At 42.8% G+C, this 119672-nt stretch overlaps 4 protein-coding genes across 9 annotated transcripts; 2 read left to right on the top strand and 2 right to left on the bottom strand.

Moving 5' to 3' along the window:
* Positions 1 to 16577: 16577 nt before the first annotated feature.
* Positions 16578 to 27709, top strand: s38a2 (Sodium-coupled neutral amino acid transporter 2). Of its 2 annotated transcripts, none has more exon segments than NM_001165305.1 (15): positions 16578 to 16847; positions 18063 to 18188; positions 18372 to 18453; positions 18564 to 18679; positions 21460 to 21626; positions 22004 to 22079; positions 22720 to 22802; positions 23165 to 23223; positions 23719 to 23892; positions 24050 to 24129; positions 24284 to 24384; positions 25018 to 25142; positions 25298 to 25442; positions 25552 to 25649; positions 25802 to 27709. In NM_001165305.1, coding segments are annotated over 14 exon segments (1536 nt in total). In that variant the 5' UTR covers positions 16578 to 16847; position 18063; the 3' UTR covers positions 25907 to 27709.
* A 4665-nt stretch (positions 27710 to 32374) lies between these two features.
* LOC106576412 (protein SCAF11) lies at positions 32375 to 58637 on the bottom strand. 2 transcript variants are annotated; one of them, XM_014153567.2, is made up of 15 exons: positions 58407 to 58637; positions 48586 to 48649; positions 48305 to 48450; positions 48035 to 48118; positions 47805 to 47887; positions 42162 to 42238; positions 42033 to 42070; positions 38228 to 38298; positions 37864 to 37989; positions 37542 to 37642; positions 35001 to 37184; positions 34487 to 34791; positions 34081 to 34239; positions 33759 to 33878; positions 32375 to 33354 (listed from the first exon to the last, which is right to left on the bottom strand). In XM_014153567.2, exons 2-15 carry the CDS (start codon positions 48605 to 48607, stop codon positions 33259 to 33261), a joined length of 3612 nt encoding a protein of 1203 aa, XP_014009042.2. In that variant the 5' UTR covers positions 48608 to 48649; positions 58407 to 58637; the 3' UTR covers positions 32375 to 33258. The 2 variants fall into 2 exon arrangements, with proteins under 2 accessions (XP_014009042.2, XP_014009043.2); XM_014153568.2 differs by having other exon boundaries at positions 33759 to 33869.
* A 554-nt stretch (positions 58638 to 59191) lies between these two features.
* LOC106576411 (AT-rich interactive domain-containing protein 2) lies at positions 59192 to 84873 on the bottom strand. 3 transcript variants are annotated; one of them, XM_014153565.2, is made up of 22 exons: positions 84676 to 84873; positions 82577 to 82762; positions 82372 to 82465; positions 81415 to 81512; positions 73848 to 73981; positions 71107 to 71325; positions 70586 to 70653; positions 70268 to 70337; positions 69766 to 70022; positions 69492 to 69588; positions 69087 to 69296; positions 68542 to 68709; positions 67819 to 67897; positions 67497 to 67631; positions 67076 to 67266; positions 64467 to 66823; positions 61866 to 62011; positions 61457 to 61595; positions 61283 to 61374; positions 61064 to 61187; positions 60762 to 60853; positions 59192 to 60601 (listed from the first exon to the last, which is right to left on the bottom strand). In XM_014153565.2, the coding sequence occupies exons 2-22, from the start codon at positions 82666 to 82668 to the stop codon at positions 60490 to 60492; spliced, it is 4974 nt and encodes a 1657-aa protein (XP_014009040.2). In that variant the 5' UTR covers positions 82669 to 82762; positions 84676 to 84873; the 3' UTR covers positions 59192 to 60489. The 3 variants fall into 3 exon arrangements, with proteins under 3 accessions (XP_014009040.2, XP_014009041.2, XP_045555934.1); XM_014153566.2 differs by lacking the exon at positions 84676 to 84873 and having other exon boundaries at positions 67819 to 67894; positions 82577 to 84616; XM_045699978.1 differs by lacking the exon at positions 84676 to 84873 and having other exon boundaries at positions 82577 to 84615.
* Positions 84874 to 88083: 3210 nt separating this feature from the next.
* Positions 88084 to 115123, top strand: LOC106576413 (GAS2-like protein 3). Of its 2 annotated transcripts, none has more exons than XM_014153570.2 (9): positions 88084 to 88248; positions 102811 to 102866; positions 106788 to 106965; positions 107201 to 107319; positions 107579 to 107720; positions 108395 to 108458; positions 108871 to 109012; positions 109627 to 109734; positions 112469 to 115123. In XM_014153570.2, exons 2-9 carry the CDS (start codon positions 102843 to 102845, stop codon positions 113708 to 113710), a joined length of 2019 nt encoding a protein of 672 aa, XP_014009045.2. In that variant the 5' UTR covers positions 88084 to 88248; positions 102811 to 102842; the 3' UTR covers positions 113711 to 115123. The 2 variants fall into 2 exon arrangements, with proteins under 2 accessions (XP_014009045.2, XP_014009044.2); XM_014153569.2 differs by lacking the exon at positions 88084 to 88248 and adding an exon at positions 101847 to 102126.
* Positions 115124 to 119672: the final 4549 nt, after the last annotated feature.

Genomic DNA, 119672 nt, shown 5'->3' with positions numbered 1-119672 from the left:
CCTGAACGGAGTGTTCTATTTATTAGTGGCATGTGTTAACCATTGGAAGAGTGCAATGGAGATTCCCTTCCCCGTGTTGCACTCTGAGTGACTCCTATGTCGCTATTATCAATAGCAATTTAACTTGTGAGGTTACTAATCCTCTTACTGAGTGTTGCTGGACTGACTGTGGTATTGGTACTGGTATTCAAGGGGTCCAGTTGTCCTACCGATTTATTCTGAAATATTATCTACCGGAACACATGATTGGAGCATATTACTACTTGTATTGTAGTTGAACCTACACATGGCAAGGAATGATTATTGTTGCCATTTGTTTTGGAGGTGGACAAGTCCATTGGACTTCCTTTACGACCAGTGTGGTACACCTCAGTACTATCTTAGGTGTGTTCTAAGATAATCCCCGTCTAGGGACCTGTCTGCTCCTCACTGTTCTCATAGGGGAGTTTACAACTAGATTTGATTTATGCTCTGGCGGCCTCGTACGGTGTTGTCCGTAGTCTCGACCCCCCCACCGGCCTCGATGAGGCTCATCATGGGTCTGGGCTACTATTCCCCCCTTTGTGTCTCGGGACCCCCCACCAGCGGGTGGTGTTGGTGTCCGAGGCGCAAACGAAAAGTTCAGACCCTATGTACGAGTTGTCAGTGACCGCGTTATTATGAGAATGGCTGTAACCTTTCAACCAAATCTCCTGGTGTTTGTGCTTCAAAGCACTCAGTGGCTGTCGAGGAATGTCAGTCACCACCGCGTCCGCGTGTGGCAACCTCTTCAGTACCTGCAAACTGAGGCGAGGATATCGGTCTGTGATATCGCAAAGTGTTTCACCAGTGGGAGTCATCGGGTCAGTTGCTGGACTGACGCCATTAGTGTCATTGTAAGGGGTGACAGTCCCCAACAAAGCAGAAGGTGTATCATCGGAAGCAGAGTATACTCTGCGCATCAATGTTTTTCTTGCTGAGATGGCCGCAGTGCTTGCGGAAGTGTCCGAAGGGCAAGAGAAGTTCATCTCAACTACCGTATTGCACGACTGCAAGGAGAAGGGAAGTTGCTCATTCACAGAGACAGCTGGCTCGAAATCATGAAAAGAATGGTCAATCAGATTGGCTGATGGAATGTGTCGAGATATCGTAATATCTCCTTGGATCGGATTCTGCACCAAGAGGTTTCTAAACGTCTTTTTCTCAAGGGGTGCTTTCGACAGATACCCCTCGTGAATGACTGCGTTGCAGTTAGCGTTAGGGGAAGACAGTGTGGTCAGTGGAGAAGGCACTGTGGCCTGGTTGGTTTTCCAATCCATCAATGGGAATAATCGATCCATCAAGTCTGCTCCAAGTAGCAGGGGTACAGTTTCGAGGCTGGTAACATACACAGGGTGAACGAGCGATACGTCCTTGAACTGTAGTTTCAGCATGACTCTCAATGTGAGAGGCGAGGTAGTCTGAGTGACCCCTCGAAGTGTAGTTTCGCATCGTTCCACTTTTAACCAACGTTTAGTTGGCTTCAAAGCTCTTTTGAGATCATCAAACAATGTTTGAGAGATGAGTGATATTGTCGCACCCGAATCAATTAGCGCATGACAAGTTAAGCAGTCCTCCAGGACTGTTTCCAGGTATGGCCGTTTAGATTTGTGGTTAGTGGACATATTCCCCACAAAGTGGAGTGGTCGTTCGCAACGACGTGATGTGCCATTTCTGTTCAAGGTGGAAGCAGATTGACTTTTCCGATTTTGAGTGGGCTTGGCCTTTAACGAAGCGTTTGACCTTTTTCTTCTTCACTTTTGTATCAGAGTCTACAGACAAAGCCCGGGGGCTTGTTTCTTGATCAGGCGGGCCCTGGATAGGGTCTTGAATGAGAGCGGGAGAAATTTGAACTTTAACGTCCTTGCTATGGGTGTTAATTTCTGCGGACCTGGTGTCCGGTAATTCCCCGTCTAGTCCTTGTGACTTGTCTTTTACCCTTTTCTCAAATTGTTCTCGCTTTAGTTCTTCACGTAGTGGAACTTCTGGAGAACATTGGTCTACGTTTTGATCGTCCTTCAACCCTTTGTTACCCTTGTGTTCTGACACTTTGTGTGGGTTGGGTGCAGGAACGTAGCGAACAGGTCGATTGTAGCGGTAGTCGTTTTGAAGGCGACGTACTTTACAGTTATTTCGACCGCAGCGGTTATTGGAATCATGGTTTCGTGGTAGAAACTGTTGTTGTGCGTCAGCTCTCGACGCTCCAATACCTGATAATGCACCCTCTAACCTCTATGGGCTAGGTGGGACGCTTGCGTCCCACCTACTCAACAGCCAGTTGAATCCTGTGGCGCGTTATTCAAATCCTTAGATATGCTATTACTTCAATTTTTCAAAAATATGACTATTTTACACCATTTTAAAGATAAGACTCTCGTTAATCTAATCACACTGTCCGATTTCAAAAAGGCTTTACAACGAAAGCAAAACATTAGATTATGTCAGCAGACTACCCAGCCAGAAATAATCAGACACCCATTTTTCAAGCTAGCATATAATGTCACATAAACCCAAACCACAGCTAATTGTAGCACTAACCTTTGATGATCTTCATCAGATGACAACCCTAGGACATTATGTTATACAATACATGCATGTTTTGTTCAATCAAGTTCATATTTATATCAAAAACCAGCTTTTTACATTAGCATGTGACTAGCATGTGACTAGCATTCCCACCGAACACTGCCGGTGAATTTACTAAATTACTCACGATAAACGTTCACAAAAAGCATAACAATTATTTTAAGAATTATAGATAGAGAACTCCTCTATGCACTCGATATGTCCGATTTTAAAATAGCTTTTCGGTGAAAGCACATTTTGCAATATTCTCAGTAGATAGCCCGGCATCACAGGGCTAGCTATTTAGACACCCAGCAGGTTTAGCACTCATCAAAGTCAGATTTACTATAAGAAAAATGTTCTTACCTTTGTTGTCTTCGTCAGAATGCACTCCCAGGACTTCTACTTCAATAACAAATGTTGGTTTGGTCCAAAATAATCCATCGTTATATCCAAACAGCGGCGTTTTGTTTGTGCGTTCTAGACACTATCCCAAAGGCTAAATAAGGGTGACGAGCATGGCGCAATTCGTGACAAAAGAATTCTAAATATTCCATTACCGTACTTCGAAGCATGTCATCCGCTGTTTAAAATCAATTTTTATGCCATTTTTCTCATAAAAAAGCGATAATATTCCGACCGGGAATCTGCGTTTAGATAAACAGACAAAGGAAAAGAAACCATTTGGTCGAAGCGGGCACGCGCCTAAGCCCATAGTACTCTGAGTGGCCACTTGCCAAAAGCGATAAAGTGTTTCAGCCAGAGCCTGCCTCGATATCGTTCAACGTTTTCCCGGGCTCTGAGACCCTATGGAAGACGTAGGAAGTGTCACATTATTGCACACATTCTGAGTCTTCAATAAAAAGAGCCAAGATGAAACACTACTTCTCAGACAGGCCACTTCCTGCTTGAAATCTTCTCAGGTTTTGGCCTGCCATAGGAGTTCTGTTATACTCACAGACACCATTCAAACAGTTTTAGAAACTTTAGGGTGTTTTCTATCCAAGGCCAATAATTATATGCATATTCTAGTTACTGGGCAGGTGTAGTAACCAGATTAAATCGGGTACGTTTTTTATCCAGCCGTGCAAATACTGCCCCTTATCCCCAACAGGCTAACTGGAGTGAGTGCTCCTGGTCAAACTTCAAAACCGAGTGGTCAGGGCTCTTAGCGTTGCGAGCTTTTGATGCCTCAAAATCTGTGCTTGCAAGCTCTCTGAGTTGTAAGATAGGCAAGCCAACGTGGGCTGCAGGGCCCAAGTAGGTAATGAAGGTGGGATACATGTTCGACAGAAACATTTGTTTGAATGGTAACAGCTCTTCCATTCCTGTTTCCGTGAGTAGGCCAAAGTAAGCTGAACGAAGCCTATGATAGAAAGCTTGAGGAAACAGGAATGGAAGAGCTGAGGGACCCATGATGGAGGCAATGTCTGAAACCTATCGTCTTCACTCCTTTGATTACCGGACTCCGGTTGCTTGGATGGGTAGTCATGCTGTAGAGCGTGACCATTCTGGACTTCCTCCAGATGGTACCTAAGGGTGGTCTTCTGCTGCATTGCAGAGTCCACTTGAGCGCTTAGAGTACCAATTTTGGACACGTGAGTGTCACACCTGCTCCTTTCGGTCTCAAACTTATCTGTCATGGTTTGCAGAAAGAGGTCTCGAGTACGGAGCGAGAGATTCAGTGATGAGATTTCCTCTGCTTGCTTAGAAATCAATATTTCCATCCTCATCACCTGAGTTCTCTCATCATTCATTTGGTCAGCAACTTCAATAAGTTCTGCTGATTTGTCATCCAACTTTGTCATTGTGTTCATCAACTGATCGTCTTTGGTCTGCAGAATTTGGAGTAGAACATTGAGTAACGTTCAACAAAACTGCCTGCATGTTATCAAATTGTGCGTTCCTGTTTGTAGATAACTCGACAGATTTATCTAGTTTGGCGTGGACTACATCGCATTTAGTTTTGGCTAAATCGAGTTGTTCCTGCAGACGATGATTTTGTTGGAGAGTTTGTGCTCGTTCATCGTCATAAGTATTTGCAATTACTTTTAATTCTTCCGATTTCAAACGCAGTTCCTCGACTAGCAGAATGTTTTCATTTCCTGCTTTTGTCAATAGTTGCTCAGTTCTCTCCACCTTTGCCCTCATGTTAGCCATGTCTTGCACGTGCTTCAGCTGTGCACTGTGGTATTGGATCGATGCCAACCTTTGATGGCAATACATAAGTGCTAAAGTGGAGAGAACCGTCACAAAGCCTGTGTTTGATGGTTGATTTTGGAGAGCGTTCGCAATTTCGGCTGTGTTTTCGCTAATGTCATAATTAGGGTTGGTATCCCTGCTGAGGTCAGAGATCAATCCTTTTGTGGGTGGAGGTTCACTAATTAGCAGAGGAGTGGTGACCACCTCCTTTGGTAGCTTGCACATTATTAGAAAAATTTAGAGGAAAAATGTTCCTATTTTTTTTTTTCAATGTTTGGGTTTGGAATTTATTGGAAGCTGCAAACACAAGTTTAATCTATTTATAGATGTTGACGAACCATCAGTACTGTACCAGTAATGTGGAAGTTGGACGTGAATGAATTTGCAAAAGCAAATTGAATTAATTAATCAATGCCAATGATTAATCCTACCTGGGTAGGCTATCTGGGTATTAAACTTGAATTAACCTGAGAGGTTGCTTCATCCAGGTTAATATGGGAAGTTTAAAAGTGTCTCATTTGATTGCAAGAACATTAAGGTATGTTCAACAATTTAACTTATTACATTGAATGAGATGATAATCCATACAATCTCCATTGAATGGATATCATAAGTGTAAACAGTAGATCAAATGTTGGGAACACTCCCCACTATGGTACACTTCTTCCTTGGGCCGAAGCCACATGGGATTCCCGCGGGGGCGGGACTTCTGTCAGTACTGGATTACTGAATGGGTTTTGCAAAAACCAAATTTTACTGATTGATCAAATTTAATGATAAATCAAACCTGTATAGGCTATTTGGGATTTAAACTTTAATTAACCTGAGAGGTTTATTCATCTAGGTTAATGTGGAAAAAAGATTACAATGTCTCATTTAGAAAACTCATCAATTTGGATATTATTTAACCTGTTAGGGCTAGGGGGCAGTATTGACACGGCTGGATAAAAAACATACCCGATTTAATCTGGTTACCACTCCTACCCAGTAACTAGAATATGCATATACGTATTACATATGGATAGAAAACACCCTAAAGTTTCTAAAACTGTTTGAATGGTGTCTGTGAGTATAACAGAACTCAAATGGCAGGTCAAAACCTGAGAGATTCCTTTACACGAAGTGGCCTGTCTGACCATTTCTTGAACTTCTTTTCCATCTCTATCTTTTACTAAGGATCTCTGCTCTAACGTGACACTTCCCACGTCTTCCATAGGCGCTCAGAGCCCGGGAAAAAACAGAATGTCGTCATTCCAGCCCCAGGCTGAAACACATTATCGTCTTTCTCAAGTGGCCGATCAAGGGACTCTGGGCTTATGCGCGTGACCCGACCGCCTCCGCCTTTGTGATTTTTTTTCCTCTGTTTGCCGAAAAGGAGATTCCCTGTCGGAATATTATCGCTTTTCTACGAGAAAAATGGCGTAAAAATTGATTTTAAACAGCGGTTGACACGCTTCAAAGTACGGTAATGGAATATTTAGAATTTTATTGTCACGAATTGCGCCATGCGCACGACCCTGATTTACCATTTCAGATAGTGTCTGGGACGCACGAACAAAACGCCGCTATTCGGATATAACGATGGATTATTTTGGACCAAACCAACATTTGTTATTGAAGTAGCAGTCCTGGGAGTGCATTCTGACGAAGACAACAAAAGGTAATCAAACTTTTATAATAGTAAACCTGATATTGGTGAGTGCTAAACTTGCCGGGTGTCTAAATAGCGAGCCCGTGATGCCTGGGCTATGTACTTAGAATATTGCAAAATGTGCTTTCACCAAAAGCTATTTTAAAATCTGACATATCGAGTGCATAGAGGAGGTCTGTATCTATAATTCTTAAAATAATTGTTATGCTTTTTGTGAACGTTTATCGTGAGTAATTTAGTCAAATGTTAGCGAATTCCCCGGAAGTTTGCGGGGGGTATGCTAGTTCTGAACGTCACATGCTAATGTAAAAAGCTGTTTTTTGATATAAATATGAACTTGATTGAACAAAACATGCATGTATTGTATAACATAATGTCCTAGGGTTGTCATCTGATGAAGATCATCAAAGGTTAGTGCTGCATTTAGCTGTCTTCTAGGTTTTTGTGACATTATATGCTAGCTTGAAAAATGGGTGTCTGATTATTTCTGGCTTGGTACTCTGCTGACATGATCTAATGTTTTGCTTTCGTTGTAAAGCCTTTTTGAAATCAGACAGTGTGGTTAGATAAAGGAGAGTCTTATCTTTAAAATGCTGTGAAATAGTCATATGTTTGAAAAATTGAAGTTTTTGTATTTTTGAGGAATTTGTAATTCGCGCCACGCCTATCATTGGATATTGGAGCAGGTGTTCCGCTAGCGGAACGTCTAGATGTAAGAGGTTAAAAGATCCACTTGAGAATGTAAATCTGGCAATTTCACTTATTAGTTCAATTGAATAAGACATCGATATCCGTCTGGATATCACAAGTAACGACTTGAGTGTCACCTGACTAATTCTTCTTGAAGGAAAGTACTGGTGACTCTTCAGAGGTCCCTGCTGGCACACGCTGAAATCAAACGGAAGTACCCAGGGCGGGACTTCCGTTCTGCAAGTCGGATGAATTACAATGTGGCACAAAACAAAATGGCTGTTTTCCCTTTTGTTAGCTTAGCATCTCGAGCAAGCTAATCCTACTTTTTGCATATTTCAGCATAACATAGGATTCCCTTGGCAAGGGAAAGGTTTTACTCATAACGTATTATGTTCAAACCCTTTTCGGCGATATTTGACGATGTTTTAACCGGAACTCGCGGCAAACAACGAAATGCACCGTGGTCTACTCGCATCGAAACGCGAGAGAGACAGAGAGATACTTATCGCTGGTCAAGCTAATCTCTCCTAAATTTCAATCGGCTGGCTCTTTGTCCTCGCTCGAGAAATTAATAATGACTTAGCCTACACGCGTCTGAAATGCGCGAGCCAGAAATAGCCCAGCGTTTGGCCAAACGCGCTATTTCTCAGACAGCATTATCAGCCCTCATACAGAACTGTATAGCTTATGCTACCCACTGACTACGTCAGAGCACAACACGGAGGCGATTCTCCAGAGCACACACACACCAATAATTCCGGTCTACAATTCCCCTAATGTATATAATAAACTTGGTATATTATGCAATCTGCTTTTCAATTTTATATAGGCTGAATCAAAATGAAAGCGTCATCCTATTTTAGATTCCTCGCACGGGGGCTCCAATATGTCGAAATTACCCAAACGTGCGGCCTAGTTTTAGAGTCCACACAGGGTGCGCCAAATATGTCTGTTCAGACACTTTTCGGATCATTGAACAATGTTAAATTCTTAGGAAGCAGAGTATACTCTCGCTAACAAGTTGAATCAGCAATACAAAATTGGGTTTAATTATTTATTTACTAAATACCTAAACTAATCACACAGAATTACAAATACACCGAATACAAATGATGTCATACATGGTGGCTGGTTACACAAAGGAAAGGGGGTTGGGCTTGAATGAAAGAGCGGGAAGATTTAGGAACAAAGAAACAGCAGCTATGCTATCGTAAATACATTATCTTATGCATTCTAAATTACCACCCATTTGGAGAGTAAATATTTACTCTGAGCTGCGCTTCGGTAGATTGGTCGTAGATGCTGGCCGGGTTGGCCAACAGATCTTCCTGTCCTCGGAAGAATGTCTCTGGTGGTAAATTGGATACGTGGTGGTATCTTTGTCTGTCTGTTAGACTGGATCCGTCGTCCGTCCTTTCCTAGCCCCCTCTACAGCGGCCGCTGCTAACTCAACGGCTAGGAAGTATCACTTCTGTAGTGAATAAGATCAAAGTTCATACCATTCGCCACCAAAGCTCACACCGAGGTTGGCTTAGTTCTGTACTTGACGTGTGTCATTCTAACGTAGAGGCTGCAGACCTCACGTACTGGAACATGGTTATCTTTTCGTCAAAGGCTTATATAGTGGAGAGGGGGAAGGATGTGTTTCATCGTTTATAACCTCTGTCTCTTCACAGGGGTGGGCCACTGATCAAGCAGGGCACTTTCCTTATGAAAACCCAATTCTCTCATTTGGAAGCTAAAATTACATTTAATCTCCTAACAAACAATTTCAATATCAAACATTTCAATTGCATAACAATTCCATGTTACTCTGATAACTAGAGGGTGTATACTTTCTCAGGTACAGTTTATGTCGCCCTGTCATCAGTCATAATGTCTCAGATGACAACCGAACTGACATCCATACTCATTACGTTCCCAAGCATATTTCCAACTGGTTTTATTACCAAAATATGGTTCCTTTTCCCCATTTGTTTGATGTTCCCAGACTCTCTATATTTAACACAGGCTATTCAAGTCCTTCAGTAGGGTCAGAAAGAGAGGGGAAGGGAGAAAGGTATTTATGGGGGGTCATAAACCTTACCCACAGGCCAACGTCATGACAATTTATACGATATTAATGTGTAACAAATCAAATCTATTTATATATTCCTTCTTACATCAGCTGATATCTCAAAGTGCTGTACAGAAACCAAGCCTAAAAGCCCAAACAGAAAGCAATGCAGGTGTAGAAGCACGGTGGCTAGGAAAAACTCCTTAGAAAGGCCAAAACCTAGGAACAAACCTAGAGAGGAACCAGGCTATGAGGGGTGGCCAGTCCTCTTCTGGCTGTGCCGGGTAGAGATTATAACAGAACATGGCCAAGATGTTCAAATGTTCATAAATGACCAGCATGGTCAAATAATAATAATCACAGTAGTTGTCGAGGGTGCAACAAGTCAGCACCTCAAGAGTAAATGTCAGTTGGCTTTTCATAGCCGATCATTGAGAGTTCCTCTACCGCTCCTGCTGTCTCTAGAGAGTTGAAAACAGCAGGTCTGGGACAGGTAGCACGTCCAGTGAACAGGTCAGAGTTCCATAACCGCAGGCAGAACAGTTGAAACTGGAGCAGCAGCACGGCCAGGTGGACTGGGGACAGCAAGGAGTCATCATGCCAGGTAGTCCTGAGGCATGTTCCTAGGGCTCAGGTCCTCCGAGAGAGAGAAAGAAAGAAAGAAAGAGAGAAAGAGAGAATTAGAGAGAGCATACTTAAATTCACACAGGACACCGGATGAGACAGGAGAAATACTCCAGATATAACAGACTGACCTTAGCTCCCCGACACATAAACTACTGCAGCATAAATACTGGAGGCTGAGACAGGAGGGGTCAGGAGACACTGTGGCCCCATCCGATGATACCCCGGACAGGGCCAAACAGGCAGGATATAACCCCATCCACTTTGCCAAAGCACAGCCCCCACACCACTAGAGGGATAACTTCAACCACCAACTTACCATCCTGAGACAAGGCCGAGTATAGCCCACAAAGATCTCCGCCACGGCACAACCCAACGGGGGGTGACAACCCAGACAGTAAGACCACGTCAGTGACTCAACCCACTCAAGTGACGCACCCCTCCTAGGGACGGCATGGAAGAGCCAGTGACTCAGCCCCTGTAATAGGGTTAGAGGCAGAGAATCCCAGTGGAGAGGGGAACCGGCCAGGCAGAGACAGCAAGGGTGGTTCGTTGCTCCAGAGCCTTTCCGTTCACCTTCACACTCCTGTGCCAGACTACACTCAATCATATGACCTACTGAAGAGATGAGTCTTCAGTAAAGACTTAAAGGTTGAGACTCTCACATGGGTAGGCAGACCATTCCATAAAAATGGAGCTCTCTAGGAGAAAGCCCTGCCTCCAGCTGTTTGCTTAGAAATTCTAGGGACAATTAGGAGGCCTGCGTCTTGTGACCGTAGCGTACGTGTAGGTATGTACGGCAGGACCAAATCGGAAAGATAGGTAGGAGCAAGCCAATGTAATGCTTTTTTGGTTAGCAGTAAAACCTTGAAATCAGCCCTTGCCTTAACAGGAAGCCAGTGTAGGGAGGCTAGCACTGGAGTAATATGATAACATTTTTTGGTTCTAGTCAGGATTCTAGCAGCCGTATTTAGCACTAACTGAAGTTTATTTAGTGCTTTATCTGCGTAGCCGGAAAGTAGAGCGTTGCAGTAGTCCAACTTAGAAGTAACAAAAGCATGGATTAATTTTTCTGCATCATTTTTGGACAGTTTTATTTGAGATGACTGTACAACCATCAAGATTAATTGTCAGATTCAACAGAAGATCTCTTTGTTTCTTGGGACCTAGATCAAGCATCTCTGTTTTGTCCGAGTTTAAAAGTAGAACGTTTGCAGCCATCCACTTCCTTATGTCTGAAACACAGGCTTCTAGCGAGGGCAATTTTGGGGCTTCACCATTTTTCATTGAAATGTACAGCTGGGTGTCATCCGCATAGTAGTGAAAGTTAACATTATGTTTTCGAATGACATCCCCAAGAGGTAAAATATATAGTGAAAACAATAGTGGTCCTAAAACGGAACCTTGAGGAACACCAAAATTTACAGTTGATTTGTCAGAGGACAAACCATTCACAGAGTGTCACATCCTGACCATAGTAAGTTGTTATTTTCTATGGTAGAGTAGGTCAGGGCGTGACAGGGGGGTGTTTGTCCGTTTTTGTATTTCTATGTTTAGTTTCTAGTTTTGTATTTCTATTTTTTTTTTTTTGGCATGACCTCCAATTAGAGGCAGCCGGTTGTCGTTGTCTCTAATTGGAGGCCATATTTAAGTTGATGTTTGTCCCACTTGTGTTTTGTGGGTGATTATATTTTGTGAGTGTGTTTGTCCCTCCTGCGTCACAGTTTGTTGTTTTGTTCCTTCAGTTTATTTTGTATCGCATTAAGTTTCACTGTCCAATAAATATGTGGAACGAAACCGACGCTATATTTTGGTCCGATCATTCGAACAGCCGTGACACAGAGACAAACTGATATCTTTCCCGACAGATAAGATCTAAACCAGGCCAGAACTTGTCCGTGTAGACCAATTTGGGTTTCCAATCTCTCCAAAAGAATGTGGTGATTGATGGTATCAAAAGCAGCACTAAGGTCTAGGAGCATGAGGACAGATGCAGAGCCTCGGTCTGATGCCATTAAAAGGTCATTTACCACCTTCACAAGTGCAGTCTCAGTGCTATGATGGCGTCTAAAACCAGACTGAAGCATTTCGTATACATTGTTTGTCTTCAGCAAGGCAGTGAGTTGTTGCGAAACAGCTTTTTCTAACACTTTTGAGAGGAATAGAAGATTCGATATAGGCCGATAGTTTTTTATATTTTCTGGGTCAAGGTTTGGCTTTTTCAAGAGAGGCTTTATTACTGCCACTTTTAGTGCGTTTGGTACACATCCGGTGGATAGAGAGACGTTTATTATGTTCAACATAGGAGGGCCAAGCACAGGAAGCAGCTCTTTCAGTAGTTTAGTTGGAATAGGGTCCGGTATGCAGCTTGAAGATTGAACAATTCATATGAATCCATATTATTAAAAAAAATATATATATATACAGTACCAGTCAAACGTTTTGACACACCTACTCATTCAAGGCTTTTATTTATTTTTACTATTTTCTACATTGTAGAATAATAGTGAAGACATCAAAACTATGAAATACCACATATGGAATCATGTAGTAACCAAAAAAGTGTTTAACAAATCAAAATATATTTTAGATTTTAGATTCTTCAAAGTAGCCACCCTTTGCCTTGATGATAGCTTTGCACATGCTTGGCATTCTCTCAACCAGCTTCATGAGGTAGTCACCTGGAATGCATTTCAATTAACAGGTGTGCCTTGTTAAAAGTTAATTTGTGGAATTTCTTTCCTTCTTAATGCATTTGAGCCAATCAGTTGTGTTGTGACAAGGTAGGGGTGGTATACAGAAGATATCCCTATTCTTCAGTGCAGTCGCAAAAACCATCAAGTGCTATGATGATACTGGCTCTCATGAGGACCGCCACAGAAAAGGAAGACCCAGAGTCACCTCTGCTGCAGAGTAAAAGTTTGAGTTACCAGCCTCAGAAATTGCCGCCCAAATAAATTCTTCACAGAGTTCAAGTAACAGACACATCTCAATATCAACTGCGTGAATCAGGCGTTCATGGTTGAATTGCTGCAAAGAAACCACTATTAAAAGACACTCTGCCACTGCGAGGACGATCAGCTGTCCGTCCTGTCTCCCAGTAGCGCTGTCTTAGGCGTCTCACAGTGCAGACATTGCAATTTAATGCCCTGGCCATATCTGCAGTCCTCATGCCTCCTTGCACATTCACGCAGATGAGCAGGGACCCTGGGCATCTTTCTTTTGGTGTTTTTCAGAGTCAGTAGAAAGGCCTCTTTAGTGTCTTAAGTTTTCAAAACTGTGACCTTAATTGCATACCGTCTGTAAGCTGTTAGTGTCTTAACGACCGTTCCACAGGTGCATGTTCATTAATTGTTGGCCCATTCCTCCGGACAGAGCTGGTGTAACTGAGTCAGGTTTGTAGGCCTCCTTGCTTGCACACACTTTTTCAGTTCTGCCCACAAATGTTCTATGGGATTGAGGTCAGGGCTTTGTGATGGCCACTCCATTTTGCCACCACTTTGGAAGTATGCTTGGGTTCATCGTGCATTTGGAATACACATTTGCGACCAAGCTTTAACTTCCTGACTGATGTCCTGAGATGTTGCTTCAATATATCCACATCATTTTCCTCCCATCTATTTTGTGAAGTGCACCAGTCCCTCCTGTAGCAAAGCACCCCCACAACATGATGCTGCCACCCCCATGCTTCACGGTTGGGATGGAGTTCTTTGGCTTGCAAGCCTCCCCCCTTTTCCTCCAAACATAAGAATGGTCATTATGGCCAAACAGTTATATTTTTGTTGCATCAGACCAGAGGACATTTCTCCAAAAAGTACGATCTTTGTCCCCATGTGCAGTTGCAAACCGTAGTCTGGCTTTTTTTATGGCGGTTTTGGAGCAGTGGCTTCTTCTTTGCAGAGCGGCCTTTCAGGTTATGTCAATATAGGACTCGTTTTACTGTGGATACAGATACTTTTGTACCTGTTTCCTCCAGCATCTTCACAAGGTCCTTTGCTGTTGTTCTGGGATTGATTTGCACTTTTTGCACCAAAGTACATTCATCTCTAGGAGACAGAACGCGTCTCCTTCCTGAGTTATATGAAGGCTGCGGGGTCCCATGGTGTCTATACTTGCATACTATTGTTTGTACAGATGAACGTGGTACCTTCAGGTGTTTGGAAATTGCTCCCAAGGATGAACCAGACTTGTGGAGGTCTACAATTTATTTTCTCAGGTCTTGGCTGGTTTCTTTTGATTTTCCCATGATGTCAAGCAAAGAGGCACTGAGTTTGAAGGTAGGCCTTGAAATACATCCACAGGTACACCTGCAATTGACTCAAATTATGTCAATTAGCCTATCAGAAGATTCTAAAGCCATGACATAATTTTCTGGAATTTTCCAAACTGTTTAAAGGCACAGTCAACTTAGTGTATGTAAACTTCTGACCCACTGGAATTGTGATACAGTGAATTATAAGTGAAATAATCTGTCTGTAATGAACTGTTGGAAAAATGACTTCTGTCATGCTCAAAGTAGATGTCCTAACCGACTTGCCAAAACTATAGTTTGTTAACAAGAAATTTGTGGAGTGGTTGAAAAACGAGTTTTAATGACTCCAACCTAAGTGTATGTAAACTTCTGACTTCAACTGTGTATATAAGAAACAGGATGTTATTATTGCGGTGATATTAGCCTTGCAGAGACAAAGAGGCACAATCTTAAAGTAGAGACCCTTTGCTATGCCTTTGTGTTCCTTTACTTTCAAGTTGGTCGCTTCCTTTCTGAGAAAGTGAACAGGAAATGGTTGATAAATAAAATATCTCTACACCTCTTGCAGCCAATCAGCTGACAGTAGACTATAGGTTTAGTAACACACTAGAATGTTAGAATGCTAGAATGCTAGAATGCTCAGCAGAATTTTAAGGAGGTAGAAATGCTTTAAGCTACTCATACAGGTATTTGGGACAGTAACAGGGTACAGAGGTGACAAACCAAATGATAATTTAAACTACAGTGTCCTATAGAAATATATAATTGGATGCATTCCATCCAAATCCATTGACAGACATTGACAACATTTAGACTTCACACTCTTGTGTATCAGTCAAAAGTTACGTTAATTTAAGATAATTTCCACTCCTGAGGTGCCTGCCCCACGGCCTGTGTCTGGACGCGTCAGCTTAAATTATGTGTTAATGTAGCATGGGGCCATGGTGAGGCTGGGGAATCGGCCCAAATCCAGGCCCTGCTCCACTTTCCTGATCCGTCTTAGTTTGGCAGGGTCACTCTAAAGCCCCAAACAATGGCTCCCACAGACCTATACACAAACTAACTCATGTGTGACTGAAAGGGGAATAATGTGTGTGGGTGTGTGTTTGTGTAGTGTGTACATCTGTATTGCTACGTTTTGGTCTATAGGCTGGGAGGCTGTTCATACATACACAGGGTTTGTATGTTTTGCATTATATACTGTACTGCTATCACATATAAATGAACCTGGCACAAATAGTGGATGTTGTAGGTAGGACTAGTGGGCCTTTTACAGTAATATCTCCTGAATCAGCAACTAACCCTAACCACTGAGGTCAAACTGGTCCACCAAACAACATTAACTTTGTTCATCTGCAAACTTGTTCTCAGAGATCCTTATTTTCTAATAGTGCGATGGGTTCATTTGTACTTGAGTCACAAGTTCATGAAGTCAAAGTAAAGACCCGAAGGCTCGACATAAAGACTGCTGCTAATATGGTTGCATAATGAATGAAAAAGGGGTTATGAACCCCTCTCTGTTACGAAACTGTGATTTCACCTCAATGTCAGACACCCCAACTGAATCCATCAAAAAATGTGTAGCATACTGAGAAACATTGACCCTGCTACGGACAATAATAAAGTGATAGTCTAATACATGTGTAATAGCCTAACATGTATGGTGTGTGTGTGTGTGTGCGTGTGTGACACAGATAACCATAACAGAGAGACAGAGCCTGTGTGTGAAGTAGGGGGTAGCTTAGTTTGTTTAGAAAGAGTGTGTAAACATAACTTTAACAGCATGGGTGAGAGAACCAACGCGTTGCTTACACTCGCAAAGGAGCAGAGTGTGAACCTAAAGCCGATGCGAGGGAGTCACTTAATGACAAGCAGATTGGCATGACACGGATTCCTGGCGCGCTCACTGAACCGTCGTCACATGATTCGTTTGCGTACGTTAATCTTCTTGATACTGGGAGGTCTTCTTTGAAGCTTTAGTCGCATTTTAAATTCTACTGACACCCAATCTTGTGCTTTCTCATCAGTTCGTCGTCTTGTCAATTTCATGTCCGGGAACCAAATAAAAAACTTTCCAGAAAAGGAGCCATGGCCTAATTATCGGGATATTTAAGCCAAAGGAATGTAGGGCTAGACTACTATGGGCTATAGTTTAAAGTATAGACGATTGGCTAGGCTATTTATTGTATGCTCAGTGCAACACACAGAAAAAAACGAACGAGGACACAGTGATCCAAATACATGATCAGAATTTGACTTCAACTTTTTCAATGAGCAGAAATCAAGATAACCGAATGCACATTGTGAAGGGCATTCTGAACCACCCCCTTTACTTGGACCGTGTGTTTGTACACAAACCGCGTCATTCATTCTGGTGTGTGTAAAGACAATGCCTGTTGCCAAGGCAAAAAGCCCCTCCCCTTCCTCCTCGGGCTGATGCAACGCTGGATAGATATAAAGGTGCAGACAAACCCTTCCTCGTTTAGAACAACGTAAAGTTGCGCATCACATCATTGGCAATTTGATTTATATAACATCTTAAAATTGAGCTTTTAAGCTATTATTATACAAGTGTATCCACATTGTAAGTTATTTTCCTATTTAATTTGAACAATTTCATTGTATGTGAAGTACATTTATTGTTACTGATAATTGGGAATTTAAAACCTCAAGGATAAATAGTTTTTAGTAGAATATTGGAGACATTCAACGGTGAAGAAATTGTTTAAATTAAAATTGCTAAGGATCGCCACTTTTTCATAGGGATTTGATTCGTCTTTTCTAAGGTAAGATTCTGTCTGCGCCGCATCTTTACTGTCTACCAGGAAATATGCTGGGTTACCTGGTGTAGGCTAATTATCTTGTAATTCTCTAGCTATAAATTGTCATTTACACTTCTATAGGCCTAGTAAATTGATGTATTCTGTATTGTTAATAATGAAGTCTATTCTATTGGAAAATGGGTGAAGTAATTAGCCTATATATCGTGTATTGAAATGGCGGGCCGATGTATATAATCTCTTGCCAGTCATTTCCCTAGTCAATTAGCCACGATCAATTAGGCGCAAAGATAACATTTATTAGGTTATAGCTTTTTATTTCTATATTCTTTATAATATTTATGATGCTATGCTATAGGCCTAGGCTGCACAGCGCAATGGGCCAGACTCGCAAGGATATAAATAAATAGCACTGACGCTGTAGGCTAGTGGGCTACATTCCTTCCAGAGGAATGTCGGGGCGGTAACCAAGGAAGGAATGTAATGGATTTGATGGTTGAGTCTTTTCACTTACTTGGGATATTTGTTAATAAGAGACATCAACGTCCAAGATATTATGCAACCCAAATGAATGACTGTAAGCTACAGCTGAGGATATCTAAGACAGATATAGGACTACAGCTCTGCGCAAAATGGTGCCAGCCCATAATAGACAAGCACGTGCCTTTGTTTCCATCAGTCAGTCATGGAAGAAATCTTAGTAAATGGAGGCCAAAATCAAATTTTTTAACAGTCCCATGCCAAAAATGTTTTAGATTAGGCTGTGTTCTATGATTTAACATCCTAAACCAATAACATGATCTCACATTCTGTTTGAATAAACGGGATTTGTTAGTTACATATATTGGCATATTATAATGGAAATTCTTCTTATTTAACACGTTCAAATTGGGGATGAAAAGGCCTGCGCAATGCTTTTGTCATTCATATTGGGTATGTGCCACTGCGCTGATGTGGATAGACGCGGATGCCGGGCGGCTGGTATTTTTCCACTGGCTCCTGGGATGAGTCAACCCCCCTTCGTCTGGTCACATGACTTCAGATTTATGAGGTAGCTGCAGCGCAATGAGTAGCCTAGTCTCTCCCTTTCCAATATTGATTATTCAACGTCCCTGGTAGAACTCACGGTACTATAAAAAAAAGAGAGTGGGAATGGCGCAGGCAAGAAGTTCACAAATAAACACAAATTGCTTCAACGTTTTCCGTTTGTTTATTTTACAGCATGAAACAGGCCACTGCAAAGACAGAGATGAGCCGCTTCAGCATTTCCCCTGATGAGGATAGCAGTGTCAGTTCCAATAGTCATGAGTACAGTTCCTGTCCAACCAAGAAGGTTCCTATTGACAGGTGAGGCACTGCAGCCTGCTGGGTCTGACGATGCTCTGCAGTAGACCTATGCCTGTGTTTCTAACCGCAGAAATGTCATCAACTTGCATATTTTTGTGGAACTTATATTATGTTTGTTTTAAAGGCTGAATTGGAATGGGATTAATCCATTAAATAAATGTTTTATTCGTGTTTGATTTCCAGTCAATATCCCGATATGGATGCGGAGAGTCAAAACTTCCTTCCAGACTACCACCTGGACAAGAAGAAGTATGAAACGGATTATGTAAGTGCTGTCCTGATAACATATAGGCTACCAATTTGAGGCTTATGGTTTACTGGGTTTTTATTTGAGGGCTTTTTCTTACTGGGTATATTTGACTTTATTCTCAACAGCATCCAGGCACCGCCTCTTTTGGGATGTCAGTCTTCAACCTGGGCAATGCTATTATGGGCAGTGGCATCCTTGGTCTCTCCTATGCCATGGCCAACACTGGCATTGCACTCTTTGTGTGAGTACTGTTCTTGTGTTCCTGTATGCCAGTGTCAGACTTGGGTTTCAATTAAATCAATTGCAGATGATTTCTACATCTGCATTGCTTGCTGTTTGGAGTTTTCGGCTGGGTTTCTGTATAAGCACTTAGTGACAGCTGCAGATGTAAAAAGGGCTTTATAAATAAAAACTGTAAACTGTACTGCGGGGTCAATCAGAATGTTCACACTGTGTCATCCAATGGCAATGTCTGCAGCTTGCAAGGTGTGACGAAGAGCTAGTGGTGTCTGTTTTAAAGAGGTTAACACCAATGATATATCCCAGGATTGCTGATGCTATGTATTGGCCAATGAGAGGCTTTGAAGCCACCGGTCGACCATATTGGCAGTCCCCAGAAGGAGTAGTCCTCCATAGGAATGAATGGAATTCTACAGTATTTCAATACAATTTTTCAAGGACAAAATGACATGTATTTAAGTATTTTGTTGTTGTAGTGGAGACAGTAACATTAGTACTTTCAAAAAATTCTACTTTAAGGAAAAACATTGTATATCATTTTTTTGTTATTTTTCTATGTTTAGCTCAAATAATATACTTTCAATTATGCATTTTGATGTCTGTTAACTCAATAAATGTGGCAAAAACAAATGTACACATTAATACATGTATTTTATTTTATAGCTTCCAAAATATTTTTTTACAATGGTGGGAGGGTGCCAAGATGGAGGCGCAGTGGCTTCAAAACAGCACCCCCTGTCAGTCAACTAGTGTATATATAAATAATTGGAATGAAAATGCACATCTACAATTGAAATGGGGCTCAGCTTTATGAATCTGGGAAGTAGGTAGTAGGAATTAGGAGCGGCAGGTAGCCTAGCGGTTAAGCGGGTTGTGCCAATAACCCAAAGTGTTCTTGTTTGAATCCCTGGGTGAAAAATCTGCCGATGTGCTCTTGAGCAAGGCACTTAACCCGAATTGCTCCTGTGAGTCGCTTTGGATAACAGTGTCCGCTAAATAACTAAAATGTAAGTCAACATCACATTGAATAGAATGCAATATGTTGCTAGTGTGGAAGATAGTTTGTGGAAGTCTCTGAGTCTGAATGCACTCCGTCATATCAGAGGCAATACAGCACATTCTACACTTAGCAGTGTGATATACCACCAGGTAGAGCACAACAAGGTCACACCTCAATATCTACCAATGTGAGGCATAGATACTGTGCATACAACCTGAGCACAGCATTTATCCACAGTCTACTGGAGATGTGTCCTTGTCTAATACAGGGCATTGGATAACCCTGAAGGGAGTTAGAGTAAGCTGGTGAGACAGCCTACAGAGATCAAAGCTTATGCTACCGCAGGGCACGGTAGCTAGTAGCCACGCAGGCCAGTGTTTACAAACAGTGGGCGTACGAGTGTGAGCGCTGGGGTTGGGTGTGTGGCGCACTAGCATCAGGGCATTTCATTTGGGCCAGTCACTCAAAGCCGGGGGGAAGCCGCTTAGCAGCGCTAATCTTTCTGCATTGGGGCAAGAGTTATATAAAGTGTAAGGTACGGGAAACGGGCCTCACATGAGATCATGAATGGAGCCCCCCCGGCCATTTCAGTAGACTCTTCTTCTCGCCATTACACTCATTACAAGTAATTTCAACCAACGTTTAACCTAAATCCAATGACATTACATTCTTTGTTGATTTCACGTTGAATTCACGTTAGTTGACAAATCAACCAAATTTAAATCAAAACTAGATGTTGAAATGACGTCTGTGCCCAGTGGGTAGCCAGTCTGAAGGGCCACTTGCTCCAACAGCTTATGAATATGAATATAATACCTCTGATTATTTGTGTAGCGTGAAATAGGAGAAATTCTGTAAAATATATATACCATACTGAAAAAAACGTATGCACTCAATGCAAAACCCTTTATTGATTTGGCTTATGCATTTCCGCCAACATACCATCTTCAGGGTATAAAATCTTTTGTGTATTTTCACAAAGGCCTCCGTTTAAAAAAATCTTTGTTTGCGAAAGGTTTCCACACCATGGGACTTGCAAACACTTCACCGTTGGGTAGATTCAGTATTTACAGAGTGAAAACAATTACCTTAGGGTCATCCAAAGTATATTTGGTGAGTCAGTGAAGTGCATATGACGTGATAAACCATAGCTTATATCGCTTAGAGATCATTTTTCTCAGTGGCACAATATGCTACTATTAATACAGTGAGTCAGTGTTAGCTCTGCACGGCTTGGCTGCTAGATAGAATATCCTGACCTGGAGCCCATTGTCCAATCACATCCCTGTATCTGGATTGTGCATAGCTGTGTTGCATCAAAGCTGTCCCCATGACAAGGTCTTTGCAGATCAGCTCACAGACAGAACCTATTGATCCCTGTGTTTGGGTGCTACAGTACAGTAGAGAAGGTCACTTGTATGTCACTTCCCCAGCCTCAACATGGTCAACATGAGATGTGTCCTTGCGATGGTCAGAACACATTTTCCATGTGAATTTTAGCCCTGCGTTGACCTTTGGCGTTGTTTGTCTCCACGTTCAGATGGAACCATCGGGAGATCAAGTCAAAATAATGTGTTTGAATTGGGACTGGTGAAATTCACCGAACGGAAACAAAGCTTGCACTTATCCAATGTGCACTTATCAGTAGTCAACCGGGTTACAGGTTGTCAGTGTGGTTCATTGCAGTCGATAATAGTCCTTACCAGTCTTGCAGGCAATAGCAGTCCTTTGGCCTGGTTCCGGACCTTACTCATGATACAATGTTCCTCTTCTCTCCACAGAATTCTCCTGGTGGCTGTGTCCATCTTCTCCCTGTACTCTGTGCACTTGCTTCTAAAGACAGCCAATGAAGGAGGGTCGCTGGTCTATGAACAGCTGGGTTACAAGGCCTTCGGCATGCCCGGGAAACTAGCTGCATCCATCTCCATCACCATGCAGAACATCGGAGGTGAGAACTAAGGGCACTTCAATGGTCATTCAGAAAGACAGATCAAAGTCGGGGACACAGTCTCATTGATCCACTAGGAGTTGACTATATGGAAAAAAGTCCAAAGTCTAAATGTCAGTGATGTCACACATAGAAAAGGAAGAGCAGCCCCTTTCCCATAAACCAAATGGTTCTGTAAATGTTTACAATAAATATTTGCAAGGGGACTAGACTTTCCAATGGAACCAACAGGCCTATTCATCCTTAGTTAGTGCTACTAGAACCATTTATGTCTCAGAGATGTCTGTTTTGGAACAAAATACAGGCATGTTTTGATGCGAAGTCGCTGATTCACAATATGACTTTGACTAACCGTGACTTTGCTTTTACCTTTGCAGCCATGTCCAGCTATCTCTACATTGTGAAGTACGAGCTGCCGATCGTTATCCAAGCCTTTGTGGGAGCTAACAACGGGTAAGCAGCTTTGTCTCTAGATTCTGTGTGTGCGTTGGTGTGTGTGTGTGTGTGTCTTTTAGTCTGCTGTTAGAGTTTGGTTTGACAAATGGCCCATGGTTGATTTTGAGCGGTCGACCCTCGAGGTGAAGTAGTGACTTTGGTGTCATTCAAAATGGCGACGGGTTGTTTTTGAGTGCTGTGCTGGGAGGATGTGAAGAGGTCTCTTTGTCCCTCTCGGCAGAGAGAGAGAGGAGGGAGGTGGGACGGTGTGTTGTCGGCGGCCGTTCAAAGGGTCCTTTTAGAAGAGCCAGTGCTGCACAGAGACAGACCTCTGGATGAGCTCATTCAGACCAACCAACTGGCCCATCAAACATTCATGTAGTGTTGCCAGCATGTAGCTAGACCACCCTAAGTGCAGGCTGCTATTTCTGTGTGTATTGCAGACATTCTGCCATGTTTGTATTTTACAACAACAGTCAAACGAGAAAAGAACACTACAATAGCTTTGATATAGGTCATATTTTTTCACAAAAGCTAGATAAATGCTGGGATAATTAATGTGTGTAAGTGGGTGTAACTGTGTGTTATTATATGAAACTGTGTGGTGATATGTGTGAACATGTGTATGACATGTTCTTGTCTCTCCTGTGCGTTCCAGAGAGTGGTATGTGAACGGGGACTATCTTGTGATCTTGGTGTCAGTTGTCATCATCCTGCCACTCTCACTTCTCAGAAACCTTGGTAAGACACAATACAGAGTGTGGCACATTACTGTGTGTGTGTGTGTGTGTGTGTGTGTGTGTGTGTGTGTGTGTGTGTGTGTGTGTGTGTGTGTAAAATGTTGTGAAAGGACAGGGGATGGTGACGCACTGTAGAAACGTATGTGTCTGGTAGAGGCCAGAACAGTTTGTTTACATTAGATTCCTTTTGACTGATAAAGTTAATATATTGCCTTAGAAGAGTACATTCATATTCATTGTAATATGGTTTTAATATATGTTATAACAGGGATATTACACAGTTGTTAGTATGTTTACTATCTTACATTTCCACAGTATATGAAGTTCTCAATAGTTTTTTCTCTCTCTGTTACCTTACTTTAGGTTACCTTGGTTACACAAGTGGTTTCTCCCTGCTTTGCATGGTGTTCTTCCTGATTGTGGTGAGTCAACATCCTAAACTAATCTGCTGTTATGGTCTTTACAGTTCAGGTTATTGTAGTGAATGGCTCACCTACAGATATGATATCTTCATTTTATCACTCTGTGGTTGAAGATAATGTTCCTGCACAGTAGGAAATGCAAATTGTAGTGTATTTAAGGTTTAAAGCGGCTTCTAATGTTTGTAATTTCTACTTTAATACTGTCAATCTTGATTTATCCTAATTCCAGGACTATTTTCATGCAGTGAGAAACTGGTCAAATTAAGATAGAACACCTGAATAACTGTGACAAATTGGTTTACAATTCTGACCTGCTCACACTAGCCGGACCATGAGCAAGCATTTCAAATGACCTATCCCCTCTATTGTACGTGGCTTTCTAAAAGTAATGAGTTTTAATCTGTAGTAGTTATAATATTGCCAATTAGCAATGTATGTAGCCAATACTCTGTACCTTTTGTATGGGAGTCTAAATGGGCTTGGTTTCTTTTCCAGGTGATCTATAAGAAGTTCCAGATCCCGTGCCCTTACATCCCTGACATGGACGTGATACTGAACGAGACGGTTAGCAAGGTCCTGAACAACACGGTGGGCTTCCTCAACACCACCACCGCCGTCGTCTACAACGAGGACGTCTGCACACCCAAATACTTTGTCTTCAACTCTCAGGTGAGAAATGGACAGATATGTTGAATGGTAAATCGATAAATAGAAAGAGAACTACTTAATGGATGTCCGAGGGCTTCCGTACCTGTATTTATGTTCTTTTTTTTGTCTGTGTGCATGTGTCAAATGTCTAACGGTCTTGTCTAACGCTCTCCTTCAGACTGTGTACGCTGTTCCTATCCTGACGTTCGCCTTTGTCTGCCACCCCGCCGTCCTGCCCATGTACGAGGAGCTTAAAGAGTGAGTCTATCGCTGTTTACCCAGCTGCCACACACAGAAGTGCACAATCACACACAAACACACACACACACAGTTTATATCTAAAGTACTTGTGAAGGAAGACAGAGAAAAGAACATTGGTTCTGTGTTGTCTAAACCTTCTCTTCTTTCCCAGTCGTTCCCGTAGAAAGATGCAGGGCGTGGCCAACGTGTCTTTCCTGGCCATGTTCATCATGTACCTGCTGGCTGCTCTCTTCGGATATCTGACCTTCAACGGTGAGCCACCCACGCCCCCCTTAGAAACACATTCATCCTTTTTTTAACAGTCGGATACAAAACTAGTTTGAGCAGGAAACAGTCCGTTTTGCGCTCATACAACCAGTTGTTATGCAAGTACTGTCCCCCATGAGAAAACAAGACACAGAATCATCTGTCCAATACACCAATGATCCTGTATATTTGTTATGGCAAGGACATCGCAGCAGGTGCCCAGCCATGTTCCAGACTTCCCTAAAAGTATGGCTATGCAATGGCCCTAGTTAGCAAGGATGACATGACATGACAAAAATGAATGAACGAGGGTGTGAAAGTTATGCACAACCTTGAATAATCTTAGCTGTATTCCAATTGATCTCCCAATCTCAGTTTGATTTGGCTGGACATGTAACAGGCAGGTTACAAAGACATTTCTGAACGAGCACCAATAATACAGCAAAATGAGTGAATGTTGACCGTAGGGGTTATTATAGAGCATTGCTGACCAGGGTTCGATACCCAGTTGGTCACACATGGGCCCTGTGTCTGGATATCTGAATATTTGAAAGGTGTGGAAATGAATTGAATATGTGGCTTTATAAGTGAGAAGGAAACAAGCATAAATTAAATGACCATATTGGATTGGCTTTACAGTGCATGTGGAGTCCGAACTTCTGCACACCTACTCCAAGGTCTACAAGTCTGATGTGGTCCTACTCATCGTTCGTCTGGCCGTGCTGACAGCTGTCACCCTGACTGTCCCTGTGGTGCTGTTTCCCGTAAGCCCCACATCTATCTGTCTGTCTGGCTGGCGGCTTGTCTCTGTCCATCCAGCTGTCCTTCTATCCATCCATCCAAATATTTTGAGCATTGTCAAGTTCGGTATTGCCACCATGTTGACCTTGGTCCCCCGTCTCTGTCTGTCTTTTCGTAGATCCGCACGTCGGTCAACCAGCTGCTGTGTGCCTCCAAGGAGTTCAGCTGGATCCGCCACACCATCATCACCGTGGTTCTGCTGGCCTGCACAAACTGTCTGGTCATCTTTGTCCCCACCATCAGAGACATCTTCGGCTTCATCGGTGAGTGAATGTGTTCAGTTGGTCAGGTGCAGTTCACAGAATCTTGAAGTTGTAATAGAGAAATAAAAGAGGTGAACATCCCCACTGAGCCTGTCATCTTCCTCCTCAGGTGCATCTGCGGCAGCCATGTTGATCTTCATCCTGCCCTCGGCCTTCTATATTAAACTGGTCAAGAAGGAGCCCATGAAGTCTGTGCAGAAAATCGGGGTAAGAAACCATCCCGCTCATTTTTGGTCCATGAATTGATGTGTTTGTGGGTGTTGTGGTCTGTGACTCCTGGCACGGAGCATCAATCGTAGAGTGGAGAAGAAAGCCTTGTTGTGCTAAGCCCGACCGTCTTGTCCTCCCTCTCTCTCCAGGCATCCATCTTCCTGTGCAGTGGTTTCTTCGTCATGATCGGCAGCTTGACCCTCATCACCCTTGACTGGATCAACAACGCCTCACAAGCCGCCGACGGACACTAGGATACCTCATCCACCAGGGGGGGGCACCACACCATTCGCAGCTCAGCCGCTAAACATCTGACCGCTAAGACTGCTACCCAAGAAGAAGAAAATGACCTCACATACAACAGTGTTCGGCTTTGAACTCTAAGCAAGAGACTATACCATTCCAATGAGAATGTACTGAACTTTGTACAGTATGCAGTTAAGCCACACAGGTGGTGAGTTTCTTTTTTCCTTTTGTTGTGCTTTCATTGTTTCGTTTCCCGTTTTGGACTTTCTCTTTTTTTGTGATTCTGGTACAGTTGAAACTTTGATGGTGCCTCAAACAGGGATTGTGTAGTTGTAGAGTTCCAATGCAGCTCATATTCAGGTACTGCGTGTGAGCTCAGCTTTTTGGGCACGGCGACAACTTTTCTCAACCAGGGCCGCACGCAACCGCGGACATCCTGGAATCCCAGAACTCATTAGAGGTGAAGAACGTGACAGCAGACTCTACTCGAGGTGAATAATTTAGTGTTCGACTTCTTATTTTTTTTAAACATTGCCAAAAAAGGTATTTGTAATATGTGTTTATATATTTAAAAAGCACTTAATGTTCAGCACACTCGTGAGGAAATTGTATGTTCACGGACTACTAGACCGCTTATCAGTATTTGTACCAAGGCTGTGTGACCTAGCTAGTGGTGTCGGCTTAACTTGTAAAATGCTTAGTATGAATCAACGAAACCTGCCTTCTCAAAACCCCACACTGGAAGTTGCAAAAGATCTCTTAGGAGAAATCTCTTTTAAAGAAATGTATTACGCATTATAATGTATTGAAGACCTTGTTCAAATCTAGCACAGCGATGACACTACTGCTTGTAGATAGGGCATGCTCCCCCGGATGCTAAGGGGAGGGGGACGTTACACTTTTTTTCTTTATGGAAGAAAATCTTGAATTTGACCACATGCGTGGTTGTAATATACCTGTTTAACTTGCAAAAATGGTTTATGTTTTATGACGGTTTTGAGACCGCACATAACCAAACGTCACATCAACGTTACATAATGGCTTCCATGCAGAACTGAGGGAAGGCGGAGGAATGTCGTGTGAGCTGCTCAGTGTATCTGTCAAAATGTCAGTGTTTTTCTAACGGTTGGCAGCTTCTCCTTATTAAACATAACCGTAGGTACAACAAAAAAAAAAGACTAAATTATTGATAAGGATAGTGTAATGTCGGCTTGTCGCCTCGTCACAAACACGAGGCGAGCGGCTCACTGCTTCCAATGTTAACCTCACACATCATCCAAACTGTTATTGTCCTGCGATTATTTATGGAAGAACATGAAATCAATGTAATTTTATCTATTTTACTATATTTATATATTGTACATATATGTATATATATATATCTATGAGTTGAACTACTGTATATATGCTATGTTTTGTTTAACCTTCTATTGGCATTTCACTAAAAACTATAAAAATAGCTGGTGAATTTGGTCTTTATCAATTTACCCCCCTATGATTAAGTATGGAGCGGTTCACTTTCATTTCTGAAACCATAGTGAGAGAGTTTTCCCTCTTCCACTTGCTGTAATTCTGAAAGACCATGTTTAAAGTGGAACCTACCAAAGCATAGTGGCAGTGGTCTTTGTGTAACACACTTGTATTTGTGACCCTGACCTGTATGCTTCATGCACGTCTTGGTTAGAGAGTATGTGAGCCATCTCTTGACCTTAGGAGCAGAGGGCATCGCCCACCAGTGTTACACTCTTGTTTCAATGAAACACTATGTACATCATGTAATTATTGTCAAAATAAAGTCAAAGATAACCCCACACATTGTCGGGTCTTTATTGTGTCAGTTCTATTTTGCAGACGAGCTGATTTTGGTGTGGTTTTGCAGGGAGCCCACCACCGTATGTTGGGAAAGTGATGGCAACTCCTGAGACAAAGAACTGGAACCCCCTCTATTTTGATTAATAAACTGCACAAAAACAACCAATTTCAGGAGAGAATATTATATTGTCTAAATATTGTGGTGGGAAATTAAGCATTTTTCAAATGTTGCATGAATTAGATATATAGTCCAGAATCATAAGTCCACAAGTGTATGGACAGTGAAGTATTATTCCAGCAATTTGAGATCAAATGATGAATATGAGGAGACAGGAGGACACAACCTTATTCTAGACATGATGTTAAAGTAGTGCTGTTGATTGGATTTGAACAGCCAAAGATGTATAAGACATATCTTTACTCTGCCTTGCTGAAATAAATAAAAGCACAACTCAATGGACCGAACCATGCAAATGGCCTCATTAACCACGTTTCCATCCACCCTATGAAAAACAAATCACGACAGCTGTGATGAAACAGGAAGTTTCGATACAATTTTATAAATGTTGAGAGATCATTTGTTAGTTCGACATGGTGGGATCTTTTTGTGACATTAAATTTAATTATGCGAGAAAAGGCGGTGGAAACGGCTTTATGCGCAAATATTGATGTAATAACAATCATTCACTGAACTCTAAACCTCAACTAAATCTTGTAATGAATAATGTGGAAATTTAGCAAGTTGAGGAGACTAAACTGCTTGGTGTAACCCAGGAGGGTAAACTGTCATGGTCAAAACATATTGATGCAACAGTAGCTAAAATGGGAAGAGGTCTGTCCGTATTAAAGCGCTGCTCTGCTTTCTTGACACCACTATCAACAAAACAAGTCCTACAGGACCTAGTTTGGTCATACCTGGACTACCGTCCAGTCATATGGTCAAGTGCCACAAAGAGGGCCATAGGCAAATTACAATTGGCCAGAACAGAGCAGCACGGCTGGCCCTTAAATGTACACGGAGAGCTAACATTAATAATATGCATGTCAATCTCTCCTGGCTCAAAATAGAGAAGAGATTGACTTCATCACTTGTATTTGTGAGAAGTATTGACATGTTGAATGCACTGAGCTGTCTGTTTAAATTACCAGCACACAGCTCAGACACCCATGCATACTCCACAAGACTTGCCACCAGAGGCCTCTTCACAGTCCAAGGCCAGAACAGACTATGGGAAATGCACAATGCTACATAGAGCCATGACTAACTACATGGAACTCTATTCAACATCAAGTAACTCATGTAAGCAGTAAAATCAGATTTAAAATAAAAACAGATTAAACTACACCTTATGGAACAGCAGACTGTGAAGAGCCACACACACGCACACACACATGCTAACACACGTACTCTACACACATTACATATGGATTTTGTATTGTAGATATGTTGTAGTAGTGTGTATATGTAAATTGCCTTAATATTGCTGCAGCAGCAAATGGGTATCCATAATAAAATACAAATATTGAAATCAACTTGGAGTCAGTCGATGACATGGTGTGTGGTCCTCCCACTATGAAATAAATTATGATGAACTTCACAGGGGGGTGAAAGTGCACGGACCAGTATGAGTTTGACGCTCCTTTCCAATAAATATCGAGGGTCTTATTCTGGTGACATGATGATCGATGCTTGACAGCCATTTGACAAATAAAAATATTCTCGCTCTTATCTATAATAATCTCATCATGTATTGTAGACTATTCTACCTGCTGAGCCTACCCGCACAGTATCTGCGAGCTGTTTAGCTAAAGGGCATGTGCCAAGACCAGAATAGGCACATTTCCTATTTAATGCAACACGTTTTGTGCAAAAACTATTGGTAGAGATGCAAAAGCGATGGAAACACATGGGACATTCAATTTTTATTCAGTACTGTCACGTCCTGACCAATATAAGGGTTATTTGTTATTGTAGTTTGGTCAGGACATGGCAGAGGGTATGTGTTTTATGTGGTTCGGGGTGGTGTTTTTGTAGAAGGGTATTTGATTTATGTATTCCGGGGTTTTTGGGCACTGTTCCTTGTTAATGTATTTCTATGTTTAGTCTAGTTAGTTGTATTTCTATGTTTAGGTTAATGGGGGGGGTTGGACTCTCAATTGGAGGCAGGTGCTTTCTCGTTGCCTCTGATTGAGAGTCCTATATATGGGTATGTGTTTGGTTTAGTGTTTGTGGGAGATTGTCTCTTGTTTTGCGTGTGTGAGCCTTACAAGACTGTTTAGTTGTTCGTGAGTGCTTTGTCGGTTTTGTTATTTTGGTGTTATTTGATTTCAATAAATATCAAGATGAGCATTCACATTCCTGCTGCGTTTTGGTCCTCCATTCCAGACGACAACCGTGACAAGTACATGAAAACTTAAGCAAAAAAAGTACATTTGTTGCACTATGTCAACATGCACTGATTTTTATCTGCAAGGAAGTCGTTTGGTGGAAACACACCACTGGTGGGAAAATGTGCATATTTTATTTATCATATTTTAGAGTAGTCGCATGAAAATCTGTCGCCAATTGGATGGAAACCTAGCTATTTGAAGTGATTTCTGTAAATGAAACTAAATCACTGTGACAGTCAAGTGGGGTCTTGAAATTGCATAACACAACTACAAAACCAACCACAAGGCCATACGATCAAACCCATCCCTTCCCAACCCCCTTATGGGTTGTCCCCTGACAGTGCGTTCCAGACACAGTATTTTATTTTGGGAGCCCTAACCAGATTTGGTTGAGGGGCCCCCCACCTCGCAGCAAAACATTTTAGTGGCCCCCCTCGTGACGGTGGAGAGAAAAATATTAAACATATTACTGAACGTTTTAAATTTGTATTTAATAATCGTATGTCATTGGTTTCAAATCGTGTCACTGGTGTTAGTGCATGGATACTGGTGTTCTGGCATCAGAGTTGCCCCTTTTCATCGAATTTTTATTTGTATCTACCCAACTGCTGCTGCATTCATTAGTAAGCATTAAGGATATGATAATGAAATTGTGATGACTCAACCTCTTATTTCTTATGTTACAACACAAAACACATGGTAGAAATATAAAAATGTCACAATAAAACTTTATACATACAGGTTTAAAGTAAATTATTACAACTCTAAAACAATTTATGAATATTAGCATGAACCTTTTCGGTCTTTGATTATATATGCAAATTAAAACGTGAAATTACATTCAGGAAAGCCTGAATTGTCATCTAAAATATAGGTAATGCCAGTGACAAAAAGGCAGCACCAGCATTTCTTTAGGTAATGAATTACAAATATTAAATTGAATTAACCTGGCATGCATGTTGATTTATAATGGTAAAGGGTTAACTATTATCTACGTTTTGTAAAAAAATATGTTAGCTCTTCAAAATCCACCATATAGACTACATGAGATTATTACTATGGACAAAAGAGCGAGATTATTTGTATTTGTCAGACGGAAGCCAAAAATCGATCATCTCACAAAAATAAATCCCTCGATATTCACTGGAAAGGAGCATCAAAGTCGTCACCTTGCACTTTCACCACCTTGTGAAGTTAATCATAATTTATTCAATCTGTAACCTGACTTCTTACCCGATGAGCCCTAATGGGAGGACCATACATGTCATAGCGTGAATCCAAATTTACTTCGATTTGGTTATTAAGCCTATCAATATTTGCGCATAAAAGCGTTTCCACTGACATATTCGCATAATTCAATTTACCAACACAAAAAGATCCCATCTTGTCCAGTGTATTTTTTGCCGACATTTGTAAAGTTGACTGTAAAATGTTCCGTTTCCATCAGGCCTGTCATGACATGTTTTATCCGACATGTACTTTAGTCCCATAAAAAGGTTGGATGGAAACCTGGTGCGTGTCATAACAAGAGAAAAACGGCGTTTGCACAACGAAATTTTGAAATCGCACCTGGTGTATTCTACAATTTTTACTAGATGAGACCCCAAACTAAGCGACCGTTTATGTCGCTTATAACTGAAAAAGGTCCTGATCGCCAATGTTCTGTGGATTGTCATGTTAACTGTATTCAAATCTTTTCTATGAAACGGTGGGTTTATTTAAAAAAAAAAAAAAAAACCTGACGATGGTGTTGACAAAGGCTCGCCCTGCTGGTGAAAATAGTGAAGCACATTTTCAGGTTAACATTCGACTGCTTTTGTGAAACATTGGCAAGTGGGTCTTCATGACCATAACAAAATAGGTCTGTCCTGTGAAATTGTGAAAAATTATGATGCCCTTTTAGTGTTAACAGCTGTTTGAAAAGCACCTGAAATTTCAGTCTGTTTTGGTGGGATGGAGTTTTGGCCTGCCTGCTAATTACAGCTACCTTTTCAGTTTCCCCCTCCCCACACAGACCTCTTCCCAGACAGTCCTAGTTCAATTCTTGATTGAGAAATTGCTCTTTGCCAATAAGCTATTAATGCATATTTTCTTAAATTAAATTATTTTTTAAACAACCACAGTAAAGTACTTAATAGTTACCCAGAAATGATTTGATATTGAGAAAAACAGCTGCATTGGACCTTTAAAAAATAGAAATTCTGATGTTAAAATTGATGGATGAGGTCAATAACTTTTCCATGATTGACAACAAACATACACATAGCCACACATGAAGCAGCTCATTTATTTCATTGCTCTCTGGTTATTTCGCACAATGTTTACGCAGCACATTTAACAAGTAAGGGATATGGCCGTTTTCACCTGATCTGCCAGACCCATACCGTACGCTACAAATTCACTGCGGATTGGACAACTCATCTCCAACTCTCAACCAATGAAGTCCCTGATACAATTACACTCAAAGACATATCCAGTCTACAAGCTTTGAGCTGTGACGACTAAGGATGCGTTTACACAAGCAGACCAATTCTGATACTTTTTCCACTAATTGGTCTTTTGACGAATCAGATCTTTTCCAGAGCTGATCTGATTGGTCAAAATACCAATTAGTGGAAAAAGATCAGAATTGGGCTGCCTGTGTGATGCAGCCTAGACAGTCATAAAGGCAATGCACATTTACCTAGGCTTTCTCCAGAATGATCATAATATAATATTTATAAAACAAAAACAAAATGAGAAGCAAAGACAATACTTTTTAACTAAGAAGTAATTAGGAGGTCCCCGGTGGAGAAGGAGAAATTCATTATACCAGTTGGCTCCACAAGAGGGTTCTCTTCTCTGTACTACCCATAGCTCCATGTCCATCTCACCAGAGAACAGGTGCTAACCTTACTGCGCCAGCGACTCTGGGCATCTATCTCATTGTAGTTCCCAAGCCACAAGATCTACTTGAAATAACGGTCTTCTCACACTACAGTTTCCGATTGGATTATTTCTAAACAAAATATGAAATCTATAGAAAAATCTTCATTCAAGGTAAGAGATATCAAAAGTCGGGCTCCAGTCTGTCAGCCGGGAGGCTGTGTTACACCTGGTAGAAATTGCACTTAAGCAGATGGGCTGAGACCGTTTCCCCCTCAGCAGATGTCAGGGTTCATTTCTTGCGAGCGTGTTTGTATTTGTCCACGTAGGCCTTCACCAAGTTTGCCACTTTCCCAGAGTTCACCTCTCCGCTCTTGCTGTGGCAGACCTGAAATATAAAATGCCCTCAGCAAATCAAAAAATAAACAGACTGTTTTGTTGGACATCCTATGAGTTCTGCTGGGTTATTCATCTTATTTTTAATACTCCTAAAAGCTAAGTATTGTTGATACTCCTAAAAGTGAAGTATTTTTTATACTACTAAAATGTAAGTGTACTCCTAAAAGCTAAGTATTTTAATACTCTTAAAAGCTATGCATTTATAATACTACTAAAAGCTATGCATTTATAATACTACTAAAAGCTATGCATTTATAATACTACTAAAAGCTATGCATTTATAATACTACTAAAAGCTAAGTGTACTCCTGAAAGCTAAGCAGTTTTAATACTCCTAAAAGCTAAATTCAAATACCAATGTCAAAATGTTACTGGAGGTTTTTAACCACTCACTTTTTCAACTGCTTTGCGTACAATCTCTTTGTACTCGTCCTTGGTGATGTCCTTGTTTTGGTAGTAGGGTTTCATGGCTGCTTTCACTTCATTGACAGCTCTCTCATGGATCTGTTGTTTCTAAAGCAGATATCAAGTTAAGAAATCTAGTTCTAATCTAATAAAAGGATTATTCATTCTCTGGGTCAGAATGCAAACACAAATCATTCACTAGCAAAGTAGCTCCCCACAGTATATACAAAACATAAAGTATAGGAAGCCACTTGAGAATATTGAGAACATTGCCTGGTGCTGTGGTTATTATTTGTGGCGGTGACATTACCTTTTCTTTCTTGGAGCTGTCTGGGGGGGCGGCCCTGCTGTGCTGGGTGGTGGAGGATGGCATGGCCATGCTGTGGGCCTGGGCTGTGGTGGCGCCACCTACTTTGGTCATGGTGGGCATGAAGGGGGCTTTGCCATGGCCTGTCATGCTGCTCATCATCTGGGAAAGAGACATGGGAGATATTCAGGAGGACAATTCCCTCCAACCGGGACACACTACTATGCAAATACAACACACTTCTGAAAGTGCTATCCCGGAAATACACTGTTGATATACAGTTGATAGAATACAGTTGATTGAAATACAGTTGATTGAATTAAGTATGAGAGAAGTGAAAATACTCAAACATTGATTGGGTCCAGAAGATTATATTTTGACAAAGGATACAAAATACTCCTGTCCTTACCTGTGTTGTGCGGCTATCTGGCTGTATGGCTGTCATGCTGCCCTGCTGCATGGGAGGTGGTGGTGGAGGTGGTGGCGGGAGGCCCTGGGCAGCTGTCACAGGGACCTGCAGGAGAGGCACTGAGGAGTGGAGGTGCATGGGGACCTGAGGAGGCATCCCGAAGGGGGGTGGTTGCAGGCTGACAGGTGGGCCTCGCGGGCCCATTGGGTAATGCAGGACGTTCAGTTGGGGAGGCATGACGTTCAGGGCGGGTGGAGCTTCTCCTTGGGCATTGGGCTGGGCATTGGTCTCACTCTGAGCTGGGTCTGAATAGATAAAAACAAATATCAAGAATAATATTAGAATACCTAATGTACATCTGGGCTTTTATCAAGTTTTACATTGGTGGCAGAAGTGGGATCCACATCAACTGCGCATCAGACATCAGTAATACCATTTCGATATGCACAGTGAAACTAGTAACAGTAATTAGTTCATACACTCCATGGCACACAATCTAAAGAAGAGTTCTGACCTGCTGTTGACGTCTCCTCCTGCCTGCTCCAGCTGCCAGAGCCTGCACCACCCCCTCGATCTCTCCTGGAGTAATAGTTCTGCACGTCTGCCGGGAGTGTCCTCCGCACAGCCCAGCTGGAAGCTGATGACCAGCCGGAGCGGTCCATCATTGATTCGCCCATCTCAGGGTCCTTCCTGCGGCCGCCACGGTTCTCGTTGAATCGGCTGTAGGCGTCGCCCCCTGAATTGTTTGAGGTCCCTGAGAATGTGTTTCTGGGCTGCCAGCGGTTTTCTGCCTGCTCCCCCTGTTGGTTGGAGGTTCCGTAGGCTCCCCGGCCTCGTCCTGTGCCTCGTCCACGATCTCCGCCCCAGCTTTTATCTTCCCAGCGAGGGCCACTTGTCACCCTGGCCTCTGTGTCAGCACGCGCCTTCTCCATAACCCAGTCAGGATTTTCCCTGCTGGGGGAAACATCTGCAAAGCCACCGTTTTCAGAGCGGCCCGCGTCTCTGGCCGGCCTCTCTGGGAAATTCCTTCGAGAGGAGTCGCAACCCGGCCCAGCCCTCCATCCATCTCCAGTCCAGCGATTCCTCTTCCGTGGTGACTGTCCCCCTGAGTCCGGGCGCTCCGGGGACGCACCTCTTCGGTAGGACCTGTTTCTGGACCTGGAACTAGATCTAGAACGACTCTTAGAGCGCTTCCTGTTTTTTCTCTCACGGCTACGGTCACGGCCCATCCTGGGGGCGTCCCTCTCAGCGTCCCGTTCCCTGCTGCGGCTGGACGGGGGGCTGCCCGAGGCCTGGTGCTCCTTGTTGCGCTCCCGAGATCTGGACCGCGACCTCCTCGACGAATCCTGCTTCGACTCTCTCTTGGGAGACCAAGTGGTGGCAGCAGAGTGGAAGCGTGACTTGCGCTGCCTGCCATTCTTCCTTTCCTCTACCTTTTCCTCTCCAACCGAGCTTTCCCGTTCCTGCCTGCTACCATTCCTCTTGTCTTCCGGGGCCTGGCTTGTGGACTCGTGAGCTGTACTTTCAGTCTCTTTTGGTGGATCAGAGACCAGGTTGGTGCTGCACTCACTGCTGGGTGAATCACAGTCTATCGGTATTGCTTCTGTGTCATCCTCAGACAGACCGTCCTCTTTGCTGCCGGCTGCTGATTTTTCATTTTTGACATCCTTTGGATCATGCCTGTCCTCCTCGGACACTTTTGCTTCTGAGGTGCCTTGAACTGTCTGGGACGCATTCCCATCTGGAGAGTCACAACGAGTAGAGCCAGAGCAAGATTCAGGCTCTGCAGTGGGGCAGGGAGAGGCCTCTGCTTTCTCCTCCTCCACTGAGGCTTCATCATCTGATTTCACTTCTGTTGGATCGGCAGTGGCTTCCACAGTGTCAGCATCTTCCTCCCCAAGTTGTCCTGACTGCCCAGACTGGGGGCTCTCCAATGGTCTCTCTGGTGAGTTGGAAGAGGTGGGCGAGTTGCTTTTCTCTGGGTCTTCTATTTGGTCCGGGTGTTTCTCCCCTGCACCTTGGTCCCTGTCGGGGGAGAGCCCAGGGGTATTCAGCTCTACATCTGACGACAGTGATTTCTGGTCCCCTTCTTCACCATCCTCCTCTTCCTCCTTCCCACAATTCTCTTCCTCAGAAAGATCATCTACGCATGGCTGGTCCTCAGTGTCCTTCAGGGCATCACAAGCAGAAGGTGCAGGATGGCCTTCCTCCTCAGTAGGGCTGGAGCTGCGCTGCACAGCCTGTGGGCTCACTGCAGTGTCTGAGAGCTGTTCCCTTTCCTCTACCTCTTTCCTCTGCTGTTCTAATTCCTCCTCCTCCTCCTCTTTGGCTTCCTCTTCTTCCTCATTTCCTGATGGGCTACTGAGGACGACTTTGGAGGCCTTTTTTCTAGCTGGGGCTTTCCTCTTGGCGCTGGGCTTTCGCTGAGCTGCCCGTTTGCCTTTCCTCTTACCAGCGGCTGCGGTGCTTTTGCCCGCTTTTGTGGGTGGGTTTGTGGAAGTGTCGGAATCTGAAGAGTGGGACTGCGAAGATGCAGGGTCTTGTGTAGGAGCTTGTTCCTCAGCCCTGCTGTGGCGGCCAGAGCGCCTAGTCGTCAGGGCGTCTGTCTGTTTGGAGGGGCCTTTGGAGCCAGATCCACAGGTGCCCTTCTTCTCCTCTCCTTTGGGGCAGGTGACTGCGCAAACTCTTCCCTGAAAGACTATTATGAGACATAATCATGAATTTTAGAAGTATTGTGAGAAACTTAAAAATGGTCTTACGTAGCATAAAATTAGGCATAACCTATGGATTAAAGGTTTGGTGCCTTCACAAAACTGAACTCCTAATGCCAGGGTACTGCACAACCCACACACGATGGAAATTATTCAGAAAAAGTAGCTTACTGCCACAATGTAGCTTAGTGTAGCTAAGCAGCTTACAGTCACCTTGCGTGATCTCATTCAAACTCCGTGATTCAAGCTAACATTTATACCGGGTTTTGGGAGGGGGGGGTCTGAGAGGGTTCCTTTGAACAGACTCACTAAATGGTTGATAAGCATTTCAAAGCAGGACTCACCAAAATGCCCCGAGCCGAGAGGTGAAGCAGTAGTAGAGAACGGTGAGAGGGGTCTCAGAGGAAAGGGACTGCTACTCCACTCAGAGGGATGGAACAACTGCCTGGGAAGGAAATATCAGAGCTCCACAAATTACACAGAGGAATTTCACTCATACTCTCAAAAATGGACTCAAAATCACTACCCACAAAACACACTTAAAATCACTGTTTCTATTGAAAAACTATCACCTTTCACAGGGTCCTTAACTCACCCGACAACCTCTACCTACAATATATACACACACTCCATCTACAAACATTCATTGTGTGCAGACCAACCCACTTCGAGTTGCCACTGGCAGGAACGGGTACAGCAACAGGCAGAAATGGGCAGTCCTGTGTTTTGCGGCTACACTGTTTACAGTCATCCTCAGACGGCTCCTCCTCGGGCACCCAAAGGGGTTCTGCACTGCAGAGTAGACAAAGGACACAATATACACACAGAAAAAGGACATCTTTCATTAGTTGTCTTTTTTTAAGTCAAAAACATTAACTTGAGAGAGAAAGAGTCCATCTATTTCAACTTTGTTAGGACAATGATGATTAGAACAGGGTTTCCAACAAATTGTTAAGTACCATAAGAAGTAGTTACTGTGTCTCTCCTCGGTGAGCTGCAAATCAAAATGTTAACGAAGTGGCCTACTCACATGCACTGTGTCATAGTCCCCATTGCTGTGCCTGTCTGGGCCGCAGACCAAGAGCACAGAGGTCCTCTCACCTGGAAAAGAGAGAAAACCGTTCAAAAGGAGGCTTGGCTGTTGCAAATACCAGACAAGCACCCAGTGGGAACAAATGGGCCTATGACGACAGGGGGCAACATTGATACTACTTATTCTATGTCAGAGTATTATCGAAAACTCTTGGCTGAGCAAATACGAACATGGGAAAGGCTACATCTGCTGAACATATTTCTAACCAACAATCTAAAATCAAATGTTATGTCAAATGCGCCGAATACAACTGGTGTAGAGTTAACCGTGAGACGCTTATTTACTAGGCCTTCCTAACAATGCAGAGTTTAAACAAAGTAGTAACACAAGAGGAATACAATAAAATACACAAGGAGATATATACAGGGAGTACCAGATCAATGTGCAGAGGTACAAGGTATTTGAGGTAGATATGTACATGAAGGCAGGGTAGTGACTAGGTATCAGGATAGATGACAATAAGAGTGAAATAAATAAGAGTAGCAGCAGCAAATGATGTGTAAGTGTGTGAGTAGGCGTGTGTAATGTCTATGTATTCAGTATTCAGACCCTTTACTCAGGACTTTGTTGAAGCACCTTTGGCAGCGATTACAGCCTCGAGTCTTATTGGGTATTACGCTACAAGCTTGGCACACCTGTATTTGGGGAGTTTCTCTTATTCTGCTCTGCAGAACCTCTCAAGCTCTGTCAGGTTGGATGGGGAGCGTCGCTGCACAGCTATTTTCAGGTCTCTCCAGATATGTTGGATCGGGTTCAAGTCCGGGCTCTGGCTGGGCCACTCAAGGACATTGAGACTTGTCCCGAATGCACTCCTGCGTTGTCTTGGCTGTATACTTTGGGTCTTTGTCTTGTTCGAAGCTGAACCTTCGCCACAGTCTGAGGGCCTGAGCAGGTTTTCATCAAGGATCTCTCTGTACTTTGTTCTGTTCATCTTTCCCTCCATCCTGACTAGTCTCCCAGTCCCTGCCGCTGAAAAACATCCCCACAGCATGATGCTGCCACCACCATGCTTCACCGTAGTGATGGTGCCAGGTTTCCTCCAGACGTGACGCTTGGCATTCAGGGCGACGTGTTCAATCTTGATTTCTTCAGACCAGAGAATCTTGTTTCTCATGGGCTGAGTCCTTTAAGTGCCTTTTGGCAAAATCCAAGCAGGCTGTCATGTGCCTTTTACTGAGGAGTGGCTTCTGTTTGGCCACTCTACCATAAAGGCCTGATTGGTGGAGTGCTGTAGAGATGGTTGTCCTTCTGGAAGGTTCTCCCATCTCCACAGAGGAACTCTAGAGCTCTGTTAGAGTGACCATTGGGTTCTTGGTCACCTCCCTGACTAAGGCCCTTCTCCCCCGATTTCTCAGTTTGGCCAGCTCTAGGAAGAGTCTTAGTAGTTCCAAACTTTTTCCATTTAAGAATGATGGAGGCTGTGTTCTTGGGAACCTTCAATGCTACAGAAATGTGTTGGTACCCTTCCCCAGATCTATGCCTCGACACAATCCTGTCTCGGAGCTCTACGGACAATTCCTTCGACCTCATCGCGTGTTTTTTTCTCTGACATGCACTGTCAACTGTGGGACCTTATATAGACAGGTGTGCCTTTCCAAATCATGTCCAATCAATTGAATTTACCACAGGTGGACTCCAATCAAGTTGTAGAAACATCTCAAGGATGATCAATAGAAACAAGATGCACCGGAGCTCAATTTCAAGTCTCTTAGCAAAGTGTCTTAATACTTATGTAAATAAGGTATTTTCACACACACACACACACACACACACACACACACACACACACACACACACACACACACACACACACAGTGAGGGAAGAAAGTATTTGATCCCCTGCTGATTTTGTACGTTTGCCCACTGACAAAGAAATGATCAGTCCATAATTTTAATGGTAGGTTTATTTGAACAGTGAGAGAATAACAAAAAAATCCAGAAAAACGCATGTCAAAAAAGTTATGAATTGATTTGGATTTTACTGAGGGAAATAAGTATTTGACCCCCTCTCAATCAGAAAGATTTCTGGCTCCCAGGTGTCTTTTATACAGGTAACGAGCTGAGATTAGGAGCACACTCTTAAAGGGAGTGCTCCTAATCTCAGCTCGTTACCTGTATAAAAGACACCTGTCCACAGAAGCAATCATTTAATCAGATTCCAAACTCTCCACCATGGCCAAGACCAAAGAGCTCTCCAAGGATGTCAGGGACAAAATTGTAGACCGACACAAGGCTGAAATGGGCTACAAGACCATCGCCAAGCAGCTTGGTGAGAAGGTGACAACAGTTGGTGCGATTATTCGCAAATGGAAGAAACACAAAATAACTGTCAATCTCCCTCGGGCCTGGGGCTCCATGCAAGATCTCACCTCGTGGAGTTGCAATGATCATGAGAATGGTGAGGAATCAGCCCAGAACAACACGGGAGGATCTTGTCAATGATCTCAAGGCAGCTGGGACCATAGTCACCAAGAAAACAATTGGTAACACACGACGCCGTGAAGGACTGAAATCCTGCAGCGCCCGCAAGGTCCCCCTGCTCAAGAAAGCACATATACATGCCCGTCTGAAGTTTGCCAATGAACATCTGAATGATTCAGAGGACAACTGGTGAAAGCGTTGTGGTCAGCTGAGACCAAAATGGAGCTCTTTGGCATCAACTCAACTCACCGTGTTTGGAGGAGGAATGCTGCCTATGACCCCAAGAACACCATCCCCACCATCAAACATGGAGGTGGAAACATTATGCTTTGGGGGTGTTTTTCTGCTAAGGGGACAGGACAACTTCACCGCATCAAAGGGACGATGGACGGGGCCATGTACCGTCAAATCTTGGGTGAGAACCTCCTTCCCTCTGCCAGGGCATTGAAAATGGGTCGTGGATGGGTATTCCAGCATGACAATGACCCAAAACACACGGCCAAGGCAACAAAGGAGTGGCTCAAGAAGAAGCACATTAAGGTCCTGGAGTGGCCTAGCCAGTCTCCAGACTTTAATCCCATAGAAAATCTGTGGAGGGAGCTGAAGGTTCGAGTTTCCAAACGTCAGCCTCGAAACGTTAATGACTTGGAGAAGATCTGCAAAGAGGAGTGGGACAAAATCCCTCCTGAGATGTGTGCAAACCTGGTGGCCAACTATAAGAAACGTCTGACCTCTGTGATTGCCAACAAGGGTTTTGCCACCAAGTACTAAGTCATGTTTTGCAGAGGGGTCAAATACTTATTTCCCTCATTAAAATGCAAATCAATTTATAACATTTGACATGTGTTTTTCTGGATTTTTTGTTGTTGTTATTCTGTCTCTCACTGTTCAAATAAACCTACCATTAAAATTATAGACTGATCATTTCTTTGTCAGTGGGCAAACGTACAAAATCAGCAGGGGATCAAATACTTTTTTCCCCTTACTGTATACACACACGCAAAAATGTCTAAACCTGTTTACGCTTTGTCATTATGGGGTATTGTATGTAGATTGAGGAAAACAATTTATTTAATCCATTTTAGAATATGGCTGGAACTAACAAAACGTGGAAAAAGTAAAGGTGTCTAAATACTTAAAGAATGCACTGTATGTGTGTTTGTGTTGTGTGCGTATGTAGTGTGAAACTTTTGTTTCTTAGTTGCATCGCATGCATTACCTATCTGGACAGTTGGACTCTAAACCCATAAAATCTTGCAAGAGCCGAATATATTATTTATTATGAAATAGATACCCCTACAAGGGGTCTGAAATTACTAACCTTCTTCTTGCTCAACACAGAGGGGTCATCATCGCTGCCTGGGGAACACAATGTATCTTGTTACACCTCATGAATAAAATGCCAACAAATGAAGGAAAGAGGATTTATGCGAGGAGAATAAGCACATACATTTCCGAATAAGGCCTTTGACTTTGGCTTCTGATGTCCTCTCCGTCTTCGTTCTCCTCGATCTTCCTCCTTGTTTCCTTAAAAAAAAAAAAACATTTGGTTTTTACATTTGTCATAAAAAATGGCATGCATTGAAACGCGTGGCTTTATCGTGAATTTCTTTTGCAAAATAACTTCACATTAATAGACTTACACTTTGCCAGTTTATTAGGTAAACCACCCTGTTCACTAAATTTCTATATAAAGCAGGCAGACAGGCATCAAGGCATTCAGTTACTATTCGAATGAACATTAGAATAGGCAAAACGAGTGACCTAAGGAACTTTGAACGTGGTATGATCATCGGTGCCAGGCGCGCCGGTTCCAGTATCTCAGAAACGGACGGCCTCCTAGGCTTTTCATGCACGACAGTGTCTATGGCAGGGATCATCAACTAGATTCAGCCACGGGACAATTTTTTTATTGACCGGATGGTCAGGGGGCCGGAACATAACACATTTGTAGACTGCAAATTAACTGCAAGAATCCCAAACAGATATTTGACTAAACATAATAATTTCAAACCTTGTTTACATTTTTGTGCTAAGAAAACTGTGTGCGAGGGGGGGGCTAAAGACCTGTGGGCCACCAGTTGGGGAACCCTGGTCTATGGTTTACAGAGAACGGTGCGACAAACAAAAAACATCCAGTCAGTGGTAGGTCGGGTGGGAAAAAACAGCTTGTTGATGAGGGGGTCAAAGGAGAATGGCAAGAATTGTGCAGGCTAACATGCGGGCCACAAACAGGCAAATAACGGCGCAATAAAACAGTGGTGTGAAGAACGGCATCTCGGAACACACAACCCGTGGGGACTATTTTCCTGGCACACATAAGGTCTCTTGATAGCAATTGAGCAACGTTTCCATGCCCCGAAGAATTCAGGCTGAACTGTAGGCAAAGGGGGGTCTGACCCAGTACTAGATGGGTGTACGTAATAAACTGGCCATGGAGTATATTTTAAAAATAATTGTCAACATATAACACCATATTAAGGTAGAGAAACAACTAGCAGGTGGCCACTGCACTGAGGCTAGGAAACACTGTCACCACCGATAAATCTACGATAATAGATCATTTCAATAAGCGTTTTTCTACGGCTGGCCATGCTTTCCACCTGGCTACCCCTACCCCGGGCCAGCAGCTCAGCACCCTCTGCAGCAACTTGCCCAAGCCTCCCCCCGCTTCTCCTTCACCCAAATCTAGACAGCTGATGTTCTAAGAGAGCTGCAAAATCTGGATCACTACAAACCTCTCTTTCGTATCGTCCGAGATCCCCAAAGATTGGAAAGCTGCTGCGGTCATCCCCCTCTTCAAAGGGGAGACACTCTAGACCCAAACTGTTATAGACCTATATCCATCCTGCCCTGCCTTTCTAAAATCTTCGAAAGCCAAGTTAACAAACAGATCACCGACCATTTTGAATCTCACTGTACCTTCTCCACTACGCAATCTGGTTTCCAAGCTGGTCATGGGTGCACCTCAGCCACGCTCAAGGTCCTAAACGATATCATAACCGCCAGTCCATGTCAGAGCAAAAACCAAGCCATGGGGTCGAAGGAATTGTCCGTAGATCAACGAGACAGGATTGTGTCGAGGCACAGATCTGAGGAAGGATACCAAAACATTTCTGCAGCATTGAAAGTCCAAAAAAACAAAGTGGGCTCCATCATTCTTAAATGGAAGAAGCTTGGAACCACCAAGACTCTTCCTAGAGCTGGCCGCCCAACCAAACTGAATAATTGGGAGAGAAGGGCCTTGGCCAGGGAGGTGACCAAGAACCCGATGGTCACTCTGACAGAGTTCTATAGTTCCTCTGTGGAGATGGGAGAACCTTCCAGAAGGACAACCATCTCCGCAGCACTCCACCAATCAGGCCTTTATGGTAGTGGTCAAATGGAAGCCCCTCAGGAAAAAAAGGCACATGACAGCCCGCTTGGAGCTTGCCAAAAGGCTTCTAAAGACTCTCAGACCATGAGAAACAAGATTCTCTGGTCTGATGAAACCAAGATTGAACTATTTGGCCTGAATGGCAAGCGTCACGTCTGGTGGCAGCATCATGCTGTGGGGATGTTTTTCAGTGGCAGGGACTGGGAGACTAGTCAGGATAGAGGCAAAGATGAACAGAGCAAAGTACAGAGAGATCCTTGATATAAACCTGCTCCAGAGCGCTCAGGACCTCAGGCTGGGGTGAAGGTTCACCTTCCAACAGGACAACGACCCTAAGAACACAGCCAAGACAACACAGGAGTGGCTTCAGGACAAGTCTCTGAATGTCCTTGAGTGGCCCAGCCAGAGCCCGGACTTGAACCCGATCCAACATCTCTGGAGAGACCTGAAAATAGCTGTGTAGCAATGCTCTCCCATCCAACCCAGCAGAGCTTGAGAGGATCTGCAGAGAAGAATGGGAGAAAGTCCCTAAATAAAGGCGTGCCAAGCTTTTATCATCATAGCCAATAAGACTCGATGCTGTAATTACTGCCAAATAAAAAACGTACCCGATTTAATCTGGTTACTACTCCTGCCCAGTAACTAGAATATGCATATAATTATTGGCTTTGGACAGAAAACACCCTAAAGTTTCTAAAACTGTTTGAATGGTGTCTGTGAGTATAACAGAACTCATATGGCAGGCAAAAACCTGAGAAGATTTCATGCAGGAAGTGGCCTGTCTGACAAGGTGTTGTTGTTCTTGCCTCTGTTTATTGAAGAGTCAGGATCTTAGCTGTAACGTGACACGTCCTACGGCTCCAATAGGCTCTCAGAGCCCGGGAAAAAGCTGAACGATGTCGAGGCAGCCCCAGGCTGAAACACATAATCGCCTTTGCCAAGTGGCCGATCAGAGGACAAAGGAATTAGGCGCGTGCCCGAGTCGACCCCATGCTGTATTTTCTTTCGGCTGTTTACCTAATTGCAGATTCCCGGTCGGAATATTATCGCTTTTTTACGAGAAAAATGGCATAAAAATTTATTTTAAACAGCGGTTGACATGCTTCGAAGTACGGTAATGAAATATTTAGAAATCTTTTTTAGAAACCTATGTAAAGGGACTATAGCCGATAGAGAAGGGCCGATGGAACGACATTGGTCGTTTCTAGTCTGATTATATATCGGCTCAGCCGTTCTCTACGATGGAGGACTCCAACTCTACTTACGAAATTACAATCGTTTCCCCATTTTAAACATTTGGGAGGAGATACATGTCCTTCCTTAGATAAAACCATTGCTAGACATTTTTACAGAACGTTCAAATCAAGTCAATACAACCTCAGTAGATTAACCAGCAGAATATATTTGGTCAAAATGAATATATTGCCATGGCTGAATTTATGTAGTTCAATGCTTCCCATGTCTCGCCCTTCTGGCTATTGCGATAAAATTCATGGTGTGGTTTCAAAATGAATATGGCAAGGTAAGCGATCCAGGAAAAAATTAACAAACTTACAAAGATGGGAAATACGTAGGAGGACTAACTGTACCAAACTTTAAATAGTATTTCCAGGCACTATCATTTCAGCCCATCCTAAATTGGTTTAGACATGATTCCTCCACCCCCTAACTGAGTATAGAGAGAAATATGGTGTATCCCATTGCCCTGGAAGAGGTGGTCTTCACTGATATCGCTTAATGTCAACTACGCTTTGGTCCTATTACTGCTTACACAATTTCTACTGCTTACACAATTTCTATTTGGCGCAAAATTGAAAAACAATGTAACTGTGAATCAAAATGGCATGCCCATACTCAATTATTTCACAATAATGCCTTGATCTGGAGGGCGGCCTTTTGCTCCCCCTAATGGTCCAAATATGTAATCACTACACTTGCCGATATCATGGACAGCAATGGTTTGAGAACATTTCAAGATTTGAAAGACATACACATTACCAAGCAACTCCTTTTTTTCTATATTTACAATTTAGGTCATCTATGCCAATGACAAGATTTATAAATAACTGATCTGGGTTCCCAAAAATAATTACTCTCTATAATACATAAACAATTTTTGGAAAGCTCATTCTGTGCTCGCCATTAAAAAAGTATGGTCCAAAGAGCTAAGTGAATCTGAACAACCATTTAACTAGAATTGAATATAGAAAAATACGACCTTGGTGTCCTAACCATTAAACTTAAAATGTATAAGTTGTTAAATACAGTCTTGACCACCAAGGAAAAGTTTTACGATGAAATTGGCCCCAACTCCCAACTAGGGTTGTAATGACCGCAGTTAAATTCGACGTGACCGTGGGGTCACAGTAATCTCCTCTTATACACTCTGGACATGAGTTGGTAGTACCCAAATTGCTTACAACCATCAGGTCGCTAATGGCCTGGTACTCAGGGCTGTATTGTCCCTAGCTGCAGGAACATGGTTGGAGAGCCTGTGGCATAAAGAGTTTGGGCGGAATATCACCTGCTGTGCAGCGAGGATGCATACTCCTCAGAGTGGTTGATCCGCAAAGTGAAATAAATGTTCTTATAAGCCCAGACATTTCTATAGGCAATCCTGTGTGAAAGCAGAGTTTTGATGGTTGCCACTAAAAAGAAGAGGATCCCAGCTGCTACTATATTTATTTCTCAGCTGCTCCGCTATAAAACCAAAGTAGCCTACCGGCATAATTTAACCTGCGGGAATGCGCGGCCTCCATTCGCTATTTGAGTGCATATGGATGATGCGTTTGTCCCCTGCCCCTGTTCCTACCCATTTGATAATGGGCCATTCTAAATCAAAACTAATTGTACATATTAGTAAAAACAAATTTAAATTGAAAATAGTCTGATGGGTGAAAATATGAACACTTGCGAGAACAGGGTGTGCAGCCTGAGGCAAGACACAGAGTGCAAGCTTTTTATGCAACTTTTTCAAATAGAATAGTCTAGTCGCATCATGCAGTCCACATGTTTTGATTTCTAAGAAATTCTAAGGTTTGTATCAGTCACAACTAAATTCGCCAAATAACTACAGATAGAGATATGGGGGGAACTGACACCCAACTTGTGTTGCTAGGCAGGGTGGGAAGGGGGGCAGATAGAGATATGGGGGGAACTGACACCCAACCTGTGTTGCTAGGCAGGGTGGGAAGGGGGGCAGATAGAGATATGGGGGGAACTGACACCCAACCTGTGTTGCTAGGCAGGGTGGGAAGGGGGGGCAGATAGAGATATGGGGGGAACTGACACCCAACCTGTGTTGCTAGGCAGGGTGGGAAGGGGTGGAAAACATGATTTGGGGTGGTGGGGGGCACCTCTGTTTCTTTACATAACAATTGTATTACTACAAAATCCTGTGTGATCAATATAATAATTTCTCTGTATGTATTTCTTAGTGTTATTATCCTTTAGAGTACAGGTACATGTGGTATAAACAAAGTGTGTAAATTAACATGTATATTGTACCTGTAACACCACCTCCAACAAAAAATGTACTAAACAAATAAAAACGTGGTAAAAAATGAATATAATAATGCAACGCAAAGTGACTGCCATTAAGCTGCACACTGTTTGAATGCTCCAGAAGTTTAAAGACAACGTTTGACCACAAAGGCTCTTTGTCAGGTTAACTCTGCAGCAGGGCAACTTTTTCACTAACGCAAGACCTCTACTCACTTTAACAAACAGCCACTGGCTTCCGGGTCTGTGCAGCCACAATTCTCTGGCTCTGATTGGCTGACTCTCTTCTTCACAGGAACCTGAGATTCACATCACAACTGAAGTCACAGCACGTAAATTCTCCCTGCATAGTGACTAAAGCTATAATATAGCTTGTGAAGTTTCATGACATGCCATTTATAAATTGTGAAACAGAAGGTAGAGCCAGTGGAGAAACCCCTGCTTACCGTCACACATCCCAGCACAGCGTCACGTTTGTAGACAACATTGAAAGGCTGCCTGTCCACTGGGCAGGATGGAACTGCCTGCAACTTAAAAACACAGACAAAAAAAATAAACATCAGTCCACACACATCTTAGCCATGTATAGTCAGTCTCCTGAGCCTCACCGGGAGTAAGACCATGGCTTATCACAATAGACAACTTGCCAGTTGCAGCACTATCTGTTGCCAATGAGAGTGATGTGTCTAGGGGGTAGGACAGTACATGGTGCTTACCTCTGCCCATCTGAGGAGGCAGCTGAGGCAGAATAAATGGCAGCAGCTGTCGGGCATGGCCAGGACACAGCGGCCCAGGGCGCCCAGGCAGATAGGACACCGCTCCGCCTCTTCCGGCTCCGGGTCGCCCTCTGGGGTCTGTCCGTCTGACAACCAGAGAGACGTGGCACAACAGCTTGTCATTCAACAACAAACTTGAGGGTAGAGACGTTTAAATTAAACCATGGTGCCAAAGCCCACTGAAAGATATTTTTCATGATGACTGGCTGGCAGTTACTTACCATTTCCCGATTCACCCGTCATCTTTGGCACAGTGTTGCTTTGTCCCTAATGACCAGATGACCCCTGGAAATAAAAATGTATGAGAGATTCTTGTTAACAACCCAGTCACAGTGCCATCACTTAATTACATTGAACTTGAGATGTGTGTGTAACCAAATTGTCAAGCAAGTTTTACATCAACTTTAATGCATTATTTACACAATGGCCAACTTAATCCTTAAGAGTCTATTGACACACCTGTGTGTCAATTTAAGTAACACTAAAAAATATTAGAAAATCTGTCAGTTTAAACTAGAGACATCGGTATTTTTGAATGGCCTGCATCGCAATCCACCGCATCCGACTATGCCGGCCTTCAACATCTGCCGTGGAAGGTGGCCGAGCTATAGCGGTGTTTGTCAGACCATGAGACATCCCAGAAATCTGTCTTCTCACAAAAACGTCTGTAGCGTCAGAACGGCCTACAAACTATTACTACTCTATGGAAAGGGGAGACTCTCACGAACACGGCGATGTTCTCTGTTTTGCTCTACAACCCCCACAAGTGTCACAGGACTCGTTTGAAGGTAACCCATACAAACCAATGGAAGTATGGAGGTAGTTTTGTGCCAACAAATATAAGGGGTTAATTATGCATCCAAAAAACAAAAAATATTTCCTGAGCCTTCTTATATCTCCTAGATATAGGACAGACACTTTATTCCTTATGATTTATTTTTGGACTGTCTTGTATGAATGTGTTACTCAATGCGTTTCTATGGGCTATCGTATTAAAGGCCAAATTCAATATTTGATCAAATAATTGACAAGTTACAAAAAGTTACCCATCTTCCTCAGATTCTCATCAGATCGTCAAAAAAAAAAACGCCAAGGTACCTTGCTAGCCATCTTGTAATTCTGGAAGTCTAGCCAACCCTATTTATAGATGTATGCAATACTTTTGGCTAAAATACCGTAACGCTACGCTAGCTAAATTATTTTTTTGGTTTAATATAGAATTGACTGGTGATGTCATTGAGATCAAGCGATAAAATTAAACTGTCCTCGATTTTCATTTAATTTTCCTGCCTTTTGGAGAATGTCCTTTTTATCAATAAGCGTTTTATTAGGTCCCACTGCTTTAGTAAGAACTTCTCACTTGTAAGTAATTGTAAAATAGATTTCTGGAGGTTGTATTTTTTTTATATGTACTCAAATGTATCTATCCCCTTGTCTGTGAACATCTAATGATACCCGGTCAGCCCATAATTTAAATGTATCATCAATCATACTTGGCTTAAAGTCGCCGTCCATTACAATTTCTCAGGTAGATCAGGTCTGTTTGGATACCTTTTATTTTGGTGATCTTTGTCCAGATCTTTATAGTGTTATTTATACAGGTATTTTCTATCTTCCTAGTGTGTGCATTGATTGTTTTCATAAATATAGTTGCACTTGGTTTTTCCATTTGGTGGATTCCATTTAGCTGTTGATGCCGGGTTTATCCAAACAAACATTTATTTTAGTTGGTCAGCTATATAATAATTCATTAGGTTTGGTAATGCTATTTACATTGTTTGATTGTAAATAAGCAATGTAAACAATCAAACAATGTAAATAAGCAATGTAAACATTGTTTGATTGTTTTAAGTTGGACACGGACTGTTCATCCTCCCCATATGAATTTACTCAGGAGTTTATCCCACTGTTTAAAAGTGTTTGGAGTAATAGTTTTTGATAGATTCTGGAACAGGAATACAAATCTTGGGAGGACATTCATTTTAATAGTTTAAATTCTTCCCGTTATTGTTAAAAAGGCACCAATGTCCATATTTGTAGGTTGGTCCTGTTTAACTGGTTTCCCAGAATTGCAAAGTCAAGTCTTGAGGGATAGTAATCAATATGTATTTCAGTTTATTTTGATCCCATTTAAGTTTAAACTTAGTTTTGATGTCTTGGGATATTGGTTGACTTACAGTAATTGGTTCTGATTTCCCTGTATTTAGTCTGTATCCAGATACGACACTATGGTTTTATTTCATCCATAGTGGCGGGAACCCTAGAGAATAATGTACCATTTACCCTTATTCTGACATTTGGTGTTTTGTACATCATTTGCAGCAAGTTCAGGAAAGTTTCACTAAAGTATTATTATTTGTTTCTGCATCTAGAGTTAGCATAAGCAAATAGTTTTTTCTTGAGCGTGTTCCATTACATTATTTATTTTTATGAATTTAACTAGGCAAGTCAGTTAAGAACAAATTCTTATTTACAATAACGGCCTACCCCGGACGACGCTGGGCCAATTGAGCGCCGCCCTATGGGACTCCCAATCACGGCCGGATGTAATACAGCCTGGATTCAAACCAGGGACTGTAGTGACGCCTCTTGCACGGAGATGCAGTGCCTTAGACTGCTGCGCAAATCACATTAAACGTTTGCCTAACATTATCGCTCAGAAGTCTGCTGGACACAAAACCCATTTGCTCAGAGTTTATGATATCTGGGATTATATTACTTAATCTATTTGCAATAATTGATGTAAGCAATTTTTGGTGGTTGTTCAACAATATTGGTCAATACGATGCACATTCTGCTGGATCGTTACCTTCTTTATGAACAACAGTAATAATAGCGGTGTTCCAGGTTGGTACGTACTAGAGGTCGACCGATTAGGATTTTTCAACGCCGATACCGATTATTGGAGGACCAAAAAAGCCGATACCGATTAATCGGGCGAGAGATAGATAGATATAAAATAATGACAATTACAACAATACTGAATGAACACTTATTTTAACTTAATATAATACATAAATAAAATCAATTTAGTCTCAAATAAATAATGAAACATGTTCAATTTGGTTTAACCTGTTAGGGCTAGGGGGCAGTATTGACACGGCCGGATAAAAAACGTACCCGATTTAATCTGGTTACTACTCCTGCCCAGTAACTAGAATATGCATATAATTATTGGCTTTGGATAGAAACCACCCTAAAGTTTCTAAAACTGTTTGAATGGTGTCTGTGAGTATAACAGAACTCATATGGCAGGCAAAAACCTGAGAAGATTCCAAACAGGAAGCGCCCTCTCTGACAAGTTGTTGTTCATCTTGGCTCTTTTTATTGAAGACTGAGGATCTTTGCCGTAACGTGACATTTCCTACGGCTCCCATAGGCTCTCAGAACCCGGGAAAAAGCTGAACGATAGAGGCAGCCTCTGGCTGAAACACATTATCGCGTTTGGATAGTGGCTGGTCAGAGTACTCTGAGACTCACGCTCGTGCACGAGGGCACGAGATGTATTTATTTTCTCTCTCTTTGTACGTATACAGGCTTTCCCGGTCGGAATAGTATCGCTTTTTTACGAGAAAAATTGTATAAAAATTGATTTTAAACAGCGGTTGACATGCTTCGAAGTACGGTAATGGAATATTTAGAATTTTTTTGTCACGAAATGCGCCATGCTCGCCACCCTTATTTACCCTTTCGGATAGTGTCTTGAACGCACGAACAAAACGCCGCTGTTTGGATATAACAATGGATTATTTGGGACCAAACCAACATTTGTTATTGAAGTAGCAGTCCTGGGAGTGCATTCTGACGAAGAACACCAAAGGTAATCAAACTTTTCTAATAGTAAATCGGAGTTTGGTGAAGGCTAAACTTGCTGGGTGTCTAAGCCGAGCTGTAAATAGTAATAACACAAGAAGACACGGCGAGAACACATCTAGAAACATGTCAAGACAACCAACTCTCTACTCGAGAAAATACTAATGAAAAATCTTGACTGAATTTATACAATACAAACAAATTACAACCATGACATCACACCAAGTTCCTGACGTAACTTTGGAAGAATAGGGCTAACCACACCCACATACAGTTGAAGTCGGAAGTTTACATGCATCTTAGCCAAATACACTTAAACTCAGCATTTCACAATTCCTGACATTTAATCCTAGTAAAAATTCCCTGTCTTGGGTCAGTTAGGATCACCACTTTATGTTAAGAATGTGAAATGTCAGAATAATAGAGAATTATTTATTTCATCACATTTTGTCCCATTCCTCCTGACAGAGCTGATGTAACTGAGTCAGGTTTGCAGGCCTCCTTGCTCGCACACGCCCTTTCAGTTCTGCCCACACATTTTCTATGGGATTGAGATCAGGGCTTTGTGATGGCCACTCCAATACCTTGACTTTGTTGTCCTTAAGCCATTTTGCCACAACTTCGGAAGTATGCTTGGGGTCATTGTCCATTTGGAAGACCCATTTGCGACCAAGCTTTAACTTCCTGACGGATGTCTTGAGATGTTGCTTCAATATATCCACATAGAATCATGAGGGAAATTATCTATTTTGTGAAGTGCACCAGTCCCTCCTGCAGCAAAGCACCCCCACAACAGGATGCTGCTACACCCGTGCTTCACGTTGGGATGGTGTTCTTCGGCTTGCGAGGGTTCCCCCTTTTCCTCCAAACATAACGATGGTCATTATGGCCAAACAGTTCTATTTTTGTTTCATCAGACCAGAGGACATTTCTCCAAAAAGTACGATCTTTCTCCCCATGTGCAGTTGCAGTCTGGCTTTTTTATGGCAGTTTTGGAGCAGTGGTTTCTTCCTTGCTGAGCGGCCTTTCAGGTTATGTCGATATAGGACTCGTTTTACTGTGGATATAGATACTTTTTTACCTGTTGCTTCCAGCATCTTCACATGGTCCTTTGCTGTTGTTCTGGGATTGATTTGCACTTTTCGCACCAAAGTATGTTAATCTCTAGGAGACAGAACGCGTCTCCTTCCTGAGCGGTATGACGGCTGCGTGTTTCACATGGTGTTTATACTTGCGTACTATTGTTTGTACAGATGAACGTGGTACCTTCAGGCATTTGGAAATTGCTCCCAATGATGAAACAGACTTGTGGAGGTCTACAATTTTTTTATCTGAGGTCTTGGCTGATTTATTTTGATTTTCCCATGATGTCAAGCAAAGAGGCACTGAGTTTGAAGGTAGGCCTTGAAATGCATCCACAGGTACACCTCCAATTGACTCAAATGATGTCAATTAGCCTATCAGAAGCTTCTAAAGCCATGACAATTTTCTGGAATTTTCCAAGCTGTTTAAAGGCACAGTCAACTTAGTGTATGTAAACTTCTGACCCACTGGAATTGTGATACAGTGAATTATAAGTGAAATAATCTGTCTGTAAACAGTTGTTGGAAATATGACTTGTGTCATGCACACAGTAATATCCTAACCGACTTGCCAAAACTATAGTTTGTTAACAAGAAATTTGTGGAGTGGTTGAAAAACGAGTTTTCATGACTCGAACCTAAGTGTATGTAAACTTCCGACTTCAACTGTACTAGATTCCTGCCCAGTCATTAATCATTTCTGTCTGCAAACATCAAAGCAGTGACTCGCTCCTGCAAGTTCATGCTACAACATCGGTAGAGTACGACCCTGTCACACACAGGAAGCGGCGCAGGTCCTAATCCGGGCACTTGTCATCTCCCGTCTGGACCACTGCAAGTCGGTGTTGGTTGGACTCCACGCTTGTGCCATCAAACCCCTGCAACTTATCCAGAATGGCACAGCCCGCCTGGTGTTCAACCATCCCAAGTTGTCCCCGCTCGTTTGCACGTTCCACTGGCTTCCAGTCGAAGCTCGCATCCACTACAAGAACACTTGACTGAGGAAAAATATACAAACTATGACTGAGAAATGTGGTTGTCCCACCTAGCAATAGTAAAATGAATATACCAACTGTAAGCTGCTCTGGATAAGAGTGTCTACTAAATGATTAAAATGTAAGTAAACTATAATCCTATAGGGGTGAAGGCGGCCCAGTATATCACTGGTGCTTTCACTCATCCAGGATATCTACTCGAAACAGTGCCTGAGGTAGGCACGCAGCATCAAGGATCCCACACACGCGCTGTTCTCTCCCTTACCGTCGGGCAGACGGTATCAGAGCATGAGGTCTGACACCAACAGGCTCAGATAGAAACTCTATCTACAAGTCATCAGACTGCTGTGATTCTCCACAACTTAGCACAACTGGATATTGGCCTCATCCCATCAGTAGAGGATGCCTGGTTATTCTTTAAACGTGCTTTCCTCACCATCTTAAGCATGCCCCATTAAAAAAAACAGATATAGCCCTTGGTTCACTCCAGACTTCACTGTCCTTGACCAGCAAGCACAAAAACATCCTGTGGCGTACTGCATTAGCATCGAATAGCCCCAGCGATATGCAACTTTTCAGGGAAGTTAGGAACCAATACAAACAGTCAGTTAGGAAAGCAAAGAATAGCATTTTCAAACAGAAATATGCATTTTCCAAAAGGTTTTGGGACACTAAAGTCCATGGAGAATAAGAGCACCTCCTCCCAGCTGCCCAAGGCACTGAGGCTAGGAAACACTGTCACCACGATAAATCCATGATAATCATGAATTTCAATAAGTATTTTTCTACAGCTGGCCATGCTTTCCACCTGGCTACCCCTACCAACAGCTATGCACCCCCCGCAGGAACTTGCCCAAGCCCCCCCCTGCTTCTCTTTCACCCAAATAGCTGATGTTCTGAAAGAACTGCAAAACCTGGACCCCTACAAATCAGCTGGGCTAGACAATCTGGACCCTCTCTTTCTAAAATGATCAATAAATTGTTGCAACCCCTATTACTAGCCTGTTCAACCTCTCTTTCGTGTCGTCTGAGATCCCGAAAGATTGGAAAGCTGCCGCGGTCATCCCCCTCTTCAAAAGGGGAGACACTCTAGACCCAAACTGTTATAGACCTATATCCATCCTGCCCTGCCTTTCTAATGTCTTCGAAAGCCAAGTTAACAAACAGATCACCGACCATTTCGAATCCCACCGTACCTTCTCCACTTTGCAATCTGGTTTCCGAGCTGGTCATGGGTGCACCTCAGCCACGCTCAAGGTCCTAAACGATATCATAACCGCCATCGATAAGACATTACTGTGCAGCCGTCTTCATCGACCTGGCCAAGGCTTTCGACTCTGTCAATCACCTCATTCTTATCGGCAGACTGAATAGCCTTGGCTTCTCAAATGACTGCCTCGCCTGGTTCACCAACTACTTCTCAGATTGAGTTCAGTGTGTCAAATCGGAAGGCCTGTTGTCCGGATCTCTGGCAGTCTATGGGGGTGCCACAGGGTTCAATTCTCGGGCAGACACTTTTCTCTGTATATATATATATATATACATGATGTCGCTCTTGCTGCTGGTGATTCTCTGATCCACCTCTACGCAGACGACACCATTCTGTATACATCTGGCCCTTCTTTGGACACTGTGTTAACAAACCTCCAGACGAGCTTCAATGCCATACAACACTCCTTCCGTGGCCTCCAACTGCTCTTAAATGCTAGTAAAACTAAATGCATGCTCTTCAACCGATCGCTGCCCGCACCTGCCCGCCCGTCCAGCATCACTGCTCTGGACGGTTCTGACTTAGAATATGTGGACAACTACAAATATCTAGGCATCTGGTTAGACCGTAAACTCTCCTTCCAGACTCACAGTAAGCATCTCCAATCCAAAATGAAATCTAGAATCGGCTTCCTATTTTGCAACAAAGCCTCCTTCACTCATGCTGCCAAACATACCCTCGTAAAACTGACTATCCTACATATCCTTGACTTCGGCGATGTCGTTTATAAAATAGCCTCCAACACTCTACTCAGCAAACTGGATGTAGTCTATCACAGTGCCATCCGTTTTGTCACCAAAGCCCCATATACTACCCACCACTGCGACCTGTATGCTCTCGTTGGCTGGCCCTTGCTTCATATTCGTCACCAAACCCACTGGCTCCAGGTCATCTATAAGTCCTTGCTAGGTAAAGCCCCGCCTTATCTCAGCTCACTGGTCACCATAGCAACACCCACCCGTAGCACACGCTCCAGCAGGTATATTTCACTGGTCATCCCCAAATCCTCCCTTGGACGACTTTCCTTCCAGTTCTCTGCTGCCAATGACTGGAACGAATTGCAAAAAAAATAAAAATATCACTGAAGCTGGAGACTTATGTCTCCCTCACTAACTTTAAGCATCAGCTGTCAGAGCAGCTTACCGATCACTGCACCTGTACACTGCCCATCTACCTCATCCCCATATAGTTATTTATTTTTTGCACCCCAGTATCTCTACTTGCACACCATCATCTGCACATCTATCACTCCAGTGCTAAATTGTAATTATTTTGCCACTATGGCCTATTTATTGCCTTACCTCCCTAACCTTACTACACTTGCACACACTGTATATAGATTTTTCTATTGTGTTATTGACTGTACGTTTGTTTATCCCATGTGTAACTCTGTGTTGTTTTTGTCGCACTGCTTTGCTTTATATTGGCCAGGTCGCAGTTGTAAATGTATACACTTGCCCCCATCCCCAACAATCGTGTAAACCTTGTACCTTCCTGTATTATACTTATGCTAAAATGTTTATTCTATTCTACTGAGATCTCCAGAGTGTCGAAGCGGTCTAAGGCACTACATCTCAGTGCTAGAGGCGTCACTACAGACCCTGGTTCGATACCAGGCTGTATCACAACCGGCCATGATTGGGAGTCCCATAGGGCGACACACAATTGGCCCAGCACTGTCCAGGTTAGGCATTGGCCAGGGTAGGCCGTCCATTGTAAATAAGAGTTTGTTCTTAACTGACTTGCCTAGTTAAATAAAGGTTAAATTAAATAAACTTTAAAAAACAAAAATAAACACGGTCACAAAGTGGACATAGCCAGTTGATAAGTCAACGTCTGCTTGGTAAGTGGAGCAACGGGAAAGTTTGTACAGCTGAATGCATTCAACTTAAATGTGTCTTCCGCATTTAACCTCTGAATCAGGAAGCAAAACAACACCATCCAGTGAAAGCCAGAGCAAACGGGTTTACCACAGTGGCAAGGGTACCACAAAAGGCCTTGCTTAGTCAGTCTGTAAACTCTGGCTAAAATAAAGGCAGGACCCGGACAGAGGCATAGAGATTCAAATTAAATGGGTTATACTGGTGAGGGCAACACTCTCTACCATGTCAGCTGCTAAAATAACTAAACGTTAACTAGCCATGTTCTCTATCATCCAATGCAATCTTGGATTATTTAATTTACCAGCTAGTCAGCCAACTAACATAAGCTAGCTAGCTTCCTACCATCTAGTAAATTTGGCGAGTTGTGGTCTTGTTTTTTTATTTTCTGTCCAGCTAGCTAACCAAATACAACGCAGCTAGCTGTCAAGTAAGTTGCCATGTAATTTAGTAAACATTATCTAATGCCCTGCGGTCACTGACGTTAACAATTTAAACGTTGATGTGGCCCATGAGTGATATAACACGACCCTTCAACTTCGTGTACTAGTCCCCCTCAAACGTCAACTAACTTTGTTTCGCTGGTTAACCAGCTACTTGTTCTTTCTACTAGTTTGATAACTAAGTTAACTAGCTAGCGTTAGCTGGCTAGTTAGCAATTCAGATAACGGTAACAAGATGGTCATGATCAGGCGCTAGTCAGCTAATTTACCTCACTACTTTTGGTTGATATAGGCTAGTCAGCTGTTAGCTAACGTTAGCTGGCTAGTAACAACGTAATTGTATTTAGGTCAGTAACAAGAAACAAACATGTTCATAGCTAGCTAGTTAATTATTCAACTTTATTGGCTAACGAGACTGGCCTGGCCTACAGTACAGACGCTATATTAGCCACGATAACAGCTACCTAGCTAGCAGCTAACGATATATTTTTTATTATTTTTTGCTAACGATACTTTTGCTTGCTAAATTGGTTATCTAGCTACGTGTTTGTTGACTTACCCGAAGCTAAATCAATAGCTAGAAAACTGTCCTGGTTGTTTATTTTTTGTTGTCCCACTTATTTCCGTGTATTGGTCTCCAAAGCTAGAAGATAACCTGGACATAGCCGAATAGATTGCACTGCTAACTCGTTAAACATTTAAGAACGCCTCGGCCACATGTCTCGATGTCTGAAACATGTGAAGTTTAAAAGGGACCGCACAGTGTCGCTGCAATACATTTTACACTAGGGAAGAAATCCTTCAACTGTTTCCGGTCCCAAATATAACCGGAACCTGTTTCGTAGCCAATGAAATTCAAATATTTTCAAGCATTGATATTTTCCTTGCCTTTCCATTGAACGGAATGTATATGCAATAAAATGACAAGAAACGTAATTATACCAGTAACTGGCATGGGGGCTGAAAGTCTAACTTCATAAATCGTAGCAGGAGACTGACAATTTTTGTGACAGGCCATCAACAGGACATCCAAGTAAAAGGTAAGCTACACTCAGACACATATATATACCCAATTAAGGTAGTTTAGGTGGACAAGCCTTCAGATTGAAAACCATTCTGATCCATTTTCCACTGGGAGAGATGATCTCACAAATAAACTTTCTAAAAAAAACATCTCAACTTTCTGTAACTGTGTTGTAATTTGATCAATAGAATATACACATTTAGGGAAAACCATTTTCCATTAAATATGTGTATTTAAAAGGGGATGATCACAGCCATGTAACATTGTAGAACAGAGGCACCCATTGCCTCCTCACACCACAAAACAAGAGCCCCAAAACAAATAGTTCAGTCTTTTATTTAAAAACTATAAACAGTCACCAAAGTAAATAAAGCCAATCTAACAGACTTATGTCTATGTATAATAGCACATCCTACTGACACTGCAGAAATGAGGATGGGTGGGCTGCCCCGCTCGGACGCTAACAGGCAGTCATTAATGTTACACAACACTCCATAGAGAGGATAGTCTGAGGACGTGAGCCGGAATGTGGCATGGTATTATGAAAAAAAAAAAAAAATAGTACAATAAAACTCCACACTATATTAACATAGAAAAAAAGTAGTGAAGAAAATATACCTGCACATAAAGCAAAGAACACAGGAGAAAACCTGTATAAAACTCCATGTATTTAAACCAATTTACAAATACAAAAAAAATATGTACGCGCACTGTGCTCGTACAATGACAAACGTTTACAGTGGATACATGTTCGGGGTGAGAGAATACCTTCAATATTATTTTCTTCTACAAAATGACATGAGATATATTATTCCATACTCTTTCAGCCAGCAAAATGAGTTCTACAAGGTATTATTATTATACAAAAAAAGTCACAGTTCCACAAAAAAACTGTTTTTCCCCCCTTAACTTTACAGCATCAGTACCTTTGCAGAAGTATTTACAGGTTTTAAGTACATTCATCCACTGCTGAGTATAGAATCACATTAGATACAAGTAACCAGGGATCATTAAAAAAAAGGTTCTACCAAAGTAATTCTTCTATTACTCCACAGAGCAAGTTCCCCAGTGGCTGTATCGGCATGAAAGAGGATTTTCTTTATATATATATATATATATCCACAAATATTTACAAGATTATTTTCATTAATTGTAATGGTATTCATTTCAATAATAAATAAGTGAAAATATATTGACTCAAGTAAGAAAACCACGCTACCAAGTTCTAAAGAAAAACAATCGAGCCAGTCTGCTGCGTCCCCCTCTCCAGCCATTCCCCTCCCTCGGCACAGCAAAACCTCTCAACGTACTGCCGCTCCTACTCAAATAAGTTCTCTGCAAATAGTCCCAGTATTACAAAAATGTGCTCGTATTTAGGGTTTCATTAGTAGAGTCCCTCAGGGCAGCAGTCTAAAGAGCTCCCCCTCTTGGGCGGCTGGTAGAAGACCCCATGGCAGTTTGTTTTGTTAAGGAGATGGGGGGGGGGGATTTGAGCACAGTGGGGTGAGGGAGGGGAGTCCGAAGGGCATAGTCTGGTGTTGCCCACCTGTGTGCCCCATTGTCATGACACCCCTGAAGGATGGTTCTCCAATTTTTGGGGGTGGGGTTGCTCGTGGGCTCAAGCTTGGAGAGAGCGAGTCAGTTCGTAAAGGCATTTGGCGAGCGTTGTGGAGACCTCCATGTTACTGAGTGCCAGCACGGAGAGGTGGCTCTCATGCCTCTTCACCAATCTGAGAAGATAAGACAGGAAGCTGTCAATACACACACACTCCATCAAACAGTAAACATTTGTTTAATTGATTATGATTCATCACTCCGAACAAACACAGCACGAGGAGTCCTCAGATAATCCTTCTGTAGTTGTGAATGTATAAAAAAAATATTTCTTACTTTCGACCGCAGTCTGAATACTTGGCAATGTTCTTTAGCGTTAAGGCAGCAGTTAGTCGTATGTGTTTGGTCATTGGTCCCTCTTTTTCATCCTAAGGAAAAGGATTGTGAAATTCATCAGTTACAAGATACATTGATAACAAAATATTTCCAAGTGGGAATATATGATAAATATGGAGTAGTCAAGGACTGCAATGTTTAACATCTTAAATCTTATTTCCAAGTATAAAATCATACATTTCTGTCAAAAGTCAGCCGGACACCTTCAGTGTAAACAAACAGCTAAGCTCAGCCATACTCACAGTGAAGTCCCTGAACACCAGGTTCCGAGAGCCTCTGCGTAGGGCCATAAGGGCTGCGCTTGGATGATTGACAATAGCTTTCTGTGCTCGCGGTGCTGGAGTGCTACTTGCCACTGGCTGAGGCCTGTGGAACAATGCAAAAGACAGTCAGCCGCACATTCTAGCATCACCAGAATGGACATTAGCACTAGCATACTAAGCTAACCAGAGGGTACATACTTGGAAGTTTTCTGATTTGGGTCTTGCGTCTGTGTCGGTTCCTGCTCCAGTTTTAGTGCGGCTAATAGGGCATCTCGAGAACAGTGCTTATCCTACAGGAAGAAAATAGGATAATTGTCAGCAAAAACCTACAAACATGGACTGATTGATTGAGAGGTGAGGGTGTAGTCTTACCTGTAGATGGGTTATGAAGGACAGTCTCTGTCGGGGGAAAGGTTCACATCCCTCCCAGAGGCACTGGCCTGGGTACAGCTCCTTGCCACCATGCTGCGTGGCTGCATGGTAGAACACTCTAGACGGCGTCTCAAACCACCTGGAAGAACACGGATATAAATGGGACAGCCAATGAACAGGCCACTTAGAGACTCAATTCTGATGTTTTTCCCACTAATTGATCTTTAGACCAATCAGCTCTGAAAAAGATCTGATGTGATTGATCAAAAGACCAATTAGTGGAAAAAAATATCAGAATTGAGCTGCCTGTCTAAACGCCGTTTTAGTTAGCCATGATGTGAACACACCTTTCACAACAAAGGATTTCTCTTTAAGTATGTCAATTCAATATGGACAGAGATTAACTCACCGTTTACAGGATTGCCACAGACACTTGAAGTTCTGTCCCGCTTTCCTGGTCTGTTCTGGGAGTGCTACCACGGCTTGTGGCCCAGAAAGGGAGGCATTGGGGCTGGCGCTGCCAGCCTGCACAGGCTGAGCCACTGTTGGCGGAGGCTGCGTAAAACCAGGGAAAGAGGCAAAGCTTTATCAGACCAAATAAGCAAGTGATATTTTGTGTTGTATGATTGTGTTGGACTATTTCCCAAATAAAACAAACAAGTCAATTTTTTGGTTGTTGTATTTCTTTTACCTTTTTAAAAAGTATGACAAGATAAATTGGTAAATTAAGCTAATTTTGAAATAACACATTTAAGATTTTAGCCTAGCTACCCTCTGCTTACAATAAATTATACAATATGAATAACCTACCACTTGCTTATTAGTTATTTTCAGAAATGAATTAAACAAAAATATGAACAGTTTGAATAAATTATTCAAGGTCCTAGATCCTGAAGACTTTCATCGTTGATCTTGTTTTATGCAAGTCATTTGCTTGTAAAAAACAACAACTGTAAGCCTTGCATTGTTATACGATGAAATTAAAGATCACACACACCAATCCAATAAGTGCAATATAAAACACAATTGCGTCTTTTCAAAGTCAGTCTGTATAAATGGCCTCTAACCCTACTCATCACAATGCAGTTGATTTTCCCAAATAACAGCAACAGAAAAGCCTTGTAGTTGCATGTGATGGATAGCAGTCCTCCACCGTCAACTACATATTTAAGGTCAGACTTGCAAAAACTCAACCCCCCTCCCCCAAAAATAACACAATCTTTACATCATTGACAGATCCACTTTACAAAATAAAATGCATGACTACCTTTTTTACCATAGAGAAGCAGACAAATGTACGCTACACTCTGCCTATAGGCTTCTTTGCATATTCAAGCTTATCTGGAATTACAACACTGCCCCTTTAAGGCTCTCCTGGAGATTGGTTGGCCACCCTTTGTAGCCTATAAAATATTGCAACATTACAATTACAACCAAACACTTTTCTTTATAAAATAATCCCCCCCAGGGCTCGAAATGAAGGGCTTCCCGTCGTCCCAGGAACGATAAAAAAATATGTCTACGGTTCATAACAGACTTGGGGATGACAGATCCCAAATTCATACAACCACTGCACATTAAAACACTTTAAAAAGCAATGAGGCTGATGCATCAGATCAGACTGTTTAGCTTAAAATGTTGATTACATTTTATTTCTTTAACTTATAAACTCAACAATGCGCACTTGGCTGTAGGCTATGCACGAATGTTCCAAAATGCAATTTGCAGGAAAACATTGTTCTCAAAAGCACACCGCATGTGAGAGCGGTTTCATGTGACGGAGATGAAAATATCTGTTAGAAATAAAGCAAGGGGAGATCTAAAGATGCATCAACTAGCATGGGCTACTAATGACTAGGATTATGCTTGGCTACTTTGAAACAAGGTAAGACGTGCTTCATAAAATTACAAAACATCCAGGTTTCAAACAATTACGTTAATAGATAAAGGGCAACTCGAACCTCTTGTTCATTATCTCCAGCACAAAACCAGTGTCAACATATGTGAAAACGGTGCATTTATACGTTTTGTAGGAAAAAAATGAATGTAAAAAAAAAGTTATACTAGAATACATTATCAGTTATTTTCAGACACAGATTCAGTGATGGAGGTATTTTCTTGCTCCCCATCTTGGGCTAAAAACACATTGCAGGTTGATTTACAATTTTTTTTTTTTTTACTTTTAATCTTACCCTGTGATGTCACAGAGAAGCATTTCTTTAGGACTTTCCTTCTCATCTTTGTAACTACAGATTGTAAAAAAGTGCTGATTTCACATATGTATACACTGGAAATTATGAATGAGGTCGAAAAGTGGTGGAATTGCCCTTTAAATAGCTTCAAAATGCAGACCCCTCCACTCAGATTCAAGGTGGGTGATGTGCGGTGCGCAACAGGCCTGTCTTGTGACCATTTGATCTGAACAAACCGTGCCTTGAGTATGTCGAATCAAGCCTTTAGACGTTAATGATCCTTCATTATATTTGTCAAACATGACTGGTATTCAGCCTTTATTTATGTAATTAAAAGTCTCATTAAAGTTTGGCTACATTTTCTGATGCCTCCCTCATGTCAGCATCGGTTTGGACGTGAGGCTGTAGCCAACATGCATATCATCTACACTTTGACATGTAGGCTTTTTTATTAATGTGCATAAAAAATTGATTGTAATATTATTCCAATGTTGGCGTCTGATCCAATTCTGATCTGAGTAATTGTTTGATGTGAAAAAAAGTTTATTACTCCTGCCCGAACTTCAATCTATATTCTTCTTGTCCTAGCATTGTTTTTACTTGTCCCGGACAAGAGGACAAGCGTTAATGTCGAGCCCTGCATTTTATGTTTGTGAAGAAAAACGTAGTCACATGTTTTACCAGCAGGGCAAGAATGTCAATGATCCAATGAAGTATTCAAGATAAGTCAGCAATCTAATGAGCTTGCTAGCCAACTAAGTTGGCACGGCTTGCAAAACTGGGACAAGAAACAAATTGTTGAGTTATGTGAAACTCACCGTAGAGCTGGTTGCCTGTATGGTCGAGCAGTTCCTCTGCTGCGTGGCATTCTCTATTGCTACTTTGGCTACTGTGCTTGGGTCAGCTCCAGCAGGCACGGCCACCATGGTGGCACTGCAGCCCGCCTTGTTGGGGTCGCTGATGGTGATGATCCTCACTCCCACCTTACAGGGAATCACAGACGCCCCCTTGTCCTCCTCCGCCGGCCTCTTGTGCGCACGGCTCTCGCCGCTCAAACCATTGGCCGGCAGGGTCCCTGGCCCCGTGGCGCCCTGGGAGTTTACAGTGACGGTGGGAAACAGCTGCTGCCTGAAAGCAGGCAGGGCGTAGTTAGGCCCCGGCCCCATAGGTCCGTTAGAGAAGGGGCCTGTTGCCTGAGGCCCATTGGCAAGGCGCTCTACCTGCTCAGCTTTGGCAGTATCCTGCTGGGGGACAGAGGGCTCCTCGGGAGCCCCATGCAGTTTCTGAGGAGGACCAACCTCCCCGTTCCCCAAGTGTTTGGAAGCGAAGTGATTTGGAATGTTTTTGCTTAAGTGGGCACCGGTGGAGGCGTCCCCTCTCTCAAAGTCACAGACCCCGTTGACGAGAGCCTTTTTGGGGTCGACGTGGCCCTCCTGTGGGTTAGCCAGGCCAGAGGTCTGCTTCCCGTTGGTGGGGCAGCTCTCGCTGGCCGGTCCATTGGCGCAGGCCCCCTGGCTGTTCCCTGAGTGGTATGGAGGTAGACTGGAGTCCATGCACTTCCTCCCGTTAAGCAGCTTGGCCCCTGGAGCGTCGGCCCCTGCCAGGTCCCCGTTGCTGGTTTTGGTGCCAGCCCCATCGGCCAGAGAGGAGTTCTCCATCACCTCGATCTTGCGTTCGTGGATGTGCAGACCCGTGGCGTCCTTGGCCTCCTCCTCCTTCTGGCAGATTATCTTGTCCCCCCTGAAGGGCGGTGGTGGCCCGTGGAGGGTGTTGCCTGTCTGGACCACTGGCAGGCCTGGTGCAGCGGCTCCTTGGCTGACCTGGGCGGCGGCTGCAGAGGCTGAAGTGGTGAAGCCCGTGTTGGGCACCACAGTGAAGGTGACCTGGCCACCAGGAGCCTGGCCCTGGATGATGGTGGCGGGGCTGCTGGTGGAGATGAGCTGTACCGTCTGGAGAGGCCCCCCTGGGGACTGGAGCTGGCTGGGGACCAGCTGTACATTGAGCTGCTGGGGCTGAGGCTGGCCCTGTGAGGCCACCTGGTAGAGCACCTGTGGGCTGGGGGCACGCTGCGTGCTGCTAGGGGGAGGCACCTGGGGCGCGGGCAGAATGAGCTTTCCGCCCGGCGTGGAGGGCCGCTTTGGAAGCAGTAACTGTTTGATCAGGCTGGACTCTGTGGAGGTAGGCTGGGGGGCAGTCTGCTGCTGAGGCAGGGGCTGGGCCTGAATCTGAAACTGCTGCTGGGGGTGAAACTGCTGCTGGGGGTTCAATTGTTGTGGTTGCCGTTTGACCGACAGCATCTGACTGACAGAAGCAGAGCCCTGCATTGAGATCTGGGTGTTGGAAGGAGAGGGCAGGCCCTGGGGCAGTGGAGCGATGGTGGGAGGGCAGGGTGGGGGTTTGGAAGGAGCGGGAGGCTGTCCTGCCAGTTGGATGGCCTGGCCACCAGACATGGTGGAGGGGTTGGCCAGAACGATCTGATGGATAGCTGGGGCATAGGCCTGGTTCTGCTGGAGGTTGGGGCTGACGATGACCACGCTGGACTGCTGCTGGTTATGAGTGGTTGTAGGTGGTCCGCTGGCCTGCGAGGGTGCAGGCTTGGGGGCGATGTTCTGGAAAGTGACACGGGAGCCCTGGGCGTTGGACACGCCGGCGATAGTGAACACCTGGCCCCCGCCCACCTGGAAGTTTTGCAGCGAGGAGCAGGGGGCCGACACAGCAGCATAGTGCGGGGGGGCAGAGAATACAGCCGTCTCCTGCTGGGGGCCCTGGGAGAGGGCCTGGGGTACTGAGGAGGGAGTATGTGGCAGGGGCGGCCGTTGCGAGATGGGCACCCCCTGAACCCGCGCCGTGAAGATGTGGCCCTGCTGTACCTGTTGGAACAGTGTGACGGGGGTCCCGGTAGGTGCCATGACTTGTTGATGGTGGAGCTGTTGGGCCATGTTGGGGCTGTGGTTCTGGACCACCTGGCCAGAGGTGGGGATGGAGCTCTGGACCATGGCCGTCTTGAGGATATCCCCTGGTTTGGCCTGCTGAGCAGGGTGGGGGTGCTGATGTGGTGAGGCCTGGGGATGAAGGGGGAGCCGAGGAACAGTCTGAGCCACTTGGGGGTGAGGTACACCATCCTGCATGGTGGAGGCCACCTGTGGCGCTGCCGGGTTAGCAGTAAGGCTGGGGACTGGAGGCCGGGCAAACCCAGGATGCCCAGGAACAAAGCGTAAACACAGAGAGAGATACAACAAAGAACACATTAGAATCATTGACTGAGGTCTAATTCACACAACTGCAAAGTATGTCTCACCATTCTCCAAGACAACATGTATAGCAACTATGTCACTGACGTTTGTTGTGATAACAATCAAGGTAGGTGGAAACTTGAATTTTAATGCCACCAACTACAAAAATGTAGTAAGTTGTACAGTCAGTTTACCTGACGGGGATGCCTGTGGGTCGACAGGGACGTCGTGCTTGGGCCCTGGTGTGGGGCTAGCCTGCTGCTGGTAGTACAGCTGGATGGGCAGTGGGATATCCCTCCGTTTGACCCCCACCACGTGTATGTGTGCCTGCGCATTGGGCTTGGTGTCCTCCAACCGCTTCACTGTGTGGTTTGGGAAGATTGTCCTACAAAATGATAGAGACATGGTGTGAGTGCAGTTGGCATTAAAACCTTGTCAATCACCTTGTCCATAGGGTGATTTCTTGGTTGAAAACACAACATGAATGAATACAAGGCTTCCAGGACCACAATTGGGAAATTCAAAAAATGGTATAAACGTCTAGTTGTGTGTTCTCCAAATGATGACGGTTTTCAATAAAATCTATTGATTTAATATGGGATTATGCCAACCAACCGTAAACATTTGAGGAAGCCTTGGGAGGCCAGGATGCCAGCGCGTCCCATCTTGCTGCAGGTGGTGAGGTATTCCGAGTACATCTCTGAGCGCGACACGGAGCTCTCGCCGCTCACCTCGAAGTGGGCGTTCATCCTGGTGGAGACAAAGGGAACTCAGAATATATCTATAGCTACTCAGGGGTCAATTGTGACCAGCAAGCTGACTGCTTGACCCGAGAACTACCGTTCAACTTACAGAGAAACTGAGGAGCTAAGATGTGTCACAGAGAGAGCATGACTATGAGAGGGTGTGTGTGTATGTGTGTGAGTGAGAGACTCACCACTGCACTGTAAACTTCTCCCCATCTAGCTCAACAATACCAGCAGGAGGAGGAGTGGACTGGACAGGGACTCTTGCTGCTGAAGTGAGAGATGACATCATTATTGAGTCTAATTTGATCAACTTAATTTTTTGTTGTTGAATAAACCCATTCTCTATGCTGAAAACACTTTTGTTCCGATGTGAGACTGAACTGTCAAATCTGCAGAACAGTGCTCCTGTTGTACATGGTGTGTTTAGTGTGCTGTTCCTCATTTTGCCCACTAGGGAGCAGTGACAGTACTGTACAAGCAGACTGCTATGTTTACCCTAGCTTGAATTATTCCTAGCACCTCATGCCAACATCAACTTTAGCTGATCGATTGCATACAACACGGGTTACACCAGTTTGCCTGATCATCCATGTTTCTAAATCACCAACGGATGGAACGTCTCTACAGACAAGAGTGGATGCAGAGGCTTATGGGAGATGTAAACTGATGAGCTGTCAGCTTTCGATCAGTCTAACGTACACCACAAGGAGCAAGGCTAAACAGAGCTGAGCCTATAATCTCAGGCCATTGTCTCAGGGAACTGTTCCTTTATACCATATGGCTAATTATTGCCCTCACACAGCTTGCTCTAAATTCAGATTTTATGTATAACATGAATATAACCTGGCTTAATTTAATTTCAATGTGCATCTGAAGATCAGGGGACAGGGTTTAAGTGTAAAGATGCTCACCTGGGATGGGTGCGCCCTGCAGCGGAGCAGGCAGCTGTTCTACAAGCTGCGGCCGCACCTCGGCCACCTGGCTCTGCCCAGCAGCCTGATGCTCCATCAGCCTCACGGCCGTCAGAGCATCCGGACCAAACGTGTGCAGGTCCACTGACACCAGCCGTACCAGCAGATCTGCCCAGGGACACACATATACACCGTTTAATATCATATGTCTAAATTGTTGCATGAAGGTTGTTTTTGATTTCCCAATTCTGAAAATCATTGAATTTCCTATTCCTCCAAGAGACAACAAATATCTTCTGTGCAACCAGTTTGTTTCCCAATTCATGCAGCTTGGTTGCTGTGCCATGCTAAGAGACTATACTTAATCAAACTGTACTCAAACACTCCATTAGTCGTTAATGCTATACCTACACTTTATCTTGGTTAGACGGTTCTCCATCCCCTCCATTCTGGCTTGGTTGTTTATACTACTGAATGTATCTTCAATCCTGACTAGTATCTAGGTTACTAGTACCCTGGTTAGGGCTAGGTTGTTGGTATCTCACCTATGCTCCTGTCCACAGAGGCGATCTTGCTGCAGGGGATCTCCCCCAGCTGGGCCAGCAGGTAGAGGACCTCCAGGGAGGACATGAGGAGCATGAGGTCAGGCAGCGACAGCAGGCCGATCACCTCCCGGTACGATTCCTGGTCCACATACTCACAGATCAGCACGCTGTTGTCCTCCACCTTGCTCAAATTACCCAGGATCTCCATGGCTGAGGGGAGGAACAAATAGTCAAGCTCTGGGGAAAATAATCTATAAATTTATCACAATTTGTGCTTACTGTTGTTACATAAAGACATGAAGTTGCTTTCGCATTACAAGGCCAGTGATATAAAAATAAATCTGACATTGAATTTGTAAAAGACCCAGATACTGACAAAGATAAAGTACGGGCTCTGACACTCACCCCTCATCTTCAGGAACCTGTCCCTTGACATCAAGCATTTGGTGATGGTGTGAAACATTAGGTGGGTTGTTCGAAAGTCAACAGGATCTAACTGAAGCTATTGGGAGAGAAAACAGAGATATTAATTCATGGAATCATCAATAACACAAATGCTCTGGAACAGCTACAGCCTTGTCTAACATAATACTAAATAGTACTAATTAGCACTAATTAGCTCAATACTGCACAAAATAATAACATTCAGAACATGAATATAACAGTAAAAACACCTCACCTCTGCGGCCACGTTGCCGAGTGTATCCAATCCCAGCTGCCGTAGGGAGATGAAGTGGCAGTGGGCGCACAGTAAGAGGAACCGCAGACAGGTGCGGTTAGCAGCAAGCAGTTTGATGTTGGCCTCCTCGAAGGAGAGGTTGCGGAGGATGACTCCCACCTGCAGGACCCGCTGACCCTCGATGTCGCCGATGCCTAGGTTGCGTGGAGGGTGGAAGAGGGCGCCCCAGCGCTCGTCCCCCGACATAGTGTCTGTCACTGGGAGAAGAGCAGAGAGAACAGTGAATGTCTGATCCACCAAGGACATCGAGGGTCAGAGCAATTGTCTTTTAAGATACTTTTTTTTAATGAGATATCTTCAAATACTTTATTACACAAAAAGTCCACAAAACAATGTTGCCGTAATATTTATTTGACATGCTATTTTTCACATTGTTGTGCAAAAAATATTTTATTGTGCAATGGGTCTTTTAAAATTGGGTCTGTCAGCATCAACTGCTTACCTTGTGTCAGGCTGGTCTTGTCCCAGATGAGGTCCCGGACTTCAGAATCCTCTACCACATCCTTCCAGAACTGTAGAATCATATTCACATGTTATTGTCGAAATACTGACTGCCGAAAAGATGCATTGATACAAAAAACAAGAGCGGTTAAGGCTGATGTACTCCCGCGAGGCCAGACATCACACCGTATTCACGAAGATCCCCGAACGGCTGGAGGCGAGGCTCAGGCAACCGTTTTTTTTTCTCCCTCTGACCAAAAGCCTTGTAAGTTACAAACCTATAGTATACATATATAGTGAGTCTTTCAGTCAAATCTACCTTCATGAAGTCCCGGGAGGTTTGCTCCTTCCAGTCCATCCCAAATACAGAGGAGAAGCTGCCTAGTGCTGCAAATTCACAAGAGTACCGTTAGAGAGAACATTCCAACCCTTACATTCTGAGACAGAAGGTACTTTCACACCTGAGGGATCACAACAACAAAAAAGGTTCTGCAATTGCAGTGCCTTGAAAAGGAATGCACAGTGTTCACATTTAGTTGCGTTAAAGCCTGGATTTTTGCATTGAACACAACCTTCTTCAGACTCTAAATTAACAAGTTTACCAAGGAGGTAATAACTCATCTAGTCTCCATACAGGCAAATGAAAGGGAATAAACAACTTTCTCCCCATTTCCACTTTAACCAAAAAGGGAAACTGAGCACAGTAGGAGTGTCTCAACATTTCCCCCAAGTTTCCATGATGGACAAAGATTACAAAAACACACATACATCTCTAATTACTGTCCTGCAAAAATAGATTTGGATACTAATGAAGAATATTTAAAGGTGTTGAAGACGTACAGTCATCGAAGACGCCTGCATGTGCCAGCAGCAGCGTGATGAGTTTGGGGTCTTTCTCCAGCTGCATGGCATGCTTGCTCTCGTTGGAGAGGAGAGTGCAAACGTTGATTGCGAAGTCCACTTCATTGGGCAAGCCCGACAGGAGAGAGAGCACCAGTTTGTTATAGTCGCATGGGGCCGTGAACTCCATGGACAGTCCATAGCTTTGGCGGAGATAGTCTGGGGACAAAAAACAACCACAAATCCAGTTGTAATTTCAACTTCAAAGTGAATGTAAAGAAAGCCTGATGAAAACGTACAAAAACATTACAATGTTGCGCTATAAAGACCTTGAGAAATTATGATTTATGAGTTCATTTAGACTGTTCAGAAAAATGATTGCAACTGCATGCACTGGGACACCTGCCTGATAATGAATATGCATTCAAAGATAGGAAACAGTGATTAAAGTCACATGCAGGGGGTGGGGTTAACAAGTGCTACTTCCTGAAGCCTCAGTCACTTGGCATAACTTTGCTGGCATGGCAATGACTGTATGGCATATTTCAGTTATTTGAAATTGATTACGGTGCAATCAATGGGATATAAATAGCCAACTCCTCACAGCCGGCAGCTTTGCATCTGTTTCACACGTGTGTGTGTGTGTGTAGCTGTCAGGACTCCTGAACTAGAGATCCTACCACCAGGCATGGTGGTAATGCACCATCACACAGCACCATGGTAACACACTGTTGCAAATTGCCTGCATGCCTGGGGACATGACAACCTCAGTTCAGATACACTCTTACTGATTGGGGGGGGTCTCAGGCCTGGGCAAGATTGGACAAAAATTGTAATACAAAGTCAAGATTATTCAAACAATTATCTCAACAGCCAAATGAGGGAGGATATGCGCTTCTGGTGGCAGAGCTCTGGTTTAAAGGCCCATATGTTTGCCCATAAACAAAAGGAGTATAAATGTAGCAGCCCTAATACAGTATGAAGTATATTGCGTCTCAGTTCTGAAACAGCTCAAAGACAAATCCTAGTACAACTTCTCTTTCTTGGAATATAGGCTACTTTCATCATACATTTTAAGATCTTGTCTTGCTAACATTCCTCTCTTGAGCTTTCCTTACCCAAAAATGGAGGAATGAATGTTGAGCAACCACTTGGCCATTTCAAGCAACTGTATAACGTTATTACCATAAGTTCTCACCTAAGGAGCAGGCTTTCCCGTAGGAGCAGGCTTTCCCATAGGAGCAGGCTAGCAGCACCATTATGACAAACTAAATGGTAACATTTGGAGAAGAGCTGCCAAATTCTATCTTGATGAATCTATGATAATGTTATGAGGAGCAATAAACTGTCTGAAAAGACAAAGCAAACAAGCCTGAAGAATATGCACATTCAGATGAGTAACAAATGTGTGCTGTGAGTAGAGAGAGAGACCTAGTTCTCCCAGTCAAGTGTTGAGAGGAAGTTCAGTGCTGAAGGTAGCCATAATGTTTTCTCCATTTGAGTTGTAAAGTTTCAACTCAAATTCAGAGTTGGCGGTGTTCTTCAACAGCCCCATCACTCGATACTTGAAGAAATATCCAACTTGATAAACACACACCAAGGTTGTCCTCTGACCTAAGAGTACTTTTATTTATTTCACAGCATTCCGAAAATCCAAAGGGTGGTTGCTTTACCTCACAGTATGGATACAGTAGAGTATCACAATATCATTTTTGCCGGTTGTACATCGTTACTGTGACTATATTGTTAATGTTAGCTGGTTGTTAACGTTAGTCAGGTGTACCTGCCCCAAAAATCTGGTATTTATCGTCCTGTAGCCTTTTCTCCATCTTACTTTTAAAAAAGAAAAGGAAAAAAAAATAAAACATGTTGAGCACTTTAACTAGTTGTGGAGGTTTTCTCATGGCTTTCTCTTGTCCCTCTGCAGCAGACATACAGTATAGTGAGCATGTGTTTGGAACATCGAATCGCAATACATATAGAATAGCGATACATATAGAATCGCAATACATATCGTATCAGCACCTAAGTATAGTGATATTGTATCGTGAGGTCCAAGGCAATTACTAGGGCTGGGAATTGCAAGGGACCTCACAATATGATATTATCACAATACTTAGGTGCCGATTCGATATGCATTGCGATTCTCATGATTCTATGTGTATTGCGACCAGATACTGTGATTTTACTGCGATTTGATGTTCCAAATATATTGCTCACCTTATGTCTGCTGCAGAGGGACAAGAGAGCGCCATGAGAAAATTTGTTTTGATCAGTCAAGGAAATAAAATAGCTGAAAAGAAGATGAGAACAAGCCATCAAGGAAAAATACTGGAGTTTCGGGGCAGGTACAGAAAACGACCGCAAAATTAATACTGCGATGTTGTCAAAACAATATATCAAAAATAATATCCCAATATGTAACCATCTATTTTTCCCCCCACCACTAGCAATTACCCAGCACCTACCTCATAGATACGTGTCCAATAAAATCACTCTTCTCAAAGTGTCAATAAGAAACTTTCAGTTTTTATCATACTTGCATCTGTTTGTTTCCTGGAATATGCCAACATCCTGAAATACCACTGTCCCTTTAAGAACTAGCTTGAAAGCAAAATATTGGGCCATCACTTCAAGAATCTTTATTGTATTTCAAGTCCTAGCCCAACCAACAAGATTTTGGCCAAACATTGCTTTGTGGTTGTTTAAAGACACTTTGTAAAAGAGAGGGAAAGCTTTACCTGATACAGTGTGTTGCTGGTAGTTATAGGAGCAGGGGATTGCACCAATTGGAAGAGATGGTTTCGGGTTCCCAGGCTGCACCTCGTCATCATCCTCGCCGAAGTGATGGACTTTTTCATACTTTTCTAAATATCTGTAGACAAAAAAAAAAGAGAACTTAACGCTCAGAGGGTGACTGATCCAAGACCCCACCTATTCCTACTCCCCCCTCAATATCGAATTTAGAATGGCCTCTCTATAGCAAATAATCCTGTTTCACCCGATCCTCAAATCTCCCTAACTAGGATAAGTCCTGTATCCTTAGACTGTGGCTTCACCATCAACTGTTGTGCCTCCAAATCCCTGATAACAAAACTGGACACCCTGGCACATTCCCACTATATAATTTGCTAATGGAGTTCTATATGACAGCCACTCTGAGGAATTTGGTTAATGCTTGCAATTACACAAGTAAACTGGTAGGCTACACTCCGGCCTATAAAGACTCACAAGCCTACTTCTGTGAACTCCTAACATTTTCAAAGTCCTCCTACAGACAACACTAATGTTGTCAGGCTATCTGTGCCCACATCCTATTTTAACCCCAGTCGCAAAGCAATTCCACTACTCAGCCGCTGCTGACTGGAACAAACTACAAAACGGGGCTTACAACACAACCAATGTCTCTCGCCTACTTCTAAAATCGACAGAGTGAACATTAATGACTACACGACAAAGCATGAAATGAAAAATACTGCCAGAGGGGGATAAAAATCCAATCCAAGTTTGACATAGAGACCATCGGTTATGATGAAATAATTATGTTTACGCCTAGCTGACTCAAATCAAAAGCAAAAGGCATGTGTTACACCATCTGCATGACAGTGCAAGTGTTTAAGCAGAGTACAAGTGATGAATCCTTTGTGCCCTATTGCTTAGTTTATCAAGAGTCACAACCAATACCAGTCTTCCATAATATGTTTATATTCAGCTCAGCTGTGACACAGGTGGGGATGATATGACCTTATCACCAACACAGACAGAATATTCTAGATACTGGGGTGATGTCTTCATTCAAATGACCACCCGCTCAGTTGGGGAGGAGTGCAGAAAAGCAGAGGGAGTTTCAATGAAAGAAAAAGACTGATAGCTTTCTGTCTAAAGCCAAAAAAGTCAACAAAAAACCTGCAAAACCTTACTTGAGTTGAGAATGTCTAAGAAGTGTTGCAGCCTTCTCTCATGTTTAGGTAGGGAGGGACCAACACATCTGCACATTGAATATTTGTTTACACAGACACATGCTGCAGTGGTGGCAGCAGAAAATACCTCACCAGTGGTAGCGTGGAAAGCCCTGGCTAAGCGCGGAGTGTGTGTGCTGCCGTGAGTCAGAGTGAGAGCCCCATTCTGAACGGAGTCCCAGTGCTGCTGCTGGTTCGCCATGACCAAGGTAATCCCCCGTCCACGGCGCGTGACACACTGGACTATAAATACACCAACTCTCCGTTTGGAGAGGCCCCGGCTCTGCACAGCGTCATCACACGCTTGTCTGGGCACGGGCAGAAGGGGAGGCGGGATGTGTGGTGGTGGTGGGGGTGGGTTCTGTTGCAGCTGCTCATGTCTGCACTTCCCTTTTCATACATGGCTGGCAAAAAGCTCCCATTCTTCTGACAAGACAACAGCCAGAGTGACACAGAAAAGCATCACAGAATTAAGAGGCCTTCTCATTATCAGTGTCTAATCAAGTTGACATTTAAAAATAATGTCATCGCATGTGTCATACCATCAACAGGGAAAAAACAAGCAATTAAGGTGGAACAGGGCTCTTTACTGTCCTTTTTTTGTCCCCAGCAACAAACAAAAAAAAAATATATTTTTTTTTAAATCATATTTTTTCAATTAATCTGAACGGCAGACAATACAAATGCAGGCAACTGAAGCCATAGATCTACCACTGCAAATGGTGACTGTGAACTGATGTAATTTAAGGTCGTCTGGGTCATACAAGAGCTGATAGGACATAAGAGCAACCCTCTCAATAAAGGCTGCCTCAGTGTGTGTGTGTGTGTGTGTGTGTGTGTGTGTGTGTGTGTGTGTGTGTGTGTGTGTGTGTGTGTGTGTGAAAATTGGGTGCCCCCTGTTGGACAAGCACACATACAAACACACAATCAGATTGAGTAAACTAACTGGCATTACTACTGTTCTATAAACAGGTGAATATATATTATTGTACCTTTAAATTAAATGCTTGCAGATTCATTTGAGTAGACAGAGAGAACTTATTAAACATAGGGGCATACAACAGAGACCGATGAGGAACATTAGAAATCCAGATTATGTAGCCTAAAGCTATGTCAATTGATAGGCTGGTTTTACGGCTGATAAAAATAATAAATGGAAGAACTATATACAGGCCACTACTGAGAGTGGGGGTGGGTGAAATCCAAGTACTAGATTGTGGACAAGAAACTGGTCTGGGGGAGACAATGGTAAACTACACTGAGAAGAAAGCTAACAACTACAATCAAAGTGGGAATCACAACAAAGACAAAATAATGCCATTAGACAAAAAAATATAACACTTTGGCCTCAAGACCATGCTTAACATGAGAATGGTGGCTAGTTTAATTTGTCAGCCCCCTAAATACATTTTCCATAAGTGTAGTTTGCTTGATGCAAAGTTAAAGTCCGTCTCACTTTCTATTCAACAGAAACATTTAATTTCAAACATTTCTTTGTGTGATCTGCAGAGAGCTTACCACAGTCAAGAACACTGGGACAGCATGCCCAATCTTAGGCCAGTAGCCTAGTAGTATTGCCTACCTCGGCTAGCTTTCGCTAGTCCCAACATCTCCAATCCCCACCTCTGGACTGTTATATCTGTGATTCAAAATCCTCTCCTAGCTATTGTTGCTGACAAGGTTTTACAACTTAGTAAATAGTAGAGAAAGGCATGGCAAGCAGATAACCAGTGACAAAATGAGGGGGCATGCTGAGGGAGAGCTAGCTGTGGCCTCATGCTGTGGCCTCAAGCAGTGGCGCAAAACCAGAACAAAACCTAAGCAAATAACCATGGCACTTCACCTGTAATCAAATTGCAAACAAGCAGACGTTCTATAGTTTTCTTTGTCCAACACACAAAGTTAGGGCCTACTTGCCAGTCAAGTCTTGTAATGTATGCCAGGCAATAGAAATAGGATTTGGAGTAGGGAGAGCTGCTGTTCTTAAACAGTGGTTCCCGGGTGTACCTTCTTTATATAGAGTGAACAACTTCTGCTGCCCATCATTCGCAGCAGTTTGTCCTATCGACTTAAGTGGGGAACTACGGAGTGATTCAACTTTAGCGGATTGTTATTGTTTGGCCTACATCTGATGATAGAAAACACCAATTTCACTGTTACAGTTCATATGAGGAAATCAGTCAATAGAAATAAATGCATTAGGCCCTAATCTTTGAATTTCACATGACTGGGATTACAGATATTCGTCACAGATACCTTTTCTTTTTTTCTTTAAGTAGGGGTTGTGGATCAGAAAACCAGTCAGTATCTGGTGTGACCACCATTTTCCTCATGCAGTGCGACATCTCGTTCGCATAGAGTTGGTCAGGCTGTTGATTGTGGCCTGTTGTCCCACTCCTCTTCAATGGCTGTGCAAAGTTTCTGGATATTGGCGGGAACTGAAACGCGCTATCAAAAATGTAGATCCAGAGCATCCCAAACATGCTCAATGGGTAGTGACATGTCTGTTGAGTATGCAGACCATGGAAGAACTGGGACATTTTCAGCTTCCAGGATTGTGTACAGATCCTTGCGACATGGGGCTGTGCATTATCATGCCAAAACATGAGATGGCGGCGGATGAATGCCACGACAATGGACCTCAGGATCTCGTCATATCTCTGCATTCAAATTGCCATAGATAAAATGCAATTGTGTTAGTTGTCCGTAGCTTATGCCTGCCCATACCATAACCCCACCACCACAAGGCACTCTGTTCACAACGTTGACGTCAGCAAACCGCTCGCCCACATGATGCCATACACGTGGTCTGAGGCCAGTTGGACATACTGCCCAACGCTTAAGGTAGAGAAATGGACATCCAATTATTTCTACAGCTCTGGTGGACATTCCTGCAGTCAGCATGCCAATTGCACACTCCCTCAAAACTTGAGACATCTGTGGCATTATGTTGTGTAACAAAACTACACATTTTAGAGTGGCCTTTTGTCCCCAGCACAAGGTGCACCTGTGTAATGATTATGCTGTTTAAATGGATGGATTATCTTGGCAAAGGAGAAATGCTCACGAACAGGGATTTAAACAAATTTGTGCACAAAATTTGAGAGAAATACGTTTTTTTGTGCGTATGGAACATTTCTGGGATCTTTTATTTCAACTCATGAAACCAACACTTTACATGTTGCATTTATATTTTTGTTCACTGTGTTTTCCAAGCTACAAAAAACAATACTTTACATACAGCAAGTTTTTAAAGGACCAAAGAGATGTCTGCTTTGTGTTTTCATTTTTGCCATGGAAAAAATATCACGATACTTGTATCGTCACAGCCCTAATTTATATGACACTGGTTTAGAAAGCAAACTGACTTTTCATAAAAATTAATATGGTATGCACAGCTTGGGTTACACCAGGAAACTGTTGACCTTGTCTGCAAAATCTTGTCGAAATAACACGCATTTCCAAAGTTTCAGCAGACTCGCTCGTTTTCTATAGCTCGCTGATACATGAGTTTGGCTACATCATTTTAGCACCCTCTATTAGCATCAGAAAGAGACATATAGATATCAGGGGACAGCGGGGTAACACCAGATCTCTAAACGTCAACCTTTGTTGAGGTGCCAAGGCTAATCTCACTCGTAAACGATGTGTGAATGAGACAACTTGATTGCCTCGGACTTCACTTATGCATGAAAACAGCGAGGTATTTCTAATCCAGCTCTTATTTTGGCATGGGCATCACAGTGCTAACATCATGTTGGGTACAGTCTATTCACAAGCTGCATCTCAGTCTTAAGAGACCTCTCCTGCACATGAACTAAGGTGAAGGAAATGGACAGACAAAAGCCAATTTACTGTACGCAGTAGGCACAACATCAATATTGCTTACCCCCATGTATCAGGTTCAAACCAATGCAGATAAAAGGATACAAGGGGAAGCAAGCACTAGACTGTTGAACTTGTGCCTCAACATGATGGTTGCAGCTCAATTCAAGTCACTACAACAACTCCTCATTTATTCCATGTTTGTGACAAGTCTTTCACGTAAGTAGAATTTCTATTCCAGTTTTATTAAATGATAATCAGAGGTCAACTATTGAGTCTATTGCTCAGATTCCCAGGTTGTATGATTACTTACTATTTTCACTGACAAGTGGCTTGCCCTTGGCAACGTTAATTTAAGTAGTGGTACAAGAAGACCAACAAGCAGACGACTCTCTACTTCCAATACATTTCTGACTTTTCAGCGTTTGCCCTTAAGACCGCGTTGGTATTGAGCTACACCTCCCAGTTAAACCAAAGGGCTCTTAGGTTCCAATAAGTTTCACTGTTACAGGCTTGCTTGCCCTATAAGAGAGACCTGGCATTGGGCTACATCTTCCCCTTAAACCAGTTTGAGTTGACGGTAGAAGGCCGTCTTAACCTGGCCAATTCAATTTTCTGTTTGGTAAAGACACAGGAGTACGGTAAAATAAACAACCTATATAAGCTGTGAAAAAAATCGTCCAAGGAATAGAAGTTTGACCATTCTGGTCTACAACTACCATGTGATCCAAGTAGGCTGTGTCATGAGGTAAAACCCAGGTGAAGTTTCAGGCAGTCAGGTCAAATGCAGGCTTGAAATAGGTTAGGCCTGTGTATTTGTTTGAAAATATGAAGCAAAATAGAGCATGCATCTGGGCAGCTCCCAACAGCTCCTTCCAACCTGCTGATGTGCTGTCAGTTGGGCTATTTATATCTCTGTGTTTCAGTCAAACATTGTTTTACAGGGCTCTATGCTGACTTAAAAAAAAAATGTTTTACAAGAAGCACATGTGTGCCTAAGTTGGAAAATGTAGCCAGGTGCACACTAAGAAATTTAGGAGCTTACCAAAAAATATTTGAAGTAATAATGTTAGAATCCTTCATTCTTCTAGGCGCACTGATGCTCCTAAATAAAATATCACAATACTTGTATATGCTAGCTGTGACGACATTGCATATGTGAGTAAAATGGTCACATTGTAGAGCCCTGCATTAGGCTTTATCATAAATTAGCCTATGACTCTTCAAATCACAATTTGAAAGTGAAAAAGAATTGTCTCACTGGGTGCGGGCTTTTGTTCCCAGCCAAGCAGCAACACACCCGTTTCTTGGTTGAAGACCATTTAGGCCTTGTTGATTGGTAGAATCAGGTGTTGCAGCTGGGCTAGAACAGCCTGCACCCACACCTCGCAGGGTGACATTGCCTGCCCAGTATCAAATCAGCTATTGTCTTTGCATGGGAAATATTTGAATTCAACAAACTCTTATAGGGTATCAAGCATTACTATTGTTCATCTGATAGCAAGAATGAAATCATTTGCTAAAAATGCTGGAATAACCAGCACCATTTGGAAACACTTCATTACAGTGCTTGGCCCATCATTGGCTCTGTATGTAGGGCCTATATAAAATCCCACGATGACTTAAGAGAGGAAGGCAATAACATCTTTAGGCCTATGCCGAGTTATTCAAATTCATAAGCCATATCTGTAGGCAGGTATGATACTTAGGTAGAGTCTGTGTGAACCTTGTTAAGAATTTGACATGCCTACACGATTGGTTACTTGCAGACTGTTGACCTAGTGCTCCTTCAACCATTCCCAAAATGTGAAGGTGATTAATGCAACAGGATTATTAAAGATATGCTGCTTCAACTAACTGGCAAAGCAGGGTCATATAAGCAGCCTCCAGGCTAGACTGGTGAATGTGATCCTTCCTCTTAAAAGCAGGTGACAGTGTCAATGATGGCAATATTTTGGAGGGAAAAGGAGACTTGAGTAGAGAAGCAGCTCCACACTGTCCACAGGCTTGCTGCTGGTGAAACATCTACGCCGAGGGCAAAAGGTGTTTAGGGTAACGTGCTGCTGATTGCATAGTTATGGGCTACGGCTACCATATTCAATGACAAAATGACCAGCCAGCATTCAGTAACACACAAATCATGGACCGTTTAAAAAGCATTCCCAGTTCATGTCCCTTACTAATAGTTTAAAGCTACAATGAGAAGATGTATGGCAGAAACCCCAGCAGTAAGACATGGCGCGCATATATATATATATATATATATACACACATAAAATGGTGATCTGCATTAACCAGGTAAAGTTTAGTAAATGTTAGATCAAAACATACTGTTATGAGGCATAAATATTGCAGCCAGTGTAGGGTCCAGTATGGTGTTTTTGTTTTCCGTGTTCAACATCTTTAACTCTCAGCAATGCTGGATTGTTGCATGGTCCTTTCCTGCTTCCAGCCTCTCACAATTTGTAAACATCTGCCACATGCTGTCTGAGTGTAGTAGCTAATACAAGACCATGCCACTTACCGAAGGTAGTACTGTTTTAAAACAAATGCCGCGTTTGAACAACTCCTTGGGAAGTTAAAATCTTCACCCAGCTCTGACCACTGATTCTTGTCAGAAACCTGTAAAGTAAATGAGGATGTTATTATACATTTTTCAATTAAGCAATACCAGGATGCATAAAATATGGATTAGATGAATAATAAACAATCTGATTAGCATCTAGCAATAAGATGTTAATGTTAGCTACTTTTATTAGCTAGAACTGTGTATTTAATTCCATGTTTGCAAGCTATCACCGCAAGCAACAACTCACAGCTAGCTACAGCTTGAACTGGATGGCTTACTTACAAGCTAGTGTTAGCAATCTGGCTAACATTACTTTTCTGGCAAGCCAAGCGTGCAGGCTAAATGTGGTAGCTACCAAAGCTCGAGACAACTATGACCTGCTTCAGCACAATGCTGGTATCAATGATGGAATGATGGCGAGCAGTCTTTATTTGGGGAATTATTTTCACGTTTACAGATTTCAATAAATAGGCCTGTGTGCGGCCTACATTTGTCTTCAGCCATAGAGCCAAAGATGGCTAATGCGAATAACTAGCTTCCCCCAAATTATCGTAAAAAAAATCTACTTGCACAAAATGTTACCTATCCCCCGCGGCGAACAGTTCTTCCTAGCCAGTGCTCTGTGCCGATAATCGATGTTAAACGTGCCCGCTAATTTTGAGTTACTCTAACTGCACTCAGACTCCGAGCAGTGCAGCTACCGTACGGACTTTCAATTCAAACCATACACAACACAAGCCACCACATTGCATAGATGGCAAACTAGCACAAGGCCGACCGCAATCCTCTCTCTCCTACAGCCGTTTTAGTATGAAATAGCTCTTCGGGATGCCGAAAGAGAGTTCTCTAGCGGTTCACTGAAGACTTCACTGAAAACCGAGAGTGCGAAAATGCACTTTTAGTTGCACTCACCTTTGCAAATCCACCTAACGAAATGACTCTGATATAGAGAGCATTAAGATCCAGTTCTTTCCCACCCACGATAGGAATCTTCTTGAACGGCGATCTGAAGGAAAAATAATTAAATACATGGAGAATAGTATTACTAATAGTTTGTAAGCATCCATAGTCATATGTACATGATGTTTAAAGGTGTATTTAAACGCCCCATTCTCACCCTCTGCTTCGGTGAAATTGCCGCAGCTCGTCCAGGAAAGCCAGTCCTTTCCTTCGCTGATCTAGTACATTTTTCCCCGTCGAATTTGCCATTGTTTTTGCATGTAAAAACGGTTAAAACCCCACTCACTCGCTTCCTAAGACACCAAGGATCCCATACTCCGCCAGCGCTCAGTCATTCGCGAAGCTGAGTGTTTAAAAAAGTTAAAGAAATAGCTAATAGCAAGAAAAGCGCCAGCTCGCTAATAAAGACTGATGCACAGCTATACACAGAAAACAAGCCGATTCTGTAAGTTGTAATAAACACTTAGCCAGAATAATGACCGATTTCAACGGCAAACTAAAACTGCCATTGTAAAATATGCTAAATTAATAGTATTGGTAGCAAATGTATTCGTTTGGAGTGGTTTGACAGTGTGTTACGGACGCGGCTCCAAGCAATCGCACGCACTGTAGAGCGGCAGCGGGATCCAGTTCCAGACAAAAAGATCTGAGGCCTCGAGCTAGTACTGCCACGCAGCGCCCTCTACTAGAAACAACGGTATTGCACTCCAAAGCGGTTTATTGGAACAATAGACAGTGTTGTCTTTTTTAGAGCTCATCTGAAATTTACAAGACCCGTTCAAACAGAACAAAATTACTACTGTTCGTGGGGGAGGGGAGCTTTTGGATATATTATAAGAATTCTAATATGACAAGTTGACAACCATTCAAAATAGAATATTCAGAGATTCCACATATATTTTCCTGTGCTGTGATAGCCCAACTTTATTCTCAAAGTTGGCTATATGTTGATCAATATTAGATGCAACTGACATGCAATTAATTTCCTAGTAGTGTAATGGTTTCATCTAAATTGTAAAGTTTGGTGAAGTGACTGCTTTCTCTGAATATTCTTAACTAAACTAATCATTACAGTTTATAAAGTCACCACAGTAAATTCAGTTTTGCTCATTTCATCCACAAAATGAGTGGTTCATGATATTAATTATCTCAGTGCCAATAACAGTATCCCATTACACCACATTACTTTACACCTGTATCAAAGCTGTGACAGTTCATAGCTAAATTGGTTTGACCCAGAGCGGAACTCTAAACTGTCAATGTAGAAATGAAGACAAGTTATAAGAATGTAACTATCATTACTGTACTGTTTGTTCACAAATACTTTCTCTTGATTATATTGTGATAACGAAATCATCTGTCTGTTTCAATAGCCTCAACTCGCCTTTCTACCAAATCTAGCTACAATTTCAAAGTGATAATGCCATATTGTGTAATATCTTAATAGGAGATAGCTAGTAATGTAACTTTATTCCAGTATCTGCAGCCCTTGCCTGAGAGCAACCGGCTACCAGGTTATCGCCGGTGTTGGACCCAATAGCCTAGCAGTCAGAAATTACTTATGTCTCCTGGGATGAATGGAAATTGCTCATGATCCCTTTTCTGTAACTGCCAGACGGATATCTACTTGACGAGGTTACTACATTCAACCATTACACGTACCCCTGTGCTCAGAGAAATTTCTGTCACAAAATGGCGGAGACAAACGTTAATAGACCCCATTTTGTGGAGTAGAAAGTCTATGGGTGCAGCTAACTTTACCCACTGGATATCAACGATTCAGCTAAATAAATAGCAACAATACTGAGAATAGCGGCTCGTCAACATTGAGGCATTCGATTTCGGATTTACTAGTTGACGGTGGCTGCTAGCTAGTCAGCCACATTTAGCCAACAGCTAACGTTAGCTACATAGCTAGCCAGTTTTAGATCCAGGAGTGTATGAATGGGTTTGGAATTAATCAAATATTCGGTGTTTCCTTCCATGAGTAGAAGGGTTTTATTTGCTGACATGGTGGCAACGTAGCTAGCTATTATTGGATATGTAAAGTTACAACTACCTATCTTACTAGCCAATTCTGAGGCATTTTGGTTTTGAACAGTTAACGTTCCTGAAAACTCAACGAATAATCCCCCACCCAGGGTTAGTTTGCTAACCCAGAGGGATTATTTAAATAGTATACCCATTACTTTATTTCAACTGTCCAGCTAACGTTAACTAGCTAATTTATCTAACAACCATATCGACTTTACTCACCGGAAACTCTAGCTAACGTTAGCTAGTTAACGTTATCTAGCTGGCTAACAGTTGTCAATCTTCTCATTTAGCTAATGTTCGCAGAAGCTGTTGATTGCTGGTATGTGTATATTCGTAGTAACTAGCTAACTATAATCTCACGTTTTGACACAGACAGTTGCTAGTTACAACATGGACGTGTCCTCCCACAGGCTGGCTAGCTAAAGATAAACTGAAAGACAAAGTTTCGCGCGGTTAGCTAGCAGCACGCGCTCTGTATACTTAGTAAAAATCTAGCTACTTGGAAAGGCCTGCTATAAATGTATACTGGTGGCTGCATTGTAAGCAATTCACATAGCTGATGGATCAGTATTGGAATTTACTTTTGGATACTGGATCAAGCTCAAATACAGACAGAAACAAAGTATTCACAGCAAATATCCATTGTGTCAGCTTGGGGGGCTCAGATCAGGATAATGTCATATAAATGTTTCAAGAGGGATTGAACATGTGCACATTTTCTCTCCTGTAAGGCCATGTGAACAGTTGTTGTAGTTTGTGTCAGCCCCCAATAACTGTTATAAAAACATTTGTTTAAAGCAGCCTTATAGTCAAGCAAAACAGACAAGGCACAGTAAGACCTTCGTGTTGGCACCCCCCATTTCACTACAGCACATGTTATTTTATTTAACCTTTATTTACAATAAATGTTATATTATTTAATTATTTCTCAGTAACTTCCTTATAACGCAATAATTTGGTAATGAAATGTTCTGTAACATGTAGGGTTTATAACATGTAATCATGTAAAATAAAATGCATATATTCAGTCAAACAACTGCCTGTTATCCTAGGCATGAACGTTTTAAACAATAAGTTCCTCTTTGTTGAACAGGATACTGCTTAAAAAGAGATTTCAGATGCCAATATAATTTTCTAAGAGAATACAGAATACAGTCAGCAATACCTAGCCATTTTATAAAATAAATAAATACAATTCTCCTCAAAATCCCTGACATTACCAACGTTTCTAATGTGATTATGTACTGTATGAGCACTACTCTGTAGCTTTGTATGGGTTTCAATAAATACATCCAGGTGCAATATTTTGCCTGACATTATAAAGCTGATCGGCCATCACTGGTTTGAGACGTAAAGCTGAAAGCAGTGTCCATCCATCCAGTGATGAACTGCATGCATGGTCAGTTGTGATGTCACGTTGGTCTTTATTAGGTCTGACAGACCTTTTGTAGCATATGGCGCAAAAGGGGCCATAGTCCACGCTGCCTCTGCACACCTAGACAAAATATCTCAGCAGGGTTCTAATTGCATGTAACGTCCTTCTTGTCTTCCAGGTCCTTGACATTTCTTGGATCTCAACTGGAATACATTTTATTACTGCTGGTAAACCCATAACGTGAAAAAATAGCTCCTCCTTGTGGAGATTTTACTTGCAAGAGATGCGTTGAATATTTTGTAATATGTTGTGTTTCATGTTCAAAAATATGAGGCGTTCTATGTCCTATGTAAGAAACGTTACTAATAAAGATCAAACCAATACATTATCAGGGAACAAATAATTAGCAAAAATGTATTGATTTGTTGTAGACATACCAGGGAAATGTACAGTTACAAAGGCCATCTGTCACAAGTGTATTTGTCATGGAAAACCTGTAATGTATACAAAAATGTATATAATACACACTATCTTTCATCCCCCCCCCCCCCCCCCCAAAATCCATATTCCTGGACACTTCAGCGGGTGACTATCCAGGAAAATTAAGAAAAAGGTGCACTCTGTTTCTGCATAGATCAAAAATGTATTAACGAGACATACATTTTCAAGTCCTTCAGCACCTGATTCCCTTTTTGTTCAAACTGAGCTGAAGCATGCTTGGGTATACTTTCCTTACACTATATTTAGTGTTATGTATAGAATTACATTTTGACATATTTTATGGGAAATCAAATGTATCTTCTTATTTCTCGTGTTTTTTTTATTCTAGTATTACATTGTTAATGATTATTGCATTGTTGGGTTTTGAGTTTGCAAGAAAGGTTTTTCACTGTACTTGTGAATGTGACATTAAAACTTGAAACTATTCAGTTTTGCGTAAGGGTGAAGGATGCTTCTTTTGTATGGGTGTTTGTGGAGACATTGCCCAACCTGATCAGATGCCTGTGTCATTGTACAGACAGTACACCATCTAGAAGCATTGTGTCTGCACTCTGCACTGTGTAAGAGTGCTCGGTGCCCATCCAGCCACACTGACTCAATTCCCTGTCCAAATTAGGTCTCCCTAAAACCAGATGTCTGCTGAGCCTGATTCAAGTCCCAGTAGTTGTTCCAGTGGTCTCTCTCTCTCTCTCACACACACACACACACACACAATTGGTGGGCCCAATTTCAATATTTTTTTATCATAGCCTATCGTTAACCAAGGGCACATATTTTCTTTTGGTTGACTTCAAAAACAACATATAAAAGCTAATACTGCAAGAAGTAGAGAATGTCATTTGTTTATTGACTTCACTCAGTCGAAATTGCCCCCAGAAAACAGTCTTTAGCCTGTAGTAACGACTAACAGCCTTCGAGGGGTAGTATATATCTGCTTTTGATCCAGAGTCAAATGAAGAACTTTTGCTTCTTCAATTCACTTCAATTCAAGGGGCTTTATTAGCATGGCAAACATATGTTAACATTGCCAAAGCAAGTGAGGTAGATAATATACAAAAGTGAAATGAACAGTAAACATTCCACTCACAGAAGTTCCTTATTCTCTCGCTTTCTCTTAATTAAATTCAAAGGGCTTTATTGGCATGGGAAACATATGTTTACATTGCCAACGCAAGTGAACTAAATAATAAACAAAAGTGAAATAAACAATAGAAAATGAACAGTAAACATTACAAAAGTTCCATTTAACCCAAACCCTCTGAATCAGAGAGGTGCGGGGGCTGCCTAATCGACATCCACAGTGCCCCGGGGAACCGTGGGTTAACAGACTTGCTCAGGGGCAGAAAGACAGATTTTTTACCTTTTTAGCTCAGGGATTTGATCCAGCAACCGACCCAATGCTCTAACCACTACGTGTGTAATTTACAGTATTCCAGATCTGTGACAATTTGTCACTGACAAGACTTGAAGATGTGTGCAACAAGAGGTCTGCAACAACAATAATTATAATAAATATTCCAGAAGTCGTCCATAAATATCCAAAGTTAGCTTTTGATGGAAAAGTAATTACGAGCTGAAAATATCGTCAACAAATATGACAAAATAACATATATGGGGTTTGATTTGTCACGGTATATTCATAAAGCACAATTTATTTGTCTATATCAATATTGATTGCGTATTTGTGAGTTTAGCCAAACTCCAGCTAAAGCATCATTTGGGTCCGCCTACCTGCTTTTCCAGCAGGAGCTTCACCACGTCCATGAAGAGCGTCGGCTGTGCTCTGGTTGGCTGTTTCGAACAGTGCACGCACGTTTGGCGAGAGCTATAATTGACCAGAAATGACAGTTAACTCAAATTTTAGGACATTCTCAAGGAAAACTCGACGAGAGACGGAACAGGTCATTTATATGCTGGTGAGTTAACGCGAGACATAATTGTTTCCGTGGTGTGAACGAATCTGTCCTTTCCTCTCTCCAGCCCACGAGAAAGCAACAAGTGCCCCGTGGCTGATCACTCTCCCGAGTGGAAGACTAACGTATTTCATGTCGTTTCTAAATTCGTAAACCTTATTATACTCTGCACAGTAGACTAGATTTGGTCTCATGGTTTTTAATGAAATGCGTGTAATTTGGTAGCCTGCTTGGATGACTGAACTGTTTTACATTTAATATACACTTTGGCCGAGATCTCTGAAGATCCGTGGGAAAGCGCATACCCTATGGACGCTCTAGTCTAGAGTGCCTGGTTAAATTGCGTTTACAGGCATTTTTAAACTCTGTCCATGGTTAAAGTAGTATGATCATATATTAAAGTGTTGAATTACTTTGGCATTGAATTATGTTATATTCAAATTTCCCCATGGTGGACATAGTGTGTTACTACATTATAAGACTAATGTTTTCACGACATGAATTACAGGAAATACCCATCCTTTTTACCTCAGATTGGTGATGTTGGTATTAAAGTTTATAGTCATCTGTTTATGATGACTATAACTGTGCACACAGTTTATAGGCCTTCAGATTGGCCCAGCGATCTAAGGCACTGCATCTCAGTGCTAGAGGTGTCACAACAGACCCTGGTTCGATTCCAGGCTGTATCACAACTGGCCGTGATTGGGAGTCCCTTAGGGCGTGGACAATTGGCACAGCGTCGACCGTGTTAGGGTTTGGCTGGGGTAGGCCATCATTGTAAATAAGAATTTGTTCTTAACTGACTTGCCTAGTTAAATAAAAATATAGAAGTTACATTTTTTTTTAAATATAGAAGTCACAAAATCTATTACTTAAAACAGATCATTATCTTTGGTTTAGTACCGGTGTTTGTCATAAACGCCAGTCCGTAGCGGGACTTGGAACGTAGTTGTCATTTTCAGGCCATGGTGGCTTGAAAATAAATTGCACGCTCCTACCATAAAAGTCTCTGGCCTCAAATGAATGAATGGATTTGAGGGTTAAACTATCACACCTATCACTATTTAGAAACTGATGTGAGGTGGTGATTCATTGACATTATCCTGTAAAAAACGAGGTCAAATCATGAAGTCAGTGAACTTCAGGTCGGAAAGTCGGAGCTCTATAAAGATGCCTGAGTTTCCGAGTTGGATGACCGTTCAAAAACTATTTGCCCCAGTTGGATCTCGTTTTTTTCTCAGAATTCCCAGATGTTTCGAACGCTCGGAAGTTGTAGATTTCCGAGTTCCCAGTTGTTTCGAATATGGCATTAGTCTCAGCGGAGGGAGGGAGAGAACAGCAGAGGGGTCCGCCTCACACAGTCCCTGCTCTCTCCTTCCTCCAGTGAGACTGATCAGAGAGCGGGGACAGGCTTCCACCTGATGGCAAAACTCTAGTTGCATAATGGGTGAGCCATTATGCCTTTATCGTTAGCTTTTCTACAGCAATGTTTGATCAACTAGGAATGCCTTGAAGATCACGATCCACTTGTTGGTGACCCCTGTTTTTTATGAATATAAATGGTACTTTTGACATAAAGTAGAATTATCAGGTAAAAACTACCGAATGAGCCCGAAACCGTGCTATGATTGATTGATTTAGTGAAAGCATGAAAATATGTTTGTCCTGGCTACATTCATGACCCTGAAGAAGGCACAGTGATGCCGAAACGTTGTTTTATCCAATATATTACTGGGAGCTTGTATATAGTGTGTGTGACTCTTTTTATTAATGTTTATGTCCTGGCTACATTGACAGTTGAGCCGGCATGAGATATGGGTCGGAAAATGTACCTCAGTGCAGGAATGGGATATGCCACTGTACTCCAAATTTTACCTTAATCCACACTGCTCCATCGATAAGATTAAAATACTACTTGTGTTCCTCTAAAACTTCCCATTTTGTGCTCATGCTAGCTACCAGTAGCCACAGCAGCCATATGGAATGGCACATGATGTTGAACAACAAAGGATCTGATTGGCTGACACTGCCATTTCAAAATGGCTGCTGTGTCTACTGGTAGCTAGCATGAGGACGAAAAGGGCAGTTTTCAGCTGTATTTCTATCTGCTCGATGTATCATTGTGTTCGTCAGCATGCCTCAGTTTGATGTATCATTGTGTTCGTCAGCATGCTTCAGTTCTGCTAACCGAACGAGTGTGCTCGCATACTTCCTTAATAAAAGACCTTCGCTTGAAAAACAAGAAACAAGTGGCAATAGTACTTTGTCCATTTTGAGACACGGTAACCAGTATACACTTCCTCAAAATAGTAAGAATTATTCTAAGTCAAGAAATCAGTCATTAATTTTTATGATTTTGCTGAAGATTTTACATATAATTAAGATTTTTGAAGTATTTTTCAATGGAAAAAATTTGCATGAAAACGAGTCTCTCGTTGAATGACAAAAAAGTACTTTATTGAAGAATCCCTACTGGTAACCAATCGCAGACGAAGGGATTTAGACTTCGGCTCTGACCTTTGGCTTGCCTCGCCTCCAGAAAAAATCTGTGCCCGAACTGCCGGGGGAAAAAAAACTCACCGAAGTCCAAAAAGTCATAAATCCCCCACAAAATGTCATCATATGTACGAACTCTACCGAACTGTTTCGGCTGGGAAGCATGTGGACGCCTTTAGGAAGTAGAGACACTGTTACGCCCTCTTGATAAGAGTGATGGTGGTGTTGGTCCTATGTGCACGCCGAGGAACTGAAAACTTGTGACCCTCTCTACTGCAGTCCTATTGATGTGGATCGGGGCATGTTCCCTCCTTTGCCTCCTGAAGTCCACAATCAACTCTTTTGTTTTGCTCACATTGAGGGAGAGGTTATCATGACGCCACAATGCCAGTTCACTTACCTCCTCCCTATTGGCTGACTCGTTGTTGTTGGTTATCAGGCCTATAACCGTGGTATCGTCAGCAAACTTGATGACGTTGGTGTTGTGCAACCATGCAGTTGTGGGTGAAGAGGGAGTACAGTAGAGGACTGAGGACACTCCCCTGGGGGGCCCCTGTGTGAAGAGTCAGGGTGGTGGTGTTGCCAATCCTCACAGCCTGTGGTCTACCCGGCAGGAAGTCTAGGATCCAGTTGCAGAGGGTATCTTCTGGCAACCATCCACCCATCATGTCTGGAAAGGAGATGCACTTGATTTTATGGCTTACTTTTAGCCTACATAATGTTAGGCAATACAAGAAAACATATGGCTCTGGCTATGTAGCCTACCGTTACAACTTGAGATGGATAAAACATGTTTGACTACAGCCTGATTTTATGTCCATTTTAAATCTCCCTGTTCCTGGTTCCCTGCTAGAGGAATACCATAATAGCAAGGTTGTGCAGGTGCTTCCCTTTGCTTAAGTGTGTGCTGCTACCTCTGAGGAAGACCATTTCACCAGCAGCAAATGGATCCTAAATACTATACCCATTTTAGAAACTGAAGTAGACCTGCTTGTTTCTTTAACAGACCATTTTCTGCATCTAAATTGAGCTGTAATGTGAAAACAAATCATTTTCATAGGCATTTCTTATATATAGGACTACCACAAAGATATTTTTTTCCCCCTTTTGTGCTGCTTTTGTCAGACAACCCTCTTGTGGTAGCTTGTGTGGCAGAAATAATACAATTTAGGCATAGGGTCATACTTGAGCTCTGGACTAGAGCCAAATGAATGCATGCATGCGTGAGGAGGAGTGTGCCCCAAAACAGCCCTGATTCTGCCCCTCTACCCCCTAAACACCATCTGGCTGATCTCTGGCATTATGCCTCACATTTTGGGGAAGTGGTGTCTCCAGAAGAAGGCCAAACCAAATAAAACCCTGTGCCACAGACAAGAAATTAACAGCTTAATGGGTTAAACCCCCACATGAGCCCATATGTGCTGCTATCTCCCCTGGATGCAATGGAGATCATGAAGACATCTTGGTTTTCCCCTCATTTATTTAGGGTACCGCTGACTAATGGGCAGACTGGGACCAGTGAGAGAGGGGTAGAGGAATGGTTACAGGAGAGGGAGAATGGACTGAGACGAAATAAAATCAATTATTGTTATTGGTCGCGAACACGTTTAGCAGACGTTATTGCAGGTTCAGTGAAATGCTTATGTTTCTAGCTCCTACAGTGAAATAATACCTAAGAATACACACAAATCAATTAAGAAATATCAGCAGGTGCCATGTCAGAGTCCGGAATATATACACAGAATATACCAAATATTAATATCGAGTTGCACCACCCCTTTTGCCCTCAGAAGATCCTCAATTCGTCAGGGCATGGACTCTACAAGGTGTGAAACATTCCACAGGGATGCTGGCCCATGTTAACTTCAATGCTTCCCACAGTTGTGTGAAGTTGGGTGGTGGACCATTCTTGATACACACGGGAGACGGTTGAGCGCGAAAAACCCAGCAGCGTTGCAGTTCTTGACACAAACCGGTGCACCTGGAACCCACTACCATACCCCGTTCAAAGGCACTTAAATATTTTTGCCTTGCCCAATCACCGTGCACTGAGTATACAAAACATTAAGAACACCTGCTCTTTCCATGACAGAGTGACCAGGTCAAAGCTATGCCCCCTTATTGATATCACTTGTTAAATCCACTTCAATCAGTGTAATGAAGGGCAGGAGACGGGTTAAGCAAGGAGTTTAAGCCTTGAGACAAGTGAGATATGAATTGTGCATGTGTGCTATTCAGAGGGTGAATGGGCCAGATAAAAAATGTCTGTCTTTGAACCGAGTATGGTAGCAGGTGCCAGGCGCTCCGGTTTGTGTCAAGAATAGCAACGCTGCTGGATTTTTGACGCTCAACAGTTTCCTGTGTGTATCAAGAATGGTCCACCACACAAAAGACATCCAACCGACTTCACACAACTGTGGGAAGCATTGGAGTCAACAAGGGCCAGCATCCCCATGGGATGCTTTCGACACCTTGTCGAGTTCATGCCCTGACAAATTGAGGCTGTTCTGACGGCAAAGGCGGGTGGGGGGGGGGGGCGCAACTCCATATTAGGACGGCGCTACTAATTAGAGGTCGACCGATTTTATTATTTTTCAACGCCGATACCGATTATTGGATGACCAGAAAAAGCCGATACCGATTAATCGGCCGATTTTTAATTTATTTTATTTTTGTATATTTATTTATTTGTAATAATGACAGTTACAACAATACTGAATGAACACTTTTTTATTTTAACTTAATATAATACATCAATAAAATCAATTTAGCCTCAAATAAATAATGAAACATGTTCAATTTGGTTTAAATAATGCAAAAACAGTGTTGGAGAAGAAAGTAAAAGTGCAATACGTTTAAGTTCCTTGCTCAGAACATGAGAACATATGAAAGCTGGTGGTTCCTTTTTATAACATGAGTCTTCAATATTCCCAGGTAGGAAGTTTTAGGTTGTAGTTATTATAGGACTTTTTCTCTCTATAACATTTGTATTTCATATACCTTTGACTATTGGATGTTCTTATAGGCACTTTTGTATTGCCAGTGTAACAGTATAGCTTCCGTCCCTCTCCTCGCTCCTACCTGGGCTCGAACCAGGAACACATCGAAAACAGCCACCCTCGAAGCATCGCTATCCATTGCTCCACTAATGCCGCGGCCCTTGCAGAGCAAGGGGAACAACTACTTCAAGGTCTCAGAGCGAGTGCCGTCACCGATTGAAACACTATTAGCTCGCACCCCGCTAACTAGCTAGCCATTTCACATCGGTTACACCAGCCTAATCTCCAGAGTTGATAGGCTTGAAGTCATAAACAGCTCAATGCTTGAAGTACAACGAAGAGCTGCTGGCAAACGCACGAAAGTGCTGTTTGAATGAATGCTTACGAGCCTGTTGCTGCCTACCACCGCTCAGTCAGACTGCTCTATCAAATCATAGACTTAATTATAACATAATAACACACAGAAATACGAGCCTTAGGTCATTAAATGGTCAAATCCGAAAACTATCATTTCGAAAACAAAATGTTTATTCTTTCAGTGAAATACGGAACCGTTCTGTATTTTATCTAACATGTGGCATCCCTAAGTCTAAATATTGCTGTTACATTGTACATCCTTCAATGTTATGTCATAATTATGTACAATTCTGGCAAATTAGTTACGGTCTTTGTTAGGAATAAATGGTCTTCACACAGTTCGCAATGAGCCAGGCGGCCCAAACTGCTGCATATACCCTGACTGCTTGCACGGAACGCAAGAGAAGTGGACACAATTTCCCTAGTTAAAAGAAAGTCATGTTAGCAGGCAATATTAACTAAATATGCAGGTTTAAAAAGAAAGGCATTGATGTTTATGGTTAGGTACACATTGTGCAATGACAGAGCTTTTTTCGCGAATGCGCCTGTTAAATCATCACCCGTTTGGAGAAGTAGGCTGTGATTCGATGAGAGGCACCGCATCGATTATATGCAACGCAGGACACGCTAGATAAACTAGTAATATCATCAACCATGTGTAGTTAACTAGTGATTATGTTAAGGTTGATTGTTTTTTATAAGATAAGGTTAATGCTAGCAAGCAACTTACCTTCGCTTCTTGCTGCACTCGCGTAACAGGTAGTCAGCCTGCCACGCAGGCTCCTCGTGGAGTGCAATGTAAGGCAGGTGGTTAGAGCGTTGGACTAGTAACCAGAAGGTTGCAAGATCGAATCCCCGAGCTGCCAAGGTAAAAATCAGTTCTGCCCCTGAACAAGGCAGTATACCCACCGTTCCTAGGCCGTCATTGAAAATAAGAATGTTCTTAACTGACTTGCTTAGTTAAATAAAGGTACATTTTTTTCTTTTTAAATCGTCCACAATCAGTGTCCAAAAACACCGATTGTTTAGAAAACTTGAAATCGGCCCTAATTAATCGTCCATTCCGATTAATCGGCCGACCTCTACTACTAATGTTTGGTATACTCTCTGTGTGTGTGTGTGGACAGTATATGAATAGAAAAGGTGTGTACAGCAGTAGTTATATAGGATGAACCTTGTCTAGAATAGAGTATATACATATGAAGTGGATAAAGTGGTATGTAAACATTATTAAAGTGACCAGTGTTCAATAACTATGTATAGTTGAAGTCGGAAGTTTACATACACTTAGGTTGAAGACATTTAAAACTCGTTTTTCAACCACTCCACAAATTTCTTGTTAACAAACTACACTTTTGGCAAGTCGGTTAGGACATCTACTTTGTGCATGACACAAGTCATTTTTCCAACAATTGTTTACAGACAGATTATTTCACTTATAATTCACTGTATCACAATTCCAGTGGGTCAGAAGTTTACATACACTAAGTTGACTGTGCCTTTAAACAGCTTGGACAATTCCAGAAAATGGTGTCATGGCTTTAGAAGCTTCTGATAGGCTAATTGACATCATTTGATTCAATTGGAGGTGTACCTGTGGATGTATTTCAAGCCCTACCTTCAAACTCAGTGCCTCTTTGCTTGACATCATGGGAAAATCAAAAGAAATCAGCCAAGAGCTCAGAAAAAAATTTGTAGACCTCCACAAGTCTGGTTCATCCTTGGGTGCAACTTCCAAACGCCTGACGGTACCACGTTCATCTGTACAAACAATAGTACGCAAGTAGAAACGCCATGGGACTACGCAGCCGTCATACCGCTCAGGAAGGAGACGCGTTCTGTCTCCTAGAGATAAACGTACTTAGGTGCGAAAAGTGCAAATCAATCCCAGAACAACAGCAAAGGACCTTGTAAAGATGCTGGAGGAAACGGTCACAAAAGTATCTATATCAACATAACCTGAAAGGCCGCTCAGCACGGAAGAAGCCACTGCTCCAAAACCTCCATAAAAAAGCCAGACTACGGTTTGCAACTGCACATGGGGACAAAGATCCTACTTTTTGAATTAGTGTCCTCTGGTCTGCTGAAACAAAAATAGAACTGTTTGCCCATAATAACCATCGTTATGTTTGGAGGAAAAAGGGGGAGGCTTGCAAGCTGAAGAACACCATCCCAACCGTGAAGCACGGGGGTGGCAGCATCCTGTTGTGGGGGTGCTTTGCTGCAGGAGGGACTGGTGCACGTCACAAAATAGATGGCATCATGAAGTAGGAAAATTATGTGGATATATTGAAGCAACATCTCAAGACATCAGTCAGGAAGTTAAAGCTTGGTCACAAATGGGTCTTCCAAATGCACAATGACCCCCAAGCATACTTCCAAAGTGGTGGCAAAATGGCTTAAGGACAACAAAGTCAAGGTGTTGGAGTGGCCATCACAAAGCCCTGACCTCAATCCTATAGAAAATTTGTAGGCAGAACTGAAAAAGCGTGTGCGAGCAAGGAGGCCTACAAACCTGACTGTTACACCAGCTCTGTCAGGAGGAATGGGCCAAAATTCTCCCAACTTATTGTGGGATGCTTGTGGAAGGCTACCCGAAACGTTTGACCTAAGTTGAACAATTTAAAGGCAATGCTACCAAATAGTAATTTAGTGTATGTAAACTTCTGACCCAGTGGGAATGTGATGAAAGAAATAAAAGCTGAAATAAATCATTCTCTCTGCTATTATTCTGACATTTCACATTCTTAAAATAAAGTGGTCATCCTAACTGACCTAAGACAGGGAATTGTTACTAGGATTAAATGTTTGTTCCGCAGCAGTTCTTCTCTTTCTGACAAACATATGGCATGCTAGGCTACTGGTTCTCAAGGTACACCTTCAAAGGATGCATTCACCAAGGGTTTGAATATTTCATAGTATCCCCAGCACAAACGTTTCTCTGTTGGCTTAAATGTCTTCTCCTTTGGCCAGTCTGTCTGGCTAACAGCGAACGTATCCATTGTCTCACTCTCTACCTGCCCAACCCTCATGGCTAATGACCTCATTCAATATTTCAGGTTTTCTGATATAAAAACAAACATGATTTGAGTGTTGTATTTTCATGGAGTCTTCTATTATCAGACTGAGGCCTCATCTTCACTGTCACTTTCCAACCCTGTTGAGGATGGCTCGTTGTCAGGCTCAAAAATCCTCAAATTTGCCCGGATGGCCACCAATTTTTCAATCCTTGTATTGGTCAGCCTGTTGCGTGCTAAAGGGTGTGTTCCCAAAAAAGGACCAGTTGCGCTCTGAGGCGGCTGATGTTTGTGGGATTTGGAGGATGATGGAGGCAACGGGAAAGAGCCTCAGATCCACCAGGTGGCTGATGAGATATGTTGGCACGACTGCCATATTGCATCTCCATCCCAAAGCCCTAGCTTGGAAGTGTTCTTTGCCAGACTGCCAAGAACCTTGCCCTCATCCAGGCCAAGGTGGCGAGACACGGTAGTGATGACACCATAGGCCTTGTTGATCTCTGCACCAGACAGGATGCTCTTGCCAGCATTCTTGGGGTCCAACAGGTACGCTGCGGCGTGTATGGGCTTCAGGCAGAAGTCTTCACACTTTGATGTATTTCAGAACTGCAGTTTCCTCTGCTTGGAGCAACAGTGAAGTGGGCAGGGCAGTATGGATTTATTCTCTTACATCTTCAAGCAGAGTCTGATCATCAGACAGGATGGCATCTAGCAAATGAGTAGATAAAGCATGTCTGGTTGGAGGTGTGTATGCTAGGCGAAGAACATTCAGAAATCTCTTGCAATACACATTGCCTGTGAGCATCAGAGATGAACCAGTTGCATACACAGCTTGAGCAAGACATTAATCTACATTTCTTACTACGTTCCTCCATTGAGTCAAAAAACATGTATGGAAACAGGTGAATTAAGACTCCTCCATTAGCAGGCTCAAGCAAGTTAAAACCCACATGGTAGCAAAAACTAACTAGCAGAAATTAACAAGTTAGAAATTATTTAAACACACTTTGCTGTAGACTACTATTTACTAGTTAACAAAAAATCATTTGTCATATATTCACCCCACCCAGTATTGTAATCAAAACTTACCAGAAAGCATGTAGTCCTTGGCTCAGTCAGTGTGGTAGTGTGGGCTCAATAGCATCTCATTCGTGTGCAAGATCTTGAGAATCAGCTGTCCATGTGATGGAAGAGTGCACTGCATGCAGAGGGTTCCAATTTATTTGAAATTTAGTTAAACTATCCCAAATATGCCACAAGACCTAGTATTGCCCTATGTGTATCCCACAAAAAAGGTACTCTGTTATAAGCTAACTTTTTTGATGAATTTAAGCAAAATTCCCCAAATTCTGGAAATTTACTGGAAAGTTTATGACCCTTTACAACCTTAGTCCTGTGAATATATCCAGTTTAATTCTAGAGGTCTTTGGACTCCTCTACGACATATTATGATGATGATGATGAGTCCAGTTTCAAAACAAAGAACAGGGTGAGAGGAGGATGCTGAAAGGGTGTTTGGAGGTCTTTAATGACAGCAGGTCGTTATGACAACAGGGTCTATGGTAGCTTTTGTTTTTACTGAGGGCTGAGCCTTTCATGTTAAGGTGAAAGGTTTACCCACTCCCCTCCCCTCTATCCCTGGGATTATCATACAGGCAAATAACCCCCCTTACCTGACCTTCTGTGAGGGTCTTTTTCAGGGGCTCGGACGTCTTGCAGCTTATCTGACCACTTTGATAAAGCCGGTTACAAATTAGCTGACACGTCTTAGGCCCATATTTGGTGTTCGCATTGTGTTCCAGTTTCCTTTCAGGATTTTCTTTTTTGAATTTTAAGACAATGGAGAACACAAGTCATACAGTTTGAAAGGTACAACTAGTCTTGTATACCATAAGTTAAAAAAGTCTGTTCCTGTCATAAGAGCATTTCAGCAAGCATACCCTAATACACACAGAACATTTCCTCAACACCCTCTTTAAGCCAAAGCCCTTTTTCTATTCTGTTGACATCATCCAGTCACAGTTTCAGATGAGGTCATTAACGGCCTTGTCCTTACAACTGACCCATTTTTGAATACAGCAGCTTCTGCAGTTGTTGCCATCACTGCAATGATCAGATCACAACCCTCTCCTCGATAATAAGACTCTCTTCCTGATGATGACTTTGTCAGTATGGCCATGGAACCCTATTCATTCTGGAAAATGTATTTAAAGCAAACGTCAACATTTATGACACTGTCAGGTTAGATCAGTGCTCTTGGCGGTCTTCGAGACATTCTTAGGTACATCAGTTGGGACTGTCGGGATATTGTTTTCTGAAGGGATGATGTCATCTGCGTTGGCTTGCAATTCAGTGGCCTAGCCTATGTTAATCAGCGAGCAAACTCTCCAGATGAATGGGCAAGCTGCCAGTCCTGCCTGCCGCAGTTACCAGGCACAATCACCCTATAGGTGGCCTAACTCGATGCCTGCTCCCTTTGACAGCTTTCATTTGGTTGCCTCAATTTCAGACTTAAGTAAATCCAGTCGTTTTTTACTCCCTACCAGAAGTGTCGACTGTCTCCAAAATACTTTTTTTTTTTTTTTTTATGGAAAAAAAAAATTGGGGGGGGGAGAAGACAAACTTCCCAGCTGCCTCGTAAAGTGCATGCTGGGGAGCGGTAATAGACTAATCAAACCAGGATGAAGTGGGATTGGCAGGTGTCTCCTCAGTTCACACCTAAAAGTCGAAGAGGGGCTTTCCTGGCGACCCGTCATCTTCAGGACAACTCTTCTTGAAGGACATGGGTTGAGCCTAAATGCTGTATGCTACACTTAGGCCTAATCCTGCCTGAATGCACCTACTCCCATAATGAATACAAGGTCCATTTCCGATGGAGAGGCACTGAATGAAACCTTCAACTGACAGGCCAATTAAGTTGAGACACAAAGGGCTCAGCAGGAGAAGTTGAATGAATGAGGAGTTGGTAGTCTCTGGGGAGAGTGGAGCAGACCCCGTTTGGCAGGAGAGCAGGGTAAAAATAAAAAGCCTATGGCCCCATGTACTGGCTTACAGCCCCTTTACACTCTTATGTTAGACTAGTGCAGCTGTTCCATGCTATTGGTAAATAAGCTAATCACCCCCCAACGCAATAATTCGCACACACTTTACAATGCACTGTAAAACAAATGAACATGCAACCCCCCCCGAACATTGTGTGGTCTCTTGCTGTGCACTTGAATGCAAATCAAGCACATGATGTACATCGACTGCAGCTCCATTCATGTGCCACGTGCTGTCTGTAGTATTGTGATCGGTGAGGGTGGATCGTCCATGTCTGGAATAGCCCCTGATCCTCTTAAATTATTACTGAGGCAAGATGATGACCTGCATGGGGAACATGTGGCCAGTCTACCCCTGCTCCCTCATCCATCTGTGTGTTTATCTTCAGGACTACAGAGGCTTGGCTAATGTCCCTCTACTTCATTAAACCTTCCCATTCACTCCCTCACAAAGGGAGACCCACCGTTTTCAATTCATTTAAAGGGCCGTCTTGGTAGGAAGCAGGTTGTAATTTTACATCCCGGTTCTATCAGAAACAAAACGTGTGAATCAAAATGAAGTAAAATGTTATGTCACATGCGTCGTAGACTAACAGTGAAATGCTTACTTACGGGTCCTTTTCCAACAATGCAGAGTTAAAGATAAGATAAAAAATCGAATGAATTTACCCAACAATGTACCAATGTATAATGTACAAAACAAGGTTTACATTGTGAAGCAATAACAAGCTCCAATGCATATTCATTCAAACATTCATTTTTGCTGGACCCAAAGGTCATTGTTGGAAGACCGGTTTTGATTGAACAAGGCTGCCAAGAGAGAACGGGCGTTGTTTGAGTGTTTCAGCAACCTCTGGAGAATGTGCGAGGCAGCGCCCCTTGTCAAGTGTCGAGCCTTGCCCTTTCCTCAGAGACACTCGCACATTCATATCAGCCAACCCAGCAGCATAAAACACATTCTGTTTTTAAATGCCTCTTTTCATTTCTCGCTCCCGCCTTCGCATTGACATTTGGTGGTGGTGTGCATGCGCATGCTGCCCTTTTGGTCCCCACAGGGAGGCATTCTCTCAGCTCGCGCATTGGGGCCCCAGATGCTGCACATTCTAGAGACGAGTGCTCCCTTTGTCCTCTGCTGTCAGCCACATACTCCTCCTTTCTACTCAAATTAAAAGTCACCCCCTTCTCTCTTTCTCCCCCACTTTGTTTGTCTACTGTCCACTAGTTTAGGCCTACTGATCTCCTCCAGGAGCAAGTCTTGCCAGGGTTCTAACTATGGCAGCGCTTGTCACCTTTTAGCAAATCAGGACATGTGCACTGGCCTGAGCACCCACATAAGCATTAGACAATGAATACTTTGGTCCAGCCACTATTCTGAGGGCATCCCAGATCAGGGACAGTCACAATGTGTAATTTGAACCCTGGCCCTTGCCCTTGTCTCTTCTGTCATCCCCACACCAAACGTTCCCCTTGCTATCATGTTTTTTTTGTGGGGGTGGGGGGGTTGGGGAAGGAGGATGAGAGGAGGAAGTGGCTGGTTCCCCTGCCCCCTAGCGCTCCATTTCCACTAGCTCATCGCAGGGAGCTCCCAGGGTAGGTGCAGAGTTGGGGGATGATGGATGCGTGGGGGGCCTGGAAGGGGGGTGGTGTGTAACAATGGGTGCTTTGTGAGAGGAGGACTGGCTGTGGCAGGAGTGGGGGGCCTCTGCAGCGCTGAGCTGAGCAGAGCCACTTCATTAGTCAAGGCTCTCCCTCCTCCCTCCATTCTCTCTCTCCTCCCTCTGTCATTCTCTCGCTCGCTGTCGACATAACACACTCTGAAGTCTGGAACCAGCCAGTAGGAGCCTGCGTGGTTTGCGTTGCGCTTTCTGCTTTCCGGTCAGAAGCAGGGTGGAGACGGGTTTTTCCGACTATCTGGGGGTTCTACGCAGCTCTTTTCGTACATGACTACTGTCTTCCTCCTGTCCTAAGGTAATTCTGCTTGTCTGCGCTGCTGTCATCTTGTCCTCTGCCGAGAGCAACGCATCACAGATGAGACATGGATTGATTTCTTTCATGCTGTGTCAGAGTAACTGAATGCACATTTTTGTGCACGTAAGGAGCGGTCTATCAGATGACAACAGCGTATTAAGTAGCTGCAATGTGGTTCTATCATTAGGGTTGCAAAATTTATTGAAAGTAACTGGTATTTTGCAACCCTATCTGTGAAATTGAAATGCGGTCATAGCTCTGGGATCTTAGTTTGTGCTGCCCGCCCCTTGGGTCTATGGTGACATTTGTGTTTGAGTACTGGAGCTCAGCCCAGTAGAGAAGTTTAAATTGGGTGGATTGCTGAGGGAGAAAGGGAGCTGTTTTGGGGTGTGTATATGTTGTGGGGGGGGACTGTGTTTCTTGTTGACTAAACTGTCAGTGTCAGAGGCTAGTATAGTGCAGCTCATTGTCTCTCGCTCTACTTCTCTCGTTCTCACACACACACATCCTTTGGGCCAAGGGGATGGTTCTGGGTCAGGGTAATCCCCTACATCCTGGGAGGAAGGCGGGAGAGCTTTACATTTTGTAAACATTCTGATGTATGTATGTATGTATGTATGTATGTTTAATTCATATATCAGTTTTCTATATATTTTATACTTAATAGCCTCGTGTCTGTTTCAGGATGAAAAGGTGAATCTCCTCTGATTGCAGCGATGGCAGTGCAGGCTGGCATACAGGTAAGAAAATGACTTATTATCATGAACATACAAGGATTTTTGGAATGTTTTTTTTTGTTCAGAAGGGGTAACTCCTTTTCCCTCAAAGGCCCAGTCCAAAGACCTCTTCTCATACCGTGGCCCCTATCCCTGCTGTATTTATATATCTAAAGGATAGGAGTAGCAGTCAGGTGTTAGCAAAATGGCTCGGCTACAATGGCAAAGCAAAATCGTGACGTTCTCATCAGTTTAGGACCCTTCACGCTTTCCTGGTTTAGCTAGTCCAGGGCTGCCCAACCCTCTTCCTGGAGATCTACTGTCCTGTAGGTTTACAGTCCAACCCTAATTAGCATATCTGATTCAGCTAGTTAAGGTCTTGTTGAGCAGCTAATTAGTAGAATCAGGTGTGTTAAAGTAGGGTTGGACTGAACCCACAGGATGGTAGATCTCCAGGAAGAGGGTTGGGCAGCCCTGAGCTAGTCTATTCAGGAGGAGGATTGACACCAATCCATTCGCTTTACTGTTTTTACTGGTCTATTATCTCCAGCAACATAATCTGTTTGCTCTCGAGGCCGTCTGATATCTGAGGAGGCCAATAAACCCTGTGGGCAGGGCCGTAAATTCATATGAGGACACAGAGGTCTGGATCTCGTACATGTTTTTAAATAAAACAAATTAAATAAACTATTTGATTTTTGGGGGGGGAACACACAGTCAGGGTCTCAACTTACTGTTGAGTTAGGATAGTAGAATACACTAGGTGCCATTTTGTGCATAAGCAGTTATGTTATGTTACTCACTTGATAGTCACTCAGTGCCAGTAAAACATGTTTTGATTGGTAAATGAGTTAGTTTAGCCAACTATCTAAACTTGTAGAAATCATGGCTGAATTACTGACACCCTGCGTGTGCCCAGGGGCCCTGACCTCCAGGAGGCCCTCATGTATTTTATTTTATTAGTCACTCTCACTGAGATATTATATTAACATGGCATAAGTTATGGCAGAATGTGTAGTATTGTAGAAAATGTTTTAAATCTACTAAAATATATCCCCACCCTGTGGCAAAATGTGTTCCAGCAAAAACTTGTCTGGAAAAATAAAACAAGTTCTGTAAAACAAACTCATTTGTTTACTTTTTGTCAAAATACTTTTGCTGCAAACAGATCCCTCTGTACGTATTAAATGATCGTTTTAATCACGTTGCTGGGTTAATGTGTAGCGGCTAATTGTATAGCTAATAGGCTATGTGTTTGTAGATGGACTGAGGAGAATGAAGCAACAGCAACCAATGTGATAATGGCTAGGGATATTTTTGCTGTTCTTCAAATAGCACTTTGGAGTTTTTAAATGGTATAGAAATGCAGTAAATGAGCCTCAACTTTCCCCCCCTGTCCAGACCTCACTAAAACTCAGACCTTGGTTACGGCCCTGCCTGTAGGGTTTCTCCTCTCTGGGTCAAAGGTCAACAAGAACCATGGGAAGATTTCACAACTAATAGGAGCATAAAGGACTAGCAGGTGTAACTCTGGCCCTGTTTGAATCCTTCCTTTCTCTCGTCCTTGAAGTTATCACTGATCTGATATAGGGCTGGGAATTGCCAGGGACCTCGCGATACAATATTATCATGATATGTCAGTGCCGATACAATATGAATTGCGATTCGATACTGTGATTTTATTATGCTTTGATTTTCCAAACATATTGCTCACTATATGTCTGCTGCAGAGGGACGAGAGAACCATGACAAAATGAGTGTTGATCAGTCATTGAAATAAAAGTGCTGAAACCATGTTGGCTCACTATTTTAAAAATAAGATGGAGAACAAGATATAGGATGAAAAATACTGGAGTTTTGGAGCAGGCACAGCGAAAATATAAATTATAATATCATCCAAAATATTATTGTGATATGTATTTTTCCCCCATCACTAATCTGATGTGACATTATTAGTGAAAGCAATGTAGTGGAAACAGTTTTTGCACTCAAATCATGTGATTCCGTTAAGGAAGGGTGAAAGGATGCATTTGAGAAGTATTCAAACTCATTGGCTTGGTGTCTGTCTTGTGATCACACCAACATGAGAGGCCTAGTATGTGTACATATATGCGATCCACATCATCCTGAATGGCTATTTGGTGGCTTCATTAAGAACGAGTTAGGAATGTAGATTTTCTGTTTAAAATCCCTTTCCTAACTATGTTCCATTAAGAGGGAGCTTTAAAGTCCAATGTTTAAAACTCTTACAATCTCCCTCCCCTATGTGCCAGATTTACCAGGATTATGCTGTATTTGTTTACACAATTAGTCTACTTGCCTGTACACAGGCTACCCCTACACCCTTATTCTGAAAACTAAACGTATACTTGGGAGGAGTCTAAAGTTTTCACAGTACCCAAAACCATTTAGCAATTTGATTTGGACACAGGAAAGGTGGTAGGTTTTCTACTGCACAAGGACTACCATAAAGGATCAGTTGAATTGATGTCTAACTAGAATAAGCCCACGTGAGGGCTACTAAAGCTTTCATTTCTGTGAAACCTGCATCCAGTCAGGTGATGCCGGAGAGGTCACCACGGGTAATCGCCAATGGTATGGTGGTAATCTCCACATGTTTATGTAACTCAAAACACTCCCCTCCTCGTTGCCTTTTCTCTAATTAGCTGTATTCGGTGCGAGTAAGACGAAAAACAACATATGTTGTGGGGTTGCCTTGCCCAGAACACCAGCCAGGCATCTTATCCTTAAAACACAGTTATGTAAGGGAGAGGGAGTTGGGGAGGAGTTGCGAGAATTTCTTCTAATTTCTGTGTTTTAATTAAATGCACCTCTTTTTGACAACCAGACAGAATTTTAAATACTTTCTACTGAGCAGGGCCATTTACGCTCTCTCTCTTTCTCTCTCACTTTCTCTCTCATACGCTCTTTCTTGCCAGTCTGGGATGTTTTCTGTGACGTCCGATATCTCCAAAAGTGATAACTTGACTCGCCCTCGTTCTCTACCCCCACTGAAGTTTGGGAGTCACTCAAATGGGGTCGTGGAAAACCTCCCAAAGAACAACCGAGACCTTTCTGTGAGACTAAACCCAGGGAAAGTCTCAATCATGATATGCCAATGAAGGTGTGGGAGAGAGACAGCGATGGCGGATATACTGTCAGCTGTGTGTGTGATTGGAGGTTAATCTGATGTGACTGTAGGATACAAGGCTTGTTCCAGCCTCCAGGCATTCTCCTCCCCTCAGCTGATTTCCTTTCCCTCACTGCGAGTGGAATATCACCACAGACATCTAGTAGGCTGTCTCAGAGGACTTGGTTGTCTCGACAACATCCTATTTCTATTCTTCTTCCATTTTAGAGTCGTACAAAATGCTGCTCAATCTCTAAGGCAACCTTTCCTCCGTCTATTTGCACTTCAATCTTATTAGTGTAGCTGGATAGTTTATTTTTTTTTTTGTGGCCAAATGTCGAAATTGTATACTGATGAATATCAACATGTTTGAAAATTGATATGCTTGAATCTTGTTATTCTTGCCCTGACGAAGGCGCGGTCTGTGTGCCAGGGGCTGAGTTCTAGTCGCCTGTGTGAGTGAAGGATTTCGGATTTCTCCCCCCGGCCTATCCCACTGCCAACAGAGTCTAAACCCACTTCCAGTGATCCGTGCAGCTCCTTTAGTCTACGAGCATTTGGATACAATCACTACAGTGCTGGAATCCATTCTGAAAATATGACACCCTTTGCCAGGCTGACACCACTTGTATTATAATGGAAGGCTTGAATGACGGATGAATATAAGCAATATGCTAGGAACATTTAATTGTCAGCCCCCAAAACCTTTTTCTGCCCTCTCTCCCCATTGTAACGGCACCAGCTGGTGGTAGTTTGTCACTCAATGTGTTCACTTTCTTTCTTTCTTTCTTTCTTTCCCCCCCCCCCCTTCACAGGTGTGGTTCAGGGAGAAGTTTGACACGCCCCTGCAGAATGCACGCAGCCCTTTGACGCTGCGCCATGGGCCGGGCTTGGCCGATGTCTTCCAGTATGACCAGTGGCTGGCTGTGCGCCACGAAGCCACACTGGTACCCATGCAGGAGGACCTGGCCATTTGGCTCACCGGGATGCTAGGTAAGACCAGGAGGGTCATGGGGTGAAAATAATTCAAAAAGTGTGTCGTCTTGTTCCTGTGGCATTATTTGTACCCTGAACCTGGCAATGGACGTTTTTGGATGTGCAGCCTAGAATTCTTCCTTTTGTTAATCATTTGGCCTTAAGTGTCTCGCCCTGTCACTCACCCCTCACTCCCAACAATACACACTAACACACTCATGCTAATATTTTCCTCTCTGTCTCTGATACACAGGAGAGGAGGTGAGAGCGGAGAGCTTCATGGCGGAGCTGAACAACGGGGTGAAGCTGTGTCAGCTAATCGGAGCTCTGCAGAGCAGGATCTCTCAGAGCGGGGCCTCGGATATCGGCAAGGTGAGCTGTGGGGAGAGGAATGGCAGGGGGAACAGGATATTAAGGAAAAGTAGGCGAGTGGGGAGATTGGTAAGGATAGGGTAGTTTGAGTTGGTGGTCTGTTTCCCATCTGAAATTAGTTGGTGCGTTTTGGTTCTGAAATTATTTGTTTTTCTGTCCATTTGAAAAAATCTCTTTACCAAGAATGGTCATATGTCAACTGTGATGTAATGCATGTGTGGTTAATTTCTAATACTTTTTTGAATGCCTTTCCCTGCAGTTGTTTCCCATGAAGAAGGTGGCATGTAAGTGCAATGCCTCTCCAGGGTCCTTTTTCGCCCGTGACAACACTGCCAACTTCCTGGGCTGGTGTCGCCACATAGGCGTGGAGGAGACGTACCTGTTTGAATCGGAGGGCCTAGGTACGTGTTTTAGTTTGGTGGGGAGGCTGTACTGACCAGTAGGCACAGCAAGTGCCTACAGCAGCTAATCACAAACGGCCATCGCTCCAGACAGTTTTGAAGTGCATATTTGGGTTATTTTTTCTCAGCAGCCTCTAGTTAGCTTAGCATTCTAGCACGAATGTCCACGGGTGTCAATCAAACCAAAACCCATCCAGTCTTGTGTAATCAGTGTAGCAGAACCATGGTTGTACAGTTGAGGTAGGGTCCAACTCCATTCCATCCCACCACTCTTGTAACATTACTACATTATCCTTGGAGTTAATTAATATGTTACTATATTACCCTAGGAGTTGATTAATACATTACTACGTTGCCCTTGGAGTTGTTTGATACATTACTACATTACCCTTGGAGTTGATTAATGGCTCCTTAGCTTAATTGGTTCAAAGGAACATGGGCTGAGTTGTAAGCCTTTAATGACTGAACGGAGCAGATGCCTCCACTGCAGCCATTGTCTGGCTTTTGTTAAAGCCATCCTCCTTAATGACATAATAGGATCCACCATAGAGAGCAATTAACATGTGTGGACATATGTGGACACCACCTCATTATAAGTAATGGGTTTGTGACACTGCTGCTATACTATACAAGCATGCCATCTCTCTACAGTATGCCTTTTCTCTGTCTCGCAGTTCTGCACAAGGATCCCAGGCAGGTGTGTCTGTGTCTGCTAGAGATCGGCCGCATCGTCTCCAAGTAAGTTTCCCTTGGTTGATAGATGATGTACAGTTCCAGTCAAAAGTTTGGACACGCCTACAGTGATTCCATGTGTATTTGTCATAGTTTTGATGTCTTCGCTATTATTCTACAATGTAGAAAATAGTACAAAATAAAGAAAAACCCTTGAATGAGTAGGTGTCCAAACTTTTGACTTGCACTGTATGTGCTGTAGATGTTGCACTGTGACAAATGTAAGATAAGATCATTCTAGAACATGACCACCACGTTTTTGTTTTGATTTGATTCTGTAGTTATGCAATGTGGTATGTTGCAGCTGTGTTGGGGTAGAAAGATGGACAAGGCAGCAAAAGTGAATATGTGTGGCATCTTTTTTTCCCCCATTCCTAACAGTCCCTTTAAAGCACTGGACTTATCTGTTTTTCTCTAGGTATGGCGTGGAGCCTCCGGTGCTGGTGAAACTGGAGAAGGAGATTGAGCTGGAGGAGACCCTGCTGAAGACTACAGAGCCTGCTCCTGCAGTCAAAACCTTCACTGTGTGCTGCCAGCATGGGGGCCTCTACCAGCCTGGAGTAAGTCATTCCAGGAGTTAAAACTGTGCTATTGTCAAATTTGTACTGACTAAATAGGGACTCGACTCTCCACTTTCCTCTCCTCTCATCTCTCTTGTTGTTCTATTCAAATAGTTAGTTGGTGACCGAGTTCATCAAATCCAAAATGGCGGCAGCGGTGGCTCTAGTTGCCTCGCTGCTCAGGGCTGTATGAGTCCTTATGGTCCTCGTGATGCTCCATCCATCCGGGGTCATGTGACTCTGTAGCCTGTGGCACCAATGCAGCTCAGTCACAACACCAACAAACATCAGAACACTTCCTGTGTCCACAGGCTAAGCTGCATGACACTTAGCCTTTGATTCGTGTGTTTGCCAAAGCGGTCTTCTTAAACTACAGTATTCAGAGGCTGCTACTGAGTGCTGTTCTATAGCCTTTCAAGTCTTTGCAACTTAAAATTGGTTCATTTGAGTTCATCGGTTCATTGCGTTTTCCTGTTAGCAACTCTGCTTTATCCTTAGGCGATGGGTTAATGAAACAGGGTTTCTCAATGTTTTAGAAAATGTCTTTCCCATGTTCTTGCTTCCTTAGCCAGGACTCTATAGGCCCATGTTAATTCTCCCTCTCTGTGTTACAGGAGCAACATCTGATGGACGAGCCTCCGTGTAACTGCTCCCAGAGAGTATCTATTGAATACCTGTCAGAGGGCCGTTACAGACTGGGAGACAAGACCCTCTTCATCCGGGTGAGCAGCATGCACTGTATAGTGACACACTGAACACTCCCAAGCATTGAACACCAGTGTTGGAGTCAATTCCACTGCTAAGTGAGCATTAGACCTGTAGCTAGTGACACACCCTTTCTGTCCTCTGCCAAGAGACCAGGAAACTCTCTACCGTAACCTCATTCATTTCCCGGCCACTAATCCAAAGGTTCAGTCTCGGGGCCTGGCACAAGTTTGGCTGTGTCAGCACCGTAGAAATTAAATTACTACGCTTGATGTAATTCTATGGTCAGTACCTGTCTGGTCCTTTTATACCTAGACCTTCCCATACTATAGACCAGATAGTCTTGTGGACTTGTGACCAACCTACTATGTAGACTAGATGGTCCTGTAGACTTGAGACCAACCTACTATATAGACTAGAGAGTCCTGTAAACTTGAGACCAACCTATTATATAGACTAGATAGTCCTGTAGACTTGAGACAAAGCCACTTTGGAAAAGTCAAGTAAGCTTCGTATCAATGTTGGGTATTTAAGGCTGATAAAATGGTGATACAACTGGAAAGTAAAAAGCCATGCCAAGTATAAAAAGCAGCGGTGTAGGATAAAGCAGCAGATCACACCCTAAGCTCATTAGGGAAGCAGAGTGGATCTTGTTAGTACTGGACCTACAGGAGGGATTATATCATTATTGGCCAAGGAACAGTGTTAACACTTCCATCAAACAGCAGCTGAAAAATAGATGGTAGCTGTAGATAGTAGTTGGCAGCACTGTAGATATTAGTTGGTGGTGGTAGTAGTATGAGTGAGTAGTGAGCGGTTAGTAGTGGTGGTAGGTGGTCAGTAGTGGTGGTATAGTGGTTCCTCCTTTAAAAGCTGCAAGCTAACACCGCGGGACTTAGAGGAGCCTTGTGGTTTAGCACGGTACCCTGCGTCACCACTTCACTGCTCCAGACCACCACAAGGGGGAGTAAGAGCACTGATTATGCTTTTGGGTCCTACTGTTTCTAACTGACAATGAATGAGCGAAATAAACCTAAATAGAAACTGATTATTCTGCACGACTTCAGTATTACTTACTAACACTGTTGTTACACTAAGGTTTTTATTCTTTTATTTTGTTAGGATTATTTTGCTCTTACTGTAGTACTGTAGGCCACTCCCGGCTGGTCACGGTGTACAGCGCCTGAGTGGCGCAACTGTCTAAGACACTGCATTGCTGTACAAGCTTTGTTGCTACAGATGCTGTTTCAATACCCATGCCGGCCTCGACTGGGAGACCCATGAGATGACTGTAGGTTTTTGGTTTCTCTCCCTCTGAAAACAGAAATAAATAATTCTAAATAACAAACTAGCTTTATTTACAAATTAGTAACAATGTCTCATTCCATGTTCAAGAATGGCCTTTTTCACTCTCATTTTACGTTATTTGAAAACAAAATCATCTCCAAAATATTGTTATTTTCAAAACAAGTGATTATTATTACTAATAATGGAATCTTTATGCTTTCATTAATAAAATAATGATAAAAATACTCTTTCAAAATGCCGATGTTTATTTAGTTATGGATCCATAATGAATTACTATGGTAATAAATATCACTGAATTACAGAAATATCCTCCAATCCTCTGTGTGTAATTATTGGCGGAGAGTCATGTCATGTGTTTCAATATACTGTAGACCGGCCGTAGGCGACATGAGTGTTGAGTAATGCGCTGTTAAAAGTGGGGTAGGTCTTATTTAAAGAGCATATTGAAGTTAGAAGCAATAGGATTTGAAGCAATAGCTTATAACTATTTTAGCATCGTTTGGCGCTGCTCTGAGACAAGCATGGGGACTGGTCTTGATAAATCAATGAGTTTTTTATTTTCACTGAATCTCCATTTGAGTATTTGTTAGACTAGAATTAGAAAATTAGGGTGTATAAATGTTATACTCTTAGTGTAACCTTTGTTTAACTAGGCAAGTCAGTTAAAAAAAAAAAAAATATTTACAAGGACAGCCTACTCCTTCCTCCCCGTCGGGGAATTGAACCCACAGGACACTGGATTCTTTAGCTAAATAGCCCAGTACTGTACTCACGACCATCACGTTGTACAGCGCCATATTTTATGTTCCATCCTAACAGAAACCCCAAGGGTTTTTCTTTTCCTTGGAATAGAAACACCATAATATTTAATCAAGTTAATTAAGCAAGTACCAGTCAAAAGTTTGGACACACCTACTCATTCCAGGGTTTTTCTTATTTAAAAAAAAAACTATTTTCTACATTGTAGAATAATAGTGAAGACATCACAACTATGAAATAACACATATGGAATCAGTTAAGAACAAATTGTTATTTACAAGGACAGCCTACTCCTTACTCCCCGTCGGGGAATTGAACCCCGGTCCCGTGTTACCGCATTCTCTAGTACAGCCATTATTGAAGGCTATCAAATGCTTCTCAAAGATGCCCTCTGCTGGTCAAACTAGCATTAATGGTATCAGTGGTTCACACTTAAATAATGTGCCATAGAATTCTGCGGCACCATGCAAGCTGCGTCGCAGTACACTGCAACTTTTAGAGGAGGAACCACTGTAGGTGATGAGTAGTGGTAGTAGGAGTGACTAGTGGTTGTTAGTAGTAGGAGTGAGTGTAGATGTGGTTCTCAAGGAATAGTTAAGTAAAAAATAAACATGTTAACCCTTTAAAGAGACCAACTGCAATGTCTCACATGTATCCTTGTCTCTCCCTCTCTCACTGTGGTAGATGCTGCATGGGAAGCATGTGATGGTGCGTGTGGGGGGTGGCTGGGACACCCTAAGGGGTTTCCTGCTCAAGTATGACCCTGGCCGGGTGCTCCAGTTCACCACTCTGGAGCAGAAGATCCTGGCATACCAGAAGGGTCCGCCGGGCCACGGCTCTGCAGCAGCGGCCCCTCCACCTGACATGGACCCTCTCGCTGCAGTCAACCTCATCCCCTCGTCTTCCTCCTCGTCTTCCTCTGGTTCGGCCTCCAAAGCCACCTGCACCCCTGTCTCGACCCCTACTCTGCCCAGGAAAGCAGCCGTAGCACCCAAAAAGATCCTGCAGATGCCCCTTCCCTCCCCCAAGAAGCCCACCCAGAAGCCCTTGCCCATCCCCAAGAAGGTGGCTGCTGTGTCACCCACCCTGTCTTCGCAGCAGGGCCCAAGCCCTTCACTTCACAGTGGCAAGAGCCAGCAGACGGCACCACTGCTCCATTACTCTTCTGCCCCCAAGCTGAAGCTCAGGCCGTCCCCTCGCGGCGCCCTCTCCCAGCCCCGTAGCCCTGTGTGCCCCGAGCCCTCCTGTAAATGTCCTAAACCCTCCTCCACTCCATCTACCCACACCTCCATCACAGTGCCTCGCCCCGCCACAGCCCCATCGAGGGTCCCCTTCCAGAAAGAGGACCGACCCCCAACCGGCGCCACCCAACGCCGCCTGTCTCAGAGGTGGCCCGCCTCCCCGGCCTCACGCCTTCTTCTGGATGTTGCAAGACGGGTCCGTCCAACCCCCCGGGTGGCTGTGCCAACACCCAGGCCAGCAACGGCCCAACCCACCAGGGCACTAACCCCTACCTCCAGGACTGCCACAACAATCCTGCCCAAATCCACCATCTCGCTCCCCAAGAGCAAAGACAGCACAGCCAAAAGCCAGGCCCAAACCAGGGCCATCCCCAAAGTGGTTGTGCCTCCATGTGGTGCCACCCCTGGGCGGGTACCAGGGGCCCCTAGTGGCTCTTCCACTGTTGGCAAGACCAACCAGAGAACGGTACCAACTGCACAGAGGGCAGGACGGAGGCAAGCGCATACCACCAACACCCCCTCTCTCAAACCAGAGCCCACCAAAACGGCCCCCCAAAAAACCAGCCCCAACATCAAAGCCCTCCCCTCCCAAAAGAACACTGTTCTCACAAAGAAGACCCAACTCAAGAACAAAAGCGAGGAACCTTATTTTGAAATGAATGGTAGAAGGCATCAGAAGACGTGAGACGTAGTTGGGGGACGTAGTAACGTGACGGGGAGGGACTGTACTGTCTTACTGAACATTAATGCTTCCATCATGGTATTTGTCTGAAAAAGTCCCCAACCAGGATTCAGCAGAACACCATTGTCCACACAAATATATACCCAACCGGATATAGATGCAGCAACTATCAAGACACAAGCTAGTGTGTAACTTTCAAAACGCCATTTGCACCGCTACCATTTTTACGTTTATGTTTCTCAGTTGGTTAGATTTTTTTTATGTTAGTTTGTCTCCTTTTATTGTCCTGTTGTCAAAAGCTCATGCTTCAACAGCATTTTACAAGAAGTCAATTTTTATACTGTCTTTGAATGGGTTGAGAAGTGAATGATACTGATTTTATCTGAGGTCAGCTCAATTCAGCCTTAAGCCTAACACAGAAACACTCAATGGAAGTGTTGTAAACCAACATCCCATCAACAGCCTTTTGTTTCTTATCCTTTTTCCATCATTTGAGTTTTTTTTAAAGCTTTCTAACATCTATTCGTATGTCTTGAGGTTCCCTAGAGAGGGCTCTATCTTTGTCCATCTGATCTGATACCGATTTTTTTTCTCTGCATATAAAAGTTTGACTTTTTAAACATTGACATTTTCTTTTCAGAAAGTGTCATTTCTGTGCAAAGCAGAGCTAAGGCAGCACACTTTGAACATTTGCTTTTTGAGTTTTTAATATTCATTACAAGCAGGTTACTGTTACCAAAGTTTCACGTTTGACAGGAAATATAACTGGACTGAATGTTTGTCCTCTGTGTGGATAAGCTTTTCATTGATGGAGGTATGATTGAATATAGACGTTTGTTTCTCTTTGTCACAGACTGGATGATGATGATGGGGTGTTTTCCATTTTAGAGGTCAAATTAAGCACTGTTGGAATGTTTCTCGTGTGCCTTTAGAAATGACTGTTGTTGCTGAGTGGCTTTAGAATGTACTAGAAACTAGGGCTTTAATATTTGTTTTTACAAATGAGAATTGCACAAAGTACAAGCACTCGGACTGAGTTTATTTTTTTTTTTTTATTATTACATGGTCAAATCTCAAATGAATTACTACTGATAATAATATGCCTGTAACACATCCTTTGAACACGTAGTAGGCGATTGCAACTAAGGGACAAGCGAAGCCCTTAATCATTTTACAGAGGGGGAAGTTATCGTGAGGTAGATTTTAATTTGTTTATCTTTTTATTGATCATATTTTTACTTTTCTATGTGGGCTTCAATGTCTAAGTTACTTTATCTGTTTTCTTGGTCGGCACTTTATTAAAACCTCTTGGTGTGTTTGTCAATTTGAATGTTGATTCTGTTGATTTGTGTTGTCTGATCTACCTTTGTTACATTGTACAATAAAAGGCCAAATGTTGCCAGACTTCCTGCAAAACATGTCTGCGCTTCATAATTGACAGTAACATTTGAAGTCAGTGGAAATGATATTGATATTGACTTAATTTCCAGGAACTAATCATACTCATACCCTTTTCACTCTTGTGCTGACCCAAACCATACTGCGCTGGCTTTCACATTGTCCTTTCCAGCATAGTTTTAGCAACTACAATGGATGGGTAACCAGGCAGGCACAGTACAGCGTGGCTTGGCCTAGAATAATCCTAGGGTTTGGCTCAGTAGTGTGAAAAAGGTATGAGTAGATGTGCAGCTGAAGAACTAGAAGGTCTTTGAGTTGATCTGTGCAGTCAGAGTAGAGCCATATACTTAGTTCAATAGGGATTCATATTTCCACTATAGTCCTTGGTTACCACTTAATTTACTTGATCAGCTCAGTGATGGCTGCTTTGAGGAACATTTTTACTTAATGTGATGGTTGGTTGTCTTAGATGGGGCCCTTAAAGTAACAATCAGCAGTTGAAACGGTAACAAATTGTTCTCCCTGTTTTGGTAAAAAGCTGACTACTGGGGCTGGAGAAATGTAACCACTGAAATCCATGGAGCTATGGTTACAAGGAGTGACCATCTAATATACAAATTATAGTTTTAACCATGTTTTGAGGTTTTATGGTGTTTACATTTACTTGGTTTACAAACATTGGAGTAAAACAAGCTTGTATTTTGGATTCTGATGGGGTAGGACAGTCGAACTAAGCTCATGAGGCATTTACACTGAGTGTTAAAAAATAAACACCTTCCTAATATAGAGTTTCACTCCCGTTTTCCCTCAGATCAGCCTCATGGGCTACAAGGTGTCAAGTGTTCCACAGTGATGTTGGCTGGATGTCCTTTGGATGGTGAACCATTCTTGATACACACAGGAAACTCTTGAGCATGAAAAAAACAGCAGCGTTGCAGTTCTTAACACTTACCGGTGCACCTGGCACCTACTACCATTCCCTGTTCAAAGGCACTTAAATATTTTGTCTTGCCCATTCACCATCTGAATGGCACATACACAATCCATGTCTCAATTGTCTCAAGGCTTAAAAATCTGTCAGTAAGGGATCATAGCTTTCACCTGGTCAGTCTGTCATGGAAAGAGCAGGTCTACCAAATCCATTCATTTTAATGTTTATTACTTCTCCTTGCCATTATCGTTCACCTGATAAGACAAGACGTGAAAAAATGTGTTGCTAACATATGATGGGGTGGGGGTCGCTGGGCATGAAAAGGTTAAAGAACCCTGCTCTAGATGTCTCTGTGTATGTGTTATTTGACTATTGTTTTCCCAGTAATTATATCTAATTAAATGTTTTTTTAAATATAATTTGTCAAGGGAGACTTCCATTACAGCCTGAATTTAAAATGGATTAAATATCGATTTTTTTTTTGTCACTAGCCTACAAACAATACCCGATGATGTCAAAGTGGAATTATGTTTCAGCTGAAAAGCTGAAATGTCTTGAGTCAATACATAGTCAACCTCTTTGTTATGGCAAGCTTAAATAAGTTCAGGAGTAGAAATGTGCTTAAGAAGTCACATAAGTTGCATGGACTCTGTGTACAATAATTGTGTTTAACATGATATTTGAATGACTACCTCATCTCTGTACCCCATGGCTGTGACAGGAGAAAACTGAGGATGGATCAACGTTGTAGTTACTCCACAATACTAAATGACAGAGTAAAAAGAAGGAAACCTTTACAGAGTAAAAAATATGAAATATCCCTTTGATCATGGTGAAGTTATAAATGACACTTTGGATGGTGTATCAACACACCCAGTCACTACTACAAAGATACAGGCTTCCTAACTCAGTTGTCTGATTTTACCATGAGCCCAATGGTGACTGTAAAACAGCTACAGAATTTAATGGCTGTGATAGGAGAACACCGTGGATGAATCAACAACATTGTAGTTACTCCACAATACTAACCTAAATTACAGTGAAAAGAAGGAAGCCTGTACAGAATAAAAATATTCCAAAACATGCATCCTTTTTGCAATAATGCACTAAAGTAATACTGCAAGAAATGTGGCAATTACATTTTTGTCCTGAATACAAAGTGTTACACATTACTGAGTACCACCATTCATATTTTCAAGCATAGTGGTGGGTACGCTTGAAATCCTTACGGACAGGGGAGTTTTTCCAGGATAAAAAACTAACTGAGCTAAGCACAGGCAAAATCCTAGAGGAAATCCTGGTTCAGTCTGCTTTCCACGAGAGACTGTGAGATGAATGCACCTTTCAGCAGGACAATAACCTAGAACACAAGGCCCAATCTACACTGGAGTTGCATTCCAAGAAGACGGTGAATGTTCCTGAGTGGCTGAGTTACAGTTTGACTTAAATCTACTTCAAAATCTATGGCTTGACCTGAAAATGTTTGTCTAGCAATGATGAACAACCAATTTGACAGAGCTTGAAGAATTTTGAAAATAATAATGGGCAAGTGTTTCACTAACCAGTTGTGGAAAGCTCTTATAGACTTACCCAGAAAGACTTACAGGTGTAATCACTGCCAGACATGCTTCTACAAGGGGGGACTCAGGGTGTGAATACTTATGTAAATTAGATATTTCTGAATTTCATTTTCAACAAATTTGCAAAAATTTGAATTCAGGATTTAACACAACAACGTGGAATAAGTGAAGGGTTATGAACACTTTTTGAAGGCACTGTATGTCATGGAAAGAGCAGACGTTCCTAAAGTTTTGAACACTCAGTGTATAAATTATATTCTTCAAGAATCAATAGGTACATATCATTCATTTAAAGTCAGAAAATGAATGTAGCAATTAAATATTTTCTATGGATGTAGAAGATGAGTGCACTAACTGTAAATCGCAAATAAGATTGTCTGCTAAACTAATCAAATGTTACGTAAATGTAATACCCAGTGCCATTTCTTAAAAGTGATGAGATTCAATCCATCCACATTTTCTATGGTATGCATGCCCTAATGAATACGACCCTGATAACCATATAATAATCTTGCAAACTCCATAGTGTAAAACAACACACTGTCTGAATCAACCCAACTGAAACAAATTTACAGGGCAATCAATGCCAAAATGCCTGTGCCTCAACTCCAGCATTTAAACTCCCAATTGTAAGGTTCTATATGCGTTACACTCATGCCTCCTGGTGGCTTGAATTGGAGGTGAAATAGGACTAAAATTGAGACAGAAATGTTTTAAATACAAATTCATATTTATCATACTCCAAGAATTCAAACATATTGCACAAAGTAATATTTTACACAAATAATTTTACTTATTTTCCCCATAAACTGTAGATGGGTCACATTTGACCCCAATATTTTCAAGGGTCATTTTCCGCTAAATTTCCACTTGGATCACTGAGGTTAGAATATGTACTTACACTGCGTGCACAATTATTAGGCAAGTGAGTATTCTGATCTTATCATTATTTCTATTTACATTTTCGAACTCCAAACCATATAAACTTAAATGCTTATTGGATTTAATCATTTTCAGGTGATATGTATTTGTGTAATGAGGGAAGGTGTGGCGAAAGTGAATAACACCTTATATCAAGGTGTGCATAATTATTAGGCAGCCTCATTACCTCAGGTAAAATGGGCCAAAAAACAGATTTAACTGACACTGAAAAGCCACAAATGTAAAATGCCTTTCAGACAGATGCGACACTCTTTAAATAGCTAAACTATTGAGGCGTGACCACCGGACAATCAAACGTTTTGTTGCGAATAGTCAACTGGGCCGCAAAAAAACGCATGGGGAAGAAAAGGCGCAAATTAACTGCAAAAGACTTGAGAAGAATTAAACGTCAAACTACCAGGAACCCATTATCCTCCAGTGTCACTGTATTCCAGAACTGCAACCTAGCTGGAGTGTTCAAAAGTACAAGGTGTCAAGTGCTCAGAGACATGGCCAAGGTCAAGAAGACTGAAACAAGACCACCACTGAATAAGATTCACAAGTTGAAGCGTCAAGATTGGGCAAAGAAATACCTGAAGACAGATTTTTCTAAGGTTTTTATGGACAGATGAAATGAAAGTGACTCTTGATGGACCAAATGGATGGTCCCATGGCTGGATCAGTAATGGACACAGGGCACCACTTTGAGTCAGGTGCCAGCAAGGCGAAGGAGGGGTACTGGTATGGGCTGCTATCATTGAGGATGAGGTAGTTGGACCTTTTCGGGTTGAAGATGGACTGAAACTCAACTTCCGAACCTACTGCCAGTTTCTGGAAGATTCTTTCGTCAAACAGTGGTACAGGAAGAAGTCCTCAGCATTCTAGAAGGCCATGATCTTTATGCAGGACAATGCTCCACCACATGCATCCAAGTACTCCGCTGCTTGGCTAGCCAGCAAGGGCCTCAAAGATGCCTGAATAACGACCTGGCCCCCTTCCTCACCTGACTTAAATCCTTTTGAGAACGTGAGATTTACAGTAAGGGAAGACAATACACCACTTTGAACAGCATTTGGGAGGCTGTGGTTGCTGCTTCAGCGAAAATTGATCGTGAACAGATCAGGAAACTAACAGA

The sequence above is a fragment of the Salmo salar genome, chromosome ssa17 (genome assembly GCF_905237065.1).
Source record: "Salmo salar chromosome ssa17, Ssal_v3.1, whole genome shotgun sequence".
Lineage (NCBI taxonomy): Eukaryota > Metazoa > Chordata > Actinopteri > Salmoniformes > Salmonidae > Salmo > Salmo salar.
The sequence above is the reverse complement of the archived record's forward strand: the minus strand, read 5'-3'. Positions and strand labels throughout refer to the sequence as shown.

Excerpts from the sequence above, each read along its gene's own strand:
- LOC106576411 (XM_014153565.2), bottom strand. The coding sequence starts at position 82,668 with ATGGCAAATTCGACGGGGAAAAATGTACTAGATCAGCGAAGGAAAGGA. Across the intron at positions 66,824-67,075 it reads CCCACAGGCATCCCCGTCAG|TCCCCAGCCTTACTGCTAAC; the intron begins GTAAACTGACTG and ends CCCGGCCTCCAG. Across the intron at positions 61,596-61,865 it reads CTGTGGCAATCCTGTAAACG|GTGGTTTGAGACGCCGTCTA; the intron begins GTGAGTTAATCT and ends GTGTTCTTCCAG.
- LOC106576413 (XM_014153570.2), top strand. The coding sequence starts at position 102,843 with ATGGCAGTGCAGGCTGGCATACAG. Across the intron at positions 102,867-106,787 it reads CAGTGCAGGCTGGCATACAG|GTGTGGTTCAGGGAGAAGTT; the intron begins GTAAGAAAATGA and ends CCCCCTTCACAG. Across the intron at positions 107,320-107,578 it reads GGGCCTCGGATATCGGCAAG|TTGTTTCCCATGAAGAAGGT; the intron begins GTGAGCTGTGGG and ends CTTTCCCTGCAG.
- s38a2 (XM_045698495.1), top strand. The coding sequence starts at position 18,064 with ATGAAACAGGCCACTGCAAAGACAGAGATGAGCCGCTTCAGCATTTCC. Across the intron at positions 22,080-22,719 it reads TTTGTGGGAGCTAACAACGG|AGAGTGGTATGTGAACGGGG; the intron begins GTAAGCAGCTTT and ends TGTGCGTTCCAG. Across the intron at positions 23,224-23,718 it reads TGGTGTTCTTCCTGATTGTG|GTGATCTATAAGAAGTTCCA; the intron begins GTGAGTCAACAT and ends TTTCTTTTCCAG.
- LOC106576412 (XM_014153567.2), bottom strand. The coding sequence starts at position 48,607 with ATGACGGGTGAATCGGGAAATG. Across the intron at positions 47,888-48,034 it reads CTGTGCTGGGATGTGTGACG|GTTCCTGTGAAGAAGAGAGT; the intron begins GTAAGCAGGGGT and ends TGTGAATCTCAG. Across the intron at positions 42,239-47,804 it reads GCCAGTGGCTGTTTGTTAAA|GAAACAAGGAGGAAGATCGA; the intron begins GTGAGTAGAGGT and ends TTTTTTTTTAAG.